General features: G+C 52.7%; 13 protein-coding genes and 2 long non-coding RNA genes across 27 annotated transcripts in view; 8 read left to right on the top strand and 7 right to left on the bottom strand.

Moving 5' to 3' along the window:
• Positions 1 to 437: 437 nt before the first annotated feature.
• Positions 438 to 5180, bottom strand: LOC309840416 (uncharacterized protein; the record flags this gene model as incomplete). Its single annotated transcript, XM_082682472.1, has 6 exons — positions 438 to 820; positions 936 to 1002; positions 1834 to 1932; positions 2194 to 2300; positions 2416 to 2654; positions 5159 to 5180. The coding sequence occupies 6 exons, from the start codon at positions 5178 to 5180 to the stop codon at positions 662 to 664; spliced, it is 693 nt and encodes a 230-aa protein (XP_082538598.1). The 3' UTR covers positions 438 to 661.
• Positions 5181 to 6830: 1650 nt separating this feature from the next.
• LOC309873224 (sororin-like) lies at positions 6831 to 12610 on the bottom strand. Its single transcript, XM_082748429.1, has 6 exons — positions 12392 to 12610; positions 12092 to 12186; positions 11949 to 12014; positions 11834 to 11869; positions 8458 to 8895; positions 6831 to 8288 (listed from the first exon to the last, which is right to left on the bottom strand). The coding sequence occupies exons 1-6, from the start codon at positions 12435 to 12437 to the stop codon at positions 8208 to 8210; spliced, it is 762 nt and encodes a 253-aa protein (XP_082604555.1). The 5' UTR covers positions 12438 to 12610; the 3' UTR covers positions 6831 to 8207.
• Positions 12611 to 12634: 24 nt separating this feature from the next.
• ZFPL1 (zinc finger protein like 1) lies at positions 12635 to 16727 on the top strand. Its single transcript, XM_082748428.1, has 8 exons — positions 12635 to 12809; positions 13172 to 13281; positions 13573 to 13684; positions 14847 to 15040; positions 15157 to 15229; positions 15303 to 15449; positions 15654 to 15777; positions 16280 to 16727. The coding sequence occupies exons 2-8, from the start codon at positions 13180 to 13182 to the stop codon at positions 16464 to 16466; spliced, it is 939 nt and encodes a 312-aa protein (XP_082604554.1). The 5' UTR covers positions 12635 to 12809; positions 13172 to 13179; the 3' UTR covers positions 16467 to 16727.
• Positions 16728 to 16760: 33 nt separating this feature from the next.
• TMEM262 (transmembrane protein 262) lies at positions 16761 to 17475 on the bottom strand. Its single transcript, XM_082748432.1, has 3 exons — positions 17164 to 17475; positions 16959 to 17058; positions 16761 to 16852 (listed from the first exon to the last, which is right to left on the bottom strand). The coding sequence occupies exons 1-3, from the start codon at positions 17335 to 17337 to the stop codon at positions 16776 to 16778; spliced, it is 351 nt and encodes a 116-aa protein (XP_082604558.1). The 5' UTR covers positions 17338 to 17475; the 3' UTR covers positions 16761 to 16775.
• A 3402-nt stretch (positions 17476 to 20877) lies between these two features.
• On the top strand, positions 20878 to 38014 carry VPS51 (VPS51 subunit of GARP complex). Its single transcript, XM_082748414.1, has 10 exons — positions 20878 to 21221; positions 21703 to 21832; positions 34056 to 34202; positions 34330 to 34549; positions 34651 to 35368; positions 35756 to 35971; positions 36158 to 36376; positions 36731 to 36852; positions 36945 to 37032; positions 37627 to 38014. The coding sequence occupies exons 1-10, from the start codon at positions 20997 to 20999 to the stop codon at positions 37885 to 37887; spliced, it is 2346 nt and encodes a 781-aa protein (XP_082604540.1). The 5' UTR covers positions 20878 to 20996; the 3' UTR covers positions 37888 to 38014.
• Positions 38015 to 38111: 97 nt separating this feature from the next.
• On the top strand, positions 38112 to 42656 carry TM7SF2 (transmembrane 7 superfamily member 2). Its single transcript, XM_082748426.1, has 10 exons — positions 38112 to 38372; positions 38767 to 38963; positions 39052 to 39106; positions 39502 to 39696; positions 39778 to 39881; positions 41100 to 41219; positions 41307 to 41475; positions 41715 to 41795; positions 41883 to 42005; positions 42282 to 42656. The coding sequence occupies exons 1-10, from the start codon at positions 38321 to 38323 to the stop codon at positions 42440 to 42442; spliced, it is 1257 nt and encodes a 418-aa protein (XP_082604552.1). The 5' UTR covers positions 38112 to 38320; the 3' UTR covers positions 42443 to 42656.
• A 157-nt stretch (positions 42657 to 42813) lies between these two features.
• ZNHIT2 (zinc finger HIT-type containing 2) lies at positions 42814 to 44187 on the bottom strand. Its single transcript, XM_082748427.1, has one exon. The coding sequence runs from the start codon at positions 44054 to 44056 to the stop codon at positions 42863 to 42865; it is 1194 nt and encodes a 397-aa protein (XP_082604553.1). The 5' UTR covers positions 44057 to 44187; the 3' UTR covers positions 42814 to 42862.
• A 3583-nt stretch (positions 44188 to 47770) lies between these two features.
• On the bottom strand, positions 47771 to 49362 carry FAU (FAU ubiquitin like and ribosomal protein S30 fusion). Its single transcript, XM_082748431.1, has 5 exons — positions 49190 to 49362; positions 48845 to 48927; positions 48610 to 48754; positions 48116 to 48171; positions 47771 to 47946 (listed from the first exon to the last, which is right to left on the bottom strand). Exons 2-5 carry the CDS (start codon positions 48917 to 48919, stop codon positions 47821 to 47823), a joined length of 402 nt encoding a protein of 133 aa, XP_082604557.1. The 5' UTR covers positions 48920 to 48927; positions 49190 to 49362; the 3' UTR covers positions 47771 to 47820.
• A 55-nt stretch (positions 49363 to 49417) lies between these two features.
• Positions 49418 to 53466, top strand: MRPL49 (mitochondrial ribosomal protein L49). Its single transcript, XM_082748430.1, has 4 exons — positions 49418 to 49536; positions 50957 to 51107; positions 51927 to 52051; positions 52170 to 53466. The coding sequence occupies exons 1-4, from the start codon at positions 49459 to 49461 to the stop codon at positions 52314 to 52316; spliced, it is 501 nt and encodes a 166-aa protein (XP_082604556.1). The 5' UTR covers positions 49418 to 49458; the 3' UTR covers positions 52317 to 53466.
• On the bottom strand, positions 53379 to 60942 carry SYVN1 (synoviolin 1). Of its 7 annotated transcripts, none has more exons than XM_082748420.1 (16): positions 60590 to 60942; positions 59591 to 59739; positions 59263 to 59355; positions 59020 to 59172; positions 58829 to 58877; positions 58302 to 58405; positions 57363 to 57489; positions 57165 to 57264; positions 57014 to 57079; positions 56803 to 56919; positions 56527 to 56690; positions 56119 to 56247; positions 55873 to 56025; positions 55610 to 55796; positions 54694 to 54845; positions 53379 to 54612 (listed from the first exon to the last, which is right to left on the bottom strand). In XM_082748420.1, exons 2-16 carry the CDS (start codon positions 59720 to 59722, stop codon positions 54506 to 54508), a joined length of 1833 nt encoding a protein of 610 aa, XP_082604546.1. In that variant the 5' UTR covers positions 59723 to 59739; positions 60590 to 60942; the 3' UTR covers positions 53379 to 54505. The 7 variants fall into 7 exon arrangements, with proteins under 7 accessions (XP_082604546.1, XP_082604545.1, XP_082604548.1 ...); XM_082748419.1 differs by having other exon boundaries at positions 55873 to 56028; XM_082748422.1 differs by having other exon boundaries at positions 60394 to 60929.
• LOC309873228 lies at positions 60720 to 67623 on the top strand. The gene is made up of 2 exons (XR_014316242.1): positions 60720 to 60830; positions 67209 to 67623. It is a non-coding gene; the product is annotated as an uncharacterized lncRNA (long non-coding RNA).
• Positions 67624 to 82237: 14614 nt separating this feature from the next.
• LOC309873229 lies at positions 82238 to 87134 on the bottom strand. 2 transcript variants are annotated; one of them, XR_014316243.1, is made up of 5 exons: positions 87050 to 87134; positions 85232 to 85393; positions 84808 to 84876; positions 83477 to 83627; positions 82238 to 82358 (listed from the first exon to the last, which is right to left on the bottom strand). It is a non-coding gene; the product is annotated as an uncharacterized lncRNA (long non-coding RNA). The 2 variants fall into 2 exon arrangements; XR_014316244.1 differs by having other exon boundaries at positions 85200 to 85393.
• A 4233-nt stretch (positions 87135 to 91367) lies between these two features.
• On the top strand, positions 91368 to 93042 carry SPDYC (speedy/RINGO cell cycle regulator family member C; the record flags this gene model as incomplete). Of its 2 annotated transcripts, XM_082682701.1 has the most annotated exons (6): positions 91368 to 91546; positions 91812 to 91870; positions 91950 to 92035; positions 92140 to 92311; positions 92396 to 92735; positions 92929 to 93042. In XM_082682701.1, the coding sequence occupies exons 1-6, from the start codon at positions 91405 to 91407 to the stop codon at positions 92961 to 92963; spliced, it is 834 nt and encodes a 277-aa protein (XP_082538827.1). In that variant the 5' UTR covers positions 91368 to 91404. The 2 variants fall into 2 exon arrangements, with proteins under 2 accessions (XP_082538827.1, XP_082538826.1); XM_082682700.1 differs by lacking the exon at positions 92929 to 93042 and having other exon boundaries at positions 92396 to 92797.
• Positions 93043 to 101078: 8036 nt separating this feature from the next.
• Positions 101079 to 127889, top strand: CAPN1 (calpain 1). Of its 4 annotated transcripts, none has more exons than XM_082748417.1 (22): positions 101079 to 101208; positions 102793 to 103060; positions 103225 to 103294; positions 103578 to 103696; positions 105332 to 105465; positions 105546 to 105714; positions 106516 to 106599; positions 106935 to 107020; positions 107340 to 107414; positions 107547 to 107707; positions 121235 to 121413; positions 122156 to 122167; positions 122866 to 123077; positions 123173 to 123212; positions 123735 to 123800; positions 123890 to 123947; positions 124730 to 124794; positions 125343 to 125411; positions 125631 to 125709; positions 126275 to 126391; positions 126730 to 126788; positions 127135 to 127889. In XM_082748417.1, the coding sequence occupies exons 2-22, from the start codon at positions 102794 to 102796 to the stop codon at positions 127159 to 127161; spliced, it is 2148 nt and encodes a 715-aa protein (XP_082604543.1). In that variant the 5' UTR covers positions 101079 to 101208; position 102793; the 3' UTR covers positions 127162 to 127889. The 4 variants fall into 4 exon arrangements, with proteins under 4 accessions (XP_082604543.1, XP_082604544.1, XP_082604542.1 ...); XM_082748418.1 differs by lacking the exon at positions 101079 to 101208 and adding an exon at positions 101226 to 101385; XM_082748416.1 differs by lacking the exon at positions 101079 to 101208 and adding an exon at positions 101820 to 101956.
• A 1164-nt stretch (positions 127890 to 129053) lies between these two features.
• The window catches only part of LOC309873251 (solute carrier family 22 member 20), a 21601-nt gene continuing 16348 nt past the window's right edge, over positions 129054 to 134306 (top strand). Inside the window, exons 1-3 of one of the 2 annotated variants that reach the window (XR_014316251.1) lie at positions 129054 to 129708; positions 129798 to 129901; positions 131921 to 132075. Coding sequence is in view for 1 of the 2 variants with exons in the window: in XM_082748510.1 (XP_082604636.1) it covers positions 129334 to 129708; positions 129798 to 129901; positions 131921 to 132075 (634 nt within the window). In the remaining variant the exon portion in view is untranslated. The remainder of the gene's footprint in view (positions 129709 to 129797; positions 129902 to 131920; positions 132076 to 134306) is intronic. The other variant, XM_082748510.1, reaches the window with a different exon arrangement.

The following is a 134306-nucleotide window of genomic DNA, read 5'->3' on the forward strand; positions in this document are numbered from 1 at the left end:
CACTGGGGAAGTGTGTGAGGACTCAGGAGTGTGGCGGGTGTTGGGTGTTGGACCCTCAGGGAGCTCCCACTAGGAGTCCCCATCCCTGCCCTTGACTTGACTTACAAAGGGGAAGAGATTTATCCAAAGTCTCAAGGCAGGCACAGCTCTGACTGCCGCTCCCTAGTCTCTTTCTGCCCTTTGGAGTTAGACCAGGGGCCTCCATCCCTGGGGGAGAGGGGCGTGGCCCCCTTCCAGTCCTACCCCAGCGCTTATCCCTGGGACACTGCCCTTGAGGCTGACACCGACCAGACCTGGAAGCCCCTCTGAGGTGGTGGGTGTTCAGGACCAGAGGAGTAAGGTGGGGGGGGATGTCCGAGGGGGCCCAGGGACCAAGCTCATTTTGGAGAGGTTGACTTCCCACCTCTCGGATTTCCAAAGGCCCACAAACAGGCGGCTCAGCTTCAGACAAGTTTATTACTGTGACCTGGAGAGGAGCTGCTGGCATGGCTCCCCGGGGAAGTGTCTAGTCTCCAGCCTTGGGCCTGGCCAGGGCTGATGTTGGTGTCTGTGGGACATGGGAGCCCCAGGCTACGGGACGAACGGTGCTACCTTCCGGGAGCTGGGCTGCTACAGGCTCGGGGAGCTGAGGGAGCGGCCGGGGAAGGCGTGCCCTTGCTCCCTACGGGCAGCAGTGGGGCTGCCCCTGCACCGGGAACAGTGCCACCCCCTGGATGGCCTGGGCACCCTCCTGGACAGCCTGGGCTCCGTCCGCGACAGCCTTCGCCTCCTCCTGGAGGGCCTTTGCTTCCTTCCTTAGGCTCTCATATGACAAGGTTGGCTGGAACAGAAGGTTGCAGCGCCCAGAGGTGGGTAGCGACCCCAGGCAGGACTGCGGGAGGTGCCCTAGCAGGGCTGGGAGGCAGGGAGGAGGCGGCCTGGGCAGAGCACCTTACCAGGTTTTGCAGCTTTTCCCCCAGGGCCCGGTTGTCTGCTTGGATAGTGCTCAGTGACTCCCAGAGTCTAGAATTGAAAAATATCCGTTCAGCCCACAGGTTCTTGTCCAAAGCAGCGTCCTCCGGCCCCGGCTCCCATCTCCTGTGTGAGCTGTGTGGCCTGGAGCAGCCGCCCGGGAACAGGGTTTCACTGGAGCCCAGTCTTCTCGTCGTGGCAAAGCCACAGGCAGGGACGGAACTGTTCTTCCTAAGTGGCTGGCAGCAGCAGGCGCAGACGGGGATGAAGTGTCTTTTTTCTCCTCTTTAGCAAGCGAAGGACCGGCCGCTCCAGGGAGCAGGCTAGCCATCCCACCCTGTCGGGCTCCAGCAGGGACGCTGACAGAATTCTCTGAGGTTCCAGGCTAGCAAGAGGGTCAAGCCTGGAACCAGCCCTGCTTGAGTGCTCTGGGTATGAACGAAAGTGCTGACCACCCAGATCCACGCTCTGGGATTCCCCGTGCAGCCCCGAGGGACTGGCTCCCACTGCCCCACCCTGAGACCAGACCGCCCCACCCCTGCCGCTTCACAGACCAAACTTCCCCATCTGGTTCTTGGGCAATGAAAGGAGGGGCGGGGGGTCCCTTAGAGGCCGCCAGAGACTGCTTGCAGACCAGGTGTGCGGGCACACAGTCGACTGATGGTGAAGAGCTGTGGCCCCCAAGGCCGAGGGGCAGGTCCCGCTCACACAGGGGAAGGGACCCGCTGGCCAGTGAGGAGGCCACCCAGAGCAGAACGGGTGAGAAGGCAAGGGAAGGAGGGAAGGAGGAGGGTGAATGGAAGATGCAAACCCAGGACCTGACCTCAGTGGGGAAAAACTCTGTCACCCCTATCTGCCCCAACCTGTCCCCAGCCAGCTCACCTCCTGCAATCACTCTGCAAATGGCTGATTTCCTTTGAGGTCCGCTGGGGGCCCCAGTCTTCCTTGTCCAGGAACTGGCACTCTTGGTTCTCTAGGACCCTGGGACGAGTACACAGAGAGGGTGGGACCAGGGAGTCTAGAGGTTGGGGGAGGGTGGGCTGGGCAGATTGGGGAGGGGGCGGAGGCAGCCCCAGGCCCAGGGCCTGTACATGGGTCTTCTCTCTGCCCACCCCAGGCTGAGTCCTGGCCTGGGTCTGAATGTTAGCAGAGGGAAGTCCCCTCTGCCGCCCTCCCCTGCGCGCGCGCGCGCGCGCGCACACACACACACACACACACACACACACACTCACGCAGCCTTACTCTTCAGGCTTGTTGGACTCAGTGGGCTCCGCTGTGCTCAGGAGGGTAAACAGGAAGGTCACGGTGGGTTCTGGCTGCAGGTCTAACTTTTGCTCTGAAGAGGGTGGCTTTGGCAGAGAAGGTGCCGTGGTGATGGCACAGCATGAGGCTGGTAGCATCGGGATGTCCCCCTCCCTGCCGCCCCTGCTCTCGGACTTGGGGAGCCCCGGGGCTTCCTATCACCTCTAAGCCTGGCTCCCCGGAGACCTGAGGGTCTTCTGGCTTAGGCTTCTCCTGAGGCTGTACTTCTGGCTTTACCACGGGGTTAGAGAAGGCTTTTTGTCTTCCCCTGGGAGACTGAAGGACACAGACGCGCAGTTGGCAAGCCGCGTCCACCAGTCCTGCCGGTTTCCCTCTTGCCAGCCCTGTCTGGATTCCTTGGGGCAGCCTCCACGACCAGTTCTGTCCAGCAAACCAGACCCCTCAAAATTGGGGCTACCACATTTAGCAAATACAAGGACATGGTGCGATCTGAATTTCAGACGAAAAGCAAGCACTTTTTAAAAATTTAAGTGTGGGACACCTGGGTGGTTCAATGGGTTAAGGTTCTGCCTTTGGCTCGGGTCATGATCTCGGGGTCCTGGGACCGAGCCCTGCATCAGGCTTTCTGTTCATCAGGGAACCTGCTTCCCCTCCCTCTCTGCCTGCCTCTCTGCCTACTTTACTTGTTATATCTCTGTCTCTCTCTGTCAAATAAATAAATAAAATCTTTAAAAAAAAAAAAAAAAGGTTGGGGCGCCTGGGTGGCTCAGTGAGTTAAGCCGCTGCCTTTGGCTCAGGTCATGATCTCAGGGTCCTTGGATCAAGTCCCGCATGGGGCTCTCTGCTCGGCAGGGAGCCTGCTTCCCTCTCTCTCTCTCTGCCTGCCTCTCAAATAAATAAATAAATAAATAAAGTCTTAAAAAAAAAAGGTTTAAGTATGCCATGCCATGTTTGGGCAGTACTTATACTAAACAAAAGATTCATTGTTTGTGTGAAATTCAAATTTCGCTAGGTGGCCTGTGTGTTAGGTGGCAACATACCACATGTTGACAATATTTCATGAACTGAATCCCCGCAAATGCAAATTATTGGGCGTGGAGGCACGAGGGGCACCCTATTGAAAGGAATCCTATAGAAGCCTGTAAAAAGGTAGAGAATCCCTCCCATTTTGGGTGTAGAAATGATCAATGGGACAGGGAGAGGCAAAGAGTGTGCCATTCCAGCCCCACGTTGCGAGCAGCCTCATTCCAGGAGCCTCACTTCCCAGCACCAGCTCGAACTTGACCCACCTCCACACTCTCGCCTATGCTGTTCTTCCCTCTCCTGTTCCCTCCCCGCTCTGCAATCTGAATGGCACTGGCTCTTTTCTCTGCTGAGCAAATGTGCCTCCCCTGGGACCCCCTTCCCCTGGGACCCCCTTGGATAGGTTCTTGTGGAGCCAGAGCTGGGTTGAGCCCGAGGATGCGTCTGTCTCTACAAGGCGGTGTTAGATGTTCTCCTGGAGCAGGCTTGAAATAGCAGCTTCTCCCCAAGTGACAGAAGGTCGCGAGTCAAGAGATGGAATCATCACCATTTTTCACTCCCAGATCTTCCAGAAGAATCTTGTACATCTGCGGGCCTTGCGACGGAGGACAATCCAATCCCATGGCAAATAGTGACCTCAGATGTGGCCTTCACACAGAGCTTCCATCTGGGCTTTTGATAGGCCCGCGGGCTGGGGCGGGGATCCCACATCATGTGCTCTCCGCAGTACGTTGAGCCTTTCCAGATGGCCTAAAATTTGTAAATTCTTGTCCACATGATGATAACAGGATCTTCTTTTAAAAAAAGATTTTATTTATTTATTTGACAGACAGAGATCACAAGTAGGCAGAGAGAGAGAGTTAGAAGCAGGCTCCCTCCTGAGCAGAGAGCCTGATGTGGGGCTTGATCCCTGGGATCATGACCTAAGCTGAAGACAGAGGCTTTAACCCACTGAGCCACCCAGGCGCCCCAACAGTAACAGGATCTTAGTGGCCAGCCATACCCTGCTGGGAAAGGGGTGTTGTCTAATTCTGGGGACTCACTGAGCTCCAAGGTAATACCAGGACTCGCATTGCCATGTTTGACTTGTCCCAAGGGCAAGCTGCCAGCGTGTAAGGAGATCAACGAAACTAACCAGGCCCTTTGTCCCTGGTAATATCACTTTGGTAACTAGGCCTAAAGACACAACTCTAAAGGCGCCTGGGTGGCTCAGTCGGTTAAGTGTCTGTCTGCAGGGAGCCTGCTTTCCCGTCTCTCTCTGCCTGCCTCTCTGCCTACTTGTGATCTCTCCCTCTGTCAAAAAAATAAACAAAATCTTAAAAAAAAAAAAAAAGAATTTACACAGAGGCCAATGTACACCAAGAGGAAAAACCGGAAGCAGCCTGAAGGGGCCAATATATAAGACAAGACCAGTAAAGAATGGCATGAACACAATTGAACACCATTCACTCTGTGGTAAAAGGTTGACCAAATGCCGTCCAGGGGACACACCTCGGCAGGGTCCTGAGAATACACAGACAGGTGATCGGGACCCAGTTCTGCCCAGGAGAAGCTCCCGGGGCTGGGGGAGACCCCAGGTTCCCAGGTGACCGCAGCTCAGGGAGATGGGCCCTAACAGACGTCGGTACAGACAGCCCTGGCCACGAAAGAAGGGAACCACACATTCGGCTCAGAGCTCTGGAGACCACCACGAAGGGGCTCCTTGAGCATCAAGAAGTAGGGGAGCAATTTGGGGCAGGCTCGTGCCCAAGGGCACTCCCGCTGGGACAGCGTGAGGGGGCCTGGGCTGTAGCCCCCAAGTGACAAGGCGGCACGGGAAACCTTTGTGTGTCTCTGTGTGGGTTGTTTGGGCCATAACTGGGACAAGAAGACACTGGGAAGCTGAAGGTGGTGCAAATGGAGAGAGGCAAGTACAAGCTACCCCACGTGACCAGAGTCGGCATGGTGATACCAGGGAACGTGTGCAGGAGATGCCAACACCACAAAAGGAAGCCTCACGATGATCTGTACGAATATGTCTTCAAGATCCTGCTTTCCATTCTTCTGGGTGTTACACCCTGAAGTAGAATGGTATCGAAGGATTTTACGTTGGAAAAGTGGGATCACATTTTGTCTTCTAGGAGACGCAGTCTGCCTGCCGTATAGACAGTTTGGAGAGGGGAGAGGTTAAAAGGAGAGATCTGCTAGGAAGCCGGTGCTGTCCGGTGGCTGTGGGGGAGAGACTGAAGTTAGGGCAGACAGGACGGAGCGGGGGAGAGGGTAGGGCTGCCCACGAGGATGCCCGGGCTCCTGGCTTGTATGGTGAGGTCAGCTGGGGGAATGCGGAAGTCATAGGGAGCACAGGGAGAGGAGAGCTCGTGGCTGATCTGAGTTTGAGAGGAATTCTGAGTCCAAGGGTAGTTTTAGATTCTGGTTCAGAGCTCGGGAAGAAGGTATGGGATGGAGATCAAGACTGGCCATGAATGAAAAGAAGGCGGCCCAGAGAGCCTGTCCTCATCTGGGGAGAGCCAGCAGGCTGGAAAGAGGGCCCCGGGGTGAACCTGGGTGCCCTGAAATTTTAGGGGAAGTCAAGATAGAGGGCCCAGCGATGCCATGGCACTGAAAGGGGTGAAAGGGGTGTTCGCAGCCTGGCAGTGTGGCGGAGACCGGAGCCTGTCGCTTGGGTCATCACGGGGTTGCTTATTGCTTCTGCCTGAGAAGGGAACAGGGCGGCGATGTGGGACACATCACAGTAAGTGGGACAGAAGCAGAGAGCCCCCGAACATTCTTTCAAAGAGTTTAGCCCTAAAAGGACTAATGGTAGTAGCTAAAAACAGACGCTGGTCGACTTTTTGGTGGTTGTTTTTTACCGTAATGAACAGAAGACTGTTCGGGACTGAGCAAGGTCCGAGAGATGAGAACTGAATCAAAAGACCAAGTGGGAAGTTGGCCTTGAAAGGAGAGGACTGCTCTCCTGGGGGCCGGGGTAGAAGCGGGGCTTGGGGAGGCTGTAGGGAGAATGTGAAGCTTTCAAGAACTTACTGCGTTCTAAGGACTAGGAGGCAAGGACTAGGGTAACGAGGTGGAGGGATGCTAGCTTGTGCCGCCTGCCGCAAGCTGCACGCTCGTCTCTGGGCCTCCTTGAGCCCCTCCGTGGGCCGAGGCGGAGAATTCCCAGGAACCCGGATCTCTGACTAGCTCCCCGGGAGGCTCCGGGTGCCAGCGCTGTAGATCACACAGGGGCTGGGCCAGGGGAGGAGCTGGCTTGCAGGGGAAGAGGGCTGGACCTAGTGGGGTTGGGGTCTCCAGGCTTTGAGTGAGGCTCTCAGCAGCCCCACCCCAGGACCAGCGGCTTTCCTCCTGGGACAGGACAGGCTGGGGCTCCCTGGAGGCCTCCTTTGCAAGCAGCCCTACCTTGGAGGAGCAGCTGGGACTACACAGAAAAAGCCCGATGTGAAGGCCAAGCAGTGACCACGGGGCTACTGGAGGCCAGGCTGGTGGTCTCCCGTACAAGGGGACAACCCTGGTGACACAGCCCAAAGGAGGCTTGGCTTCCTGCACCTCCCACCTTCACCTCTGCCTCCATAAAACAACGGTCTCAAATAGGCAGAAACTTTTTAATCAGGGTTTTGTTTTTTAATTCAAACAACAACAGCAACACAGTTTTTCCCTACACCCCACAGTCTTAATTTCTCAGGGACAGAAACAATTTGCCACGATGACATCAATTCCACACCACCTGGTGACTCCCTACTCTGCAGGACTAAGGCTCTTCCCAGGAGCTCTGCCCCGGCAGCCGGGGAGGACAAGAATTTGTCAGCTGTCCGGCTCAGGGGCATCTGGGCTGCCTGGCAGTGGGGCTTGCTTGGGGCAGGGCAGTCTGACAAATCACGAAGTGTCGAACAGGTAGCCCAGGGCTCCCAGGCCCTGCAAGGGCTTTTGTTAGCACCCTCCAGGCGTGGCCCGGGGTCTCAGATCCCCTAACCAAGCATGAGCGCACCCTCCCCGGTATTCTGCTCCCCACCAGCCCTGACACGCTCCTCTCAGCCTCTACTGCTATGACGCTGGAAATGTCAAAACATGTACCAGCGAGCTGCAACTGCAAAGCCAGCAGGTCTAGCACAAGGGGGCGGAGCATACAACCCTGTTTTCCCCTCTAGGGGGGAGGAGCCTCTGTGCACTTTGTTTTGTAATAGGTGTGTGTGGCAACTGGGGCACCTCCCGCCACCACCCCTTTCCTGGCCCTGTGCAGGTGTCTGGTCCAGAAGCCTGGGCCTCAGTTTCCGGGACCTGACGGCCACACCGGGAAACGCACCCTCTTTAGCCCAAGCAGCCTGTGCTCCTCCCGCCTGGCATTTAACCGAACATGTCAGGAGCAGGGCAGAGCGATTAAACACAGCATCTCCGAGCAAATACTTCTGGTCTCAGACCCAACCAAGGCTTCCCCACCTCCTTCAAAATGTAAAATTCTACAGTGTCCAGTGTCTTCTCACAGGTTAAACTCCTCCCAACCCATGAATTCTCTCCTGGACCATCTACAGAATCCGAGAGCCTCTTTATGTAGATGGGCTTGTGGCTGGGAACGAGGCCACTGGGCCTCTGGGGCGGCGCAGAGCAGCTGCGCTTCCCAACCACAGCCCCGGTCCCCGCTCACCTGCAGTCCCAGCCCTTTCCCCTCCTCTGGCTGGGCCAGCAGCTCCTACCTACTCCCTAGTGTGCGGCCCAGCTGTCAAAGGGCGAGACTCCACTGGGAGGCAGGGGGAGGCTGGGGTCAGACCAGACACAGGACAGCAGAGCGTGGCCAGGCCCAGCGAGCCCCATTTCCTGAGACGGCTGTTGTCACCGCCCCAGCCCCCTGAGGAACACAGGCCTCGCATAGTAGCTGCTTATGTACATGGAACAAGGCCAGAGGAGGGGCCCCAAGTGTCTTCTCCACAGGGAGGAGCTATGTACAGGGGAGGGGAGAGGATGGCCAGGGACTCCCCGACATCTCATTCAACCAGGAGATCAAACTGCTCAGCAGCTTCAAACTCCGCGTTCATGGCCGCGGCCCATTCATCCAGCTCCGATTTCTAGGGGGAGAGAAAAGGGGGCAGGTGAGGAGGACGGGGGACAGGGGGTGCTGGCCAGAGCACACGTACCCAGAACCCTGCAGGCACTGAGCCCCAGGCCGGCCCAAGTCCTGGCAGCCTCCGGGCACATCTGGGGCAACAGTGGGGGAAAGCCCTGGCCCTCACTCACCAGGACCTCGGGCACCTTTCTCTTCTTGCGCTTCTCCTTCACGGCCGGCGGTGAAATTCCGGGCAGAGTTGTATCTGGGGCCCAGGGCTTCACAGGGACCCTGGGGGCTTCGGTTGACTTGGAACACACCACAGGCGAGACCTGGGCCAGGTCTTCTGACCCCAGCAACCCCTCGAAACCAAAGCAAGACCGGCGGCCCGGGGTGGAGGTAGAGGCGGAGCCGAAGGTATCCAGGCGGCTGTAGGATCGCCTGACCTTCTTAGACATTTCCAAGTCTCTGGCATCCAGCTCTCCTTCCTTGGAGCTAGACTCAGCATTCAGGGGGCAGAGCACGGGGGTGGTGGTGGGCGTGACAGGAACTCCACATGCCTTGAAGCGGTCCTCCTTCGCAGGCTCCTTGCTGGGAGGGTTGTTTTCCTTCTCCAAGAAAAAAGCAATCTGCACCGGGCCAGAAGAGAGAACACCTCCTTGTTAGTTAGCTGTATTACTTACTTCCAGAAAGGTCCGAGGAGATTCAGGGTGAAAAAACCCATAGGACATTTTCAAAAGGAAAACAGAAGACAGGTCAGGCACCAAGTCAGACCTTGAGACAGATTTGGGGAAGGGAAGAAAAGAAGAATCTGTCCTCACTTCTGAGTCCACTTTGGTAAGGCAAGACTTCTCACCACCAGATGTTACCAGCTCTGCCTCCCATCAAAAACCGACCAGAATCTAGCCACCCCTACTGACCACAAGCCCCTTCATGTTATCTAGACCAGTTCGACAAGCTCCCGATGCCTCTGCCTGCTTCCACCTGGGCCCTCTGGTCCATGTGTCACACAGCTGGCAATGGTTTTCCTAACACATCCATCTGGTCAACAAGTACCTCCCGGTCACCTGCCCAGTTCCAGGTACTTTCTCGGCACCGGGAGAATGGCCAGGAATAAAACAGAGAAAGCCCTGTCTCCATGGAGTTTCCATTCTGGTGGGGGCAAAACGGGTAACGAACAGGTAAAGTCATGCAGCATGTTAGAAGTGTTAAGTGCTTTGGAAAAAAACAGAACAGGATAGCACCAGGGTGAGCTGGGATTTTAAGTAGGTGAAGGTCAATGTAGGCCCCACTGGGGAGCCGTCTGAGTTAGAACTTCAGGGAGGTGAGGGAGTGAGTCACATGGAGGCCAAGTGTTGTAGACAGAGGGAACAGAGGTGCCAAAGTCCTGAGGTACAGGTGCGCAGGGAAAGGTAAAGGAACAAGGCCAGGGTCGCTGAGAAAAAGTGAGGAAACTGAAGATGGGGTTCGAGAGGTGATGGGGGCCACTACAGGGCCATCTGTAGGCCATTGGAAGGGGTGGGCCATGGAGACCCTTGCTCTGAGAACCAGGGAGCCACGACAAGATTATGAACGGGAAAAAGCCTAATCTCATATGCATATTAATCTCATAAGGGTGCCTGGGAGGCTTAGTTGTTAAGTGTCTGCCTTTGGCTCAGGTCATGATTCTGGGGTCCTGGGATCAAGCCCTGCCTCGGGCCGGAAGCCTGCTTCTCCCTCTTCCGCTCTCCCTGCTTGAGTTCCCTCTCTTGCTGTTTCCCTCTGTCAAATCAATAAATAGAATCTTAAGCAAAAAAACCAACCAAACAAAAAAGAGGTTCATGTGTTTGCTCCTTAAAATTCCACTCTCGGCTCAAATACTGCTTCCTCAGAGAAGCCGTTTCTTACCACAGAATAGGGACCAGCCCCGCTACCCCTGCTCTTTACTCCTGGCCCAACAACCTCTCTTATACACTGGTCACCTATCACCCCCAACGAGAACACGAACTTCCTGGGAGCAGGGGTCTTTATCTGTCCGGCAGACCCGGCCTCCAGCCAGCACCTTCTGCAGAGCCCTGCGTGGAACAGGTGTTCGATATCTTCTTAATGGACCCCAAACGCGGCACTGAGCTTTCTGGCAGCCAGGACACGGTAGGAAACAGGACAAATGCAGTTACTCTTGGGGTCTAACAGAAGGAATGGCGTTGATTATCGAGAGAGACTCTTCCTGGCTACAAGCACAGGCAATTGGAGTCTTAGTAACGAGTCTGAGTAAAAGGGATGCTGCCCAAAATGAGGGTTAGCCCCGACGACCCCTTCCTCATGCCCGACAATAAGCGCTCGCACAAGTCCTTGTCGCTTCTCTTGCTCCATCTCAGCAATCTATCATTCGACCCACAAGAATGAATGATTACAAGGGAGGCACAAGTCACTGCCCGTAGGACAACACGCAGACATTCAGACGTGGAGAAGGCCTAAGGAGAACTACATAGAGAAACAGGACACAAGTGGTGTGTGTGACGGGGTACAAGTGGAAAGGAAAGCCTTCTGGAAGGTGTCCTTTCAGCGCAGTACTGTGTGATGGGAAGGTCACGTGATGAGAGGAGGGACAGAGCAGCACTCTGCCCTCACCTTACTTCCGGCCTCCGCCATCTCGCTGCAGGATTCCTGACAAGCCTTCCTACCTGGTCTTGGGGTCCCCGGCAGGCTGTTTGCACCTCAGTCACCACCCAGACCCCAGATTTTTTTTTCCCGAAACACTCAAGCATACCTTAGTGACTACCTGGCCCCAGGGCAAGTTGGTCTGGATTAGGTGCCTTCGTAACATCTAGTACTTCTCTTACTGTAGTCCTTGGCACGCGGCTGTTATCACTTGTTCACCTTTTCCCCCACCCCTAAAAGGTAGCTGGCATTTCTCACTTATATTTTCAGGCACAGATTTTATTTATTTATTTGACAGACAGAGATCACAAGTAGGCAGAGAGGCAGGCAGAGAGAGAGAGAGAGAGGGAAGCAGGCTTCCTGCGGAGCAGGGAGCCCGATGTGGAGCTCGATCCCAGGACCCTGAGATCATGACCCGAGCCGAAGGCAGCAGCCCAAACCACTGAGCCACCCAGGCGCCCCGCTTTTTTTTTTTTTAATGTTATGTTAGTCACCATACAGTACATCATTAGTTTCCGACGTTGTGTTCCACGATTTACTGTTTGCATTTGACACCCAGTGCTCCATGCCACAGGTGCCCTCCTTAATACCCATCACTGGGCTAACCCATCCCCTCAGCCCCTTCCCCTCAATTAGTTTCTTGGAGTCCATAGTCTCTCACGGATCATCTCCCCCTCTGATCCCCCGACCCCCCTCCCCGCCTTCCTTCTCCTAGTGTCCTCTGTGCTATTTCCTATGTTCCATAAATGACTGAAACCACATGATAACTGACTTTCTCTGCTTGACTTATTTCATTCAGTATAATCTCTGGACGAAGATCTGTACCTCAAAACTGCTCCCTAGGCAGATGTGAGCAGCCAGTATGTCCTGCCCCATCTCTAGGGTGCCCTGGATTCCATTCCGCTAAGCAGATAAAAATGAACTCACCCTTGGGCTCCTTCGAGGTGTGTGGACAGGCGGCACCTGTGGAGAAAATAATAACTGAGAACATAGCCAACCCCAATTTTGGCTCCCAACCCACAAGGCTTCCCTCAGTCCTCACCTCTACAGAATGCGCTACGATCTTCTTTAAAACGATGGGCTTTCTGCCTGGAGCCGCATGGGGTGCCTAGAAAAGAGGAGTGAGTGTGAGTTCCACATTAGCCCAGCGGCCTCCGGGGCAGAAACGAGTAAGCAGGGGCTCACCTTGGGCCAGATTTCAGGGAGGGTGCTCTGGAGATCAGGGCCTGATTTCCGCTGGGACCTCCGCAGAGACTGAGTAGGAGATGGGGCCCCCGGCCCTGGGAAGGGAAAAAAAGTTAGGAGGTCGGGGCAGACTCTAGGCCTCAGAGTCTGGAGAACAGGATCAGGAGTGAGCGAGAGAAGGTTCCCAAACAAGCTGCTTCCCGGGGAGTGAGCCTCCTAGAGCGGTGCGGGGAGGGACTCCTCGCGGGACTCCGTCCCTCAAACGGCTCGGCCCCACGCTCCCGCGCGCCTTCCGCTCACCGGAGCGCTGGGCGGCTCCTCCGGACCGCGTTCGCCTCTCGGACATGTTAGCCTTGGTCTCAACCCTCGCCGCGGTCTCCGCCGCCGGGGCTCGCGCCAACCCGGAGGGTCGACGGAGACCTAAACGTTCGAATTACCCGCCCTGCCTGGAGGAAGCGGAAGTGGCGTAAGGCGGGCGGGCCGCTGTATTCCTCTCACCGCTCCTCGGTCTTCACGTCTAGCGTCAGCAGGGGCGGGTCCAGCGACACGCGGGCGTCATCAGCACGCGCCGCACCCGGAAGAGACGTGGCAGCGGAGGGATAATCGGAGTGGCCCGAGGCAGAGAGCGCAGAGCGGGAGGTCGGCTGAGCGCGGTGTCTCTCCTTCCGCGCCTCGGGCCAGCGCTCGCGCCCGTCGGCACCGGTGCGGCGGTCAATCGGTAAACACGGGGCGGGGGCGGGGTGTGGGGGGGGAGAAACCTGTGTTGAATGTGGGGGCGGAGCTTGGAGGGGGTGGTGCTCAGGCCGAGCCCCTGGGGGCGGGGCCGGTGGTATCGGAGGCTCGCCGGTGGAGGGACCTGGTCGGGGGCGGGAGCGAGGAGGAATGAGGAGGGGTCACCGCAGGCGGGATTCGTTCGGGGGGCGTGGCCCTGAATGTAGAGGGGCAGTAGGCAGGAATTGGGGGTTGGGGCGATTATGAGAGATGTTTAGGGGAGTTAAGAGTGGAAACGATCTGGGCTTGTGAGTTCGTCGTGGCGGACATCGGAACCTGGCTCTTTGTCAACTCAGACCCCTTTCTCAGGGTCGAATATGGGACTTTGCAAGTGCCCCAAGAGGAAGGTCACCAATCTGTTTTGCTTCGAACACCGGGTCAACGTCTGCGAGCACTGCCTGGTAGCCAATCACGCCAAGGTGGGGCCTTCAGGGGAGGGGCTGAGCAGGGCAGTGGGTGGGCCGGCCGGATTGGTTTCCTCCAACTCCCCTGAAGGGCCAGGGGTTGGCATGAAGCTCCAGGAGGGCAGGAACTTTGTATCTTTTGTGCTCGGCTCTATCTCCAGCCCATAAGACAGACTCTGGCACAGTGTGTGCTCAATAAATGTTTACTGATGGAACAAACGAAAGGATGATTCTCCTCTGTGATGAGACAAGCAGCTGGGCCTTGAGGAGATGGGCCCCCGTTGTGACCTCTCTCTCCCACTCCAGTGCATCGTCCAGTCCTATCTGCAGTGGCTCCAAGATAGTGACTACAATCCGAATTGCCGCCTGTGCAACATACCTCTCGCCAACCGGGAGACGACCCGCCTTGTCTGTTATGGTGAGGCCTGCCCAGCTTGGTGACCAGTTTCTGGGTCCTCTCTAAGCAGCAGGGCAATGAGATCTTCCCAAGCTTGGGAGGCTGGAGCCCCAAATTCTAGTCCTATGTTATTTACCTGCTGTGTGAGCTCATGCAAGTCATTTTCCCTTCCTAGGCCTCCGTGTTTTTCCCTAAAAATTAAAGCTCTTAATTTATTTCTTTCCCATTTTGAGGCTTGAGTGAGAGCCAGTCCAACTTGTTGGTATCATTTTGGCTGTAAGCAGTAGCTGGCTGGACCAGCAGGGAGCTGAAGGCAGGAGGCTTTTGGACATTTGGGATCTGCTATTCATTTCAATTAAACAGGAAGGGAGTTTCTCACAGTACATTCAGCCAAAAGAAGTTGGCACTCACATGTTCCATGACCTTGACTTGACGCTGGTGTAAGAAGCTTAACTCCACTTTTTGAAGGAGCTAGTGCAAAAGAGCTCCATATGTGTGTTTCTCAGTGTGATGAGTGTGTGGGCATACGCACATGAATTTAATGTTATGACTTTACGTGTGGTAGTGTCTTCGTACCTGCGGATGAATGAATGGGGAAATGCATGTGCACGTATGAACAAAAGTATGTTGGGAGGTTGCAGGAGAATGTGTGGGTGACAGTGCTAGTTTTCAGCAAACGTGAATGTATAGGTGTGTACGTGTGGGAATCAGTATGCCCCCAAGTATAGATGCAGGGGATGGTATTTGTGTTTGATTGTAGGTGTACAGGCACGTGTGCGTATGTGCTCGTGGGCATACGTGTGCCTCTGTGTGTCTAGAAACTTTTTCTGAAACTGTTCTTGATTAGCTGTTAGCCCAAGGAGCTTGTGATGAGTGTGTGTTCAGAGAGGACTCACTTTAAGGGTCGCTGACGTCTTCACACCCTAGTGGGCTTCTCCCTTCTATTGCGCTGGAGATCTTGCTAGCATCTGGTTGACTGGGTCAAGTAATGGTGGCCAAGAAGGCCACATGCTTAGGGAACACTGTTGAAACGGACCTGAGCGAGGACAGGAAGGAGAAAGCTGTGGGCTTATGTGCGTGGGTGTGCATACGTCTGTGTAGCAGGCTAGGGGCTGTTGCTGGGCTAGATGTCCTAAGTGTCTTCTTCTTCATGCCTCTCTTCCCCTGTTTCATGGGCCCTAAGACCTCTTCCACTGGGCCTGCCTCAATGAACGTGCTGCCCAGCTACCCCGAAACACAGCGCCTGCTGGCTACCAGTGTCCCACCTGCAGTGGGCCCATCTTCCCCTCAAACAACCTGGCTGGCCCCGTGGCTTCCGCACTGAGAGAGAAGCTGGCCACGGTCAACTGGGCCCGGGCAGGACTGGGCCTTCCTCTGGTGAGAACCTGTCTGTCTATCTGTCTGACTGAGCATCTGCCCTGGGTCCCACCTGGGACAGATGGGTGGGGAGGGACAGCCCCAGTCCTGCTGGTGACACAGGTTCCTTCCTGCAGATTGATGAGGTGGTGAGCCCGGAACCCGAGCCCCTCAACACCTCTGACTTCTCTGACTGGTCTAGCTTTAATGGTAAGTGGCGGTCCGCACTGCCTTTGGGGGCCCTAGCCCCCCTGCTCTGCTGACCGCTCCCTTCTTGCCACAGCCAGTGGTACTGCTGAACAGGAGGAGATAACCAGCGCTTCCGCTGCCCCATCGTTCTACAGCCAAGTCCCCCGGCCCCCCGCTTCCCCGAGCCGGCCCGAGCAGCACACAGTGATTCACATGGGCAATCCTGAGCCCTTGACTCACGGTGAGCCAGAGAATTGTACGGTCTAGGGGAGGATAGGAAGGGAATGGGCCACCCCGGGGGGCCCCCCTCCTCTCTCTGACAAAGGCATTCCTTCCCCACAATTCTGAGGTGCTCTGGTGGGCTGAGAGGGCAAGGACTTCCTGCCCACCCTGCTGCAGGCCAGTTTCACTGAGCCTGTGGATACCGGTGGCTCTGCTCCTGCAGCTTCAGCCCCGAGGAAGGTGTATGACACGCGGGATGATGACCGTTCACCAGGCCTCCACGGGGATTGTGATGACGACAAGTACCGTCGCCGGCCTGCCCTCGGCTGGCTGGCCCAGCTGCTCAGGTACGCAGGGGCAGGGGGGCGCAGCTGCCAGAAAGGGGGAGGGGAGGAAATGAGAGCCAGAGGCCCCAGGCGTGATCATTGTGTGATAGAGAAGATGGGCTTCAGTTTGGGTAACCACAGTACCTGGTGTCTGGCTACTCAGGCCCCCGCTCAGCCCTGGGAGTCTTGAGTCTGGTTCGCCATAGGGCTCTTTCCTCGCCTGCTAGGTATCTGAGGCTTGAGGTGGGGCTCTTTGAGGCCTGTTCCTGCTCTGACAACCCCTGAGCCTAGCGACTCTGATGTGCCCGACACGTTCTGGTTTGCAGAACGGTGGTTGCTTCCGCCGGTTGGAGCTGCACTGTCTGCTGTGTAACAAGCAGGCGTGGGGATTAGCTTGCACACTGAAGCAGCAAGCCTTGGGGACAGTGGCACCGGGGCCAGAAGGCAGGCATCATGTCTGGGGTTCCTCTCTGGGCCGAGGGGCCCCTGACCTGACTTCCCCCTCGTCCCCCCTCCCCCCCAGGAGCCGGGCTGGGTCTCGTAAGCGGCCGCTGACCCTGCTGCAGCGGGCAGGGCTGCTGCTGCTCCTGGGGCTGTTGGGCTTTCTGGCCCTCCTCGCGCTCATGTCTCGCCTGGGCCGAGCCGCAGCTGACAGCGATCCCAACCTGGACCCCCTCATGAACCCTCACATCCGTGTGGGTCCCTCCTGAGCCCTCGCTGGGAGCCGGGCCAGCCTAGGACATGGGGGCCTGAGGTAGGGCGGTCTAGGGACTTTCCTTCTGCTCCTCTTTTTCAAGCCTGAGACACTAAGATCCCAGGCCCAGTCCAGTCCATGAGAGGGGCTGCTGGCTGGGCCTGGGGCCCCCGCAGGGCAAACGTTTGTCTTGACCTGCTTACCCTGAGTCTCCAGCCCCCCCGCCCTCCCCACAAAGGAGATGACAGGTGGAAATAAATGACAGACTTTATTAAAACACCGAAGCCGCCTTTTCCTTCCCCCTTCTCAGCCCAGTCCTCAGGCCTCAGTGGTTCTCCTGCCGGTACTGGATGGCCAGAAACTCAAGGGACAGGCGGTTGAAGAACATGACTCCGTTTAGGACTGGGCAGACAAGAGAGCCCCTATCAGCATTCCCTGCCCGCTCTCTGCCATATCTGGGGATCCAGAGTTCCCCCTCCCCTTCAGCACGACCCCCTCCCCCACTCACTCAGGATGGTCAGGGCAAAGCACCGAAGAAACTTGTCATCTGTCATCTCCGCGTAGAGTGATCCCATGGCAGCCCAGCAGATGCTGATCACCTGGGAGAACTGTAGGCCCCGTCCAGTGGGGGAGTGGCCCCTGAGACAACAGCGGGGCTTCCATCAGCCCCTGGGCCTCCCCCGACCAGCCCTTGAGCCCTGGCCCCAGGCTACCATCAGGACCACCGTGTATTGAAAGCTCATGCGGTCGTAGCGGTGGGTGACGTAGAAGTTGTGCACGTCGCTGGCAAGGACGCCGAGGTGTATAAAGAAGATCATCAGGGCAGCGGCGGTGAGCACCATGCCTTGCGGGAAGAAGAGCACAGCTAGCCGGTCCACCCACCGCATCGTGGCGGCTGCATAGACGCGAGGCTGACAGCGGAACCTGAGCAAGCCGGCCCTGTTCGGGAGCAGCAGCTGACCCTTCCGGGTCCCGAGTGCGTGGTCTGGAATTGTGGTGGGATGCTAGAACCACGAGGACATAGGAGAGGGACAAGATTCTAGAATACAGGCTGATTCCAGCCAGTATGGGAGTGGTTCACGGGTGGCTGGGGGAGCTCCGGGTTATGGCAGGTCAGACGGAGGGCTGACGGTACACACCAGCAGGAGCGTCGAGGAAGGAATGGCGTGCCTCACCATCCTGCCTGCACGCACGCTTCGTGTGCTCATGCCTATCTGCTTACCGAGTCCCTCGATGGTTCCGCACAGGGGGCACCTTGGGCACATGTCTACAGAGCTGGGGCTCAGAATGTGGAAGGGCACGTCCTAGGTACGTGCAAGTCTAGACTAGGCCCTGGATGTGTAGCTGGAGGGGACCCCCAGGTGAGGGGAGGCCTGGGCCGAAAGGCTCCCAAGTTTTTGCTCCATTCCCGAATGGGGAGGAACAAGGCGAAGGGAAGAGACAAGAGCTTGCCCACAGCTGTCCTGGGGCCTTCGCCATTCTCTCTCTTGGCATGGCCCAGAGAGCACCTGGCTTTCCCGTCCTGCCTCAAAGGTCCGGGGACCTGATGCCGACCAGCTTAACCATCTGCCACCTTCCAGCACTCAGCACTTTCACAGCCATCAGCCCCGTCCTTGCCAAGAGTCCCAGGTGAGGCAGGTGGCATAAATCCTATTTTGCGCCCAAATCCGAGGTACAGAGAGGGAGTGTCAGCCCGGGCGCTCCTGGCCAATGAGTGAGGGACGCACTGAGGACTGAAATGAAGGTCCAGTTCTACCCGAGGCTGTGACTGACTGGGTAGGGACCCTTCCAAGCAACAAGAAAACATCCTCCATACATGGAAGAGAGGAAAACTCTTGAACTCACAAGTATCATCCAGAAAAATGGGCAGAAATGGTGTGGAGGGACATGAAAGTCCCAGGGACTAGAGTAGAAGAAGGGTGCTTGAATTCTGCCCCACCCGCGGCCTCCTTCCTCTCTGCCAGCCACAGAAGTTAGATTCTCCGTCAAGACCCAAAATGCCCTGCCATCTCCATGCTTGCATCCCAGTGTCATTAATCACCACAGTCCCTCAGACCCCACATTCTGACGTAGGGGTGACTCACCCAATGCTCAGCCGTTGGCCCACTGTTGAAATCACTGCACCTCTAGTCTCATGTGACTACAAGTAAACTTTCATACGTTAGGGCTTCTGGTTCAATGCCATTTAAAAGTTTAAGTAGCATATGACTATGTTCTTGTAATTACAAGATTTGGGTAACACACAAGCATACAGAGGAGAAGGCAATGACCTCCCTCCCACCACTCCTACCTACCTAACAGAGGTAATCCCCTCAACAGTTTGGTGAGTGGGCATCTTTTGGGTCCCTCTTTTTTTTTTTTTTTTTTTTAAGATTTTGATAGGGACACAAGCAGGGGAATGGGAGAGGGAGAACTAGGCTTCCTGCTGAGCAGGGAGCCTGATGTGGGGCTTGATCCCAGGACCCTGGGATCATGACCTGAGTCAAAGGCAGACACTTAACCAACTGAGCCACCCAGTTGCCCCTCAAGTTATTTTTTCTACCGGTTATAAATGTTTTGTATCTCTCCTGGACAATACCTACTTGTAATATCAGCATCTGAACATGTAATGGTAAATAGCAACATCAAATGTTCGTTCCTATGAGTAACTAAACAAGGCCCTAGGAATGGCACCAGCTAGACATGCTATACTCTTGTTCTTATTCATTTATTTGACAGATCACAAGTAGGCAGAGAGGCAGGCAGAGAGAGAGGGGGAAGCAGGCTCCCCGCTGAGCAGAGATCCTGGGGCTCGATCCCAGGACCCTGAGATCATGACCTGAGCCTAAGTCAGAGGCTTAACCCCCTGAGCCACCCAGGTGCCCTCTGACACCGTATTTTTTAAACCGCCTCTGATCATCCTTTGGAACATGAACATTTCTGAACACAGATTGCAGGGGTCAGCAAACTTTTCTTGTAACGGACCGGATAGTAAATCATTTAGGTTTTGGCTCCCATAAGGTTGGTCGGTCTCACTCTTTTCTAAGATTTTACTTATTTATTTGACAGAGACACAGCTTGAGAGGGAACACAAGCAGGGGAAGTGGGAGGGGGCGAAGCAGGCTTCCTGCTGAGCAGGGAGCCTAATGAGGGGCTCCATCCCAGGACCCTGACCTTCTGCCTAACAACTGAGCTACCCAGGAGCCCCCATAAAGTCTCTCTCACAACAACTCAACACTTCTTTTGTAATGCAAAACCAGGCATAGAAAATATGTAAACAAGGAGGCCTGATTGTGTTCAAATAAAATTATAGACACTGCCATAACTCATATACTTTCACATGATTTTCGTATTTTATGAAAATTGTCTTAAACTGAGATAGACATATTACATTATTTTTAAGTGTACAATGTAATGATTTGATATTTGTATATATTTTAAAAGGATCACAAATCTGGTTAACATCTGTCACCCTACAAGTTACAACTGTTTTTCTCCTGTTGAGAACTTTAAAGATCTACTCTGATTATAAGAATGTTACAAAATTTTCACCTCATGAAATGTCATTTATATATATTTTTCTAACCATTAAAAACAAACAAAAAAAGCAACACACTAGTCCTAGCTCACAGGCCAAATGAAAACAGGTGGTGGGATGTGTTTGGCCTGTGGGACCCCTGCCAAAGAATGATTAAACAAGGTGGATACCATTCCAACACCCCCCCCGCCCCCACCCCAGTCCCCGCCCCCGCCCCCGCCGCCAGCCAATCACAAGAAATGTTCCAAGGACCACCTCGATAAAGTCGCTTTCTCTATTAAAACTCATCCTTTCTCAATCTGAACTTCATTGCTGTCCGACTGAGCGTTGCATCTTGGTGGACACCTGCATTCTGATGAAATTGGATGCCTGAGAATGATCCTCGACATCTCTACCAGCCCCTCACTTGTATGGCCCACCAGTCCCTGGCATCTCAAGAAATGGGCTTCTTAGCATATATTTTGCGCTTGGGGACTTCAAAAAAAAAAAAAAAAAAAAGCAGCAGCGGCAGCAGCATTAGCAGCTAGAGGCACCGCACGCCCTGTACGGGCATCTAACCCTCTCAGCCTTCTCGCAGACTCCTGTGAAGTCGCCCCCCACTCCGGATTAGCAATGGGGGAAACTGAGCCTCCCCCCAGGTAACGAGCCAATGCCAGGATGTCAGGCACACGCTCTCTGGCTCCACGGTCGGCGCTGCGTCCGCGGCATCCAGGGACGTATTCCGGGGGCCTTTGCGTGCGGGGCTGCGGGACTGGGAGCCACGACTCGCTTTCCTTCTGGGAGGGAAGCACCCGACAAGTTCCAGTCACTCCTTCCGCTCGAGAGGCTCGTGGGAACCTAGGGCTCTCCCGGAACCTCTTCGCTCGCGGAGGAAAGGGACGGGGGAACGCTAGTCTCGAAGGACCCAGGGTTGCAGGGGGACGTTTCAGCTAAAGGACTGCCTCGTTGCAACAAGAACTTTATGGCTCCCGGAAGTGCTTCCTCCCGGTCCTTTTCCCAGCCTCACGCCTGTGGGCTGCAGTTGGAGCGATGGCGGCGGCAGCCGCTGGGCCCGGCACGGGGTCTGGACCTGGGGACTCTCCGGAGGGGCCCGAGGCAGAGGCCCCGGAGCGTCGGCGGAAGGCGCACGGGATGCTGAAGCTTTACTACGGTCTCTCGGAGGGGGAGACGGCGGGGCGCCCCCCAGGGTCGGACCCCCTGGACCCGACGGATCTCAACGGGGCGCACTTCGACCCGGAAGTGTACCTGGACAAGGTGTGTTTTTGTGTGTTGGGGGAACCAAACCTCTGATACATTGCACCCCCAGGTCATGACTTCGACTTTGTTGCGGGAGTGAGGGAAGCAGGGGCTCTTAAAAACAAGACGACCCTCGGGGAGGAAGCGGGGGCAGAGCTGGAGTGTAAGGGGGGCATGGGCAGGCTTGCCCTGGCCTACGGAGGTGTGGAGTGTGAGGTGTCCGAGGCTGGTGTTCTGGTAGGCCGGCGGCAGGGGGCGTGGCCCGGGCGCTAATGGGCTCTGGACTGGGCCCTGGCTGGGTCTGAGCATTTCAAAGGCTGACAAACCCCAAACAGGGTCGAATCCAGTAACGACCTATGCCACCGATAGGCCCCATGTCTAGGATTCCTGACAGGGGTCGGATGAGGGTTTTCTTGCACCGAAAAACCGACCAGGTAGGGGTTAGCCGAGGGCCATGGGGGTCACCGGACCTGAGCACTAACACCCCGATTTCCTCCAGCTGCGTAGAGAGTGCCCCCTGGCCCAGCTGATGGACAGTGAGACAGACATGGTGCGGCAGATCCGGGCTCTGGACAGCGACATGCAGACCCTGGTCTATGAGAACTACAACAAGTTCATCTCCGCCACAGGTGATTCCCGCTGGGACACACAGTCCCCCTGCTTACCTGTTGTCCTGTGTTGGGGAAACCAGCAGGGGATTCAGGGGGAGGAGACCCAGACTGTAGGTTTTCCCTGACATTAATCCCATGTCACCTCTCTCTCAGAGCTTTGGTGGTCGAATGACTAGCGAGGTCATAGCTGCTCTCAGAGGGTTGCTCTAAGGATCGAAGGGGGGAAAAACCAAAATGAAATTTTAGACTGACGTGGGTTACCTGAACCACTTGGAGTCCCTGACACCAAGGATGTTTCGGGATGAGTTTGTTTCTCTTACTCGTGGTAGCTTTCTTCTCTTGTCCAGGTCTGTCTTGTGGCTGGGCTTGTCTCTCTTTCTCTCCCTTCCTCTATCCTTTGCCCCCTTTTATTATTTTTAAAAATTTTATTTTTTTGACACACAGAGATCACAAGCAGAGCAGGGAGGCAGGCGGGGTGGGGGGGCAGGCTCCCTGCTGAGCAGAGCGCCCAATGCGGGACTCGATCCCAGGACCCTGAGATCATGACCTGAGCTGAAGGCAGAGGCTTAACCCACTGAGCCACCCAGGCGCCCCCTTTTTCCCCTTTTAAATCGAGCAAAGAAACAGAAAACTTAGGACATTAAGGGACACAAAGATCATGTAAAGGTGGTCCCCCCCCTTCCTGCCCCGTTTATTCTCAGTCTAGGGACAGTGCTAGACAATGTTCAGCTATCAGTCACAGTAACTACTCTTCTTATGTTGGTGAAATGCACTACTTAGACTTTCATGATAATTTTGGACCCCTGTGTACTTAGTCCTAGAAGCGGGTCTTCAGGGTCTGTCTGTGGTTTCTGAGAATGTTGGGTGAACCTTTGTGAGGTTCATTCTGACATTCTGACATCTCTTACCCTACTACTGTCACAATGCTGGGTGTGGTCATTGTTCTTTTGTCTGATGTGAAGCAGGTTCAATGAGTAGGCATCCTTTATTTGCTAATAGCATCCACCTAAAAAGAATTTCTAGGGGGCCCTGGGCATCTCAGCTGGCTAACAATCCAGCTCTTGATTTTGGTTCAGGCTGTGATCTCAGGGTCACAAGATGGAGATTGAGCCTGGTTGTTGGGGCTCCAAGCTCTGTGGGTGGTCTGCTTCTCTCTCCCACTCTTCCTCTTCCTCTGACCCTCCCCCACCATGGTCTCTCTAAAATAAATAAATCGTTTTTAAGAAAAGAAATCATCGTAATCTCTGAGCTACGAAATTTCCCACCAGAATTTTGCAAGCATTGCATTTTCCCTGTGTTAGAATTTGTATAGTTTTGACATTGAGCTCTTAATGAGGATGGCTTGTTATTTTATCTTTTTCCTAAGAAAGGGAGAAAATTATAAAGTGAGTGTTGGAATCAGGGGTTCTAAATCTATAAATACTTTAAAGTCTTACATCCATTCAAGAAGTATTCATTGAATGCCTCTCCCCCCCCTCTTTTTTTTTTTTGCCAAGAGCTGTTCTGCATATTGAGGGTATAGTAATGAACCAGCTAGGTCGAGGTCCTTCCTGCAGCCCGTATCCTTGTTGGGGAGACAGTCAATAAATGAATGCACCAAGGCAGTAGTAAGTGCTAGAGGAAGAAAATAGAGTAGGGAGAAAAGAGTGATGTATGTGTGGGTCTGTCTTCAGCTAGAGTAAGTGTAAGACCCCTTGGAGGTCGTGACATTTGAGCAGGGCTTTCAGGAGAGCGAACCAGCCCTGGTTGGGGAGGAAGCAGCAGGGGCAGAGGCTCTGAAGAAAGGTCATGTCAGGCGAATTCAGGGTATGGCAGGAAGTTAAGGGGGAGCGAGGGAGGAGGAGAGGGGTGGCTGGTAGTAGAGGCTTTTGTAGAAGACCAGATTTTGTAGGGACATGAAAGTGTTTATGAGGATCCCGCTCTCTATTTGTAATGAGTTGAAATGAGGAGAATGGGGTAACCTAACTTTTATTTCAAAAGGACCCGTCTGTCCACTCTGTGGGGAAGGGACTAGAGGGAGGCACAGGTGGCCGAGCCCCCCATTAGGTGGCTGTTGCAGCAGTTCAGGCGAGATGCTGGTGGGATGGACCAAGATGGCAGCAGGGGAAAGTGGAAGGATCTGAAATTGGTTTTGAATTGCTTACTTGAAGGGTGTGGAGTTCAGAGAAGGCTGGAACTCGAGGTACGGGGGAGTAGGAGGGGCTCTCTGATGGAGAAAGTGTGCAGAGAGAAGAAGTCTAAGGACTGAGCCCTGGGGCATCCTGACCTTCAGAAGTATTGAAGAGAAGGAGGATCTCATTTGCAGAGGTTTGAGGACAGTCAGGGGCCTGGGTATCTGAGCAGCCACAGGACGGAAGCATTCCAAAAAATAGAACTGATCCGCTTGGCTGAAACATTAGCATTTGGAGTGCTGATGGATGGTGCAGAGAGAGGGGAATGGCAGGGGCAGAGTCTTCGGGAAAGGGGGAGGAGATAGAGCAGTGCATGGGCAGGGGGTTGGCCTTCACCAAGGGTCAGGAGCGCCTCTGCTGGAGCAGGGAGAGCTGCGTGTGGGCAGGGCCGGTCAGGCGGGCAGCTGTTGGAGAGCGTAAGTACATAGTAAGGAAGTTTGCCTTTATCCGTACTAAGCACTAAGCTAAGCAAGGAGTTCAGACACGAGAGTGATACGGCAGATTTCTGTTCTGAAAAGATCCCTCCAGCTGCTCTGGGAGGAGTGGGTTGGAGAGGTGGCTGGAGGGAGGCCTTTTCGCTTGTCCAAGCTAGAGATCTGGGGAGCTTACATCAGGTTGGTAGCGGTGGAGATGGACGGTGATGGACAAACAGAAATATCTGCGGCAGTATCGATGGGCCATGGTGTTGAGGAGCTTTGGGCATAAAGAATGACCCCGAGGTTTCAGCTTGATGGTCGGATGGTGGGTGTGGTGCTCAAGAAACCGCGAGAAAATCAGGTTGGGAAGAGGGTCATGATGAGCTAGAGTTTTGGTTTAGTTTGGTTTGATTATTACCTCTAAAGGGGAGCCAGGCGTGAAATGAACCTGGGAGATCCTATGGGGCGAAGCATGTCAGATAATCACAGCATCTGCTGTCAGACTGTCAGAAGAAACCTTTTTTTTTTTTTTTAAGATTTTTATTTATTTGACAGAGGGAGAGAGAGAGAGAGATCACAAGTAGGCAGAGAGGCAGACAGAGGGAGAGGGGGAAGCAGGTTCCCTGCTGAGCAGAGAACCCGATGTGGGGCTCGATCCCAGGACCCTGGGATCATGACCTGAGCCGAAGGCAGAGGCTTTAACCCACTGAGCCACCCAGGCGCCCATGTCAGAAGGAATCTTGGTGGATCTAGTCTACCCCGTCTTTTCTTTCCTTGCAGTACTGCTAAGGAGTGGCCTTCTGACTAAGGGGAGTCTTTATTGAGGGGGTGGGTTCTCATAACGTTGAGGCTAAGGGAGGTAGGTTTCGAGGTGTTGGGAGCGATACAGAAGAAGCTGACAAGAAGGTAGATGGGTCTGTCCGCCCGGAGCTCAGAGGAGGGATCTGGGCTGGCAGTTGATAAACCTGCGAGTCCAGTGGGAAGAGGAGGAGATTTTCAAGGGAAAATGTGGGTGGGATTGCCCGAGGACTCGATAGAGCCTGAGAAGAGCAGAGAGCCCAGGACAGAGCTTTGAGGAATGCCTGTTTGATGGCCCTGGAGAGGAGGCCCAGCCTGCAGTGGAGACAGAAGTGGCCATAGAGGGAAGGTGGTGTCTGCATGAAGCTATGCCCCTTTGATCGCCTCATTCTTTTGTTGACTTACTTGCTAAATATTTGATCGCTTGTGTGCCAGGCACTGTTCTAGGCACAGGGATGTAGCTGCAAACAAGACAGTTTCTCAGCCATCACAGAGGATACGTTCTAGAGAAAGAGACAATGATAAATAGAGATCCTCTCGCTCAGCAAGAGCTCTGGAAATGAAATAGGGTAATGGGGGGGGTCGGGAGTGGTTTAGAAAGGGGGGCAGAGAAGGGGTTTTGTGAGGAGGTGATGATGAAGGTGAATGATGCAGAGCTGACTGGGGGAGGGTCTGGAGGCAGAGCTGCTCAGGCTGAGAAAAGAAGCCGTGCAAAGGTCCTGGGAATGCTCTGACCAGAACAAGAGCCACCGGAGGAAGGGAGCAGGACCGATCGCACAGGATATACGTGAGGGCTGGCAAGCTTTTTCTGAGTAAAGTACACGTTTTAGGCTTTGTGGGCCCTCTGGTTTCTGTACTTGTTTCTGCTGTCCTAGCCCGAGAGCCGCTGCGGGCTGTAGGTGGGGAAATGGACAAGGCTGGATTCCGGCGAAGCGCATTTACGTGAACAGCTGTGACATCCAAGATGACATCAGCAAAAATAGTGGAGCAAGTGCATTGGGAAATCTCTCTTCCATAAAAGCAACTAAAAAACCTGGCCCAAATGCTCAGAATCAACTTTTTTTCGGAACTCTAGAAATTAATCAAAGGTTTGCAACTGGGCGCCTGGGTGGCTCAGTGGGTTAAGCCGCTGCCTTCGGCTCAGGTCATGATCTCAGGGTCCTGGGATTGAAGCCCGCATCGTGCTCTCTGCTCAGCAGGGAGCCTGCTTCCCTCTCTCTCTCTGCCTGCCTCTCCATCTACTTGTGATTTCTCTCTGTCAAGTATATAAATAAAATCTTTAAAAAAAAAAAAAAAGGTTTGCAACCATCTGAGGAGCCTATGTTTAAGAAGAGCAGCTAGATCTTAGTAAAAGTGGTGAATCTGGTGGTTTTTTTTTCCCCCTTGAAGATTTACTTATTTGAGAGAGAGAGAGAGAGAGCATGAGGAGGAAGGGGAGAGAGAGAGAGAGAGAGAATCTTAGCTTGGCACTGAGCCCAACTTGGGACTTGATCTCTGAATGTTGAGACTGTGACCTGAGCTGAAACCAAGAGTCTGACACGTAACCAACTGAGCCACCCGGGCGTCCCTTCTGTGGTGGTTTAACTTACCCTCACAATTTCCTCAGTAGTAACCTCGGAAAACAGCGCATTACTTCTCATGTGGAAGGACCAGAACAGGGCTGGAGCTCTTTCAAAGCCTCAGGCTGAAGGAATTGTCTGTGTAAGCTGTCTGGTGGTTCCCTGAAAGATTCCACGCCACAGATTTCTCTTTATTTGACCTGACCTTGAAGTTAACACTAAAAGCCTCTCATGGGGGAAGGGGCAGGAGCGGGGTTTGTCAAAAACAATTCTGGGCAGTTTTTGTGTCTCCTTGAAGTGAAGTGATGGATAACACTGGCGGCAAACAATAGACAGACTCAAAAGCTAAGAAGGAAAAGCCGAGAATGAGACATCCATAGTGAAAGCTGAAGGTCACGTTCATCAGGTGGTACACTTGCTTTTAAGAAAGACCTCGGACTGCTCTTAGTTCTCTCCTCTGGCTCACCTTCGGGCTCTGCCCAAGCAGCGAGGGCTAAGGCAGAGTTGTAAACTGCCTGGTTGAGTGTCTAAGGTATGCCCAACACACACGCACACACACATACACACACAGCCCCTCGGCAAAAACTAAAGAGATTCATTCGTTCCAGGTATTTAAAGAAATCCCTGTCCAATAACTAACCGACCACTAAGCTGACCAAGTACGGATTTCAGTGGCTGTACACAACAAAGGACACAGACCGTGCAGAATTGGTTCAGAGACTAGTAGAGGTTCAGTAACTCAGAAAAATAACAAATGGTAGCATTAAACAGCAACAACAACATGCCCTGGGCAGGAGAGAGAAGCTGATTTCTAGATTGACCATGTTATATTGTTAAAATGTCTGTTGTTTGACAAAACTTTTTGAGACTGGCAAATGAATACACAGGAAGGAAAAAAAAAAATCATTAAAAACTGTCTCTTGAGAAGCCCAGGCATTGAATTTACTACAGAAAGATTGAAATCTGCTATTTTAAGCAATATTTATGTGTAGAGAGTGTGCACATGTGAAGGGAGGAGTGGAGGAAGAGGGAGAGAGAGACTGTCAAGCACTCTCTGCAGCCCGGCGTGGAGCCAGTTGCAGGGCTTGATCCTGTGACCCCAAGACCATGACCTGAGCTGAAATCAAGCCCGTTGAACGGGCTGAGCCACCTACTTGCCCCGGGGTAATGGAGTCTTTTATGACTGAGCCCTGAACCCGTAAGATCTGACACTAACTCCAGGCAAATAGTGTCACAATTAAGTTAAATTGTAGGACACCCAGTTGGTGTTGCTGTCAGATGTGAAGTCGTGTTGGGGTTCTGCGAGTGGAGGGGACCCCCAGGAGTGTCTTTCCTCTGTACAAACACTAACAAAAGCACAAGTAACAAAGGAAAGAAATTGGCAAATTGGACTTTATCAGAATTAAAGTTTTGTGGGGGTGCCTGGGTGGCTCAGTCCGTTGAGCATCTGGCTCTTGGTTTTGGCTCCAGTCATGATCTCATGGTCATGAGATCGAGTCCCGTGTCAGGCTCCGTGCTTAGTGTGAAGTCTGCTTGAGATTCTTTCTCTCCCTCTGCGGCCCCCCCTGCTTGGACACACTCTCAAAAACAATAAATAAGGGGCGCCTGGGTAGCTCAGCGGGTTGAAGCCTCTGCCTTCGGCCCAGGTCATGATCCCAGGGCCCTGGGATCGAGCCCCGCATCGGGCTCTCTGCTCAGTGCAGAGCCTGCTTCTCTCTCTCTCTCTCTCTCTCTCTGCCTGCCTCTCTGCCTACTTGTGTTCTCTGTCAAATAAATACATAAAATATTTAAAAAAAAAACAATAAATAAAATCTTCAAAAAAAAAGAATTATGTTTTAAAGGTCACTTTTTTTTTTTTTAAGATTTTTAACTTATTTGACAGAGGGAAAGCGATCACAAGTAGGCAGAGAGGCAGGCAGAGGGGGTGCGGGGAAGCAGGCTCCCTGCTGAGCAGAAAGCCCGATGCAGGGCTCGATCCCAGGACCCTGGGATCATGACCTGAGCTGAAGTCAGAGGCTTTAACCTACTAAGCCACCTAGGAGCCCCCCTAAAGGTCACTATTGAGAAAGTAAAGGACAGTCACAGAATGGGAGAAGGTATTTGTAAGTCATGCATCTAATAAGGGTCTCATATCCAGAATATATAAATACACAAATGACCAAAGAGCTCGCATCATTTGTTATTGGGAAAATGCAAATCAGAACCAGAGTGAGGGGCGCCTGGATGGCTCAGTCGGCTGAATGTCTGCCTTTGGCTCAGGTCATGATCCCAGGGTTCTGGGCTTGAGTCCTGCATCGGGCTCCTCGCTAAGTGGGAAGCCTGCTTCACTCTCTGACAAATAAATAACATTTTTTTTTTTTAAGATTTTTATTTATTTGACAGAGAGATCACAAGTAGGCAGAGAGAGAAAGGGGAAGCAGGCTCCCTGCCGAGCCGAGAGCCCGACATGGGACTCGGTCCCAGGACCCCAAGATCATGACCTGAGCCAAAGGCAGAGGCTTAACCCACTGAGCCACCCAGTTGCCCCAAATAAAATCTTAAAAAACCAAAAACAGTGAGATACCACTGCACACCACTGGGATTTCCAGAAAATGGAATATGACAGATGTTGGTGAAGATGTGAAGGGTTTGGTACTCTCATATTACTGGCAGGAAGACAGAATGGTGCACCTGGAAATACTTTGGCTGTTCCTCAAAGAGCTAAGCACAGAGTTAGCATACACCCCAGAAATTCCGCTCTTGGGAACATGCTGAAGAGAACTGAAAACACGTTCACGCAAAAGCACGTACGTGAATGCACTCATAGCAGCATTATTCATAGTAGCCCATAGGAGCAATCCAGATGGCCACCAGTTGGTGGATGGGGAGACAGATGTGGATCCACACAATAGAACATACCTCGGCCGTAATAAACCACGACATACGGATTCACGCTGTAATGTAAAGAACGTTGCAGATGTGCCTAATGAAAGAAGCCAGGTGCAAAAGGCCACATTTTGTATAATTCCATTTGAGTTAAATGTACAGAACAGACAAATGCATAGAAATAGAAAACAGATGAGTGGTTGGCAGGGCCTGAGGCAAGGGAGAAATAAGGAGTGACTGCCAAAGGTTACAGGGCTTCTCTTTGGGGTGATAAGTGTTCTGGAACGAGATGATGATATCAGTTATATGATTTTTTTCTTTTTTTTGGAAGTTTTAGCTTAGTGTTTTTTTTTTTAAATTTATATCCAGTTAATTACCATAGAATGTATTGTTTGTTTTGGGATATAGGTCTGTGCTTCCTTGGTCTTCTATAAGACTTAGTGTTTATTACAACAGTTAAACAATCTTGTGACTATACTAAAAATATTAAAAAGCACTGAATTTTTTAAAAAAGATTTTGAGAGAGAGAGAGCATGTGAGTGGGGGCAGAGGGGCAGAGGAAGAAGGAGCCCGACATGAGGCTCGATCCCAGGACCCTGGGATCATGACCTGAGTGGAAGACAGATGCTCAACTGACTGAGCCACCCAGGGTGCCCCCAAAACCACTGAATTTTATGGTATCCCGATCATATCCCAGTTAAAAACCAAAATGCTAAACAGGGATCAAGTCAGGTTTGTCCTCCAGGCTGCACTTTGCCAACCTCTGGCCTCGACATTTAGGTTTTGTAATAATTGCATTTATCTGTTTCAAAACTGAAAAGGTCTCAAAGGTTGTACCGAGAAAAGCCTCTTCCCATTCCTTTCCCCAGGCAGTGACAGAGCAACCTTTAACAGTGAACGTTATTGAAGACGCGCAGACATAGAGAAAAGTGCACAGGTCACAGGAGGACAGCTGCGGGAGTTTCCTGAATGGAACCCACCCGCAGTCAGCACCCAGGCTGGCAGGGCCCCTGCAGCCTCCTACCAGCCACCACCCACTCCTCTCCCAAGCTAGGATCTGGGTGTCCAAACATTTGCCCTGGTGCAAGCTGCTTTTCTTAACAGGCTGCAAATAGTTCAAGGATGTGCAGTGTAGTCTTTATTACTCAGTGGTGTGGGATTTTGTGTTGTTGTTTTTTCACATGGTAACAACTTTTGTTTCCATTTCAATGGCTCTGTGCCTGTGCATTCAGCAACAGTGACACCAGCAGTAGGTTTTCTTTTACTCTGTTTCAGTGACAACTTAGTGTTTGGATTCTTTTTTTTTTTTTCCCCTTTGGAAGTCAGACTCAAGGACCCAAATACCTACTCCAAAAAGGAATCTGCTCTTTTGATGGTATCATTTGACAGACCTGGAAGGAGGTTATGTCAACAAGTTACACTGTTTATAAGCAAAACAGAATTTGGGGGAGGATGAAATGCCTCTTGGGCTTCCAGGCTTCTCCATGACCATTAGCCCATGATCCTTCTGGTGCCTCAGCTTCCCTCTTTTGCCTTTGCTCTCCTTTTATTCAGGTTTTTTAAAAAAATATTATTTACTTTTTTATTTGACAGAGAGAGAGAGAGAAATCACAAGTAGGCAGAGAGGCAGGCAGAGAGAGAGAGAGAGAGAGGAGAAAGCAGGCTCCCTCCTGAACAGAGAGCCCGATGCGGGGCTCAATCCCAGGACCCTGAGGTCACGACCTGAGCCGAAGGCAGAGGTTTAACCCACTGAGCCACCCAGGCGCCCCCTTTTCTTCAGTTTTTAACTGTGCAGCACTGTGTGTGCTGTGTTCTTTAATTCACTGTCAGTGGCTTGGCAGTGCAATCATCCTTTTCTAACAAAATACAAACACCTCCAGAGTAGGGCCCCAACGAGTAGTATAGTCATTTCATTTATGTGAGTTTACTTTTTAGCAACTTTCCTCTCTATAGAATCATCTCTAAGAATAAGGATGAGTGGGTCTTGTGCCATAGACCGCGTTGCTAACATGAACAGCTCGTTTTGCTGATTCATGGCTTTCTTGTATAAATTTTTAGAACCTCTCAGTTGCTCCATAGATTTTCGCTCTGTGGGTTCTTTCTTATCTTCCCTGTTTTTTTTTCCTGCAACTTCTGTGTCTGTTCCCTTTGATTTCCCTAGTCATTGTCATTGATGTTTCTTTCCTTACCTTGCTTCTCTTGCTGTCTCCCCAAGTTGGTTTGCTGCCCCAGGCCTGCTCAGAGAATATTCCCATGGTCCAGGAGCCACACACAAACCAGGTATGGGTGGGAAGACTCACGGATGACTGCAGGTAGATGTTGCCGGGCTCCTTTCCATAAACATTCATCAGTTTGCACGACCACCGGCAGCTAAGAGCATAGCTCTTCGTAAATACCGTGGTCGATACCCTGGTCGTTTTTCATCTTTGACAATCCCATAGGTGAAAAGTGAAAATCTCTGTAGTTGCCATTTTTCTGTGAGGGAGGTGGAACATCTTTTGCCTGTTTAAGAGCTGTTGGATATCCTTGTCTCTGAACTGCCTGTTCATGTCTTTTTCCTATTTTTCTATAGGGCTGTTCTTTTTCATATTGATTTAGAAGAATTCTTTATATACTAAGGAAAAATAGCCCTCTATGAAATGACCTGCAGCTCTTCTTAAATTTTATTTATTATTTTTAAGGGGCGCCTGGGTGGCTCAGTGGTTAAGCCGCTGCCTTCGGCTCGGGTCATGATCTCAGGGTCCTGGGATGGAGCCCCGCATCGGGCTCTCTGCTCAGCAGGGAGCCTGCTTCCTCCTCTCTCTCTGCCTGCCTCTCTGCCTGCTTGTGATCTCTCTCTGTCAAATAAATAAATAAATAAATCTTTATTATTTTTAAAAAGATTTTATTTATTTGACAGCGAGAGAGCATGAGAGAGAGCGAGCGGATCATGACCTGAGCTGAAGGCAGACATTCACTGACTGAACCACCCAGGTGCCCCTTTTTAAAAAATTTCATCTTTGGGGCACCTGGGTGGCTCAGTCATTAAGCATCTGCTTTTGGCTCAGGTCATGATCCCAGAGTCCGGGGATAGAGCCCCGCATCTGGCTCCCTACTCGGCAGGGAGTCTGCTGCTCCCTCTCCCTGTCTCTCAAATAAATAGATAAAATATTTTTTAAAAATTTCGTCTTGATTTAGCTCATGGTGGTTTTTGCAGATCAAACAATTGTATTAATCTGCTCTTTGATGACTTCTGAGTTTGAGGTGTTGTAGAGTGACCTTTCCATCCCTAATATTATTTAAAATTCTCCCTGATTTTCTTCACATACTTTTGTGATTACATTTTAAAATCACACTTAAACTTGGATTCATCTGTTCTGTGTGTGATTGTGTGTGTCAGGTGTGAGGTCTGAATCCAGCTATACTTTTGTTTCAAATGGCTCTCCATTTGTCCCAACACTATTTGTAGAATAATTCATCTTTTGCCCACTGATTTGGAATGGTACCCTTATCCCAATAATACATTTCTTTTTTTATGGATTTTTATTTTATTTTATTTTATTTTAAGGTTTATTTATTTATTAGAGAGAGCAGAGGATGTGAGAGAGAATAGGATTGGGGGGAGGGGCAGAGGGAGAAGCAGACTTCCTGCTGAGCAGGGAGCCTGATGCGGGGGCTTGATCTCAGGACCCTGGAACCATGACCTGAGCAGAAGGCAGACGCTTAACTGACTGAGCCACCCAGCATCCCCATATAGATGGATGTTGTCCACAAGGAGGTGACAGTGATCAGCAATGTAGAGGTGTGGCACCGAGGACAATAGGGATGGCAGCAAGAAGGGTGTAGTTTGATGGCATGGTCTTCCAAGAAGATGGGGTGTCTTAAAGGGAGGAAGAGTAGAAACTATCTAGACGTGTCAAGGGGCCAGGCTCTGAGGCACTGGGTATGAAAAGAACTGTCTCCTTAGGCAGGTTTCCCTTAAGACAAAAGGGAAAGGACCCTTCAGAGAGGGTTGGCTGTGTTCTAGAAGGTGAAGTGAAAGGGCTTGGGCGTTCTGGGAAGGACATGAAGGTGTCTCCTCCGTGCCAGGCAGTGGGTTGGACACAGAGGATGCCCCTCAGCAGGAGCAGACAGCTTCCTGCCACGTGCTCTGTGCTCTCCTTTGGCATCTTGTGTGCAGGGACTGTGGGTCCGTAAGCCTCTCCACACTGCACCAGGGCACATCAGGGGTGCTCCCTTCCATTTACTGTGACCAAGCACCATGTCAGACCCTTTTGCACTGAATCATCAATGTGACCCTTGAGCTGGCTCAGGAGCATCTGGGAAAGAGGCGCGCAGGCACACAGGTGCATGAGTGTGTGTTTGGGGGGAGCATTTGGATCCTGCCTCAAGCTGAGCACTGCCCTTGTGCCAAGTATCCCCCTTGCCCTCTCCCGCTCCCTTGCCCGCCCAGACACCATCCGGAAGATGAAGAACGACTTCCGGAAGATGGAGGACGAGATGGACCGGCTGGCCACCAACATGGCGGTGATCACGGACTTCAGCGCGCGCATCAGCGCCACCCTGCAGGACCGCCACGAGCGCATCACCAAGCTAGCAGGTGGGCTGGGCCCCGGAGCCGGAGCGGGATCCCGAGCCGGAGCCTGAGCAAGAGCGGGAGCCGGAGCCGGAGCCAGAGCGGGTCGCCCGGAGCTCTGGGGCTCACACCACCTGTCCCCGTCCCCCAGGCGTCCACGCGCTGCTGCGGAAGCTGCAGTTCCTCTTCGAGCTGCCCTCGCGCCTCACCAAGTGCGTGGAGCTGGGCGCCTACGGGCAGGCGGTGCGCTACCAGGGCCGCGCGCGGGCCGTGCTGCAGCAGTACCAGCACCTGCCCTCGTTCCGCGCCATCCAGGACGACTGCCAGGTCATCACGGCTCGTCTGGCTCAGCAGCTGCGGCAGCGCTTCAGGTGTGGCCCCCGGGGCGCTGACCCACCCCGCCGAGCGTCTACCCCACACCCCACCCCGACCTGTGTCAGCCTGTCCTTCACCGCCACCTCACACCTCGCAGGGAGGGCGGCTCTGGCGCCCCGGAGCAGGCAGAGTGCGTGGAGCTGCTGCTGGCCCTGGGCGAGCCCGCCGAGGAGCTGTGTGACGAGTTCCTGGCGCATGCCCGCGGGCGGCTGGAGGCCGAGCTGCAGAGCCTGGAGGCAGAGCTGGGGCCCTCCCCTCCCGCTCCCGACGTCTTAGAATTCACCGATCTCGGAGGAAGTGGCTTCGTGGGTGGCCTCTGCCAGGTGGCCTCGGCCTACCAGGAGCTGTTTGCGGCCCAGGGCCCGGCGGGTGCCGAGAAGCTGGCGGCCTTCGCCCGGGAGCTGGGTGGCCGCTACTTCGCGCTGGTGGAGCGGCGGCTGGCACAGGAGCAGGGCAGTGGCGACAACTCGCTGCTGGTGCGGGCGCTGGACCGCTTCCATCGGCGCCTGCGCGCGCCTGGGGCCTTGCTGGCCGCTGCAGGGCTGGCGGAGGCCGCCACGGAGATCGTGGAGCGGGTGGCCAGGGAGCGCCTGGGCCACCACCTGCAGGGCCTGCGCGCCGCCTTCCTGGGTTGCCTGACCGACGTGCGGCAGGCTTTGGCTGCACCTCGCCTGGCTGGAAAGGAAGGCCCCGGCCTGGCCGAGTTGCTGGCCAACGTGGCCAGCTCCATCCTGAGCCACATCAAGGCCTCCCTGGCAGCTGTGCACCTCTTCACGGCCAAGGAGGTGTCCTTCTCCAACAAGCCCTACTTCCGGGTATGGCCTGCCTTTGGGCATATCCCCCCCCCACCCCCATTCTGGGCATTCTTTTATTCATCCTAGAGTTTGGCAGTTTGCAGGGCACCAGTCCTTGCCCAGGAGCTCTGGATGTGGTTTCAGACAGTCAGGAGGAAGGCTGGCACAGCCTGGAGGGGAGGGGAAGGCTGGAGGGCATCCGCAAGCAGGGTCCCCAGCACTGGCTTTGTCCCTTTGCAGCCCCCCCACCCCCCACCAAGCAGGGGAGCTGCTCTTGGGTCCTGGAATGCAGGAGGAAGCTGTCCCTTGGAGAGGGGCCAGGGCATTTAGAGTCCCAGACAAGGGTCGCTAGCAGCCCCTGCCTGGGAGAGGGAACCTGCTATGTATCCGGGGCCCTCCTTCTCACAGGGCGAGTTCTGCAGCCAGGGTGTTCGCGAGGGCCTCATCGTGGGCTTCATCCGCTCCATGTGCCAGACAGCGCAGAGCTTCTGTGACAGCCCTGGGGAGAAGGGGGGTGCCACACCGCCAGCTCTGCTCCTGCTGCTCTCCCGTCTCTGCCTGGACTATGAGACAGCCACCATCTCCTACATCCTCACCCTCACTGATGAACAGTTTCTCGTGCAGGTGAACCACTAGCTCGCAGCAGGTTCAGGGATGGTGGTCCCCCACGGGCAGGGCTGTCGTGGTCAGACTCAGGCCAGCTGCCTAGGCCCTGCCCCGGCCCAGCCTGTGCCCTGCTCCTGCCTGGCAGGGGCCCCTGAGCTGCCCCCAGCACTCACTGTCTCTCTGTCCTCTGCACCCCTGGCTCAGGACCAGTCTCCGGTGACGCCCGTGAGCACGCTGTGTGCGGAGGCGAGAGAGACGGCACGGAGGCTACTGACCCACTATGTGAAGGTGCAGGGCCTGGTCATCTCGCAGATGCTGCGCAAGAGCGTGGAGACCCGGGACTGGCTCAGCACCCTGGAGCCCCGGAACGTGCGCGCCGTCATGAAGCGGGTGGTAGAGGACACCACGGCGATTGACGTGCAGGTGCTTACCCCCAGGCTGGCCGGGGACTCCTGATGCAGGCTGTGGGTGTGGGGGTAGCAGCCTTCGGAAGATCAAGACATCAGTGCCTGCGTGTGTGGCCTTGTTCCTCCTCAGTCCTGGCTCCGGGTATCTTTGCCCCCCTTCATCCAGGGAATCAGGGCGGGCAGGGCTAGCACGGAAGATGGAGCCTCAGCACCAAGTCTTGTGTCCCACCTTTGCCCCACTCCCCTGGTTCTCTAAACAATGACCAGGTACCAACTAGATACCAGGTCCCCACTACCCTGTGATTCATTTAGGGTGTCCTGGAGGCTCCGTTTGCTCTGGCCTCCTTGCAATGCGTCCTTTCACCACCAGGTGGGGCTTCTGTATGAAGAGGGTGTCCGCAAGGCCCAGAGCAGCGACTCCAGCAAAAGGACCTTCTCTGTGTACAGCAGCTCTCGGCAGCAGGGCCGCTATGCACCTAGCTACACGCCCAGGTCTGGCTGGCCAGGGTAACCCCAGGGGGAATGGACAGAGGAGGATGGGGGTGCAGGGTGGGCTCTGATTGCTTGTCTTCCCCACCATCCAGCGCCCCAATGGACACTAATCTCTTGAGCAACATCCAGAAGCTGTTTTCTGAGCGTATTGACGTGTTCAGCCCTGTGGAGTTCAACAAGGTCTGAGTCCGCAGTGACCCCACCTTCCAGGGCCCCTTGGGAAGGTTGGCTGAAGCAGTCCCATACTGAGTCAGGGAACCTCGGACTCTGTCCCTACCCAGGCTCCATCTCTGGGCTGTTTCTAGGAGTGAACGGTCATTCAGAGCCCCACTGTCACCATATCCCTTGGCCCTCTGCCCTGACTTTGGTATGCTCCCAGCCTGGGTCTGGATGTGCATTAGAATGCTTCTTTGACTCTTGTTCTTTTTGTTAAAGTAGTCCCGGTCCTCCCCAGGAATTCCTGTCCACACCTTCGTCTCCGAAAACCAGCCCACATTCTGGCACTTGGGTGTTAACTCAGCAAGCCTCTCGGCTCCCCATGTTAGTGCTGACTCCCTCCTCTGCTTCTGATCTTTGGGCCATCCCTGTCTGTTCTCCAGAAGATGGTGCCAACATTGTATCTGTCCCTCCCTCTTAGGGGGTCCTGGGACTTTTACACCCTGGCCTCTTGCTGTCTCTCTGGCCCCTGCCCAGAACGCGGGTGCCCTCAGGGACCCAGTGCCCCTTCCCAACGCGGGCTGTCCCAGGGCTGCATTCCTGTATCCTTGCCCGCAGGTATCCGTGCTAACCGGCATCATCAAGATCAGCCTGAAGACGCTGCTCGAATGCGTGCGGCTGCGCACTTTTGGGCGCTTCGGCCTGCAGCAGGTGCAGGTGGACTGTCACTTCCTGCAGCTCTACCTGTGGCGTTTCGTGGCCGATGAGGAGCTTGTGCACCTGCTGCTGGATGAAGTGGTGGCCTCGGCCGCCCTGCGCTGCCCGGACCCAGTGCCCATGGAACCCAGTGTTGTCGAGGTCATCTGTGAGCGGGGCTAGGCGGGGCCGCTGCCATGCGCGGGCTTGCGCTGTCGCCCCAGCCTCCCCATCCCCGGGTCTCCAGTGCGTCCGCGGCCCGCTCCCCTCCTGGCCTCCAGACCCCTCAATAAAGACGTGTTGTCTCCTCCTCTCTCTGGCTTGCGGGGGCGGGGCCGGCTGGGGGTGGAGTTGTGGGGTGGCTCGGGAGGCGCCCGTGGCCGACCCGCCCCCCGAGCCGATTGGCTGGATTGCTGGGCCCAGGATGAGCCGGGGGTGGGGCCATTTAAAGATCTCGGGACGCGGGTGGTGGTAGTCCGAGCGCGGGGACCAAGTAGGTTCCAGTGTAGCGGTCTGATACCCCGCGTCACCAGGCTCATGTCCTCGGGATGAGGCGGACCGTGTTTCTCTGACGGACTCTTGTGTACCCCCTCCCCCCCTCGGTGGAGCGGAGACCATGGCCTCTCCTCAGGGCTCCCGGCCTCCGCTGGAATTCGGGGGACCCCTGGGTAATGGGGCAAGGGTGGAATCTGGGGTCAGGCTCAGCGAAGTGGGGTGAACTGCAAACGGCTGTGGGGGGGTGGGGCAGAGGAGCAGGATCTGAGAATGGAAAGCTTTGAAGGGTGTCCAGAGGCAGAGGGATCTGGGGGTTGCGGGGGACTGGGGAGGGGGCTGCAGAGCACCGGATCTGTGGGGGGTTGCACCGAGAACGGGAGGATCTTCGGGGGAGTAAGGGGGCCGAGCTCAAGATGGGGCCGGGCTGAGGGCTGAGAACGGGGTAGGGAAGAGGGCAGTGGAAATGTAGGTGGGGGGCCCTGAGGGGTCCTGGGCAGGGAATGCGGAGGGGGCCGTGGCGGACAGCTGCGGAGCGGACGCCCGACGCGATCGCCCCCGCGTCTCCAGGCGCCGCGGCGCTGATGCTGCTGCTTCCTGCCACCATGTTCCACCTGCTCCTGGTGGCCCGCTCGGGCCCGGCGCGCCTCCTGGGCCCACCCCCCTACCTTCCGGGGCCCGAAGTGCTGTGGAACCCGCAGATGCTGCTGCTGTGGCTCACTTGGCTCGGCCTTCAGGCGGCTCTCTACCTATTGCCGGCGCGCAAGGTGTGGACTGGGCGGGGGATGGCGGGGGAGGCGGGCTGAGGGGGGGGGTTCACTCTCACCCCTTATCAGAGCCTCTTTGTGCTCACAGGTGGCGGAGGGACAGGAACTGAAGGACAAGAGTCGCCTGCGCTACCCCATTAACGGTGCATGGTCGCGGGGGTGGGGGACGGATCCCCGCGCTGGAGTTGTGCCTATGGGGGTGGAGCTCTAGACCCAATGGAGAGTAGCCCCCAACCCCAAGCTCCGTTAGATGCCTGTGTTAGGATCTGTGCCCGGGGTAGCCTTGGGGGATTCAGTGTCCCTCTCCACGTCCCTTGTTCTTCCACACCTACCCGCAGCATTTGCTCTTACTCTGCACCAGAGCAGTGGTTGGGGAGACCCCCTGAAAGCCAAGGGCAAGGTCATTGACCTCCTTGGGCTTTGGACTGTGTCTGTGTGTTGCCGGGGCGTGTGTGTGTGGGGGGGGGGGAGTGGAGGGGAGGGGAAGGGCGCAGGTGTAGAGGCGCAGCCCCCAGGACTCATTGTGTACTGGTTTCAGGCTTCCAGGCCCTGGTGCTGACAGCCCTGTTGGTGGGCTTGGCTGTGTGTGCCGGGCTGCCTCTGGGGGCGCTCCCAGAAATGCTCCTGCCCTTGGCCTTTGCAGCCACCCTCACAGCCTTCATCTTCAGCCTCCTTCTCTATCTGAAGGCTCTGGTGGCCCCTGCCTCAGCTCTGGCGCCTGGGGGGAACTCAGGTGAGAGGGGTCCCAGTAGGGTGCAGATAAACGCAGATGGGGGGGTGCTCGCTCGCGACTTCAGGCTCCGCTGTTCTCCAGGCAATCCCATCTACGACTTCTTCCTGGGACGGGAGCTCAACCCGCGCATCTGGTCCTTCGACTTCAAATATTTCTGTGAACTGCGGCCTGGCCTCATCGGCTGGGTATGCTGGGCATGGCTATGTGGGCCAGGAGGAGGGGGCGGGGTGGGGAAGCAGTGCTTGGGCAGGGCAGGGCCGGGCCACTATTGCACAGATGAAAACCATTAGTCATTCATCCCACAAATACTGGTTGAGTGCCCTGGACACTACTCTAGGTACAAGGAGACAAAAGAGAAAGAAAGTTATAGGAAAGCAAAAAAAAACAAACAAAAAAAAAACCCAAAAAACAAAACTCTGTCCTCACGGAGCCTACACGCTAGGAAAAACACACGAAACATAAGTGAAAATCTGTACAGCACAGCAGGGGTGCTATGTGCTGGGGAGAAAAAGCACGGAGGGAGTTAGGTGAGCAGGTGCGACTTTAAATAAATCAAACTCAAACTCTATTTTGAGGACAGGAGAGGCTGAGGCTATGCCACCTGCTGGTCCTAGCGGTGTAGAACTTGAGACTGACCATTGAGACTGATGGATAGCAAGCTGTCCATCACTAGTGGCCTTGAGGACATGCCAACTGTGGTTATGGGTTATAATCACCCATGCTGGACTGTGGTCACAGCTTCCCCAAGGGTCTCTTGGGCAGCGTCCCTCATGTCACCCTGGAGACCAGAGGTGAGATGAGGCCAGGGCCTGCCGTGGATCTGCGCCGTGGCCGCCGAGGCCACTTCCCCACGTGCAAGGTGGGATAAAGTGAGAACTTGCTGCGAAGGTTCTGGTGAGAGTTAGAAGTGGTAACGTTAGTGACAGCTTCAACCCAGCGCTATCAGATGGGTTTACTCATGTGTATTTGCTGTGAGCTAAGAACATGCCTCGTGTCAACAAGTCCAACAGCAACATGAGGCAGGTCCATGATTAACTCCATTTACCACATGGTGTTGCAGGGAAGGAGCCTTTGGAGAGGGAAAGCAACTTGCCCAAGTGGGAAAGCGGAGATTTAAAACCAAGCCTGACGTGTCCAGTGGCTTTCTATGTTGCTCTCCCCAAAGGAACATTACAGGTCAAGGCGAGAGCCCACGGGCAGGGAGCCCCTCTGGACGCATCCGTGGCAGTTTTTGCCCCTGGGTAGAGAGGCTGGATTCATTCAGCAAAGGGCCAAGGACTTAGTGGCCGAGAGCCGAGAGAGAGATAAGGGGAAAGGCTGGCCACTACCCCGCTAGGTGCTGCCACCTCCGTGGGGGCAGGCTGGGGACAGACTGCCCTGTCCCCCCTCTCCCACGTCCCCAGGTCCTCATCAACCTGGCCCTGCTGATGCAGGAAGCGGAGCTTCGGGGGACTCCCTCACTGGCCATGTGGCTGGTCAATGGCTTCCAGCTACTCTATGTGGCTGATGCTCTCTGGCACGAGGTGAGGCGGGAGCGGGCGAAGAGGCAGGGAGGGCATTTGAGGACCGCATGGGGACTAAGCGGGTGTCTCGGGGTCCCATCCCTGCAGGAGGCCGTCCTCACCACCATGGACATCACACACGACGGGTTTGGCTTCATGCTGGCCTTTGGGGACCTGGCGTGGGTCCCCTTCACTTACAGCCTGCAGGCCCAGTTCCTGCTCCATCACCCGCAGGCCCTGGGGCTGCCCATGGCCTCCGTCATCTGCCTCCTGAATGGTCAGTCAGGACGGGACTCCTCCCCCTTTCATTCATTCCTGCCTTTTCTTCAGCACCCTGTAGATACTAAGCCTCAGGTGCTCCTCTAACACAGGGGTGGCGATGGGGGGGGGGGCGGTGTGGGGGATGGGCTGGGTCCTAGGTCTACAGGCAAAGGAGTCTGGGCTGCGGGTGAATGGTCAGGGTCACCTAGAAGGCTCTAAACCTCGACCCTGACCACCTGCCCATGCCTTCCCCAGCTGTTGGTTACTACATCTTCCGGGGAGCCAATTCCCAGAAGAACACCTTCCGGAAGAACCCTTCTGACCCCAGAGTGGCTGGTGAGCTGGGCTGCCAGGAAGCCATGAGCGAAGCAGTGCAGCTGGGCTCCTGCCGGTTCCCCCATCCCACTCCCTGTCTTCCCCCAGGCCTTGAGACCATCCCCACAGCCACGGGGCGACAGCTGCTGGTGTCTGGGTGGTGGGGTATGGTCCGCCATCCCAACTACCTTGGAGACCTCATCATGGCTCTGGCCTGGTCCTTGCCCTGTGGTGAGTGGCTTGGGGGGGCACGGAATGGGGACCACACATGAGGGGGACAGAGGTGGTGACCACAGGATGCCCCATCTGGGTGTGGAGGTGAGAACAGGGATGTCCCATCCCCTGGCAGAGGGAGGCGTCAGGGAGCTGGGCCTCTATGCCTGGCTTGCGAGCCAGCACCGCCCTGCAGACCTTCCAAAGGAGCCCGTGTCCCTGTGAGCCATTTGATGGGGAAACCTTTGTGAACTGGGGGGCTGCTGGGCGGTCACAGCCTCTACTTCCCCACAGGAGTGTCCCACCTGCTGCCCTACTTCTACGTCCTCTACTTCACGGCACTGCTGGTGCACCGCGAGGCCCGGGACGAGCAGCAGTGCCTGCGGAAGTACGGCCTGGCCTGGCGGGAGTACTGCCGGCGCGTGCCTTACCGAATCCTGCCCTACGTCTACTGAAGCGGTTCTGCTCACCCGGGCAGGGCAGGTGCCCACCCGTCTGTCAGTGCAGCCAGCACCAGGAGCCTGGGCCCTGTGCCGCTCTGAGCTCCAGCAAGCAGGGACGAACAGTCTCGGACAAGGGCTCTGGAGCAAGAAGAAATGCAGCCAGTGCCCAACAATGGGAGTGGAGGGGCTGCTCTTCCTCCTGGATAAACATCTGGAAGCCATGGTACCACTTCCCTCCCTTTCTGGGGCCAGGGTGTTTAAAAATTCGCTGGGTCAGCTCGGATCCAGGACAAGCTGAGAGGTGGCTTTGGGCTGGAGAGTCTAGGGATGCCAGGGGTGGGGGGTGGGGTGGACAGAAGCTGTGGGTCAGAAGCAGGCACTGCTCACAGGGCAGACCAGTCACAGCTTTATTAAAGACAGGGAGATCCCAGATCAGCCCGGGAGTTCCTCGATGAGAATTCTTGGAGCAGGTGGCAGGGGGCCTCCCCAAAGCCGCTCCAACTCCCCAGTGAGGGCTGCCACCTCCTCTGCCGCCACAGCATGGGCTCGATGGGCCCTGGCACAGTCCAGAGCCAGCGGCATGAGGGCCGTCTCATTTTCATTGGTCCAAGCCAATAGGAACTGGCACTTCTTCCGCGCCCGGTAGAGGCGATCTCGCTCCTCCGTGGCCACGGCCTGCTTCCGGGCCCGGCCTAGGGTCTGTGCCAGGTGCCCCAGTGCTGCCAGCGTGTAGCCCTTCTGGTCTGCTGGGCCTTCGCCCATCAGGATGCGGGCAGCTTCGCGCATGGCACCCCGTGTGCCCAGGGGCCCGGGAGGATGCTCGCCTGCTTCGAGCACCTGGGCTGCGGCCTGCAGGGCTTCCTCGGCAGAGGCAAAGACCTGCTGCGCACCCAGTGCTCCCGACACGCCGAGCAGCGTGGCACAGAAGTCGGAGACCAGTGCATCGTCGCCGCCGTGATACAAGGCAAGAGTGTGCGCGTAGGCAAACAGCACGTTGGGCAGCTGGAAGCGCACGAGCGGCGAGGGCGGGCTGCGGCTCAGGCTGGCCAGCGTGGGGATCCGGGAGGGCACAGTGGGCGAGCGGGCCTCGGGAGCATCTTCGAGAAACGGCTCGGCGGCGGCCTCCTTCGCTGGTTCCGGTGGGCTCCTCGCAGGCGTGGGCTCCAGCTCCGCAGGGTCACGGCCCGCGGCATCATCCACCTCTTCCAGAAGCCGCGGTCCGGCCCCGCGGCCCCACCACCACGGCCGCCACGGGGGCAGCAGCCGCCCGGCCTCGCCACGGCTCAGCAGCCGCTCGAAGGCCGCCTTCTCGGCCGGCGCCAGCAGCTCCCAGAGCCTGGTGAGGCCACCTGGTGCCGGGCCAGTCTTGAGGCCCGCGTCCTCGGGGTCATCCTCGGTCTCGCGTTGCTGCCGCAGCCGCCGTAGGGCGCCGGCCAGGCGGCTGGGTGAGGCGCTGCGGCCGCGGAGCTCTCCCAACACCTGGTCCCGGTAGAAGTCTTCGGCGCAGGTGCCGTGCGCCCGGTAGCAGCGCAGCGAGCAGTAGGGCACGTTACAGCGAGGGCAGGTGTAGCGCGCGGGCTGGGCCTCCCCGGCCGGGCAGAAACCGCAAGGCCCGGCCGGCTCCATGGCAACTGGCGCCCCGCGTACTAGCGAACACCCGCAGGCGGCCCCGGACAACTTCCGGTGCTAATCGGTTACTTCCGCCTCCTTGCGAGGCCAACGGAGCGTAAAGCCCCCGAAGCCTTTCGGCAACTTCCGCCCACCCTCGGAAGCCGAGCCCCGCCCCCGCTGCCAAATAGCTCTTGAGCAGGCGCAGGAGTGGGTCGGGACGCACGGGTCCCGCCCTGCGCGGGAGGGAGCGAGGGCCGGTGCCCGAGGCCCGTGTTTCGCTGGTACCTGCTCGCCCCCTAGTGGTTCTTGAAGCACGGTAAAGCGACCTGGCGGAAGCACCTCCTCAAAGGCCCCTAAATGCCCCAGGCCTATGGGGGATGTGATGCCTCCCTCCACTGGAAGGGCAGCTATTCTACTAGAGGACACAGACACATAAAGGGGAGTGCAGAAAAAGGGTGAAGATGGACTCCTTGGTCTAGACTCTGTATGTGTGTGTTGGAGGTATTTCCCCTCTTGAGAAGAAAGAAGCTTTAACAGGTATCTGAACTCCTGTATGATTTCCCTCCAAATCTATGGTTCGTCCAACTTTAAAGTGCAGAATCCATACTGGGTGCCAGAAACACACTGAGCAGCAAAGAGATGGGGTCTCTGCCCTAATGAAGCTTAGTTTGTAGAGTGGGGGGCGATAACCCACACAAACCATGCTAGGGCCCCCAGGACTTGGTCCATCACACCCATGAAAAGAGAGCTGTTTCTTTGGTCCCAAGGGATTGCCTTCACAATCCCTCGTATTTATCTCCTTATGGATCATCTATTTCCCTCTCAAGATCTGGATGGATTTGAAGACCATCAAGTCCGCTGGTTTTCCACATCCCATTACTACTGGTGGTTTCAGTTACGAGTCCCTTATCTGGTTCCCTTTCTTGCCAGCCATCCAGAGAAACCAGCCAGAGGAAGCACCGGATTGATCACAAGTCAGAACGCATCAGGCCCTTACTTAAACCCTTCCCTATACTTGGTGACCCTCCGTTGCCCTTGGACTCAAAACCGAACTCCTGTTCAGGTCTGACAAAACCACACAGCTTTGCACAGTCTATTCCCCACCTCCCCTCTTTCTTTGCAACACCCTCCTTACCTTGAGACTCTACCGCTTACTTGTTAACTACCTTCCTCACTTAACCCACAAGAATCAAATGTCTAGGGGCGCCTGGGTGGCTCAGTGGTTAAGCCGCTGCCTTCGGCTCAGGTCATGATCTCAGAGTCCTGGGATCGAGTCCCGCATCGGGCTCTCTGCTCAGCGGGGAGCCTGCTTCCTCCTCTCTCTCTCTCTCTGCCTGCCTCTCTGCCTACTTGTGATTTCTCTCTGTCAAATAAATAAATAAAATCTTAAAAAAAAAAAAAAAAGAATCAAATGTCTAGAAGGGAGGTGACTGACTTTTCCTAAAGATTACTAGAGATAAAAAGAGCCTGTAGGCTTGCACACTTCCTATGTGGCAGGTGACCTAAGACCTTCACATCCTGTATATTCTTCACAACTCTCAAGACATGAGAGCAGAAATTAAGTCATTTTAAGGTTGGAGAGTCGGAAAATAAATGAAGCAAGGATTCAAACTTAAGGCAGTCCAAGTCTAGATACAAGGTCTTTACCTCATGTCATACTGTATTTTAGAGAACCAGCAGGTTTGAAAACCTTCACAAAATGGGTGGGTGCGCGTGTTGCTAGGGGAACTTTGAATGAAGCCCAGAGAATCCACTCCCAGGAACACTACCAACAACCCACCAACCTGAGCTGTGATTTCATGAACGAAGTTAGCTGGACAGGTGGAGCTACAAACAAGGTCACCATCATGCCAAGGTCATCAGGCAAGGCTTTCTGTGGCAGCCACTTTCAGGGAACAGGCATGGGCAATGAAGTCCCAGTTAAGGTAAAATAAAAGGCTTACAGCCACCACTGGGCTGACTGCAAACAGATCCACCTCAAAATAGTCTTAAGTCCTAGCTGAGCAACAACAGGCTGCTTACAACCAGGCACAGGTACTAAAAAAAGTAAAAGTTCCACAAGGTCTCTTAACTCTTCCCCTCTCCCCCTTAACCTCAGGCCCCCCACCACTGCCTCCTGGCAGTCTCCCCTTTACTGTCCTGCCCCCTGCTCTTTTGCTGTATATTCAATAAATTTCATCTCCTTCTGCTTTGGGTGAATTCTCTTTCAGGGCCTGCACCACTGACTTCCCCCCCAATAGGGGTGGCCCAGATTTTCTCAAGTAGGGACATACTGGACCTGTGCCCTGGACTCCACTAAGGCCATAGCTGGTTCTAAGTTTAGGAAAAGTCAGACTGCCCTTCCCTGATATATTTTCTACCCAAATTTCTCTGCTGATGCCTCCATAATCCTCCCACAAGGATTCTTATCTCCTCTGTTCGAAGAACAAGAACAGGGTGCCTGGATGGGTTATTCAGTTAATGTCTTAATTTGGTTTCAGCTCAGATCTTGAGATGGAGCTCTGTGTAGAACCCCATACTTGGGATGGGGCTGTGTGTGTGTGTTTGAGCAAAGGTTCTCTACCTCTGCCCTCCCCTGCTCCATTTCAAATAAACCTTAAAAAACAGGGACGCCTGGGTGGCTCAGTTGGTTAAGTTGCTGCCTTGGGCTCAGGTCATGATCCCAGGGTCCTAGGATAAAGTCCTACATCAGGCTCCTTGCTCAGTGGGGAGCCTGCTTCTCTCTCTTCCTCTGCCTGCCGCTAAGCCTGCTTGTGTTCTCTCTGACAAATAAATCTTAAAAAAAAAACAAAAACATGGGGCGCCTGGGTGGCTCAGTGGTTTGGGCTGCTGCCTTTGGCTCGGGTCATGATCTCAGGGTCCTGGGATCGAGCCCCGCATCGGGCTCCCTGCTCCGCAGGAAGCCTGCTTCCCTCTCTCTCTCTCTCTGCCTGCCTCTCTGCCTACTTGTGATCTCCGTTTTTCAAATAAATAAATATAATCTTTAAAAAAAAAACAAAACAAAAAAAAAAACAAAAACAGGGACGCCTGGGTGGCTCAGTTGGTTAAGCAGCTGCCTTCGGCTCAGGTCATGATCCCAGTGTCCTGGGATCAAGTCCCACGTCGGGCTCCTTGCTCAGCAGGGAGCCTGCTTCTCCCTCTGCCTGCCATTCTGTCTGCCTGTGCTCTCTCTCTCTGATAAATAAATAAAATCTTAAAAAAAAAAAATTAAAAACAAACAAACAAACAACCAAACCTTAAAAAACAAAAAACAAGGGCGCCTGGGTGGCTCAGTGGGTTAAGCTGCTGCCTTGAGCTCAGGTCATGATCTCAGTGTCCTGCGATCAAGTCCTGCACTGAGCTTTCTGCTCATTGGGGAGCCTGCTTCCTCCTCTCTCTCTGCCTACTTGTGATCTCTGTCAAATAAATAAATAAATAAAATATTAAAAATAAAAAAACAAAACAGTAAAAAATGATTTGGCAGACTTGTCAAGTTATTTGGATTAGGAAATCTTCCCCAATTTCCATCCAAAGAGTTGCCATCTGGAGTTACCAATTTTCATGGTAACCCTTTCCCTACAGTTTACCACTGCTTCCCCAACCTGAGGCCCGTCTCTTCCAACCTGACAGTGCCAAGAAACCAGAACCAGGCCTCACTGTTCTAATCAACACACCACCAGCCCCAGAAGATACCCGAACAAGTATCTTCCCAAGGCCCTCCCTGTACATTAAGATGAAACAATGAAATGATTGAACTACGTAAGAGTTTTTATTGGGGGAGAGCCAGGATTACAATGGACTTAAGAGTTGGCATTGGGGCCCTTCTTCTTGCCAAAAGTGGGCACAACGTTGACAAAGCGCCGGTTGTACTGCATCCGCCGCTTGGCTCGGCCTGTCTTCTTCTTCTTTTTCTCCTGTTTGGCCACCTGGGAAAAGGGAAGGATCATCAGACCTCCCGGACCATCCCTTAGTCTTACCTCCAGGGAGGGAGAGGGCAAACAGAGGAAAGACCAAAGGTCTTGGCTTAGCTGAAAAACAAACAAACAAAACAAAACCTGCACACAAAACCCAAAAACCCCGAATACGGTCACCTACCTTGGGAGTCTGCCCTCTTACTTTCCCAGCACGGGCCAGAGAACCGTGGACTTTACCTGTGGTGGCAAAGAAGTCAGAACGCAGTTAGGAGAGCAAGAAGGCCCCACCCAGCAGAATCCTTTCTTCCTCAACTCAAGCCTTTAAAAATAAACAGGGACCAACAGGGGCTGCAAAGAAAGGTGCAGAGAAATGACCTCTGACCAGGAGTGTTTAGTACAGTACGTTCCAGGGTTTCACTTCAGTATCTTCCAGCCCAACTTTAAACAAGAGCTGAAAAGTACCTTGAGGGATCCAGTCGGACTTGATTTCAGTGAGCGAACAAGGGGCTAATAAGTAATTGAAACAGAACTAGGCTCTAGCTCCGTCTCCCATAGACCTCTTAGTGAGGAAGGTAAACAGGAACCACCACCCTGGGGTTAGGACACTGAACCCCACACCCCACACTCGTATTATGAGTTTACAGACATTTCAAAGTACAGTGCTCCCCAACTCACCTCCAAGCATGCGGCCGGCTACTTCCAGGGTGGTCAGTGCCTCCACTCCACACTGACCTAGAGTAGCCTCATCCTCCAGGGGCGTGCCCGCCAGGAGCACGACTTGATCTTCAGGAGCGATGCCCTCCAGCGAGGCTACATGAGCCTATGGTAAAATAAGGCTCATCAGCGTCCCCGCGGAGCGAGACTGAAGAACACAAAAGGACGGTGCCCAGGCAGCACCACACAGCCTTACCTTGATCTGGGCGACCGTCTCCTGGCCGGTCACCTCGAGGGTGTGTAGCTCCTGGGCGCGGACGAAGAGCTGCATGTCGGCGACTGACGAAAGAAAGGCTCATAAGAGAAGAATGCTCTGGGAGAAAGGGGGTCGGGGGGAGGCAGCGGGCCGGCACCGATCGCGCTGGGATATAGGTGGTCGCGGGATCTCACGTGGGTAAGGCCGGGCCTGCCAGGGAGGTCGGGTGGGGACCGGGAGCTGGCCCTCAGGACACACCCTCTCCCTCTGTCCTTCCCGCGCCCTCTGACTTCGCGGCCCACCTGCTACTAGGCCCTCCAGATCCAGCGGTGGCCCAAATCTTACCTGAACCGCGGGCACCGCAGCCGCTACCGCGAAGATGGAGTCGAGAAAGAGGAAGGAGCAGGGGCGCGCACGTCTACACTGCCTGCTGCGTGCCACGTCACTGCTGGGCGACCGCTAGAGCCTTTGGTTGTTGTACCGCCCACTGCAGTTCTAGCTCCGCCTCTTTACGCTTTGCGCAAGCGTTCTTCCGGTCCCGGGAGCGCGCCCCTGAAGGGGCGGGACCTGGCCGGTTGCGCGCGCAGAAGACCGGTGTACGGGAGAAGTTCAAGATGGCAGCGGCCATGTTCCGCGCTACGCTGAGAGGATGGAGAACCGGCGTCCAGCGGGGCTGCGGGCTACGGCAGCTGGTGAGAACGCTGAGCCTGGAGATGGGGAGGACAGGGCTCTTACTCCTGTAACAGTTACAGGAGTAACACTGTTACTCCAGGGTTACAGGAGTAACAGTGTTACTCCTGTAACCCTGGAGCTGAGATACAAGATAGAGGTAAGGTGCAAGGCCTGTAGTGCGCCTCGGTGTTTGGGGCTTAGAACCTGATTGGTGGACCATTTGGGTGAGTCAGAACTGGGAGGGGCTGCCCATCGACTCCGGCTAATTTTTTAAAAGGGATACGGTTCCACAGGGTAGTGGTCGGCCCTAGATCATTGACGACAGTAATGGGAACCTAGAGTTCATGATACACAGTCCACTCCAATCTGCTTCCCTTTTCTCGTAACCCCGGGCCTATCAGGACTCCAGGGTATCTTTTGGGAAAAGTGTCCAAAAAGAATCTTCAGGCTGGAGAATGGGAGGACAGTTTGCGGAGAGTTACCTTAGGTAGATGGTTTGCTGATGTCTTAATTTTTCCTACGTAGTAAAAGGGGGTAGTAAACTACCTAACTTGTGTCATTGTAAGAATTCAGTCAAAATACCCGTAACACATTTAGTCCATCCATTGCCTGGGGGTGTTTATATGAAGCCAGAATGTTCCAGGTAAGCGAGGGTCACAACGGGTGATTGTGAGTGGGATTATCACGATTGCTGAAAGTGCCTAATCCTGAACTAGAATATTTCAGTAGAACGTTTAGAGGAAGCTTTAAAATACTGAAAAAATTTAGTCGGTCAGACTTAGAGTAAATTGCCTTTTTTTTTTTTTTTAAGATTTTATTTATTTATTTGGGGCGCCTGGGTGGCTCAGTGGGCTAAAGCCTCTGCCTTGGCTCAGGTCATGATCCCAGGGTCCTGAGATCGAGCCTGGCATCGGGTTCTCTGCTCAGTGGGGAGCCTGCATCCCTCCCTCCCTCTCTGCCTACTTGTGATCTCTGTCGAATAAATAAATAAAATCTTATTTTTTAAGATTTTATTTATTTATTCGACAGAGAGAGACACAGTGAGAGAGGGAACACAAGCAGGGGGAGTGGGAGAGGGAGAAACAGACTTCCCGCAGAGCAGGGAGCCTGATGAGGAACTCCATCCCAGGACCCTGGGGTCATGACCTGAGCCAAAGGCAGATGCTTAATGACTGAGCCACCCTGGTGCCTTGACTATGGTTTTTGAGTCACACAGAAATCCTAAGGGGGCAAGTCCTTCAGAGTGCCTGAATTTCTTTTCTAGTCTCACCTCTATCCTGGCCGACTGAAGTGTGGGGCTTTTCTGTCTCCAGGCTTTTATTTATGCCGTTCTTTGTACCTGTAGTGCTTCCTTTTTTAACAAGTTCTGCCTCTCCTTTGATGGGTGGGTGTGTAGTGGGTGGGCTCATAGTTGTTTGTTGTTTTTGTTTTTGGCCTCAGAGCCAAACCCAGGAGCCTCCTGATTACCCCAGCTTTGTGGAGTCTGTAGATGAATACCATTTTGTGGAGCGCCTGATACCCCCTACCAGCATCCCAAAGCCACCGAAGCATGAACACTATCCCACTCCCAGTGGTTGGCAGCCACCCAGAGGTGAGCTGGGCGATCGGGATGGCTTGAGGTTTATAGGGGGAAAACTTCCTCTCCCTACTGGTCTACCTCCCCAGTTGAGGCTCTGGATTCCCCAGTGGGTTCAGGACTCGTGTTGAGGTGTCTCAGGGCTTAGCATCTGCCTCGTGTTCAAGGAAGGGCCTGGAAGGCAGCGCTGTTTTACTAGTACCCATCCATCCACACTGTCGGGATGAAGTCTTCCCATTCTGGAGAAGTGAAGCATAGAGAGAAGACCTGAAAGCTGGAACCCCCACTCCCACCCCAGTGGGCCTTGTACCATCTTTGAGAACACAGCTTGGTTGTTGGGCATTTCTGGGTTCAGATTTGACTTTGCTGTTCATTGCCAGTGTGGTCACGAGTTAGTCACTTAGCTTCTCCCATATGGAGTTTCAGCAAGATGGCGATAATCTGCTTGGTACATAAAACACTTAATACAGAGCCCGGCATGTGGTAGGTAGGTGTTCAGTGCTGTAAATCCCCGTTTCTTTGTGTCAGAGATTGCTACTAACCTCCCTGACCCAGGGGAGAAGTGCAAGGATTGGCCCCAGATGGGGATCTAAAGATATAGGGAGGCATGGCCCTAATTTTGTTTCTTCTTGAGCATCTTCTACTGCCACGCCCTGTGCTAGGCCTAGGAGGTTATCAGGGTGAAGCAGCTGGTCTTGGCTTCAATTTAGGGAAAGAGCAGGTGTTCTGACCTGAAATCGAGGTGGCTTTACCATCGGGTGCACTGAAGGGCATGAGCTGAGGGGGCATAAAGCCTGGGGAGGTCTGGCTTCTCACTGTTCTTGCATGTAATAGACCCCCCACCCGACCTGCCCTACTTGGTGCGGCGCTCTCGAATGCACAACATCCCTGTCTACAAGGACATCACACATGGCAACCGCCAGATGACTGTCATCCGGAAGGTAGAGGGGGACATCTGGGTAAGTGAGGACATGGGTCGGGGGCTGATACTAACCCTTTCGGGACCGGAGGGATGGGAGTCTTATAAGGGGATGGTCTGACCAGGCTTGATGTGTGGTCTTCCCTCTCCCTCCTCAGGCCCTGCAGAAAGATGTGGAAGATTTTCTGAGTCCACTGCTGGGGAAGACACCGGTCACCCAGGTCAATGAGGTGACAGGTACCCTGCGCATCAAGGGCTACTTTGACCAGCAGCTCAAAGCCTGGCTCCTGGAGAAGGGCTTCTGAGGGCCAGCCGAGCAGCCTGCATGATAGCATCCCCCCAAGACTAGAGTCTGGGGGGTCTCGGGAGGAGTGAGGTGGCTGTTGGAGCAACTAGGACAGGAGGTATAAATGCCAGGGCTAAGAGCTTGGGCAGGGCGCAGTCAGGGCTAAAGGGCTTCAGAGCAGGCCTCGCTCACTTTAGGGGGAATGTGACCCTCTCCACAGATGCCCGCGGCGGGGAGGGCTGCCTGCCAGTGGGGACCCTGCCTCCGGTGGAGCTCACTGGGCTCACTGGTCAGATTCTGGAGGTTGTTGACCGGTGGAAGTAACAGCCCAACCCAGTTGAGGGGCGGGTAGTGCAGAGCAGACCCAGAGTATGTGTCTTCCTTGGCCTTCACACGCTCACTGCTGCAGACGTTCTCAAGCCCTTGCTCTGGGCCAGACCTGGTTTGGTGGCGGCTGTGGAGAACACACAGGACTTGGGCGTGGTTCCTGGAGGTCTTCAGTTCCAAGTCAGGTCACCACGGGGCATAGGCATAGAGGGCCCTGGTCAGCCCCTGAACTCGTTCCTTTCACCCACGGAGAAGCCTGGGCTCCATTCTTGGGAGAGTTGGGCCTGACTGCATCTCTAGCTCCGCGATGCTGAGTGATTAGCTTGAGTTGGTGCCTCCACAAGGGGGTGCTCGGGAGCTCTCAGCAGTCGGGCAGAGCCAGCCTGCCTTCCCTGGTGGCCTGGTATCGAGGCTAGACAGCGGCTTTGCAGGAAGATGCTGGCCTTTTGCCCCTGCCTTCCCGACCCACGCCCCCAGCCCGTGAACCTTCACACTTGCCCCATCTAGGGAGCTACAAAGGTCAGAGGCCTGAGTTCCCACCCGCAAAGCCTGGCTCCCCTACTTGGCCTCGAAGGCAGGGAACTGAACTTCTCGGGGGCTCAGTTTCTTCATACGGCAAATGGGGGTAGCTCCAGAACAGTGAATGTCTTGTCTGACGAAACCCACGGCCCTGGGGATTCTCAAGTCGACAGCCCGAGCAAGCAGCAGCAGTAGCAGCCTGGCTTGCTGTTCCTGTGACACCCAGCTCCACCAGTCACTAAGGCGAGTCTTTATTTGGCTGTATATACAATTTAAGCTATTAAAATTTGTACAATATTTACAAATTAAATAATCATCTGAAATGGTCTCCAGCAACTCTTGTAACACAGAACCGAGGGGAAAAAAAAGACAAGGGCAGGCGGGCCTCAGCTCCTGTGGTCCCTACCTGGCCCAGTGCCTTTTCTAAACTGGAAAGACCAGGAGCCAGACACTCCTGCTCCTCTTTCCTAGGGTCAAGCATTCAAGTTCAAAGACAAAATTTAAGCCAAAAGACAACAGCAAGGAAGTAGTTCCAATTCTTCTGAACCCGAGAGACATTCTGTAAGTCAAGAAGTGGCCTTCCACAGATTCTGGGGCTCGCAGTGGTTCAGGAGCAGACGCACGGGCCCTCAGCCTGGCGCAAGGCTGGGCAGTGGTTGCTGGGTGAGACCAGGAATGGTCTCACTTGATAGACAGACCTCAGGGAGAAGGGGCCCTGGGGAGAGGGGCAGGGCACCTCAGTGCTGCCCCCCTGCTCCTCCAGCCCAAGGCAGGCCTTTCCCTGAGCTGGGCGGTTGCCAGTAAGACACGGAAACACCACAGGGCACGAGTGACACAGCCACCATCACAAAGGGCCTCTAGGGAGTTTAGCGTAAGAAAAGGGACAGCAGTACCAATCTTGGTGGGTGGCCCAGGGAGCAAGTTCCTGGCCTGCCTCCAGGCCCTTAAGTTCACACATGGGATCGGGGCGCTAATACTGTTTAGCACGAAAGCGACTTCACAAACACACACACACACACACACACACACAGGTAGGCCTTGGAGGGGCTGCCCCTTCTCCCAGAGAGAGCTTCTCTGAGACTGCCTTCCTGCCTTCACGGCCCCAGCAGAACAGGCTGAAGGGTGGGGGAGGGAGGCTGGAAGGGACCCGAGATCCCCAAGGCTGCCCGGGACTGGAAGGGCTGGAGTCAACTGGGGCCTCAGGCGTCTTTCCACTTGGCCTAGGGGATGCCTCCTCCTTTCTCTCAGAGCTGGGGGTCGGTACTCCCTGGTGCACACGGAGAGGGAGCGGGCACTTGGTGGCGGGACGTGTTACATTAGGGCCGCCCGAGAGAGGGGAGGCAGGGGAGGGCCGGGGTAATGTCAGTGGGCGACGGGGGACTCCAGCTTCTGCAGGCGGCGGCGGCGGAGCTCCGCTGCATCAGGCTCCCCGTCCTCAGGCAGCTCCTCCGTGCCCAGTGACTCAGGAGCTGCGGACAGAGTTCAGAAGTGGAACCCAGAGAAGTTCCTTCCCCACTCCCCAGCCCAACCCCCAGGCTGACCGAGACTACCTGGAGGCTTTTCAGGCTCAGGGGCTGGTGGGGAGGCCCCAGGGGAGGGGGTGGTGGTCTCAGAGCTGGGGATGCTGGTGGGGGAGGCAGCAGTGACCACCGCAGGGGCCGTCTCCTCAGTGGGGCTGACTGAGGCAGCAGGTCGGGGGGGCCTGGGAAGAGAAGGAGGAAGGGGCAGGTGAGGCCTTGACATCCTGGCACGACTGGGCAGATTTGTCTGCCCCTTATGAGCCCTGCAGGGTAGCATCAGCGCTGAGGGACGTCTGAGGCCCAAGGGAACAGCAGACACAGGCGAGCGCATGCTGTGGGAGTCCTCGTGGGCCCACACCGCAGATGTGCCATAAGCCACCTGCCGGCGAGCACTGGTGGTAGCCTTGTTCGCTCTGAGACTGCGGGGTGCCAGGCTCCAAGGGACACCCGCAGACTTTCCCCTGAATAAAACCCCACTCAAATCTCTGACTCCAGTGCCCCGCCAGGCCTGTGCCATCACCCCCGCGTGCTGGGCTCTCTGCACGTGACCTGTGGGTGGGACTTATTCAAATAAGGCGAGAGTGGTCTCGGGGCAAGCGAGTGGTGGGACCAGGACCTGAACTTAGGACAGGCTGGTTCTAGGGGCCTTTATATTTGCTGACTCAGATCAGGGCCACTGGTTCTCAGGCACAGGGTCACCACTTGGGAGAAGGGCCCCGTGATGAACGAAAGCACTGAGAATTAGGAGTCGTCCGATTTTAGAAAAACCTGAAGGAGCGGGATTTGAAGTCCACGCTCTACTAACCGTCAGCCCTCCTGAGACCCAGGCAGGCCTCCTGCAGCAAGAGGACAGAGGCCTTGAGAACCTGGAGCCCCTGGTCTGCCTACAGATAGGTGGGCCGAGGCAACCCCGGCCGGGGGCCCTCCGTGGGGGCCGCGGACGTACCCCAGGGAGGCGAGCACGGTGAGGTACTGGTTGATCTGCAGCATCGCGGCGTCCAGCAGCGTGTGGATGTTGCGCAGGCTCTGCAGCCGGGCCTCCAGGTGCTGCCGCTCGTGGCCTTCCAGGGCCCGCAGCTCCTCCGGGGTCAGCCCGGCAAAGCCCGCGGGGGGCACGGGCATGGGGGGGAAGGCTGGAGAGAGGCCGAGGCTCAGCCTGGGTCCCACCGACCCCTCCTCCCCATCAACCCCGCCTGCGGCTCGGCTTACCAAAAGGCGGAGGCAGCGGCACGCCCATCCAGGGGGGCGGGAAGGGGAAGCCTGGGGCGGGGCCGGCTTCGGGGGCAGGGGCGGAGCCAGGGGCTGGGGCCGGGGCCGCAGCAGCCCCTGTGGTTGTGGCGGCTCCACTGGGCCGAGGAAGGGCTGCTGAAGGGTAAGAACAGTTTGGAGAGTGTTAAGAGGCCTCCGCTTCCATTCCTCCCACCCCTTGGCTGTCGCAGTCCCGGAGAGACTCACCTGCACTGGTGGATGGAGGGGCCCCGGCCTCTCCTGAGCTGGGGGGAGGTGGGACAGGTGGGAAGGGGCCCATCGGGGGCCACAGCGGGAACATGCCTGGAGGAAAGGGAGGCAGGAGGCCCTGGGGGACTGCAGAGAGAGAACAGGGTAGTGGGAAAAGATCCAAGTGAGAAAGATGCAAGTCACACCCAAGGGGCTGGGTGTTAGGAACCCTATCTTTGCTCCCAAGGGCCCGTCTGAACTCAGCACTGATGACCCATGACTACGAGCCATGTGATGTCTCTTCCTATGACCCCCTTCCCTGCCCAGACTGAGCTCCTCGAGGACAGGGAGTCTGATTCACCTCGTGTTTCCCATACCCAGCTCAGAACAGGGTGTGCTGAATGGCCAGATGAGGGGGCCACTCACAGTTGGGGGGCTGCGGCAGGAGTGGTGGGGGGTGAGCGGCCGGCTGTGGCCCCTGCTCAGCAGGCTCCGGGGGCACAGGTGACTGGGTCGGCAGTGATGCACGGAGAACGTCCATGCGGCAGGTGGGGCAGGTCTGCTGCCGCTGGAACCAGGAGCGCAGGCAGCTAAGGGCATGAAGATAAGGCGATGGTCTGCAGATCCCCGGGGGGGCAGCCTTCCAGAGCCTTCCAGAGCCTCTCCCCCAATGTCCGGCTTCCTGGGCACCGCCCCCCCCACCTGGTGTGGAAAATGTGGTTGCAGGGCAATCTCTTGGCCCCCGTCACCATCTCTTCTCGGCAGATGATGCAGACGTTGTCCATTGCCTGGAGTTCCTCTGGGGTGGCATCTGGATACCTAGTGAGGACAGGCCAAGGCTAGGTCAAGACCAGAGGCGGAGTCGGGGGAACCAGGGGCAGAGCTCGGGACGGCAGCCGTCCAGCCCACTTACAGTGTGTTCATGTTACGGATGGCGCGGCGGGACATGATGGCATCCGTCACAGCCTTCTTGAATTGCCTGCAAGACCACGTGCGGTGAGCGCTGGGTGAAGGGGGGAGGATCAGGTGTGGGACCGGTAGAGGGAGGGCTGGGCTGGGCTTACCTCATGGCCAGGTACATGGGCCGGATGGCAAAGAGAGGGAAGGTGTGCACCTTGATCATGATAGTCATGAAAGCCATGTACAGCAAAACCTTGATGAAGCCTGGGGGCAAGGAGAAGTGCAGAGAGCAGCAGTCACAGGGCCTGGGAGGCAGGGCCGGGGACGCTGGTTCCAGTCCAGGAGGCCCAGGCTCTTCTCACCTGTGAACAGCTCCGTGTAGAGCATGTACACGGCCTTATTGTCCCAGGGGTTCTCGCTCTGGAGGTCCACGGAGTGCAGGACGTACTTGATGAAGATGGTGAGGACCATAGTCATCAGGATGGCGTACTGCGGGAGGGGGCGGGGACGTCAGCACACGGCGCCCCCTGGCGGCAGCCACACACGGCTGGGGCCGGGCGTCTGCAGGGCAGAGCGCAGGGATGGGCAGGGACGCGTCACCCCTCAGCTCCTCCACTCCCCGGCTGCTGGGACTTCTGGTGACTCACCAGACCTCTCTAACCCTGGCAGCGTGTCTGTCCAATGACAGAATTAACTGTCCCTTTCTTTTCTTTTTTTTTTCCTAAGATTTTATTCATTTATTTGGCAGAGATCACAAGTAGACAGAGAAGCGGGCAGAGAGAGAGGGGGAAGCAGGCTCCCCACTGAGCAGAGAGCCCGAAGCGATGCGGGCTCCTTCCCAGCAGCCTGGGACCATGACCCGAGAGCCGAAGGCAAAGGCTTTAACCCACTGAGCCACCCAGGCGCCCCCTTAACTGTCTCTTTCTAACGACATTCCTTTGCCGACGAAAAGCCACAGGTTGAGTGCTCGGCACAGGGTCTAGCGTCCAAGTGAGCGCTCAACCAGTGGGAACGTTGGCACCGAGCACCCCTCCTCACCCCGCTGTTCGTCAGGCTCATTCCTGCGGTGGGCAGTAGCCCACTCCTCGGGCCACAACGTCCAGAAGGCCCTCCCAGGGCGCCAGGTTGGAGCTGCTCCTCCCCATGCGCCTCCCTCCACGCTTTCCTGTTCTCCTGGGTGTGCGTGTGTACAAGGCAAGAGCTGATGCTGACTGACGGCAAGCCCGGCCCCAGAACAGGTGCTCGGGAGGGGTCTGTTGGGTTATTCGAGGCACGTTCGGTGCTACCTCCGGCAGTTTTACCTCAAAGCCAAACACCAGCTGCACAGAGGCCCCGCGGGTCAGGATGCTGTGATAGGCGTGGCTGACGAAGAGGAAGTCCAGGGTACCAAGGAGGAACATGAGGGCTGTGGGGACCCCCCCAAATGGGGGATTGGTGGGGTCAGCACCGGGCCTGATGGCCACCTCCTGCTTCAAGACCCCACCCTCCGGCCCACCATGGCCCTAGCCACTAGTCAGGCGCCACACTCCACTGACCCCAGCCCCCTGGGAACTGCAGCTTTGCCTAGGAGGGTATTAGAGCGGCCCGAGCTCCAGGTGAGGAGGCCAAGGGCTTCGGGGCTGGGCAGCTGAGGAGCCCTGGGGTGGAACAGGACAGAGGTGATGCAAATTAACTTCCAAATTTATCTTTCCTGTACAGCTGTGGGTCAAGGGGGATGCCTGTGCTCTAGGGTACAGGACCACGGTTAGTGACTTGTCGTGTTCCGATCGTCCACAGAGCCTCTCGTCCCTCCAGCTCCCTCCTCGTCCCTCCCAGGGATCTCACTCACAGACAATGCGGCAGTGAAAGAGCCAGGAGATGTTGGGGCTGCGTTCCATCTGAGGCAGAGCAGAAAAGGGGCCCATCAGGAAGGCCGGGGCTTACCCCACATCCCCAAGCCGGACTTCACTGCCCAAGCCCACCCACCAAGCCAATCCCTGGCTCCCATCTGCTCCGGAGAACGCCCTCAACCCAACTCACAAAGTCCACACGGTCCTCAGCCAGCCAGTGAAAACACTTGAGGAAGAGAAGGAGGGTGAAGAGTGCAACAAAGCGGGGGCTGAAGTCGTCCCGAAACACGGTGAAGGCCAGACAAGTCTCAGTGACAGCATACCAGGAACGTTCCAGAAGGTGCTGGGGGGTGGACAAGGAATGATGAGGACCTCAAGACACTCTGCTTGTCCAGCTCCCTGCCCCTCGCTTTTGGAGTCAAGAACATCTTACCTCCATCTCTGCTGCCCTCAGCTGTCCAAAGAACACCTTGCCCATCACTTTGCCCAAGAGAAAGACAAGGACAAAGGCCTGGATGTAGAGGACCTAGGAGTGAGAATAAGCTATGGTTTGAGGTCACTTTCTGCTCTGCTATGTCTGGGGCTCCTCATTTGGGAACCTCCCCCAATGTCCCCATCCCAATTAATTAAAAGGCAGGCAGCTAGTGGGCTACTTGGCCTTTCTCCCACTTACCTGACCTCTAACTCCGCCCCCCCCCACCTCAAGCGGACTCCACCTCCCCGCCCAGGGAGATTCCCCCCACCCTGAGCCCTGAACTCACTGCCATACTGGGGCTGGACTTGGTCAAGTACACCACAGTGGGGTAGAACTGGTGCTTGAGGTAGTAGGCATGAGCCACCACGGCCCCGGTCAGCGCCAGGCTGGCCGCCATCATCACTGCGGTGCGGAACATTGCCCTGGCCTGGAGACCTGCGTGGGGAAAGGGAAGGAATCACCTGTGTGATGCGTACACCGTGCAAACCCAGCCCCCCGCCCGACACGCAGTGTCACCAAATAGGAGTGGGGAAAAAAAAAAACCCCAAACCCGCCTCGCCTCACCCTCACAATCATGACGCCAAGAACAGCATACGCGCCCCTATTTTACAAATAAGAAAATGGAGGCTCAAGGGGGGTTAAGTGAGCCCACTGACGCAAGGTCTGGAGCCTGGGTCAGTCTTGTTTCAAATCTAGGGTTTTCCACGCCGCCTGCCAAGCCGCCGCCTCTAGGGAGGCACGAGGAGAAGCAAACGTGCTGCAGGAGAGGGAACCGCTACCACGGCCTCTAAAGTGAAGATGATGGGGAGGATGCACACGCAGAAACCTCCAGAAGCAGGAAAGTGCCGCCTGGATCAGGAGAAGCCAGGCGCTGGGGGGCGCAGGTGGGCAGGCGACAGCGCCGGTGACAGCTCGGCCAGGGTGGGCAGCGGCCACGCGCGCCCCGCGGGAGCGGGCAGGATACGTCAGCCTGGAACCCTGGCGTCCCCCCCCAACCCCCGGGGCAATGTCCACTCGGGGGCAGCGGAGAAACGGCCGATCGCCGGGATGCAGCGGCGACACGGAGAGGGACCCGGGACGCCCCCGCACCTGTGATCGCCAGGAGCAGCGAGCGTCGCAGGCGGGGCCCGGCCTCTGAAGAGCGGCCGCGCGGGCGCCTGAGGTCCACCACCAGCTGACAAGCCGCGAGCGGGGCTCAGGGGGCGCGCCGACCCCGGATCCCTCAAGGGGAGGGCCCAGGTCCCGACTCCCAACCACAACCCGGGCCCGACCCCGGCCGACTCACCAGGAGCCCAGCGCCGCGAGCCCGCTCGATCCCCGCAACTGCGGAGGCGGCTCCGGTTAACAACACTGCCCACCCCCTGCGAGCCGGAACTTCGGGAGTGAGACACCTCACTTCCGGCGTGGCGCCGAGTGGGTCGTACCAAGTGCACCCTTCCGTTGGCCGCACCGCGCACCCTCCGTGGGGCCGACAGCGGTGGCCCCACCACTGTACCCAGGCGTCGCGCCCACGGCCGGAGCAAGAGGTGCGAGAGGTGGTCGCAGCGGAATAGGGCAGCCCGGCAGGTGGCTGGAGTCCCCCGACTATTAGTCCCAGATGGTATCGTCTCCGTCTCTGAGTGGACACAGCCTAGAGGAGGACTCTGGCTCTCAGGGAGGGGAGGAAGGTGGGGCTTTGTGCGGGCCGTACCATTTTGGGGGGGGGGAGTGTGCCAGGGACCGACATTACGGGCTTAAGAGAAATAAAATGTCTTAGAGTCTCACTCCAGAAGATTTCACAGCAAATCAGATGCTTTCCTGGAGAACTAGGTTCAGAAAAGAAAAATTTGCTCCTTCATGATCACCCCCAAATTGTGTGGGAGTGTGTTGGGTCCCCGTGGCTGCTGCTAATTGGCCGAGATAGAGTTACGCGGACCAATAAGAAAAAGGAAAGAGACTGGCCGGCCTATGGAGAGAGCGTAGCAGGTGAGCGGTTGCTAGGCGCTAAAGGTAGCGTTGCCTAGGTCTAGGTTCGAGCCCGGTGGGCGGACAGCTGGCTGGGAGGGGTGGGGTGCAGGGGGGTACAGTCCGTGGGCGGGTGATCTGTGTCTGCCCAAGGCGAACGTTTGCTGCGCCACAAAAGAGAGGCGCAAGCTGTTGTGTCTAGGACTAAGAAGGCAGATCTTTAACACCGGCTGATTTGGAATAGTGTTCTATGCAAAGGGCTCGACTTCAGTTTCCCTGTGCCTACAGCTCTGCCTTGTATCTGTCCGCTCCCCGGCCATAACCGCAGCTACAACAGGTCTTGAGCTGCGCATTATTTCAGTTTGTGTCTCAATCGCAGCCAAACCAGTCTGCTCATTGACAGAATGAAGCCAGTACACCCAATTTGTATCTTGCATTTCTTCCGTCTCGGGTAGCAATCAGTCACCAAAGCGTATGGGCTACGAGGTGCCATTCTCATTTTGTACGTGGATTAATGGAGGTTCAGAGGTTTAACAAGACCTGTTCCTGGATTGGCGTTGGGTCTGTCTGACGCTAAATTCCCATCCTGTTGGCCTCAGCCACCTTCATCATCTCCTGAATTGGCCTGACAAGTTTAGCCTGTAACCTGTTACAGAGTTGGCTCCCCGACAAGGCCATGTGTTACTTTCTAGTGACTGCATCCAGCGGTCAACTTTCCCTTCTTGCCTGACTCGACCTCTCTCCCAAGAAGTCTCATACCTGAGATTCTGTGATCCCACAGGCCTCTGCTTTTCTTCCTGGCTGTGCATCCTCTCCTCTGTCTGTCCTATCTCGTCTGTCCTAGATATTGGTGTCCATATTGGTCCCTTCTGTTTGTTTTCTCTGCATAATGCCCTCTGCTCCTGTGGACTCCATACTCCCACCCAGGTGCTGATGACTCCCAGGTCTGGTCTCCAGCTGAAATATCTATTTTTTTTTTTTTTTTTTAATTTTAGTGTTCGTAGTCCTCCACCCCTGCCCTGGCTTCAGAAACCTGGGCATCTTGTTCATCCTCTCCCTTTCCCATCTGTCCCCACACCCAAACTGGTAATTAAATCATTTATTCAGTTGTCTGCAAACCTGTCAGATGCAGCCTGTTCTAGGAACTCAGGATATCAGTGAACATAATGATAATCTCTGCCTTTGTGAAGTTTTACCTTGGTGGGTGTGATGGATGATAAACCAGATACATGATATAAGGGAATTCACTACTGTGCTGGGAGGTAATAAGTAGGTAATAAGAGCTGTAGGCAAAACAAGAGGGGAATGAAGGAGATCAGGAGTGTGGTGGGGCTCCTTGAAGCAGGTTGCAGTGTAAGTGAGAAGCTAAACAAAGACTTGAAGGAGGAAGGGGCATGAGCCAAAGGGACCCCTGGGTAAAGAGTCACCGTTGGTGAAGAGTGGACCTGTCCTGGGTTGTTGGGAGGAGGTGAGTATGGCTGGAGTGGAAATAGCAAAAGGGTAAGTGGGAGGAGGAGGAAGAACCAGATGGCATTAGCCATTATAAGGACTTTGGCTTTTACTTTGAATGACAGGAGGAGCCATTGGGGGTGCTGAATGGAGGTGGCGGGCCCTCTTCTTAGGTCTAAAAGGATCACCCTAACACCTCTGTTATTGAATGAGCTAGGGGGAGGGGAGGAGGGAGAGGGAAAAGCAGACTCCCCACTGAGCAGGGAGCCCAATGGAGGGCACCTCAGTGGCTCAGTTGGTTAAGCATCTGACCTCGGCTCAAGTCATGATCTCAGAGTCCTGGGATAGAGACTGGAGTCATGCTCCCAGCTCAGCAGGGAGTCTGCTTCTCCCTCTCCCTCTGCCCCTCCGCCATCCACACTCTGTCTCTCACTCAAATAAATAAAATCTTTAAAAATTTTTTTTAAAAAAATTTATTTATTTGACACACACACAGAGAGAACAAGTAGGCAGAGAGGCAGGTGGGGGTGGGGGGAAGCAGGCTCCCTGCTAAGCAGAGGGCCAGATGCGGGGCTCCATCCCATGGCCTTGAGATTATAACCTGAGCTGAAGGCAGAGGCTTAACCCACTGAGCTATCCAGGTGTCCTTCAAATAAATAAAATCTTAAAAACAAACAAACAAACAAACAAACAAACCCAAAGCCAGGAATCTGTTAGGACTTCCTGAACCGTATAAATGGCATGTATGAAAAATGCAAGCTAACATTACAATAATGGTAAAAGACTGAGCACTTTCCCTCTAAGACTGGATACAAGAAAAAAATGTCCACACTTGTCGCTTCTATTCAGTATTATACTGAAAGTTTTAGTCAGGGTATTTAGGCAAGAAAATAAATAAAAACCATCTAGTTGGAAAAGAAGAAATAAAAGTATCTCTATTTGCAAATGACAGGATCTTGTATGTAGAAAATCCTAAGGAATCCATCAAAAAATAGTAAATGAGTTCCCCAAGGTTGCAGGATAGAAACCAATGTGTAAAAATCAATTGTAGTTTTATTCACTAGCAATGAACAATCCACAAATGAGATCAAGAAAATTCCATTCACAATGCACCAAAAAGAATAAAATCCTTATAAATAAATTGAACAAGAGAAGTGTAAGACTGGTACACTGAATATTACAAAATATTGTTGATAGAAATTAAAAATCTAAATAAATTGAGAAACATCTCATATGTATGGATTATAGGACTTAATATTGGTGGATGGCATCGTCCTCAAAATTGATCTAAATTAAATTCAGCTAGTCCCTGTCAAAATCCCTGTTGCCTTCAGTGCAAAAATTGACAAGATGATCTTCAAATTCATCTGCAAATGCATGAGACCCAGAATAGAGAAAATGCTCTTGAAGAGGAAGAAGAAGGCTGGAGTGCTCATACCTCCTGATTTTAAAACTTAGTACCAAGCCACAATAATCAAGATTATGTAGTACTGATAAGAGGATAGACAAATAAAGTAATGGAGTAGAATTAAAAGTCCAGAAATAAACACAAATATTTATAGTCAATTGATTATCAACAAGGGTGCCAACACGATGCAGTGGGAGAGAATTAGTCTTGTCAGCAAATGGTGCTGGGAACCCTACCTCACGCCATACACCAAAAATTAGCTCAAAATGGATCAAAGGCCTAAATGTAAGACCTAAAACTATGAAAGTCTTAGGGAAAAAAACAGGCATAAATCTTCATGACCTTGGGTTAGATAATGGTTTTTTGGATATGACAACAAAAGCACAGCAATGTAAGGAAAACTAGATAAATTGGACATCATGAAAATTTAGAACTTCTGTGCTTCAAAAGAAACCATCAGGAAATTGAAGAGACAACTCACAGAATAAGAAAAAAATTTTTCAGATCATATATTTGATAAAAGACTTGTATCTAGCATATAAAAAGAATTCTTAAAACTCAATTCAAAAGACAACACAATTCAAAAATGGCAAAGGAATTGAACAGAAATTTCTTCAGAGAAGAAAAGGCCAATAGATACATGAAGGAGATGCAAATCCAAACCACAAGGAGATCACTTCACATCCCTTAGGATGGTTACAATAAAAAAGACACAAAAAGAACAACCATGACAACTATAAGCAAGGATGTGGAGATACTGGTACCTCGTGCGTTTCTGGCAGGAAATCTCAGCTCTCCTGCAAATTGACCTAAAATTTCAATGTAAATCAAAAGACTTTTTCATGGAACTTAAGAGTTTATTTTAAAATGTACATATATGTGGGGATGCCTGGATGGCTCAGTTGGAAGAGTGTGTGACTCTTGACCTTGGGGTTGTGAGTTCGAGCCCCACATTGGGTGTAAAGATTACGATAGAAAACAAACAAACAGCGGTGCCTGCATGGCTCAGTGGGTTAAGCCTCTGCCTTCGGCTCAGGTCATGATCTCAGGGTCCTAGAATCAAACCCCGCGTCAGGCTCCAGACTCAGCGAGGAGTCTGCTTGAGATTTCTTTCTCTCCACTCTCTTTGCCCCTCCCTCCTGCTCTCTCTCTCTCTCCAAATAAATAAAATATTTTAAAAAAGAAGAAAAAAACCCTCTTCCTTTCCTAAGCTGGTGGAGGATACATAGATGGGTCTACATTTTTTTTTAAGATTTTATTTTTCAGCAATCTCTACACCACACATGGGGCTCGAAACCACAACCTTGACATCAAGAGTTATGTGTCCCACTGACTAAGTCATCCAGGCACTCCTACATTTTTCTCTTTTTGTAGTCTGTAATAGTTCTTTACATAGTAAGAATGAGGTAAGTCTCCATATCCTGATGCAGAAAAATTTCTCATTTTATTAGGTTAAAAAGTAACTCCCAGAATAATGTTAGAAGTATGGCCTCATTGATATAAAGAAAAAATAAACCCTCTGTGTGTATTTATAAACACATTATATATTACATGCACCTATTGACAAAGAATACACTTTTAAAAGGGACACCGAGGGGTGCCTGGGAGGCTCAGTCTGTTAAGCATCCGGCTCTTGATCTCAGCTCAGGCCTTGATTTCAGGGTCGTGAGTTCAAGCCCCATGTTGGGCTCCATGCTGGGCATGGAGCCTACTTAAAGAAAAAAAGAAAAATAAATAAAGGGCACATCTCTAGGGAAAAGAGGAGGAGGTGGGATGGGGGGAGGAGTGTTGCAATGAGAGATGGCTGTTTTGCCCTGCAGGCTTATGAGCAGCTTAAAACCATATGAAAGAATATATTCATCTATTACTTGTATAACTATTTATAAAATGATTTTGAGGATTTCAATGAGTCAAAAAAAAAAATGTAGATACCCCATGACCCAGCAATTTCAATTCTAGGAATCCATCTTGACAAAGAATTCCCCAAAGTGCAGTTTATAATAGAGAAAATTTAGAAACAACCTACATGCCCATCAATAGGCCAATGATGAAATTTATATAACCAAAGAGCAGAACGGTTACGGTAGCAACTAAAATTCATCTAACCCATCCTGGCAAGGTAGACGACATTACTTCTCTCATTTTATAGGTGAGGAAACCGAGGCTCAGAGAACTTGGGCCACTGGACCAGTCACTTAGTATCAAAGTAGTAGGACACAGGGTTTGAACGCGGGTCTATCTGATTCCATAATCATTCACCTTGACCACCGTGTCTCCTAAACGCAGGCATTAAGAAGGATGAGTTTACATCAATGTAAAAGTGGTCTATTCTATGTTATTGTGAAAAAAGATTGTAAAATGGTTATACAGTAAGATTTCAATTTTGTGAACTGAAAAAAAAATTACTCTGAAAATATCTGCAAGAATATTCACCAACTGTGATGGGTGGTTGCGTGGGTGGAAGGTGGAGAGAGGATTAGATCTGTGTTATGGGATGTGTTTGGAATTTCTGTAAGGTTTGAGTTTTTCACCAAGAAAGGGGATTCCTTTCATAAGCAGAAAAAGATTTTAAAAATAAGGGCAGCAGCAATCCTGGGTTGCTGGGAGCTGCGTGGCAGGGTTAGCCTGAAACTTCGTCGAGGAGGGCACCATTGGCATTCTGGAGGGCAAACAGCCTTCAGACCAGAGATCTGAGCTGCCTGCCCATAGGCACATCTGGCCTGTGGTTGAGTTTCATTTGCCCCATACGGCACTGACAATTTTTTATCAATTAGTTGTCATTGCTTAAAAGGTGTAAGATTTCGCATAAGAAGTAAGGATGTCTGGCTCCTCCAGGAAACTTGACCCGTCGGGCCCACTTCCGGGTTACAGCTGCTTGGATGGGGCCAGCGGCCAAGGTCACTGCTGCTCATTATCTGTCCCAGCTCTGTGGGCATTTAGCTTTGTTCCTTGGGACACGTGTTGAAATGAGGCATTCTTGGCACTCCTTGAGAAGCCATGCCCACTCCTCCGTTCAGCTGGGTATTGGCTCCAGAGGCACATTTCAGGAATTTGTCCCATCATTTATCTGACATACGTTTATGACATTCTGTTTCTTCTCTAGACTAGGTCCATGCCGGTGTGAAAATTAAGAAAAGGAAACTTCGCTGAGAATGGAGCCAGGAGGCCGGCAGGGGGCGCTCTCGGGCCCGGCGCTAGCTGTCCACCGCAGACCCAACCGGAAAAGGCAAGTGGTTACCCCTGTACTCTCCAAGCGAGGGTCAGGGAAATTTCTTCTTGCCCCAGCAACAGCCCAGCCAACGACAGACAGAGCTCAGCCATTGAGAAGCGACCGCACTTCAAGCTCCCAATTTACTCCAATGGACTTTGAGTTTGTAACCCCCAACTCCCCCCTTTCCTCTATAAAAGAGTGGTCCTCTCCTGGGGTCAGGGACTTGCTGGTGGTTTTGCTGGAGGTTGCTTGTCCCCCGTTGTAATTCTCAGTGATTGCTGAATAAACCCGTCCTCTGCTGGGAAAATATCGGGCCGCCCGAGATGATGCCACGTGCCAGAGGAAAGAGCTTTCCACCCTTGCCCAAATGGCAAAATTGTAAGGAAACACATGATGATTATTGTTACAAACCTTCCAGTTTGAGGGGGGTCTGTTCCACAGCAACAGATAACCAAAACCAAAGTGGGCATGATATCTGGTTTGTCTCGCCGTTCCCAGCCCCAGGTCCAGGGCCTGGGACACAACACGAGTTCAGTAGCTATTGAAGGAGTGACTAGACATTGGTTTGGATGGATACACAGACGGGTGGGCACACTCACTGACTTGGAGCCGACCGCCCGGGACATGGGGCTGCAGTTTCATGGAGGATTGAGGGGACAGTTTCTATTGAAATTGTTTTTATGTTTGTGTGTTTTTTTTCTCTTTTGGGTTTTTTTGTTTTTTTGTTTGTTTGTTTGTTTGTTTCTTTTGTTTTGTTTTGTTTTTGTTGTTATTGTTCGGATTCTCCTACCTCATTTCCTGGGCAGGGCTCCAGTCAGTGCCTACACCGCTGTCCCTGTGAGGTGTCCCTGCCATCCAGGGACTTGGAAGCCTCCACAGTGCAGGGGTTCCAGAGTCACACGTCTGTGCTGGAGCCACACCAGGAGAAGGAATGCCTGGGGCTGGCAGGGGGGGTGGGGGTGGGGCTCCGTTTCACTCCGTTCCAGAGTTAAGTTCCAGAGTTAAGTCTCACGTGATTCCAGCTTGCAGCTAAACAGCTGGAACTTTTTTTTTTTTTTTTTCCTTCATTCCAACCTCTGCAAGTCCAAGAAGGCAGCTGGGAGGAGGCTGGGACGGATGCCACGGGAGCCAGATGGCTACACCCCCGTCCGCTCCCTGCTCTGCCAAAGGCCTTCCACCCTGGGCATTCGGATTCCCGGGTGATCTGCCTCAGCCTGCCGCCCCCACTGTCGCTCACGCACTTTGTGTCGTGGCCAGACTTAACTTGTCCTCATTCCTCATGCTCTGCTTTGTCTCTTCAGTGTAGCCTTCTTCTCTTTCGTTTCCCCTTTGTGTGAGATGCTTTCCTCCTCCTGTTTGCGCAGAAAATGCTTAGTGCACCTCCAAAGATACTTTCAAGCATCTGCTGTAAACCCAAGTGACTCTCTCCCTTTTCTTGGTGCCCATGGCCCTGAGCCAATGGGAGGGCAATCTCATCTGACCCTATATTGTCATTCCTCCTGTGTCTGGGACCTCTGTCAGGGCAGAGTGTTGTGTGTGTGTGTGTGTGTGTTGTAAATTGTAAGGATTATCACACAGCCCACGTATGCTGAGCTCTGACTGTATGCTTGGCTCATTGCAATCCTATGAGCCAGGCACTATTATCCTGCCTCTGTCATGGATGGGGAAACTGAGGTACAGAAAGATTAGGTAACTTGCCTGAGGTTTGTGCAGCTAATAGGGAAAGACAAAGTCAGGATTTAAACCCAGGTTGGCCTCACCATCTCTTTACTTTGCAACATATCCATTTTCTCAATCCCCGTGACAAATTGCCATTTTTTTTCTGAAGTAAACTCTTAGCCCAAAGTGGGGCTTGAACTCATGATCCCGAGTTCAAGAGTTGCATGCTGTAGTGACTGAGCCAGCCAGGTGCCCCAAGTTACCATTTTATTGATGAGAAAGCTGAAGCTCAGAGTGGCTAGAGAACTTAGTCAGAGCCACCCTGCTGGAGAGTGGCCGAGCTAGGACACTAAGGATACCATTGGGACATTGTCTGGTTTCCCAACACTCCCCAGCACTTTTTCTGATCCAAGAGCCCCCACTGTCTGCACCCAACTCTCCCCATGAACTGTGGTGAGTTCCACCCACCCTTTCAAGCAGTGTCTGGGGTTCACTCATTACCCACAGTCTTTGGACAAAACCAGGGAGCTGGGCTACACAACCTGAGTGTCCTTGGAGGGCAGAGCAGGGCCAGGGAGCTCAAGTCTCTGCCCATTGCAGGGGGCAGGTGGCCAGGTGTGAGGCCATGTCATAACTCTGAACTGAGACCCTGAGGGCATCTATGAAAGGGACATAGTATAGGACTGGGCTAAGGACAGGTCCAGGGATAGCAACTGTTATGAAAGTGTTTTATAGACAAAGAAAGGTATTAGGGGCAATAAATTGCTAGCTTGGGCAATCAGCACACATTTGTAGGGCCCGTTACGTGCCAGGCACAGGGCTGTGTGCTGGGGACTCAGTAGGGAGCAAAAGCACACTTTCTGCCCTCATGAACCTTCTTGCACAGTGCAGGAAATTTGGGACCCATAATTTTCCTCCTACCTCTTTACCATGAGAATGGAGTCCCCCTGCTCCCCCGATTCAGTCATTTCTTTATCCAGCAAGTATTTTTTTAAACTGAAATTCAGTTAGCCAACATAGAGTACCTTGTTAGTTTCAGATGTAGTGTTCAATAATTCATCAGTTGCGTATGACACCCAGGACTCATCAGATCATGTGCCTCCTTAATGCTCATCAACCAGTTACCCAGCAAGTATTCACCAAGTGCTCACTATGAGCCAGCCCTGTGCTCAGTGTAGAGAACGCATTCATGAACAAAACCTCTCCTCCTGGAGCTTCCAGACCACGGACAACTAATAAACAAGGAAACACACAGGGAAGTGTTGACTTTGGAAAATCAAGAGCGGAGGGGAGGTGGAACAGATGAGGGGGACCCCGCATGGCTGAAGGGAGGAGAGTTCGTCTTTCTGTCCCTGTGGGAAGTGTGCACGGATATGGGTTCAGGGAGATATGGGAACAGGACAAGGGAATGTGTGTGGAGGTGGGAGCAGGGAGGAGAAGTTGGCGACCAGTTCTCTCAGAGGGAAGGACCAGGATCTGAATAGAGAAACAAGAAGAACTCCAGGAGGTGTGTGCCCAGGGACTCCTGCATCCCAAGGTCACAGTGAGACCAGAGACAGCCCTCGGGTTATCTGACTTGCTTCTCCTCAGGTGCAGGAACCACGTAGATGGACGAATGGGTTCAGCCAGGGTGTGGCCTTTCTAGGATACATCCATGCATTCTTGATACCCCTCTTTTCAAGAGGTGGCCCCAATTCCCCTCTTTTTGAGTGCGAACTGGGCTCAGCAATTCGCTTTTAATGAGTAGATTCAAACAAAAGTGATGGCTTGACTTGTGAGACTTGGCTTCCAGTGTGTTCTCTGTCTTGGGTCAACTCACTCTGGGGGAAGCCAGATGCCATGGCAGGAAGACAAGCAAGCAGCCCTCTGGACAGGACCATGTGGTGTGCAATGGAGGCCCTGCAGCCCCCAGCCATGTGAATGAGCCCACAAAGAGGGGGACCCCCTGCAAACCTCCGGCCTCTACCAAACCTTCCAATGATGGTAGTTCTGGCTGACATCTTGACTGCAAACCTCACGAGACACAGTGAGTCGAACTTCCTAGCTCTGTTTCTCCTGAACTGCCTAATGCACGGAACAGCAAGGTAGTAGATTCTTTTTTGAAAGTTCTGGGATAACTTTTATACAACAGCAGATAACAAATACATCTGTATCTTCAATAGAGAGAGGAACAATTGGAGGGCAGGCTTCCACCCGGTTACTCAAGAGCCCAGGCTCCTTCCATCTTGTGGCTCTGCCATCCCCTGGGCAGCCTTGGAGCTCCCTGGAGATCTGCACTGGGCTGGAAGTCTGGGATATAGGAAGCGAGGGAGATGGTTAGGACAGTTTTCAAAGACCACAGCTGGTAATGAGTAATAAAAAATAATGAAAAATGGGATGAGGAAATGACATTTAGGATAGAACCGGAAGAGAATTAGAGCATGTGGTAGGGGGAAGGGGAAGAGGAACAGGGATCAGTAGGAAGACCCTCTGGTCCAAAAGTGTGGTTGAATTATAGGAAACAAGGAAAATCCCTGAGTGATGAGCTTGCGGAGTGAGGCACAGAACGGCTGAAAATGAGTCTGAAGAGGGGAGTGGGGACTGAGCGCGCTTGGCCTTGTAAACAGCCAGAAGAGGGGCGCCTGGGTGGCTCAGTGGGTTAAAGCCTCTGCCTTCAGCTCAGGTCATGATCCCGGGGTCTTGGGATCGAGCCCCGCATCGGGCTCTCTGCTCGGCAGAGAGCCTGCTTCTTCCTCTCTCTCTGCCTGCCTCTCTGCCTACCTGTGATCTCTGTCTTTCAAATAAATAAATAAAATCTTTAAAAAAAAAATAAAATAAACAGCCAGAAGAGGGTCAGTGGGGAGATGCTGCAGGGTTTAAGCTGGAGGAGGAGGAGCAGGTCTGCTCTGGGAAATGTCATCATGGCCGCAGCAGAGGGAGGGACTGGCAGAGGGAAGGGGGTGGCCGCTGGAGCAGGAAGAGTGGTCAGGAAGCTGATGCAGCATTCAGAAGGAGATAAAAACAGCCTGGTCTGGTCTAGGGAGGGTGGACAGACACCCCGAAGGCAAGAGAGGGCCAGGAGGTGGTATCTGAGTAACTGGGGGAGAGAGAAAAAGGGAAGAGCCAAGCAGCCCCAGGCTTCTGGGTGGAAGATAGAATTATTCTCTAAGATGGGGAATCCCAGAGACTGCAGGTTGAGAAGAAGCCCGAGTTCACTTTTTAAAATTATGAAATATTTGGTATGTACGAAATAATTGATGTCAGATATACATAAGCAATGGAGTGAAATAACAAACACCCGGCTCGAAAAACAGAACAGTGACATCGCTGTTTACCCATTTCCTCTTCCCAACACATCTCCCCAACCCCCACAACCCTAATTTATATTATTTTTAAGTCATTACCTCACTATCATGTTTCTCATAAACTTGAGTGGCTGTTTTATTTTAAAGATGCTTGCCAAAATATTCCAGTTAAGAATTGAAAGGATTTTCTTTTTTAAAGATTTTATTTATTTATTTGACAGACAGAGATCACAAGTAGGCAGAGAGGCAGGCAGAGAGAGAAGAAGCAGGCTCCCCGAGGAGCAGAGAGTCCAACATGGGGCTTGATCCTAAGACCCTGGGATCATGACCTGAGCTGAAGGCAGAGGCTTTAACCCACTGAGCCACCCAGGCACCCCATGGATTTGCTTTTTCAGTATGAAGCTGACTGCATGCCCAATAAAGCTCCCAGGATTTAGATCCTGTTTCAACAACTGGCTCAGACTTTCTGCCCAGACCCTGCCTCTTCCATTACTCTTGGCCATATGTCCGCTACTGCTGCAATGTGCCCTGTGGGGTGGGTTTCACTGGGCATGGGAAGATGCACTCTGTGCCTTCATTAAAGGGCTGCAATTTTTCCTAAGTTAAATGGCTAAATTGCATTCATTAAATTTCTCATCTCTAACCTGGCCTCTTGATTGATTGATCGATTGATTTTAAGAAGGCTCCATGCCCAGCTTGGAGCCCAATTTCGGGGCCTGAACTCAAGACCCTGAGATCAAGACCTGAGCTGAGATCAAGAGTTAGATGCTTAAACCATTGAGCCACCCAGGTGCCCCTAACCTGGCCTTTTTAGAATAAATCTAATTTGTGCACAATATGTTATCTTTTCTATATATTATTAGATTCAGTTTACTATTGATTTGCTTGAGGTTTTTATGTCTATGTTCTGAAACTGCAGAATTTCTTACGTAGTCTTTATTGACTTTTTGGTATCAAGTATGGTACCCTGATGATGTGTGGAGGAAGGGCCCTCTTTTTTTTCCCTATATCCTGGAAAGATTTGTGTGAGATGCAATTATTTATTTTTTGAATTGTAGTTAATAAATAATTGTAATTATTTATTTTTTGAATTGTAGTTACTGGTGGAACCATATAGGCCTGGAGTTTTCTTTATAAGATTTTGTCTAATGATTCAATTTGTTTACTGTTATAGGACTAAGCAGGATTTCTATTTCCATCTGTTTTAGTTTTGGTGAATTATATTTTTCTGTAGGGACTTATCTACTTTCATGTAAACAAATCTAAGTATATAAAATAAATATATTTCTTTTTAAGATTTTATTTATTCAGTTATTTATTTATTTGAGAGAGAAAGAGAGAGAATGCAAGTGGAGGGAGAGTCAGAGGGAGAGGATCTCAAGCCGACTCTAAGCTGAGTTCAGAGCCCGATGTGGGGCTTAATCTCACAACAGTGAGATCATGACCTGAGCTGAAACCAAATCAGAGGCTTAACCGACTGAGCCACCCAGGCACTCCAGTATATGTTTCATATATAAAATATAAATATAAAAGTTGTCATAATGGTGTTTATAATATCCTCATATATTTATTTTCTAATACCCGTAGTTATTAGCTCCCTTTTCATTCCTATTATTGTTAATATGTGCCTTCTCTCTCTCTCTCTTTGTTTTTTTAAGTTTTACTTATTTATTTGACAGAGAGAGACACAGCGAGAGAGGGAACACAAGCAGGGGAGTGGGAGAGGGAGAAGCAGACTTCTTGCTGAGCAGGGAGCCCTATGCAGGGCCTGATCTGAGGACACTGGGATCATGACCTGAGCCAAAGGCAGATGCTTAATGACTGAGCCACCCGCCCCCCTGTGCCTTCTCTTTTAAAAATTTCTCTGAATCAATCTTGCCAGAGGTTTGTTGATCTTATGGGTATTATCAAAGAACCCAATTTTGACTTTAAAATTTTTCCTCTTTTATTAATTTCTGCTCTTTATTATTATACTCCTTCAACTTTCATTAGGCATATTTTGGTTCTTTTTAAAAAAAACTCTTTATTTTGAAATAATTTCAGCCTTACAAAAAAATGCAAAAACAGTGCAAAGAGTTCCTGTATACCCGTCACCAAACCACTCTTAATGCTGACATCTTACACAACCACAGGACTGTTCTTGAAACCGGAAATGAACAGCACCACAATACTATTAGCTAATCTGTAAATCTTGTTTTAATTGTGCCAATGGTCCCATTAATGTCTTTTTCTGGGTCCACAATCCAATCCAGGATTCCAAATTGCATATCATTGGCACATTATTCATTGTTATGTAACAGTTATACTAAAACTTTGTAGCTTAAAACAACAAATATTTATTGTCTCATAGTTTCTGTGGGTCAGGAATTTCGGAGCTGCTTAGGTGGGTCATTCTTGGTCAGGGTCTCCAATGATGTTTATTCATGATGTCAACCAGGACTGCCCTAGCCTGGAAACGAACCATTTCTCCAAAGAGCCCGGAATACGTTTATTGGAGAATGGAACTGAAGAACTATGATCTGGATATTGGCCGTGCTCACGGCCGCTGGAGGCCATTTTCTCTAGGCCTCGTCAGTGTGTAGAGTAGGGATATAATTATGCCTGCATACATCTCTTTGTTTCTAGATCTATTCCTCTGTGTGCGTGTGTGTTTACATATATCACATGCATGTGTTACATGTGTCATGTTATATATGTGTTTAACATATATGCAGATCACGACTTTATACTAATGCTTTTGATTCCAATCCAAGACACCCTTTCCCTTATTCTAACAGTGAGAAACCCACAGGATGTTACTTAATGCTTAATACAAGTATATACATTAGATAGTTTCAGAATTCTAACCCATACCAGTCTAAAAAACAAATACTGTAATTCGAGTATAATACCTGTGTTGTTCAGTACCTCTGTCTTTTGCCTTACAGTATGTGGTCAAAATACTGGTATCTAAAGTGACTTAGGGGAATTTTTTGTCTTCCCCACTCCTTTCAGTGTGGTTATGCTACTTATTTTTTTAAGATTTATTTATTTATTTATTTGACTATTTATTTATTTATTTGTGTGACAGAGATCACAAGTAGGCAGAGAGGCAGGCGGGGGTGGGGGTGGGGAAGCAGGCTTCCTGCTAGCAGAGAGTCTAATGCGGGGCTCGATCCCAGGACCCTTGGATCATAACCAGAGGCTTGACCCACTGAGCCACCCAGGTGCCCCATGTTACTTATTTTTCATGCAGTGAAGTTCATGCCTTTCTATTTATTTTCCTTTTTGGGCACCCTCCCATAGTCCAGTTGGTTTTATTTATTTATTGTTTTGGGGGTAGGGAGACATTAACATGGGTCTAAGTGTCAGCGCTATACAAAAACACACTCAGGGAAGGGTCATTCCTCCCTAATCCCTTCTATGCTATTTCCATTCCTGGCTTCTTTCTAACCTGTTCCCACCTACTCCATAAAGGTAATAAATGTCATCAGTTCTGGTTTTATCTGTCTTGTTTTTTTTCTCTTTTGCACAAATATCCCATTTTTTGCACAAATGGATAGATACAGGTATATTTCCTTATAGCCCCTCCTTCTTGCATAAAGGATAACATCCTATATGCTGGAAATTACTCCCTTGTGGTTCATAGAGATTTTCTTCATTCTTTTTGTTTTTAAATTTTATTTATTTATTTGTTTGAGAGAGCAGGGAGGGGCAGCGGGGGAGAGAGAGAGAGAGAATTTCAAACAGACTCCCCACTGAGCTCAGAGTCTGATGCAGGGCTCGATCTCATGAGCCTGAGATCATGACGAGCTGAAAAATCAAGTTGGTCACTCAACCAACTGACTATTCAGGTGTCCCCCATTTTCCCCTTTTATAGCTGCATAGTATTCCATTGTCTGTATGTACCAAATCCCCTCACTTATCTCCCATGTACGACATAGTATGTAAAGTGTGTTTCAATTATTTGCAATGACAAACAATGCTTCAATAAATAACCTCATGCATATATATTTTCATTTTGTTGGAGGTGTACATCAGGGGAAATTCCTGGAAGTGACATTACTGGGCCACAAAGTAAGTACACACGTAGCTTTGTTAGATGTGCCAAATTTCCCTACAGAAGGGTCACACAGTTCCCGTTTCCACTGGCAACATGGGAAGGTCTGTTTCACCACAGCCTCACCAACAAAATATGTTGTCATATTGTTTACTTTTTACCAATCTGGTAGGTGTTTTGGTGTTGATTTAATTTGATTTATTTGAGTTTGGAGATTTTTTCATATGTTTAAAAATGATTTTTATTTCTTTTATTCAGTGAATTTTCTGTTGCGATCTCTTCCCCATTTTTAAAAATCTGGGTTTTAGTCTTTTGCCTCACAATTTGTAATAGTTCTTTCTATACTAAGGACATGGGTTGAAAATTTTTCTCTTCCCTTAATTTGTCCAGTGTCTTCCTTTGTTCAGAAGCTTTTGTTTTCTAGTTTGTATACAATGTTCCTTTTGCTGGGATGTTTTATGTGGATCAAGGATTAGCATGAGATCATTTGAACCCAAGCAAAAGTCTCCTCTTCTGAAGGCTTTAAAATAAAGGACGTTTATTATTTCATACGATGAGAAGCCCGAGTAGGTGGTAAATGCCTCTGGTAATTAAATGGCTCAATGATGTCATCAGAGATCCAGGATTTTCTTATCTTTCTCCCCTGACATTCTCAGCGTGTTGATTTTTGTCTCCTGACCTGTCCTCTCAGGATCCCAAGACGGCCGTCACAGCTTCTTCATGTTTTCACCGGGCAAAGCTCTTTTCTTCACATGAAGTGGTAGAATTTATTAATCTTCTCCTTTACTATCTCTGGATTTTGAATCAGAGTTAGAAAAGCCGTCTCTACTCAGAGGGGAATAAGGAAATCACTCATATTTTCTTCTAGTACTTCTATGGTTTTATATTTGACATTTCGATTCCTGATACACCCGAAGTGTATTCTCACCTAGAGTGTAAGGATTGGGTCTTTTTTTTTCTTCTTTGTCCAGAGAGCTAGTGGTGGTCCCACACCATTTATTATAAAGGTCACCTTTTCTCCGGTGGACTTGAGATCCCGCCTGTGCCTCCTGTTCCGCTCCAGATTTCCACTGTACTGTGGTTAGATTTTCTCTTCTATTCTGCTGGTTTGTCTTTTCCTGTACCCCTACCACATTGTGTTAATTGCAGAGGCTTTATACTTGTTTTAATGACTGCTAGGACTGGTCCTCTGTTTAGCAATCTATTGTCATGAAGCTATCTATCTCCTGTGTTCTAGCAACTTCTGTGGGCGCCTGGAATCTGGGTGCGGCCTCATTGAGGGCTCTGGCTCGTGGTCTCTCTCATGAGTTCATCTTAATGAGTTAACTTAATGAGTTAAGCAAGGCTGCGGTCAACTCGAGGCTCCGCGGAGGCCGAAGCTTAAGAAAGTTCCCTTCTAAGCTCCCTCACGCGGCTGTGGGCAGGCCTCAGCTCCTCCCCAGCTGGAGAACAAGGTTCCTCGCCACATGGGCCTCCCGGTGGGACTGCTTACAGCACGGCTTCCCTCAGAATAACTGATCCAAGAGAGAGGAAGTGAGAAAGGCCAAAGATGGAAACACTGTTTCCCTCAGGATTAACTGGTCCAAGAGAGAAGAAGCCAGAAAGGCCCAAGATGGAAAACTCAAGTTTTTATTACCTAGGAACTGGGAATGAGAAGACAAGCCGCAGGCTGCCATTGTGCCAGATAAAATCAGTTCCTTCCGGTAGAACCATGGAGCTCTTCCTCCTTATGGACAGGAACCCCTGTCTTACCCTGTGGGATTTAGGGGTGGGGAGAGCAGCCATTATCATGAGTAAAGTCTCTGCTCTGTAAGCTGGTGGGGGAGGGGGACAGTAGCCTGAGGTCTTCTGGACTTTTCCTTCTGGCACGCAACACCTGTCCTAGGAGATGGCTGGGGTGTGAAGCCTCCGGATCCAGTATTTTAGGCCTGTCATGCCTGGAGTAGAGCTTCCTCCCTGCAAGTGTGGGTTGTGTCGGGGGAGAAGATGCTTTGTTCTTTTTTGTTGCACCTTCCTGGACTAGAGAGAGTTTCCGTGACAAGGGGGTGACACCATTGAGCGTTTGCCCCTCCTGGAGTGAAAATACTCACTCTATACTTGGAAATAGGGATTGGAATGGGAGAGGGGGGCCCCCTGTTTTCTCGGCTGCACAGCCCCAGAAGACAGCTTTTGGAAGACAGAAGGGCGGGGAGGGGAAGAGAAAGGAGTGTGTGGTGGCCCAAATGCCACAAGCTCTCACTGTTCTTACTGAGATTTTCCTTAATGAATTCTTCTACTTTTGTTGGATATGCCTGTAGGATAACTTCCAGACACTGAATAGCTGAGTTGTCAAAATTATTTTTTCCCAGTTAAATGGTTGTTTCGTTGGGGAGAGAGTTTACTGCACTCCTCACTCTGAGATTTGGAAATGAACCTTAAGATGGAAACATATTTCTTTGTCCACAGTTTTTCCCCTGGTCATTTCTTACTTATTATACATGTGCTCTACTGCCCTTTTCTTTTCTTTATTTTAAAGATTTTATTTATTTATTTGACAGAGAGAGAGAGATCACAAGTAGGCAGAGAGGCAGGCAGAGAGAGAGGAGGAAGCAGGCTCCCCGCTGAGCAGAGAGCCTGATGTGGGGCTCGGTCCCAGGACCCTGGGATCATGACCTGAGCCAAAGGCAGAGGCTTTAACCCACTGAGCCACCCAGGTGCCCCTACTGCCCTTTTCTTAAACAAGTGAGCTGGTACTTTTTTCTATTTTCTAATTTTTCTGAAAATCCAAGTCCAATTTTTATTCTTCAATCCATTCATCTTTGTTTTTGTTTTTATTTTTGTTTCCCCATTTGTACTTTCTTTGGGTTTACTTTGTGGCTCTTTCTCTAACTTCGAGCTGGGAATTTAAATTCATTTCTTTTCATTCTTTCATTTTCATGGTGAAAGTGTTTAGTGCAGCAAACTTCCCTCTGATTGTTGCTTTCAACAGATTTCACAGAATCCAAAAAGAAGGATTCTCATTCTCATTATTTTTTAGAAATTGGTATTGCAGTTTGCTTTTGGTTTTGCCTTTATTAATCATTTCTTATTTTATTATGTGCTCAGACAATATTGTTTATAATATTTCTATGTTATTGAACTTACCGATGATTTCTTTGTGACCTGAAATGTGATATGTTCTTTTTTTGGTGGGGGGTACTTTTCGTTGGACTTGTGGTTGTTTTTTTCGGTGAGGGGAGAGCTTGTCAGTTGATGTGTATTTTATTTTCTGATTTTTTTTGTGTGTGTTTGTATTATGTATTAGTAGGTTCCATTCCCAACATGGGGCTTGAATGCATAACCCTGAGATCAGTGTTGCATGCTCTACTGACTGAGTCAGACGGGCGCCTCTACATTTCTTTCTTTCTTCATTTTTTTTTTAAAGATTTTATTTATTTATTTGATAGACAGATCACAAGTAGGCAGAGAGGCAGGCAGAGAGAGAGAGGTAGGTGGGCTCCCCGCTGAGCAAAGAGCCCGATGCGGGGCCAGGATCTTGAGATCATGACCTGAGCTGAAGGCAGAGGCTTAACTCACTGAGCCACCCAGGCACCCCCCCCCCCGTTTTTGTTTTTGTTTTTTAAATAATAGCTCCATACAGATCTGTTAATAATCTTCTTTTTCATTTTTGTGGTATTGGAGGTTTTACAAGATTCCTAGTTCAATAGCATACTCATCTCAATAGAGCAAAGTCTATGGTCTAGTGGATTTTCATTTATTTGTTGGGTGGGGAGAGGGATTTGTGGCCTCCAATATTCTCTTTTGTCTTGTAAGACCCTAAATCCCCCCCCCCCCGCCTTTTTTTTTTTTTTAAAGATTTTATTTATTTATTTGACAGAGATCACAAGTAGCCAGAGTCAGGCAGAGAGAGAGGAGGAAGCAGGCTCCCTGCTGAGCCTAGAGCCCGATGCGGGACTCGATCCAAGGATTCTGGGATCATGACCCGAGCTGAAGGCAGAGGCTTTAACCCACTGAGCCACCCAGGCGCCCGCCCCCCCTTTTTTTAACTCCCTTTGCTACTCAACTGCTCAAGGATGCCTCTTGCTTGAAATTGGTTGAGTTGCGTTGTGCTCGAGAATTTAATCAATTTATTGGATTAAATAAATTGGAAAGTGTTCTGGGTATGTTTTTCTGCATTTAGTGCAATGTTCTATATTGTCCACTAGGTCAAATTCATTATTTCTTCCTATCTTTTATGCCTTTGGTAATTTTTTTGCCTGCACGGGCTGTCAAATCTTTTTTTTTTCTTTTTTTTATGTGCCATCAAATCTGCAATTATGATTTGTCTGTTTTTCCTTGTGGTTTTATCCATTTATTTTATATATATATTATGTATCTATATACAAGTTTACCTATTTTTTAAAAAGATTTTATTTATTTGACAGAGAGAAGGAAATCACAAGTAGGCAGAGAGGCAGACAGAGAGAGAGGGAGCAGGCTTCCTGCTGAGCAGAAAGCCCACCCAATGCGCATCTCGATCCCAGGACCCTGAGATCGTGACCTGAGCTGAAGGCAGAGGCTTAACCCACTGAGCTACCCAGGCGCCCTAAGTTTACCTCTTTTTATTGCTTTATTGCTATTTATTTTTCTTTGTGGCTCTCTCTATATACATATATATACATATCTTTTAAAAAAAGATTTTATTTATTTATTTAACAGAGAGAGAGATCACAAGTAGGCAGAGAGGCAGGCAGATGGTGGGGGGAAGCAGGCTCTCTGCAGAGGTCAATCCCAGGACCCTGGGATCATGACCTGAGCTGAAGGCAGAGGCTTAACCCACTGAGCCACCCAGGCACCCCAATATAGTTACATATTTTTATTGCTTATGGACTTTACTTTTTTTTAAAGATTTTATTTATTGATTAGAGAGAGAGAGAGAGAGGACAAGCAGCAGGAGGAGCAGAGGGAGGAGCAGACTCCTTACTGACTGGGGAGCCCATTGCCGGACTTGATCCTGGCACTCCAAGATCATGACCTGAGCTGAAGGTAGACACTTAACTGACCGAGCCACCCAGGTGCCCCATGGACTTTATTTTTAAGAATAAATAAATTCTAAATTGCTATATATTTTAGAAATCATTACGGAAGCACCCTCTTTCTGCCTGGTAATGCTTTTAACCTGGAATTTGTTAACAGCTATACTAATGTAGCTATTTCAACTTTCTTTTAGTATTTGCCTAATTTTTTTCTCTATCCTTTTACTTCCAAATTCTTTATATCCTTTTTTTTTTTTTTCCTTTTGAAAGAGCATGAGCAATGTGGGGCAGGGCAGATGGAGAGAGAGAGAATCCCAAGCAGGCTCCATGCCTGGCAAGGAGCCTGACACGGGGCTCGATCTCATGACCCTGAGATCACAGCCTGAGCTGAAATCAAGAGTCAGCCGCCCAACCGACTGAGCCACCCAGGTACCCCCATATCCTTGTGTTTCATGTGTATTTTTATAGATAGCACACAGTGCTAATATATGATTTTATAAATAGAAAATTTGGTAGCACTGCATAAATTATGCTGTAATATATATAGTGGGTAGAATAGTGGCCTCTCAAAGATGTCTGCCTCCCAATTCCTGGAAACTGGGAATCTGACCTCAGAGCGAAAGGTACTCTGGAGAGGCAATTAAGTCTGGGATCTGGAGATGGAGAGATTATCGTGGATTATCTAGGTGAGCTCAATGTCATCATCAGGGTCCTTAAAAGTGGAAGTGGGGTCCGAGTTCGAGATTTGAAGACATGGGGCTGCTCTCTGTGAAGACAGAGGGTGAGGCCATGAACCAAGGAATGCAGGCCAGGTCCACATGGAACCTCCAGAACCTGCAACAGAATAGATTCATATAAAAGATAGTAAATTTGTTCTATTGCTGGCAGTTTGTCACAGCAGCAAATAGAGATCTGATACAACAATAAGTAATTCCCAAATCTCAGTGGCTTTCAAAAACAAACATTTATCTCTTGTTCACAATCCAAGCCCTTTACAGCTTGGCTCGGGATCCGTTCCATGGCTTCTTTATTCCGGACTCCAGGCTAGAGAGGCTGTCCAGTGCAGCTGGAAAAGAGGAAGGGTAGAACCATCTTGGGACTCTGACAGCTTCTGCTCAGATACGGCATAAACTGTTTCTACTCAAATTCCAGCAACTGAAGCAAGCCACCCGGTAAGTATAAAAGGGGGTAAGGGAGTAGAATTGTCCCAGAGAAGGGACACCTGTCTTATTTGGAGGAACTGGCATGCATAAAGGCCCTGGAGCAAGGAGTGGGGGACAGAGTTCAGAGAAGAACTAAAGAAGCTGGTCTGAATGGAAGGTGGGGGAGGGGCGGTGCCAGGGCCACGGTCAGGAGCAAGACCAGAGGGTGCAGGACCTGGTAAGCCATCAGTTCATCCCGGGGAATGTGAGCAGAGGGCTACACAGTAGGCTCTGAGTCAGGGCTGGAAACTTGGGGACAGACAAAGCTGACCAGGTCCCTGATCTAAAGGCATTGATGTACTGGGAGGTGACAGGGAAACAAGATGTGATCATATCTAAGTTACCATGGTTAAGGAGGTTGTATTTTATTAAAAGGACTATTTTTATTTTTATTTATTTATTTTTTGAAGATTTTATTTATTTATTTGACAGACAGAGATCACAAATAGGCAGAGAGGCAGACAGAGAGAGAGAGGAGGAAGCAGGCTCCCCCGCTAAGCAGAGAGCCTGATGCGGGGCTCGATCCCAGGACCCTGGGATCATGACCTGAGCTGAAGGCAGAGGCTTTAACCCACTGAGCCACTCAGGCGCCCCGACTATTTTAATTTTATTTTTATTTTTATTTTTAAGTTTTTACCAACTCCCCGCTGAGCAGGGAGCATGATGCGGGGCTCGATCCCAGGACCCTGAGAAAGTTGACCAGAGCTAAGACAGACGCTTAACCGACTGAGCTACCCAGGCACCCCTGAAAGGACTATTTTTCAAAGATCACTGCAGCTCTAGGGAGGGCCAAGAGCACAAGAAGGCAGAGAATACTCAGCAGACCACGGGGGTCATCAGGCAGGAGTTGATGGCCGGGGAGGCAGCTGGGGGGAGATGGGCATGAACTAGGGAGCGATTTTTGAGCGAGAATCCACAAGATGTAGCGATGAACTGGATGTCAGGGATGCAAAAGAAAGTAAAAATACTTTCAAATTCTCACCCAAGTGGCGCCTGGGTGGCTCAGTGGGTTAAAGCCTCTGCCTTTGGTGCAAGTCACGATCCCAGCGTTCTGGGATCGAGCCCTGCATCGGGCTCTGTGCTCAGCGTGGAGCCTGCTTCCTCCTCTCTCTCTGCCTGCTTGTGATCTCTATCTGTCAAAAAAAAAAAAAAAAAAAAAAATCCAAATTCTCACCAGCAAGGGGAAGGAAGCAGCAGCATGACGAAATCTCACCCCAGAGCAAACCTACTGTGTACTTCTATTTACGTAAAGTTAAAAACAGGCAAAACTAACTGATGAGATTAGAGTCCAGAACACTGACTGGCCTTTGGGGAGCATGGGGGATGGGGGCGGTGGATAGAGACTGGGCAGGGCACGTGGGGCCCCCGGCTACACAGGTGGGTTCTGAAAATTCATCATGGAACTCATTTCTGGTCTGTGTACTTTTCTATGTGGTTGATGCAGGGCAATGAAAAATGTACTGAGGAACGACCCCAATTTTGTTGTTACTATGTTGCTTTTGAACAACTGCTGGTAAGTGGTCGGGGAAAGGAGGAAGGAATGGTTCCTGGGGGCAGATGGTGAGGTGCCTGGAGAAAACCAGCAGAGAGGGCTGAGAGGCAGCGAGAGGTATAAGTGTGGACATGAGGGAGTGTCAGGGCTGGGAAGAGCCTCTGCGGCCTCTGGAAAGATCTACAGCCAGTGGAAAAGACAAGACAATTCAGGTAGCAAATCCAGGAGCATGGGCCGAGAAGGGCATCCAGAACCAGGCCTGGAAGTTTGGCTGCCTTCTGCCTCCGCGATTGTGTTCCATGGTGACCCCCCCGAACATGCCCACTCAGGGCTCATCTCCAGCTCCTCCATCCTCCAGTCCCCTCACCCCAGCTCCTGCCCCCCCTCCCGCCCCCTGGGCCTCCTACACACCCAGACTGGGCATCCCCAGCCCCGAGACTCTGGTTTTTTCTTCTAGAGTGATCTACCCTTGGCTCCCTCTCTCCTCTCTTATATATATATATATATATATATATATATATATATATATATTTTTTTTTTTTAATTATGGGAGTTTTTAAAAAAGATTTATTTATTTATTTATTTATTTGACAGAGAGAGAGATCACAAGTAGGCAGAGAGGCAGGCAGAGAGAGAGAGGAAGGGAAGCAGTCTCCCTGCTGAGCAGAGAGCCCGATGTGGGACTCGATCCCAGGACCCTGGGATCACAACCTGAGCCGAAGGCAGCAACTTAACCCACTGAGCCACCCAGGCACCCTCTCCTCTCTTATTTTTGTCTCTCTCTTGGGCTCCTTGAGGCCCTCAAATGGGAGAACCCCTACCTTTGAAATCCCACAGTTTATTAACAACAGTCGATCACGGAACATCATCAAAAATGACAGCTGTGCTCCCTGAAAGACAACAGTAAGAGGCAAAATGACAAGCTCTAGTTCGGGAGAAAATATTTACAAATCACTTATCTGACAAAAGCTTGCACTGAGAATATGTAAAGAATGCTCCAACTTGACGATAAGAAAACAGACATCCAATTAACAAACAGGCAACAGATCCCAAGAAACACTTGACCAGAGAAGATGCACGTTCTCTGGTCTGTGTACTTTTCTATGTGGTTGACGCAGGGCAATGAAAAATGTACTGAGAAACGACCCCTAATTTTGTTGTTACTATGTTGCAAAATGTACGCATGTCCCAGGGCTGCCACATAGCAAAGCACCATGAGTGGGAGGGCTTCAGGGAAAAAGCTACTATCTCCGTGTTGGAGGCCAGAAGCCCCAAATCAAGGTGTTAGTGGCTCCATGCTGTCTCTCTGGTGGGTGCAAGCACACTGTGGTGTTCCCTGGATGGCAGTCACAACGTTCCGGAGTCTGCCTATGCTGTACATGGCTGTCTTCGGTCTGGGGATCTTATCTGAGACAGAGAGAGAGAGAGAGGGAGGGCGTGAGCGCCGGACAAGGGGCAGAGGGAGAGAGAGAATCTCCATCAGACTCCCCACTGAGCCTGGAGCCCTCGCAGGGCTCAATCTCTGTGCCCTTGATGAGATCATGACCTTGATGAGATCATGACCTGAGCCAAAACCAGGAGTCAGATGTTCCACCAACTGAGCCATCCTGGGCCCCCTTTCCCCTCCTCCCCATGCGTCTGTCTTCACCTGGTGTTCTCCTCTCTGTGTCTGTCTCCCCGTGGCTCTTCCCTTCTAAGGACACCAGTCATACTAGACTAGGACTTACCCTTATCAAGTCTGATCTCATCTTTACCTGATTACATCTGCAGAGACCCTGTTTCCAAAGCACATCACATTCACAGGAAATGGAGGAGGGAGGGCTAACATCTCTTGGTGGGGAAGAGGGCTACGATACACTCCACAATTGAAAATAAGCACAAGATGTTCAGTATCATCAGCCGTTAGGGAAGTGCAAATGAAACCCACACGACTAAGGAAACCACATAAGTAAGTATGGTTAGACACAGAAATGCGTGACACATTATACAAAGAATTCCAGTAAAGATTATTTTTTTAAAGATTTTTTCTTTAAAGATTTTATTTATTTATTTGACGGAGAAAGAGAGATTACAAGTAGGCAGAGAGAGGAGGAAGCAGGCTCCCCGCTGAGCAGAGAGCCCGATGTGGGCTCGATCCCAGGACCCTGAGATCATGACCTGAGCTGAAGGCAGAGGCTTAACCCACTGAGCCACCCCGGCGCCCCCAAAATTATTGAATTAGAATTTGTTGCTTAGAAATCCAGTTATTGAAAGTTTATATGTAGAGGATGTCAGAATAATAAAAGATAATAAAATAAAACAAAAATAATAATTAAAAAAGAGAAGTTACATATTCCTTTACAGGTAGAAATGCCTAGGAGGGAGTGAAAAGAAAGAAAAACAAACCATAGGACTAAAATAAAGAATACTGACAATACGAAAATTGTCTCTGAAAAAGTTTCACAGTCCCTTATAAAGTTAAACATACATTTACAATATGACTCCCCCTAGGTGTTTATCTTAGAGAAATAAAAACGTATGGCCATGTAAAGACCGTATACAAACATTCACAGCAGCTTTGTCTGTAATAGCCCATACTGGAGACAACCCATTCAGAACTGTGGAATACTAGTTGGTAATAAAAATACATGGTCATGGGATGCCTGAGTGGCTCAGTCAGTTAAGCGCCTGCCTTCGGCTCAAGAAGTGATTCCAGGGTCCTAAGATCAAGTCCTGAATCAGGCTCCTTGTCGGCAGGGAGCCTGCTTCTTCTTCTACCTCTGCCTACAGCTTTCCTGTTTGTGTTCTCTCTCTCTCTGACAAACAAACAAATACATAAAATCTTTTTTTTTAAAGATTTTATTTATTTATTTGACATACAGTGGTCACAAGTAGGCAGAGAAGCAGGCACAGAGAGAGGAGGAAGCAGGCTCCCTGCCGAGCAGAGAGCCCGATACGGGGCTCGATCCCAGGACCCTGGGATCATGACCTGAGCCGAAGGCAGAGGCTTTGACCCACTGAGCCACACAGGTGCCCCCATAAAATCTTTTAAAAAACAATACATGGTCATAAAAAGGAACGAACCTTTGATACATGCAGCAACCTGGGCAGATGAAACGCAGAGTGAAAAAGCCAGCCTCCAAGGTCACATCCAGTATGATTCTAATTGTGTAATGTTCTTACGGTGGTGACACAGGAATGGTTGCTGGAGGCGGGTGGGGCGGAGGGTGTGCCTCTGAAGGACTGGTAAGGTAGCTCCTCTGGGTGATGGAATTATTTGTATCCTACTTGGGGTTGTAGATACACCAGTCCAAGCGTGTGATAACATTTATAGAACCAGACACCATGCAAATAAATAAATGAGTGCTTGTCAAAACTGATGAAATCTGGATGAGGTGCACAGTTTTGTTATACCAATGTCAATTTCCTGGTTCTCAGTGTTTTCTGGTTATGTAAGATGTTAGCATTGGGGGAAGCTGGGTAAAGAGGCCACAAACTTTTCCATACTTTTCCTTTTTTTTTAAGAGGCATGGGAGTGGGGGAGGGGCAGAGAGCGAGGAAGAGAGAATCGTAAGCAGGCATCACGTTCAGTGCAGAGCCCTGTGTGGGGCTTGATCTTATGACCCTGAGATTACCACCTGAGCCGAAATCAAGAGTGAGCCACCCAAGCATCCCTCCATACTTTTTAGGCAACATCTATGTGAGTCGAGAATTCTTTCAAAATGAAAAATGAAAACGTTCTCTCCAGTGTGGAGCGTGGAACCCAAGGCTGGCACTGAAGGAATTGGGCCTGAAACCCACCTGAGGCTTCTTTGTACCCACCTGCTGAGGGTGGGGGGCTGAAAACATAGCTGGTCTGGGGGATTCGTTATTCATTCATTCGCTCGTTTGTTCTGAACACCTTCTCTGTGTCAGGCTCTGTCTGGAAACAGCGCTAGACCAGACAGCCAGGCTCCGTGGCTTAGGCCAGACCGCCAGGTTGAAATGTGGCCCTCCCCTCACTAGCTGAGTTGCATAACCTCCCAGGGACCATCCAAACTCTGGGGTTTAGTTGTCATCCTTCTGATTTGTAAAACGAGGTCACTAACCATATCAACATTGTGGGTGGTCGTGACGAACATGGGAACTGATTCAGTTATAGGCTCTTTAGTGACATGTTTAGGGGACTTGGTATGGAGACCGTGGGGGTCACAGTTTCCTTTCTGGGGAGGCCAACATCAAATACACAAGGGGAAACACAGACATGGCACCCCTCCCACACACACACAAGCAGGGCGGCCTGATGGGACCTGGTAGTCAGAGAGAGGCTCAGCAGCCTCAGGGAGTGTGGGAGGTGGCCCCAAGGAGAGGACTCAGACCAGAGACACAAAGAAAGGAGAGATTCAGAGATACTCACAGAGACTCAGAAACCCAAAGATTCTAAGGCATGCAGAAACTGAGAGACCCAGGGATCCAGAGACACCACAAGAAACCCCAAGACACGGAGACACCAAGAGACCCCAATATACCCAGATACCCAGAAATGCAGAGAGATTGAGAGACATAAAGATCAAGAGATTAATGGATTCAGAAACTGACAGAGACGAAGGGACACAGAACAGGAGGGAGAGTCCCTAGGAATGAAAAGTCACACTTGGCAGCCAGGGTCAAAGCCCGAGCCTGGGAGCAAAGCCGAGACGGCTGCTGAGTGTCCAACAGTGAACCGTGGCACTGTGGCAACTGAGGTCCGCGGACCTGACCTCCACACCGGGCCCTGCCACATTCCTTCCCTCCTTCACTCAAACGTTGGCAGGTTGAGGCCCCAATGAGCCTCAGTTTCGCATCTGAAAAATGTCAGTGAGAACCACAAAACCAACCTCGCAGCGGCAGACGTGTTGGTCATGTGACTTGAGCCCACTTCTGTTGTCACCTCTGGTGGGATTTGGAGCATAAATGATTCAACTTCTTTCTGGCCTCCATTTTTATTGAATACATATTTTATTTTATTTAAAGATTAATTTATTTGAGGGAGAATGAGAGCAAGAGAGATTGGAGAGGGAGAGTCAGAGGGAGAAGCAGGTTCCCCACGGAGCAGGGAGCCAGATGTGGGGACTCAGTCCCAGGACCCCGAGATCATGACCTGAGCAGAAGGCACATGCTCAACCGACTGAGCCACCCAGGTGACCATAAATACGTATTTTAAAAGTCATCCGTTAGCACCTCTCACTCATTAGGGTGGCTACCATCAACAAAACAGAAAATAGCAATGTTGGCCACAATGCGAAGTTAGAACCCTCGGCCTCCGTTTGCGCGACTGCAAAATGGTGCCCTGGCTGTGGAAAACAGCTTGATGCTTCCTCAAAGAATTAAATATAGAATTGCCACCTGACCCTTCTCAGTGTGCACCTCAAAGAATGAACAGCCAGGTCTCGAGATATTTGTACACTTACGCTCATGGCAGCCTTATTCACCAGAGCCAAGATGGGGGAAACAGCCTATGTGCCTGCCCATCGGTGAATGAACGGATAAGCAAACTGCGGTCTATCCGCGGAGCGGAATATTACTCAGCCTTAAAAAGGAAGGAAATTCTGACATATGCCAGGGTGCGGATGAACCCTGAAGACATGCTAAGCGAAATAAGCCGGTCACAAAAAGACAACTCCTGCGTGATTCTCCTTGTAGGAGGCCCCTAGAGTAGCTGAATTCATAGACACAGAAAGCAGCATGGTGGTTACCCTGCACTGGGGGAGGGGAAGAGGGGGTGATTGTTTGATAGGTGTAGACACCCACTTTTGCAAGACGCTGCATTCTGGAGATAGATGATGGTCATGTTTGCAAAACAGTACGAATGTACTTAAATCTACTCCAAAACGGCTAAGATACTAAATTGTACGTGATGTGTATTTGACCACAATAAAAAAAAATGGGGGAAAAAAGTGTCACTTGTCAAATGTAGAAAGTAATAAAGGTGCTGACTGTCGCCTGGGATTGTAGAGAGAGTAAATGACCCAGTGAAGGTGGAAAGGCTTAAGGTGTGCACCAGACTGGGGGTGGGGTGGGGTGGGGTGGGGTTCGGGTGGGGTGGGGTGGGGTGGGAGGGGCTTGTTGGTCTTTGGCAAAGGCCTCTTGTCCTACCTCAGAGCCACTGACAAGGCTCCCCCTGCCGCTCAAGGATCTTGGAAGGGGGATGTGGACTCTGGGAATTCTCATGCCAAGACACTCTCCTCTCTGGCTCCTAGGTTTTGAGGTTCCTGGATCTGAAACAAACACAGCCCCGGCCAGCAACCCAGCCCCAACAAGGCACAATCAGTGAATGGTGCCCCGGCCCCGTTTCCGGCCCGCCCCTTGGCTCCACCTTTATGAAGAGGTGGGGAGGGGGCCATGTCGCCACTCCGGTCCTGGGGTCCCGCCGTCCTGCCTTTACCCCTCTTGCAGGTGATGAACCCTTGGAGAAGCTCTTACCTTGGGAGGCCGCAGCTGGGAGGCGAACGTGGAGACCGTGTTCACTCCAGGCAGAAGTGGGTGGTGATGGCCCAAAGCCCCACCCCCTCCCCAGGAAGGGGTCTGATTGGTGGAGGGCTTCGGGGGCGGAGCAGCGCCAGGAGTATATAAATCCCGGCTGGGGGGCTGGAGTCATGCTGTAGGTAATCCCCTAGCTCAGGTAAGGCTGTTTGGAGAAGGGTGGGCGGCTTGTAGGAGCCTAGGTGGAGGTCCCCAGGTTGGCCACAGGGTGGTGCGCAGCAACCTCTGAGCCCCGGAGTTGGCGCCTCTCCCCGTAGCGTGAAAATTTTGAGGTGACCCCACTTCACATGACTCTAAATGCAATTATTGGTCTAATCACATTCCCCCCTCTGGGCCTCACTTTCCTCTCCGTGAAGAAGTGGGTTGGTGGTCCTTCCAAGTATGCTGCTTTGGTGAGGGGAGAGTTGGGGGGCCAGAGGAGCAATGAAACTCCTGGGCTTTGAGGGTCAGGCAGGCCGCGTATTTAAGTGGCCATGAGACTTCGCTCTTCACTTCCATGTTTGCGAGATGGGGATTGACCTAGACCCACCTACCCGGAGGAAGAGAGATAATGCTCTTAAAGAATTTAGCACAGCTCCAGGCACTTAGGAAGCCCTCCACGGGGCCCTGTTGCTGCTCGGCTTCCTCCCTGGCCCGGCCTGGGGTGCCGGGATGGAGTGGGGTGGGGGGTGCTGCTGCTGCTGCGGGCTCCAGGGACTCTGCTGCTTTTCGGGCCTCCTCACCCCACACAGAGGCCAGTTTCTGTCTGCTCCTGGCACCGCCCCGCCCCCCATTCCAAGTCTCCACGCCCATCTCCCCACCTCCTGGAGGTCCTCTGTCAGGCCAGCCTCACCAGACCCCTGGATTTGTGGGGGGCGAGGAAGGTAGGTGCTAAATCCAGAGGCTGCTTTCTCTGCAGGCCGTCCTGCCCCGCCGCACCTGCTCCCACCCGCTGTGAGATGAGCGACACTCAAGACTTGGCCACTTTGCCCGAGGTTGCCACCCAGGTGAAGCTGGGGGGCTGGAGCCATCCAGGTGGGGGGAGTGGGTCTGTCCATCAGCGCCCGCACCAGGAGCTCCAGGCCTTTCTCAACCTGCTGGGTGAGTTCACTTGGGGGCCGGCATGGAAGGGGCTGTGGGGCCTGGTACTGACATTAGGATGAGAGGTAGGATCTCCCTTGCCCACGCTTGCCTCTGAAATCTCTGTCCCTTCCCTTTGCAGGTGACCCCAGTGTGGCAAGGGGAAGGGAGGGGTCCTGGCAGGATGTGGGTTCAGCCGAGGCTTGGGCTTTGGAACCCTGAAGCCGCTCTTGTCTTATGGGGGCCGAGGGTAACCCCAGTCCGCCATCTCTCTTCTCTACCGCAGAGCACAGCTTCCTCCAGGAATTCCTTTCCAAAGATCCCTGTTTCCAGATTTCAGATAAGGTGAGGTGACACCGTGGGAGTAGAGCCCCCCCCCTCCCCTGTTCCTCCCTGTAACCTCTCCCCCTTTCTGGGTCTGCAGTATCTTCTGGCCATGGTGCTGGTCTACTTCCGGCGCGCCAACCTGAAGCTCCACGAGTACACCCACAGCAACCTGTTCCTGGCTCTGTGAGTGGCCAGGGCGGGCGGTGGAGGCGCTAGATGGGGGTTGTGGGATGCGGGGGCGGGGGGGGGGACCCACAGGCTTATGGCCTCTGCTCGCTGCCCGCCAGGTTTCTCGCTAATGACATGGAGGAGGATGTGGAGGACCCCAAATGCGTGATTTTTCTGTGGGCCCTGGGAAAAGACTGGCATCTCCGGGTGGCGGATTTCCTGCATCAGAGGGATAAGCTGTGGGCCCGGATGGGCTTCCGGGCCATGGTGAGCCGCGAGTGCTGTGAGGAGGTGAGGCCCCACCATCGTTCTGGGGTGGGGGGCACAAGGCTGGACCTCCCACCCCCTATTTACTATGGACTCTACTCACGCCAGGTCATGGCCAAGGAGCCGTCCCACTGGGCCTGGACTCGAGAGCGGCACCCCCAGCATGGTGGGGCTCAGAGGGGTCCAAAGGCCCAGGTCCTCCTTCCTGGGCCCCCCAGCCCCTCGCCACCTCCCTGTTCCCTCCACGGCCAGCCCCCTTCCCACAGCCAGTGCTGCCACCAGCCCCACCCGGTGCCTGTCTTATCCAAGTGCCCTTCCCCAAACCCTGAGTGGCATTGCGCTCCCCTCCAAGCTTGCCTCTCAGTGGCTGAAGACCCCTTGGCGGGCGGCTTCCTCATCATCCCGCCCCGCCAACTGCAGCTGGAGCCGGGCACCTACACTCTCCACAGTGAGTTGGGGACAGCAGCTGGGGTTGGCCTTGGGAGCCTAGGAGGCAGGTGCGGGGCCTGATAAAATGGGAAGAAGGGACCCAGGACCTGGGGTCCAACAGGCTTGGGCCCCTGTCCCAGCCCTGCCACCTCCTAGCTGTGTGCATGCGGTAAGTTTCTTCTCTGATGAGCCTCTTGGTCCTTTCTCCGCAGTCCTCCCGAAGCCTCCACCGTGCCCTGGGTGCTGACACTCGCTGGGTGAAGAGTAGCCCACCTGCTCGCCCGCTGACCCAAGGTCCACTAGCTGTGGGCCCCCCACCCCAGCCTTCTGTCCTATTGACGTCAGGCTGGCTGAACTGCCCAGGCCCCCTGTCACCTCCTCCCAGATGTACCCACTCTGACCCTGGCCCCTCTAATAAACTTGTGTCCATAGGACACCGACTGTGCTTAGGCCCTGGCCTGGCTCCTTGACCCAGGGCAGGGCTGGGGAGAGAATGGGAAGAGAAGGGGGTCTGCCAACTTTAAGCGCCAGTGATGGAGACTCACGAGTAGAGGCTCTGATAACAATTCCCCTTTCCAGTGACCAGTCACCCAACCTCACTTTCCCTTCTATAATATCACCTGTGCATGTTGTCTGTGAGGTTGAATGACAAGAGGTATTCTTTTTTTAAAGATTTTATTTGTCAGAGAGAGAGAGAGCACAAGTCAGCCGAGTGGTAGGCAGAGGGAGAGGGAGAAGCAGGCTTCCCACCGAGCCAGGAGTCCCATGTGGAGTTTGATCCCAGGACCCTGGGATCATGACCTGAGCTGAAGGCAGATGTTTAAGCGACTGGGCCATCCAGGTGTCCCTGTTGTGAGGTTTGAGCACACTAATCCTAGAAGTGTTTAGAAGTGTCTCAAGAACGGAGCTCACCAGGAGAGTGAATGGCTGCCTAGGGAAAGTCTGGAGGGGAGGGTGTGTTTGGGGGAGCTGCTGGTCTGAAGCTGGTGAAATCCACCAGCGTCAGACAAGGGGATCTGCACACCATTTCCCTGCACACCGAGTGGCTCCCAGGAAGCATGGAAATGAGAAAGCTGGGGGATTGCAGGCATTAAAAGCTAAGACATGGGCTACAAAGTCCTTTTCATTTGTTTTTCAGAGAGGTAATATATTCACGTGTACATTTTACATTTTTTTAAGATTTTATTTATTTATTTGACACACACAGAGAGAAATCACAAGTAGTCAGAGAGGCAGGCAGAGAGAGAGGGGGAAGCGGGCTCTCCTATGAGCAGAGAGCCCGATACAGGACTCAATCCCAGGACGCTGAGATCATGACCTGAGCTGAAGGCAGAGGCTTAACCCACTGAGCCACCCAGGTGCCCTAGACTTTAAATTTTGAACTAAGAGTTACCTCGTATCCCTGGTTCCCCTTCCAGAGAGAGAGTATAAGCAGACCTAACCAAATGTAGTATGATAAAAAAAAAAAATGTATGGATTTGGTCCTTGTCCCCCGTCCCTGGTTCCTGGCCCGGAGTTACTAAAATCCTTACAATGTTCTGAGTCACAGGAGTGAATTTGGTTCTCACCATGAGCCCCTTTGAACCACACCTGAGTTCATGCTAATGAAGTGACTCCATGTGGGACCCCTCCTTACCCCAGAAAAACCAATCAGGAGCAGGAATTTTCAGCTTCCCCACCTCCTGCAGGGAGGAGAGGGGGTCAGGAAATCGGAGCAGTTCTGGATGGGTGGACACAGAGGTGCTGGGTTGGTGGGCTGCCGAGAGAGGGCACAGAAGTTCTGTGTCCTTCCCTGCCATTCCTTGTCCTAGGCACATCTTTTATTTGGCTGCTTCAGAGTTGTGTCTTTTAAAATAAAACTCCTAAGTAAAGTACTTTCCTGAGTTCTGTGAGTCTAATACCAAACGATCAAACCTGAGGAGGGGGTTGTGGGTACCCCAGGTTTGAAGATGGTTCCTTATCCATACATTCCTTTTGATGGCTGTGTAGTATTCCTCTTCATAGCCATACCAAAATGTAGTTTGTTCCTTATCCATTGACATTTAAGTTGCTTCCAGAATTCTGCTATTCCAAGTCGTCCTACAGAGAGTCACCAAGACTTTGTAAGGACATCATTATTCAAATATGAAAAGATACCTGTAGTAGGAATTCCTTGAAGAATTGCCCCAAGGCCATGTCAAAATAGTCATTTTTACAATTTTTGCCAAACGTCCCTTTATAGAGGCCGTGTACATACCGATCGCCACCTCTAGCAGTACATATAAAGGCTGTTTTCCAGAACATTTACCCATCAGTGACATACCAGATTTTTTGGGGGGGCTTATTTATTTGACACGGAGATACAGTACAAGGAGGCAGAGCAGCAGGCAGAGAGAGAGGGAGAAACAGGCTCTCTGCCTGATGTGGGGCTCGATCCCAGGACCCTGACATTATGACCTGAGCCAAAGGCAACTGCTTCACCGACTGATCCACCCAGGCGCCCTGACATACCAGATTTTTTTTATCTTTGCCAAACTGTTAAGTGAAAAATGGTCTCTTGGTGAAGTTCTAATTTGCATTTCTCCTTAGTGAGTTAAAGTTCATACAATTAAGAGCTGTTTGTCTTCTCTGTGAACAACCCTATTCTTTGTCCATTTCTCCCATTTTTTTTGTTTCTGATTGACGTACAAGGGTTTGCAGGAAAAACAGCTCTTCAAGAAGTCAGTTGTAAGTTTCTTGCTGACTTTGCTGGGCAGGTTTTTTAATGTAGTAAAATAAGGTGGGTTTTTTTTTTTGTGTGTGGCTTCTGGATTTCATATCATAGTTAAAAAGAACTTTTTCACACTGAGATGACTAAAGAATCTTTTTCCTTAGCTCTTGGCTACATATAAAAAAATATTTTATTTATTTGACAGAGATTTCAAGTTGGGGGAGAGGCAGGCAGAGAGAGAGAGAAGAGGATGCAGGCTCCCTGCTGAGCAGAAAGCCGCATGAGGGGCTCCATCCCAGGACCCTGAGATCATGACCTGAGCTGAAGGCAGAGGCTTTAACCCACTGAGCCACCAAAGCACCCCTTGGCTACAGTTTTATTTTCGTTTTTTTACATCCAGATCTTGAGTTCATCTGGAATTTATCTAGAATTCATCTTGAGTTCATCTGGAATTTATCATATGCAAGATTCCTTCCCATTTTCCTATTGCCTTTCATTTAAACTCATCTTTTCTCAACAGACTTGAAATGCTACTTTTATTAAAAACTAAATTCCCATGTGAATTTAGATCTAATTCTAGATTTTTCTTTCTTTTTTAAAAAAAGATTTTATTTATTTATTTGACAGAGATTACAAGTAGGCAGAGAGGCAGGCAGAGAGAGAGGAGGAAACAGGCCTGATGCGGGGCTCGATCCCAGGACCCTGGGATCATGACCTGAGCTGAAGGCGGAGGCTTTAACCCTTGAGCCACTCAGGCGCCCCTAGATTTTTCTTTTTCCTTTTTCTTTTAAAGACGGCTCCACTCCCAGTGTGGAGCCCAATGTGGGGCTTGAACTCACAACCCTGAAATCAAGACATGAGCTGAGATCAAGAATTGGGTGCTTAAGTGCCTGAGCCACCCAGGTGCCCCCTACTCCTAGATTTTTCTAACTTCCAATGATCTACATGTGTCAGTACCCTTCTTTAATTATTACATCTAATTATTACGGATTTGTTGTGCTTTAGTATCTGGTAGGGTTAGTCTCAATTGATTTCCCTTTGTTTTCAGAAGTTTCCTGGCTATTCTTTTTTTTTTTTTTTAAGATTTTATTTATTTATTTGACAGACAGAGATCACAAGTAGGCAGAGAGAGGCAGAGAGAGAGAGAGAGAGGAGGAAGCAGGCTCCCTGCTGAGCAGAGAGCCTGATGTGGGGCTTGATCCCAGGACTTTGAGATCATGACCTGAGCCAAAGGCAGAGGCTTTAACCCACTGAGCCACCCAGGCACCCCCTGGCTATTCTTCTTTGTTTAACTTTCCATATGGACCTTAAATCAACTTTTCTAGCCACCCCCAATCAGTTAGATTATAAATTGTGATATTTATATAGATTGCCTTTTTTTAAAATTTTATTTATTTATTTGACACAGAGAGATCACAAGTAGGCAGAGGGGCAGGCAGAGAGAGAGGGGAAGCAGGCCCCCTGCCGAGCAGAGAGCCCGATGCGGGACTCGATCCCAGGACCCTGAGACCATGACCCGAGCCGAAGGCAGCGGCTCAACCCACTGAGCCACCCAGGTGCCCCTATATAGATTGCTTTATGGAAAACTGACATCTTTATGAAGTATCTTGGTATCCAGAATAGAGTGTCTGTCCCCTGACCTCTTCTTTCAGGTGGCACTAATGGCTAATGACTTCCAAATTTGTACCTTTCTTCTGAGAGCTGTTCCCACTTTGGGCTTGTCTGCTTGGAGGAGGTGTTCCCCCAAAGTCTTGCACTGTTGTCCCCAGCTTGATGAGCCATCCCTCCCTTTAATTTACTCAGGTGGTCAAGCCAGGTCAAGGGTTTGGAGTTGTCTTTGATTCCCTACTGTGTTCCAAGAGCCATGTCTAACCCTAAGTCCTATTCGTGTTTGTTTGTTTGCTTTTTTTTTTTTTTTAAGACTGATTTTTTAGGGGCACTGGGTGGTTCAGTTGGTTAAGTGTCTGCCTTTGGCTCAGGTCATCATCCCAGGGTCCTGGGATCGAGCCCCACATTGGACTCCCTGCTTGGCAGGAAGCCTGCTTCTCCCTCTCCCACTCCCCCTGCTTGTGTTCCTGCTCTCGCAGTCTCTCTCTGTCAAATAAGTAAATGAAATCTTTAAAAAAAGAAAAAAAAGACTGACTTTTTAAAAAAAGACTTTTTTAAGAAAGTAGTCCTATATTCACATAGGGCTTGACCTTACAACCCTGAGCTCGGGAGTCACGTGATCTACCAACTGAGCCATCCAGGCACTCCAAATCCTATTGGTGTTTTCAATAACACACAATAAACCACACACATTTAAAATATACATTTTGTTTTGACAGGTACTCACCCCTGAAACCATTACCATAATGGAGTCATGAACATGACCCATCCGTCAAAAGTTTCCTCCAGCCCCTTTGTAACCCTCCCCACACTTTCCCACCTGCTGGCGCCCCCTCCCTACCCCCAAGTAACCACTGATCTGCTTTCTATCACTAGATTGGCATCCTTTTTCTAGACTTTTCATAGAAGTGGAAGTATATAATATATATTTTTGTCTGGCTTCTTACACTTGTTATAATTATTCCGAGATTCATCTGGTCCTTTTTATAGCTGGGTAGTATTCTACTGTGTATGTATACCGCCTTTAGTTTATGTATTCACAATGCGCAGATGAAGATTTGATTGGTTCTAGTTTGGCCTGCTATGACTAAAATTGCTGTGAATAGCTTTCTGCTCTGTGCTCTTAGGGGGGCCCCGTGCAACTTCCTGGTTCGTCCCAAATCTGGCTTCATCTGGCACTAGCTGCCTCCACCCTGCTGCTTAGGTTTGACCCCAAGGCAATCAGAATTGTACACCTGAGATGCACTGGCGGAGAGGTCGGGGCCACATTGGTGCCGGCCCCCAAGATTGGCCCTTGGGGTCTGTCCCCCCAGAAGACTGGAGATGACATTGCCAAAAGCAACAGGTGATTACAAGGGACTGAGGACACGGACAGGACCAAATGGGGGTGGCACCTTCTTTCTTTTGTGTGTGTATGTGTGTGTACAATAAGTTTTATTTAATTTAGTGAGTCACATGTAACTCAGGCTATGATATTCCTTTGTTCATTGGTTGGGGTAGTAATTTTTGCCTCTGCCCTGATCATCAAAACCCTCAAGGAACCACCAAAAGACAGAGCAGAAAAGAATTAAACCCAGTGGAAACATCTCTTTTGGACACTATCTATCCATCAACATTGCCGGACAGATACCACACCGATCTTTAACTAGAATGCTCGGGAGCCATTACAGAAATCGTAGGGCTTGCCCAGTCTGTGGGCAGCGGGGTTGACGGCTGCCAACGTCATGACCATGGATGATGTCAGCAGTGGTGCGGTGGGATGCCCGGCTACAAAGGAGAAGACTGGGGGCACCTGGGTGGCTCAGTGGGTTAAAGCCTCTGCCTTCAGCTCAGGTCATGATCTCAGGGTCCTGGGATCAAGCCCTACATTGGGCTCTCTGCTCAACAGGGAGCCTGCTTCCCCTTCTCTCTCTGCCTGCCTCTCTGCCTACTTGTGATCTCTCTCTCTGTCAAATAAATAAATAAAATCTTAAAAAAAAAAGAGAAAATATTAGTAAAGAAAAAACAAACAAAGGAGAAGACTCCATGATCTTTTGACCACCAAAAGGAAGAAAAATCTATGACTATTCACACACTAGTCTTGGTGTGGACATAAGCTTTTATCTCTCTTGGGTAAATGCCTAGGAGAGGAATAATGGGTCCTATATGGCAGGTTTATGTTTAACTGTTTCCTTTTTTAAAGACCATTTTTAAAAAGATTTTATTTCTTCATTGGAAAGAGGCAGGCAGCGAGAGAGAGGTAATGGTTTATGTTAGGATTTACTCTTAATGTTGTACATTCTATGGGTTTTGACAAGTGCGTAATGTCATGTATCTACCATTATAATATACAGAACTTTTACTGCCCTAAAAATGTCCTATTCATCTTTCCCCTCCTCCCGCAAACCCCTGGCAACCACTGGTCCCTTATTTCTCTCTCTAGTTTTGGCTTTTACAGAATGTTATGTAGTTGGAATCACATACTATACAGCTTTTTTTTCTGGCTTCTTCTACTGAATAACCGGCATTTGAGATTTTCTACTGTCTTTCTGAAGCTCTATAGGTCACTTTTATTTATCGCTAAATATATGTTTAGGAAACATATTTTGAAGAAACTGTCAAACTGGTTTCCAGAGTGGCGATGTCATTCTGAATTCCCACCAGCAGCATTTGAGAACTTCAGCTCTTTCACATCCTTGCCAACATGGTCAGTATTTTTCTTTTCTTTTTTCTTTTAAAGATTTTATTTATTTATTTGACAGAGATCACAAGTAGGCAGAGAGGCAGGCAGAGAGAGAGGGGGAAGCAGGCTCCCTGCTGAGCAGAGAGCCCGATGCGGGGCTCAATCCCAGGACCCTGAGATCATGACCGGAGCTGAAGGCAGAGGCTTAACCCGCTGAGCCACCCAGGTGCCCCCCTCTCTCTGGTCTTTTATCTGCGCCCCCTGCTTCCTCTCCTGTCCCCTCCAAGCCACTCCCTTGCAGCCTCCTTCTTCATCTGCACAAATCTGACAGCCTTCTACCCCTAGGAGAATAAGATGGAAACTCCTGTGGTTCACCTAGTCCTGCTATAACTCTCTCTCTCTCTCTCTCTGCTCAAGTTACATTATGCATACTTTAGTTTCTCCACTGTGCCAACGCAGTTCCCCAGCCTGGCATCTCCCCTAGCCTCTCATACCTCCCTGTGTCTGATTTATGCCCACTCCTAACCCCTGGACTAGATAGGACTTGGCATCAATTCTTCCTAATTATGGGGATCATAATTATATGAGTGAGCCCCTCCTTCAGAGGGGGTGTGGCCATGGGGTCTTCACCATCTTAGGCTCAGGTGAGCCCAGTCTGTGCACATACAGGAGATGGTCGGTGCCTAGTTCATGAACAATCAAATACAGTAGCAGTGATAGCATTGTGAAGGTGATTCTGGGGACTGTGGGATATATAGGTCGACCCACGTACCTCTCCAGAGCTTCTTTCTTCTTGCAGGCCCCCTTATTCCTGGTCATCTAGTTACAAGGAACACCTGCTGTTCCTCTCATTGCCATGTCCTCTCCCAGCCTGCGGCCCTTTGCATAAGCTGTGTTCCCCTGGGACACCCTCTCCAGCAATTCATTGCCTAGTTAACTTCTACGTGTCCATCAGGACTCAACTTCCCAACCACCAAAACCAGGGGACCAGGAGAGCCCACTCCCCCAGAGGGGGCTGGTGTGTCTTAGTCATGGGTCTCTGCTGTGCAGAGAGGCTTTGGCAAGAAGGTTTAGCCAAGAGTGGACACATGAATGCTGAAGGGAGAAGAGCAAAGAGCCCTGGTTCCGGCCCCAGGTGAGGGGACTCGGCAAGTCGCATCCTTCGGCCTCAGTTTTCCTCATCTGTAAAGTGAGGCTGTGAATGAGGTCGGATTAAATCAGGGGCTCTCACCCTTCCGGGGTCCATGTGTCCTGGAATCCTAGGAAAGGTAATGCACTGTTTCCCCAACAAAATGCTCGTGTATACATGCTAGGAGAGCGTCAGCGGCTGCTGGGCCTGGCCCCCGTGGTCGGCGAGAAGCCCTGAGCTGGGCGAGCGCCGCAGTCCTCCACCCTCGGGCTCCGGGCTCTCCAACTTCTCCCAGCACAGCTCGGGAGGCGGGAGGCGGATCTGTCGGTCTAGCGTGGGCCCGCCGACCTGCCTGCAGCCTCTGCCGCCCCCTCCCGGGTAAGGCGGCACAAGGACGCATCCAGGTGGGTGGGCCGAGGACTCGGGGGCGCGGGCACAGACGCCCACCTCTCGCCGGTTCCGGGTCCAAGAAACCCCCGAGCGCAGGAGGAAGATGGGTTCCCGCCATTGCCGGGCTCCGTCCCATTCTCGCCGCACACACCCGGGAAACCGAGGCCGGGAAGGCCCGGGACTCGCTCAAGGTCGCGCCGCGAGCCGGGGCCGGGGGGCGCGCGGAGCCGCTCGGGCCGGGTTGGAGGCGCCCGGAGCTGGAGCCGCGGGGGCGGGTAGCGGGGTGGCGGCGCGGAGCCGGGCTGCGGCGGGGCCCCGGCTGCCGTGTGGCCCGCGTCCGGCAGGGGTGCGCCCGCCGCCAGCCCGGCCCCTCCTCCGAGCGGCCGCCGCTGCCAGAGGCAATCTCTGCCCCGCGCTGGGGGCGCGGCGGGGCTGGCGAGGGGCGGCGGGAGGCGAGGCGAGCTGAGCCCCGGGGAATGCCCTCCGGGGGCGCCGCCTGGGGTGGGGCGGCCCGGCCCTGCAACTTGAGCCGCGGCCCCGGGTTAAAAATACCCCCGGCCGTGCCCTCCCCCGCGCTCCCCTCCCCCGCCCCCGCGGTGCCCTTCCGTCTGGGCCGCAGCGGCCCCTCCCCGGGCACTGCTGTGCCTTTCAGTGATCTGTCCTCGCGCGGGCGCGGCGGCGGTGGGAGGGGCGGGGAGACCCTGGGAGAGAGATAGTCGGAGAAGGGGACGCCGAGATAAGGGGGAGCCGAGGGGAAGCCGGGTAGGAGGCCGAGGAGGAGCAGGAGGAGGGAGGGGGAGAGGAGGGCGGAGGGGCAGCGGGAGGAGGGCGGGGAGGAGCGCTCTTCCTGGTTGGGCCCTGCCCTGAGCCGCCACCCGGGAAGGCAGCCGCAGGGACTGCAGCGATCCCCCAAACACTGCTCCCCCAGGTAAGGAGCTGGGTGTCCCGGCCAGGATTTCCCGACCTCTGGCCACTGCTCTCGGGCTGAGGGGCTGCCCCCCTGCGCCCGGTCTTCTGAGTGCCCGGGACAGGGGCGGCGGCTCGGGAAGCCGCTCAGCCCAGGCAGCCGGCCCAGCCTGCGCTCACCACTGTCTCCAGGGGCTGGGCTCGGGGAAGGCCGGAGGGGTCGGGACGGAGGCCCGGCAGCCCTGGATCACCCAGCCCGTCTCAGGGCGCTGGGGAGGGGGACCCTGGCTGCCTGGAGTTCTCAGCCTCCCAGTCCGGTAAAGGGGCCAGTGCCTAGGAGCTTGGCTGTTTGGGGAAGGGGTTCCTGTGTCATCTCCCGGCTCTGCCTTGCCCCACCTGCCTGGCCCGCTGAGCCCAGCACTGCGGGCCCGCGACAATGGGAGTCTGGGAAGGGGAGGGGTTAGCATTATGTAGAGTTGGGGAGGGGGTGGCCAGTGCACCGAGGGGCGGAACAGCCCCCCTCCTGGTTTCTGGGGGCATAAGGAGGTGGCAGAGAGTCCTGGGTTCTATGAGCGGAGCGGCGAGGTGGGGAAACCCCAGGTTTGGAAAGTAGGGGTGGTCTGGGGCAGGCAGGAGCTCCAGTTCTAGCTCTGGGAAGGCCTGGGTTCTGAGCACGCTGGTCTGTCCTGCAGGATGGCTGAGGAGCTCATCACCCCCGTGTACTGCACCGGGGTGTCTGCTCAAGTGCAGAAGCAGCGGGCCAAGGATCTGGGCCTTGGGCGCCATGAAAACGCCATCAAGTACATGGGCCAAGACTATGAGCAGCTGCGGGCTCATTGCCTGCAGAGTGGGGCCCTCTTTCGTGACGAGGCTTTCCCCCCGGTGCCCCAGAGCCTAGGCTACAAGGACCTGGGCCCCAACTCCTCCAAAACCTATGGCATCAAGTGGAAGCGCCCCACGGTGAGAGGGACCCCCTCCCCAGGGTGGGCTCAGTTTACCCCTGTCCTGGGTGAGGAGTGGGAATAGGACTCCAGGTCCCTGGTGGGGAGTGGGCTGTGGGGCGGCTGAGTTCCAGTTTTGGGGGGGGGGGTCTGGCCCAGAGACAGGACTTGGGTCTCTTGCAGGAGCTGCTCTCGAATCCCCAGTTCATTGTGGATGGAGCCACGCGCACAGACATCTGCCAGGGAGCACTGGGTAGGCCTTTGGTTGGGGGGGGTGTTGGGATTCTGAGTGTTTTTTCCAGAGTAGTTCCCCCTGCCTGTTCCTTCCGGCTCTGCCCTAACCCCTCCCTCCCTCCTGCAAGCTCAGGCAGGTTCTGGCTATCAGCGCTGGGCTGGTTTGCCTAGATTCCTAGGTCAGGTCTCTTTGTTGAGGGACAGGGTGCCCAGGGAATCCCAGGTTCTCCCAGGAATGGGCATCCATGCTTCCCGGGGAGCAGATGTGCAGAGCGGTCCTGATTGGGTCCCTCCCATCCCAGGGGACTGTTGGCTCCTGGCTGCCATTGCCTCCCTCACCCTCAATGACACGCTTCTGCATCGAGTGGTTCCACACGGCCAAAGCTTCCAGAACGGCTATGCCGGCATCTTCCATTTCCAGGTGAGGAGCCCCGGATCCACCTAGGACCAGGGGAAAAAGGGGTAGCAGGCCCTGGAGGAGGTGAGGACCGGTGACTCACAGCACTCTGATATTAGGGCAGCTTAAGTCCACACCCTGCGGGGATCGGTCCTCCCTCTAGAAAGAATTTGACCTCTTGATGCCATCTCAGATCTGTCATGTGTGAAACGGCTGGGCAAGGCAGGTATTTCGGCTGGCGGCTTTCCCGTGTGGTTGTGGGTATCAGGAGGAAAGTGCTCGGAGGAATCGATTCCTGGGGGACAAATGCTTTTCCTCCACAGGGTCTCAGTGTCCCATCTGAAGAATGGATAGTGATCCCCTGTGGGAAAACAGACCAGCACAGGTGGCCATCCCCACCGGTGGTGCAAGTGGCCCCTCTCCCCCACCTCCTCCTGCACTTTGGCAGCCTCTAGCCTCTGACAGAGCCCTGCAGAGAAGAAAGAAGGGATTAAATCTGTTTAAACCTGCTATCCCCCTCCTTTCTAAAATATTTTACTTATTTATTTGACAGAGAACACAAGTAGGCAGAGAGACAGGCAGAAGGAGAGGGGGAAGCACGCTCGCTCCTGAGCAGAGAGCCTGATGTGGGGCTTGATCCCAAGACCCTGAGATCATGACCTGAGCCGAAGGCAGAGGCTTAACCCACTGAGCCACCCAGGCACCCCCCCATTCCCTTTTTGCACACAGAGCCCATTTCTCAAGTCACACTAAGGAATTCTCAGTCAGCTGATGCTGGGAGAGAGAAACCCCCATCAACCCTGGATTAGACCCTCTGGCCCTAGTGGCCCCAACCCTGCCCCGGGGGATTCCAGGGCCTTCTCCTCTCTGGCCTGTTCAGGGGGTCCTTTTCCCTGTTCCATCCTGCCCTGGGCCTGAGCAGAGCAGACCAGAGGGTCCTAGGGTTGCACCTGCAGGGTCCCGCTTGCAGGGGTGTGGCCTCTCTGCCCCGCCCCCTTCCCGCCCTCCTCCAATCCGCTCCTCCCTGGTCTCCTGATTGGCCTGTTCCATACGCCTGCCCCCAAATCCTAACTACTTGGGCCCGCTTCCTCTCGTTGCAAGGCTGTTCTGCACTCCTTCCCACCTACCTGGCACTCCATCGCTTCTGGCCCCAGGCTCTTGATGTCTCTGGTCCTGGGAGGGTCCTGGGCCTGTCTCTCCCGCCATCTCTGAAGCAAACCCATGAATGCGGGAACCGCATCCATCTCGTGGTCTAGATGCCATGTTTTTTGATCCACACTTCCTTTACATGTGTATCCTGTCGCGCACCGCCTCCAGACACACATCCGGACCTAGAATGACCTAGAATAAGAACCTAGAATGCAGAAGGGAGGGGACTAGGTCCACGAGAGCCAAGCCCCCAGGGCCTTCCAGCCTCTCCATACCTGAGAAAGCACCTTGGTCTGTTTCCAGAGTATCAGTAATGCTGCCCTAAAAACTTTTTAGCTCTGTGAGCATGGTTTGTTTTCCCTTGAAGAAGGCTCCACTGTTCCCTTTTCTGGCCAGGGAAACTGCGATTCAGAGAGGCCACCTCGTTCAGGCTCCTAGATCTGGGGTGCGTGGCCCGGCATCTAGCAGGTGGTGCGGCTCAGGTGCTCACCGTGCTCTCATCCCCTCCAGCTGTGGCAGTTTGGGGAATGGGTGGACGTAGTCGTGGATGACCTGCTGCCCATGAAGGATGGGAAGCTGGTGTTTGTTCACTCTGCCCAAGGCAACGAGTTCTGGAGTGCCCTGCTCGAGAAGGCTTATGCCAAGTGAGTAGGGGCCATGGGCCATGGCAGGGGACCCTGGGGCCTTGTTTGCTGCCAGAGCGCTGACCTGGGGCTGCCCGCAGGGTGAATGGCAGCTATGAGGCCCTCTCCGGGGGCAGCACTTCAGAAGGCTTCGAGGACTTCACAGGCGGGGTCACCGAGTGGTATGAGCTGCGCAAGGCACCCAGCGACCTCTATCAAATCATCCTCAAGGCCCTGGAGCGGGGGTCCCTCCTGGGCTGCTCCATTGACGTGAGTGCACCCAGCCTTGACCCCTGAGCACCCCTCCCCCGCATGACCTGTCTTCTCTTCCAGCGGTTTCCTTTTCCAGCCCAGCCCGGGGCCTTGCCCTGGCCCCAGACTTGGCTCCAGACCCATCACCTCACCCCATCGCTGTATTCTCACCCAGCCTCATCTGTCACCTCAGTCCTGTCTGCCTCCTTCGTGGCTGGTGTCGTTCCTGTCCCCCAGACCTCAGACAGACAGCTTGTTTTCCTGCCCTTCTGCTGCCCGGTGCTGTCGTCCAGTCCTGTTCATCACCTCCCCTGCTGCTTTTCTGTCCTCACCACTTACCCTTGACCTCGGGCTCCTCCCCCCACATCACTGTGTCCTTAGCTCTAACCCCATCCCTGCTCTTCCCCTTCTCCCCCAGTCCTCGCTGACTCAGTTCTGTCCTCACCCCCTTCTCCACCTCACCGCGTCCCTCTCCGTGAGAGCCTTGGGGCTCTGGGAGAGCACACGCTATGTGTGTGTGTGCACGTGTGTGTTTGCATGGGTCTGGCCAGCTCTGGCCAAAGCAGTGTCAGTGGGCTGCCCAGGCCCCCCTCCGCCAGTGGTGGCATTGGAGGAGTGACCTCCCCTTCCAGGGGTGCAGTGTATGTGGGGGCGTTAGGTAGAGTCAGGGTCCCTGCTTGCCACTCTCAGTGGCCGTCGTATGTCCTTGGGGGATGTCTGGGACCTGTGATGCTTGGGACTCACCTCCTGACTGGGGATGCGGGTGCCTATGGTCCCTGGAACCTGGCCCCTGACCACGACACTTGTGTTGCTGTGCAGATCTCCAGCGTTCTGGACATGGAGGCCATCACCTTCAAGAAGCTGGTGAAGGGCCATGCTTACTCTGTGACAGGGGCCAAGCAGGTAGCAGCCCACATGGGGTTCTTCCCTGGAGGGTGGTTCCCGCCTCCTCTCTTGCCTTTGCCTGTTTGGCTTGCGCCCAGGGCTTGGGGGAAGGGCTGGCTCTTCGACCTCCCAAAGCATCTTACTCGTGGCCCCTGATCCTGAAATGTTTATGTTGCTCTGCCCTGGTTTTCGGTAGCTTGTGTGCATAGCTGCCTCCCTCCACGGTAAATTCCTAGAGAACCGGCTGTATTTCCCCTGCTGCGGTGCTGGGCGCTGAGCAGGACTCCTGAGGGTGAAGGGGCGGGAAGTGACTTTTGCTCGAAGCGGGCACTGACGGGAGCTCTGGGGAACAGGTGAACTACCAGGGCCAGATGGTGAGCCTGATCCGGATGCGGAACCCCTGGGGCGAGGTGGAGTGGACGGGAGCCTGGAGTGACGGGTGAGGGGCAGTGGACCCTGGCTGGGGAGGCTGGGGGAGGCTGGTCGGGGCTGCCCACGTCTGTGCTGGGGCTGTGCTCAGGACTGACCGGGGAGGGGGGTTTTGGAGGGCATCTCTGTGTTACTGGTTCTGGGGGACTGTCCCGACACAGTTCAGGCCGAGCTTCCTTGGAGCTGGTCCTCCTGTGACAACCCCTGGAATTGGGACATTGGGCTGGACCACACGGAGGCCTTCTGACCGGGGCTCAGGGAGGATGGGCCCCGGGGACGGAGGTCGCGGGTCAGTCCTGCCGGCACCTGGCAGCGCCCTCTCCCCCCAGCTCCTCGGAGTGGAATAATGTGGACCCTTACGAGCGGGAGCAGCTCCGGGTGAAGATGGAGGACGGAGAGTTCTGGTGAGCGGCCCCTGCCCTGTCCGGCCCTCTGGGGTTTGCGCTCCAGTTCCCGAGCTCCACAAACCCCACACCTGCCCCCTCCCTCTGTGCCCTGGCTGGGGACCGGGGCTCAACTGTGTTCCGGGACCCCAGGATGTCCTTCCGGGACTTCATGCGTGAGTTCACGCGCCTGGAGATCTGCAACCTGACGCCCGATGCGCTCAAGAGCCGGTCCATCCGCAAGTGGAACACGACGCTGTACGAGGGCACCTGGCGGCGGGGGAGCACCGCGGGCGGCTGCCGGAACTACCCAGGTGACCTGACCTCGAGGCCCGCGGGGCACCCAGGGGTGGCGTCTGGGCCCGGCTGCCTCCTGGTTCGCTCACTTTGCTTCCCGCTCGTCTCCTCTCTAAGCCTCCCCGTTTTTCTCATTTGTGAGATGGCGTGGTTGTGCTGACCTCTGAGATTTTCCTCGGGGAGTATCCTTTACTCCTCATTCTGGAACCTTCCCTCCTGGCTTGCTGTCTTCCTGCCTGGGCCTCCGGCCACTGTTCCCTGAACTTCTGAATCCATGCGGGTGACGTGGGCCACAGCCTGGGCTCTCCATTCCTCCCCACCCACACCCGCAGGGACCCTTTCTTCCACCTTAGTTCAGGCACCCCCCGAAGGCCCACGGGAGCCTGGCCAGACCTCGCACCCTGACCTCTGTCCTGACCCTTTGGGCCCCCTCCTCCGGCAGCCCTCAGCCTCATCTGACCCGTCTGGTCTGTGAAGCCCACTGTTGCTCTGTCCTTCCCCAGTCATTGTGCCTTTTTTTCTCACCAGTTAGAGTCACCATGGCATCTTGTCCCCGCAGACACTCTGGCTCCTGGCTCTCTCTGCTCCTCCCCCTCCCCCGAAGAATCCCAGCTGAACCCTCTCCATCAGCTGCAGGACCACTGAGGGGGCTGCATATTCCCTGTCACGCAACGGGGGCAGCATTTTCCCTGTAAATTCACAGCCGTGGCCCTCAGAGGACCACCTTGCATGGTTCCCGCCAGTTCCTTTTTGCCAGTTAGGAACATCTCCACTCCCTCAGATCTGCCTCCGCAGTTACTCCCATCTGCGGACCTGGCCTTGCACTTGAGGGATACCTCTACTTCCCGCAGGGCGTCTCTGGTGTTCGTCCTGCCTGTCTTGGCCTATGCCCGTCATTACTGCTCTCTTGACTGTGACAATGACAGAACTGCCCGTGCTCATGGGGGGCCACCCTTGCCCCTGCTCTGGCTCCTGTTCTCCCACGTGTCTGAAAGCCTTAGGCTCCATCATCCATCACCCCCGGCCCCTGTTCTCCGTTTCCCCCGTCTGAGAGCACCTCTCGTGACCAGACTTCCCCACCCATTGCTCTGCTCCCCTTCGAAGCAAAATGTTCCGGTTCGCTACACTCCCCGTTTCCTTTCAGCTTCCAGTTCAGATTTTTAACCCGCTGTGGTCTAGCTTCCGTCCTCACCGTGCGATCTCTTTGGAAGGCCACCGGTATCTTCGGCTTACCCAGACCCCCCTCTGTTCCCCGCCACCGCTCTGTTCCCATGTCCCGTGTCCTCCGTGTTCCCAGCATGGCTCATAGCCCTGTTTTGAAGCATTTTTTCCTCCTTGTGGGGATCCAGTTCCAGTTTTTCCTCAAATAGGCAATAGCTGTGCCCTGCATCATTTATTAAGAAAACTCTCTCCTTTTCTCCCTGCGGTGACGCTCCGTGCGATTGTTCTCGTATCCGTGTGTGTCTCCTTCTGGACTCACCGTTCCATCCCTTGGTTTTCCGCTTCTGCGGATAGCACGTTGATTTCATTGCTAGAGATCTGCGAGAAGTCCTTTGGGGGTGGGACAAACGCCTTCAAGAGTCTCTTAGCTATTCGTGCCCTCTGTTTTCCTGTACGAATTTTAGAATCAGCTACTAAGCCTTACAGAGAATCATTTTGAGACTTTATGTGGAATTGCGCTGACACTGTGGATCGATTTGGGGAGAACTGACATCTTTAAAGCTTTGAGTCGTCTTATCCAAGAATGTAGCATGTTTCTGTTTTGGTCTTCTTAGTGTCTTTCAATGAAATTTTATAATTTTCATCAAAAGACTTATATATCTTTGAGCTTAATTACTAGGTACTGTATCATCTTGTTGCTATTATAAATGGCGTCTCTTCAAATTCTGTTTCCCAAATAACACAGTAACATGCACTTGACCTTTTAAATTTATTTTGTATCCAGCCATCTTTTTTTTTTTCCCCAATAGTGCATGGGGCAAGAGAGTAGTTGGCGGGGGGAGGGAGACACAGGAACAGAATCTTAAGCAAACTTCATGCCCATAGGGCTCGATGTCATGTCCCTGAGATCATGACCTGAGCTGATATCCAGAGTCAGACACTTAACTGACTGAGCCACCCAGGTGCCCCTCCAGCAAATTTTTTAAACTATAATTTTTTAAAAGCTTTTATTTATTTGAGAGAGAGAGAGACAGAGATAGTTAGAGAGAGCACAAGCAGGGAGGAGAGAGAAGCAGGCCCCCTGCTGAGCAGGGACTCCTATGCGGAACTTGATCCCAGGACCCTGGGATCATGACCTGAGCTGAAGGCAGATGCTTAACGACTTAGACACCCAGGTACCAGTGATTTTTTTGTATACCTGCAGTATTGGGCCATCACCACCTCTATCTAATGCCAGAACCTTTTCACTACTCCCCAAAGAAACCTTGTATCCATAAGGATCACTCCCTCTCTCCCTCTCTCTCCCTAAGCCCCTGGGAACCACTACTTTACATTTTGTCTCTGTAGATTTGTGTCTTCTAGGCATTGTAAATGGGATCATACAACATGTGGCTTTTCATGCATGGCTGCTTTCCCTTATTGTAATGTTTTCAAAGGCTGTCCCTGTGGCAGCATGCTCCCAGTACTGGATTTCTTTTTTATGGCTGAAAAATACTCCACGGTGTGTATAACACCACCTTATGCTCACTCAGTCATCAGTTGTTGGACATTGAGATTGTTTCTAGTTTTGGGCTCTTATGAGTCATACTGCCATGAGCATTCATGTACCTGTATTTGTGGGAGCAGATGTTCCCTTGGGTCTCTTCTTAGGAGCGAAATTGTTGGGTTGCATGGTAACCCCATGTTTGACTCTGAGGAACTGCCACCTGTTTCCTAAAGTGACAGCACCATGATACATTCCCACTAGCACTGTCAGAGTTCCGGTTTCTCCACATGCTTGTCAACACTTGTCATTGACCAGGTTTTTTATTGTAGCTGCCCCTGGTGGGTATAAAATGGCATCTCATTGACAATTTGCATTTCCCTAATGATGAATGATGTTGAAAAGAATGTCTTTTCATATATTCATTGGCCACTTATGTATGTTTTTCAGAGTTGCTATTCAAATAGTTCGGTCATTTTAATTTAATTTTATTTAAGATTTTAATAATTTGACGGGGAGAAAGAGCACAAGCAGGGGGAGTGGCAGAGAGAGGGAGAAGCAGGCTCCCCACTGAGCTTGGAACCCAATGTGGGGCATTGATCCCAGGACCCTGGGATCATGACCTGAGCTGAAGGCAGATGCTTAACCGTCAGCGTCACCCAAGCGCCCCCTAGAAGAATTTCAGTTAACTTTGCCAAGATCCATCAGAGGAATCACTGTCTTCTTACAAAATGTATTTCTTAAGTAGTAAGACTTGAAAGACTTAAGCAGAAAGACTTGAAATTACTCCTTGATCCGGCAGCTGCAGAATGGGTACTATGCTAGGCATGAAAACAACATTAATATCATTGTGTGTCCCCATCAGAGTTCTTGGGTGACCAGGTGGATTGTCAAAGAGCAGTCATATTTCAAAAGGAATCTTATGAACAGGAGATCTCAGCAGTGGTCTTGAAATGTTCATAAAGCATGTTATAAACAGATGTGCTATCACAGAGGCTTTGTTATTCCATTCAAAGAGCACAGCTGGGGGCATCTGGCTGGTTAAGTAGGAGGAGCGTGCAACTCTTGATCTCCAGGTCATGAGTTTGAGCCCCAGGTTGGGTGTAGAGATCATGTAAAAAATTAATAATTTAGAGGACACAGACAGAGTAGGTTTGGCATAATTCTAAAGAGCCCTAGGATTTATGGAACAATAAATGAGCACTGCCTTCAACTTAAAGTTACCAACTGTGTTAGCCACTAATGAGAGAGTCAGCCTATCCTTTGAAGCCTTGAGAGCAGGCATTGACTTCTCCTCTCCAGCTATGAAAGTCATAGATGGCATCTTCCTCCAATAGAAGGCTGCTTTGTTTACACTGAAAATCTGTTGGTTAGTGTAGCTGCCTGCATTCATGCTCTCAGCTTTATCTGCTGGGAACTTGCTGCTGCCGCTCCTACTTGTTGTGTCTCCTGGCACCTTCATGTTACGGAGTTGGCTTCTTTTCTCAAATGTATGAACCAACATCTGGTGCCTTCAGACTTTCCTTCTGCAGCTTCCTCACCTCACTCAGCCTTCACAGAACTGGAGAGAATTAGGACCTTGCTCTGGATTAGGTCTTCCGCCTAGGGAACGTTGGGGCTGGTTTGATCTTTTGTCAGGACCACTAAAACTTCTTATCAGTGATAAGGTTATCTCACTTTCTTATCATGTGTTCACTGGAATAGTGCTTTTATTTTTTTAAAGATCTTATTTATTTTGAGAGAGAAAGAGAGTGCACACAGGCCCTTGAGCTGGAGAGGGGTAGAGGGTGAAGCAGATTCCTCACTGAGTGGGAAGCCCCATCTGGGGCTTAATCCCAGGGTCCTGGGATTGAGCCCCGCGTGGGACTCTCTACTCACCGGGGAGCCTGCTTCCTCCTCTCTCTCTGCCTGCCTCTCTGCCTACGTGTGATCTCTATCTGTCAAATAAATAAATAAATAAAATCTTAAAAAAAAGAATTTTTCCTTTGTAGTCACAACTTGGCTGTTTGATGCAGGAGGCCTAGCCTTCTGCCCCTTTTGGCTTTTGACACACCTTCCTCATTAAGCTTAATCATTTCTAGTTTTTGATTAAAAGTGGGAGACATGGGACTCTTTCATTTGAACACTCAGAGGCCATTGTAGGGTGATGCACTGGTCTCATTTTAATATTGTTGTGTCTCCAGGAATAGGAAGGCCCCAGAAGAGGGAGAAAGGTGGACAGCCGATGGGTGGAATTGTTAGAACACGCATGGCATTTGTTTAAGTGGGTACAACTTGTAGTACCCCCAAATAAGCACAATAGTAGTGTAAGAGATCACTGATCACTGTAGTACCATATATGGTGTGAGATAGGTGCCCAGCTGAATTCGTGTGCGTGTGGACATCAGTTGTTTCAGCATGATCTGTTGACAAAACTACGTTTTCCCCATTGAATGGTCTTGGCACCCATGGCAAAAATCAGTTGGCCATCTATGTATATGGGTTTGTTTTTGGACTCAGTCCTTTTCTTTTAGTTTATATATCCCTTTTTTATTTTAAGATTTTATTTATTCATTCATTTACTCATTCATTCACTCAGAGAGCATGTGTGAGGGAGAGAGAATCCCAAGCAGACTCCATGCTCAGCAAAGAGCCCAACGCAGGGCTCGATCTCACAACCCTGAGATCGTGATCTGAGGTGAAATCAGGAGTCAGATGCTTAACTGACTGAGCCACCCACACACCCCTCTATATCCATTCTTAAGCCTGTATCACAGTGTTATAGTTACTGTAGCAATTACTGTAGCTTTGTAGTAAGCTTTGAAATCCGGAAGTGTGAGTCTTCTACCTTTTGCGTTTTTTTTCATAATCATTATGACTTCTGGGCCCCTTATAATTCCATATGAGTCTGAGGATAATGCTTTTCCACTTCTGTGAAGAAAGGTGTTGGAATTTTAGTAAAGATTATATCGAATCTGCAGATCACTTCCGATAGTGTTGACATTTTAATAATACTAAATTATCTGATCCATGAACTTGGGGTATCTTTTTATTTTTTCATTAATTTCTTTCAGCAATGTTTTGACGTTTTCAGTGTTAAGTTTTTCAGCTCCTTTGTTAAATTTATATCTAGGTAGTTTATTCTTTTGTATACTGTTGTAAAGGAATTATTTTACTAATTTCCTTTTTCAATTGTTCATTGTTGGTGTATGGAAACACAATTGATTTTTGTGTCTTGAGCTTTGTAATCTGCAGCTTTGCTGACTTTGATACTAGTTCTCGTAACTTTCTTGTGGATTCTTCATGTTTTTCTATATACAGGATCATGTTATTTGCAAATGGAAATAGTTTTTTTCCTTTGCAATTTGAATGCCTTTTTTCCCCCCTTGACTAATTGCTCTAGCTAGAGCTTCCCATACCGTGGTTATATAGCAGTGGTATAAGCAGGCATCTTGTTCCTGATCTTAGGGTGAAAGTTGCAGTCTCTGAGTATGATATTACTGACTTTTCTATAAACATTCTTTGTCATATTGAGGTCATGCCATTTTGTTCCTAGTGGGTATTTTTTTTTTTAAGATTTTATTTATTTGATAGAGAAACAGTGAGGGAGGGACACAGCAGCGGGGGTGGGAGAAGGAGAAGCAGGCTTCCTGCTGACCAAGGAGCCCGACATGGGGCTCGATCCCAGGACCTGGGATCATGACCTGAGCCCAAGGCAGATGCTTAATGACTGAACCACCCAAGCGCCCCTATTCTTAGTTTTCTGAATTTTTTTTTTTTTTATCATGAATGTGTGTTGGACTTCATGAAATGCCTTTTCTATATCAATTACGATGATCATGTAGGTTTTCCCCCTTTCTTCTGTTAATGTAGTATATATATTACATTGGTTGATTTTCTTTTTCTTTTTTTTTTTTTTTAAGATTTTATTTATTTATTTGAAAGACGGAGATCACAAGTAGGCAGAGAGGCAGGCAGAGAGAGAGAGAGAGGGAAGCAGGCTTCCTGCGGAGCAGGGAGCCCGATGCGGGGCTCGATCCCAGGACCCTGAGATCATGACCCGAGCCAAAGGCAGCAGCCCAAACCACTGAGCCACCCAGGCGCCCCTTTTTTTTTTTTTTTTTTAAAGATTTTATTTATTTATTTGACAGACAGAGATCACAAGTAGGCAGAGAGACAGGCAGAGAGAGAGAGGAGGAAGCAGGCTCCCTGCTGAGCAGAGAGCCAGATGTGGGACTCGATCCGAGGACTCTGGGATCATGACCTGAGCTGAAGGCAGCGGCTTAACCCACTGAGCCACCCAGGCACCCCCGGTTGATTTTCTTATGTCGAAACTATCCCTCATTCCTGAGATAAATCCTGTTTCATGGGGTCTGATCCTTTTAAGATACCTTTGGATTTGATTTGCTAGTATTTTGTTGGGGATTTTTACTTTTTTTTTTTTTTTTAATTTTTTTTTTAAGATTTTATTTATTTATTTGACACAGAGAGATCACAAGTAGGCAGAGAGGCAGGCAGAGAGAGAGAGGAGGAAGCAGGCTCCCTGCTGAGCAGAGAGCCTGATACGGGACTCGATCCCAGGACCCTGAGATCATGACCTGAGCCGAAGGCAGCGGCTTAACCCACTGAGCCACCCAGGCGCCCCGGGGATTTTTACTTTGATATTTATAAGTGATGTCCTTTGATTTTCTTGTGATGTCTTTATCTGGCTTTGGTGTCAAGGTAGTGTCACATAGAATGAGTTAGTTTATCAAAAAGAAATGATCATGTAAATGAGAAATCATGTAGAATAGTAATTAAAACACTATGTGCCTGTATTAAAAAAAAAATCTGAGATCAATAACCTGTAAAATTGCAAACTAAACCCAAAGCAAGCATAAGAAAGGAAATAATAAGGATGAAAGTCCAAAGAAAGGAATCAGAGAATAGAGAAACAATAGAGAAAAATCAGGGAGATCAATAGTCAGTCCTTTGAAAAGCTCAGCAAAATTGGCAAATCTTTAGCCAAACTAAACAAGAAAAAAGAAGACTCCAGTTAGTAAAATCAGGAATTAAAGAGAGAACATGACTACAAACCCAACAGAAATAAATGGATTATAAGGAGATACTGTGAATAATAGTGTGCCAACAAATCAGCTAACCTAGATGAAATGGACAAGTTCCTAGAAAGAGACAGGCTACCAACATTGACTTAAGGAAAACAGAAAATCTGAATATGCCTGTAATGAGATTGAGTCTATAACCAAACCTCCCAGTTATAACCTGCTAATTATTCTTTTACAATCTGTATGAGATCATTACTTTGAAATAAATAGAAGCTGGTTCTGCAGGCCAGCACGTGGTGAGTTTTCCTCTGTGTCCCCACATTCTCAATAAGGCTGGCCAACACTTACCTGATTTGTATTATATGCCAAGCATTCCTCTAAGTATTTGAAGTGCAGTAACTTGCTTAACTTTCACACTGACCCTACGAGGTAGGTACTTTCATTATTACGTGTTTAACAGTTAAGGAAGGTGGGTCACTAAGAAGTGGCGGAGCTGGGATTTGAACCCAGGATTGCAGCCCTGCAGTCTGTTCTCTTGACCATGACACAGTTCTGAGGGCTAGGGGGAATGCTTTATAATTGTTCACCATATGAAACTTAATCTGTTAATTACTGGAAGAGGGAGGATAAAATCAAACCCCCTCCTGATGGTTTTGCTGATTTTCCCTTTATATGTCAGTTATTTTTCTCTACATGTTCTGCATTATGATATTAGGTGCATCAGGCTTAGAATTGTTTTCAGTTGCTAGTGAATTGAACCTGTTTTGTTGTTACTTAATGGCTACCTTTTTTGGTAACAATTTTTTTTTTTTAAGATTCTGTTTATATGTTTGACAGAAGAAGAGAGAGCAAGAGAGGGAACACAAGCAGGGAGAGTGGGAGAGGGAGAAGCAGGGTCCCCGCAGAGCAGGGAGCCCAGTGTGGGGCTCGATCCTCGGACCCTGGAATCGTGACCTGAGCCGAAGGCAGATGCTTAGTGACTGAGTGACCCAGGCTCCCCCTTCAGTAACAAATCTTGTAGTTTTAAGTATATTTCACTCAATGTCACTATAGCAATTACAGTTTTCTTCTGGTTAGTAATTTTGTGGTATGTTTCACTATACTCTGTGATGTCTGATCTTTTCTAAAGCTCAGTGTTTTAGTTGTTATCTTTCATAAACTGACTGTAGCTGGCTTTTTAATAATCTGTTTGAAAAAATTTGCCATTTGATTAGAAAGTTTAATCCACTTACAGTTACAGTGATTACTAATAACTTTGTATTTATTTCAGCAGACTTACTGCACATTTTGTTTGTCCCTCCTGTTATGCCTTATTTTGGATTGAATTCTTTAACCTTTTTCTCTGCTGGCTTTTCAGTCTATGAATTTGGAAGATATACTTTTTTTTTTTTAAGATTTTTTATTTATATATTTGACAGAGAAAGAGACTCAGCGAGAGAGGGAACACAAGCAGGGGGAATGGGAGAGGGAGAAGCAGGCTTCCCGCTGAGCAGAGAGCCTGATGTGGGGCTCTATCCTAGGACCCTGGGATCCTGACCCAAGCTAAGGCAGATGCTTAACGACTGAGCCACCCAGGCAGCCCCGAAGATATACGTTCTTAATACATTCTGAAGTTAGTTGATCAAGATCTTTACCCTCCTCCTGAACGATGCAAAGACCTTAGACTACTTAACTTGGCTCACCCCTCCCTTTGTTTAATATGCTGTTTTTAGATTTTAATTCTAAACACTTTTCTTAATATCTTTATATTTAATTCTTAAATATCATCATCATCACTATTTGATATAGTCCATATTCATTAGATTTTCCACACAACAATTTTTTTCTCACCATTTTCACAACTTTCGTCTGAGACCATTTTCCATTTCCCCGAAATACACCCTTTGTGTTTCTTACTGTCCGTCTCCTCCTCCCTCTCCTTCCATAAACGTTCTCAGTAGCTCTGTAAAATGTCCTCATAGGGTGTTTATTCTCAACAGTTCTCTGAACACAGAATTCTGGATTGTGAGACTTCCCAGCCCATTGAAGGAAGTTGTTACTCTTCATTCTGCTTCTGTTGCTCTGGGAGTCAGACTCTGTCTCCCACGCCTCCTGCGATGCTTTGTCTTTTCTGTTTTAAGATTGTTTACCTTTGATACTCTGTCATTTCACCATGATGTACTGAAGTGTGGATTTTTTTTCATTCCTCTTTGGAGTCATTGGACTTTGTCCATCTGCAAATTGATGTGTTCAGACAATTCTAGAAAATTTTTAGTCATGAGCTTCTAGAATAGCAGCTCTGTCTTACACTCTTTGTTTTTTTCCTTTTAGAATTCCAATCTAATGTAAGCTGGAACTTCTCGCTTAGTCGTCTGTGTCTCTTAACATCGCTTCAGTTTTCCATCTAATCTCCCTGGGTCACATTTTGGAGCGTTCCTTCCATTCTCAATACTCTAATGTCTTTTTTTTTTTTAATATTTTATTTATTTATATGACAGACAGAGATCACAAGTAGGCAGAGAGGCAGGCAGAGAGAGAGGAGGAAGCAGGCTTCTTACTGAGCAGAAAGCCTGATTCAGGGCTCGATCCAAGGACCCTGAGATCATGACCTGAGTCAAAGGCAGAGGCTTAACCCACTGAGCCATCCAGGTGCCCCTGTTGGTTAATCCTTCTAACAAGTACTTAATTTTGTTTAAAAATTTATGTCTAGAAGTTCTGATGTCTCTTTTTCAAATGTGTTCATTCTTCCTCATATTTTCAAGTTTTTCATTTATTTCTTTAAATATATAAGTCTAGTCTTTTTTATATTCTGTGTCTGATTATTGCAATATCTGAAGTCTTGGTGGGTTGGTTTTTGTCCACTGTGGCTGCTGGTTTTTACTCCTCATGCCTTCTTTCCTTGTGAGATTTTTTTTAAAATTTTATTTATTTGTCAGCATAAGCAGAGGAGCAGCAGGCAGTGGGAGAAGCAGACACGCCACTGAGCAAGGAGCCTCACATGGGTCTCGATCCTGGGACCCTGGGATCATGACCTGAGCGAAAGGCAGATACTTAACCGACTGAGCCACCCAGACGCCCCTGCATTGTGAGATTTTTGACCCATTTGGCCTACAAGTTCATGGGTGGGAGGTCTTGGAGTCCTTGGGTAAAGTTAGGTTCCTCCAGTGTTTCTGTCAGTCACCTGGGATGCTGCTAACCCAGGACTCTTTCAAAAACAAATTCTCTCCTTAAGATTTCCTTGACCCCACAGGCAGCATGAAGTAAAACCCAAGTTTGGGGCTCCTGGGTGGCTCAGTGGGTTAAAGCCTCTGCCTTCAACTCGGGTCATGGTCCCAGGGTCCTGGGATTGAGCCCTGCATTGGGCTCTCTGCTCAGCGGGGAGCCTGCTTTCCTTTCTCTCTGCCTGCCTCTCTGCCTACTTGTGATCTCTATCAAATAAATAAAATCTTAAAATGAAATAAATAAATAAATAAAACCACAAGCTCTCTTGAAGGCTTGTGGGTGTAAATTCTCCGGGAGATTTTCCCCCCTTCTTCCCAATGGGGTTTATTTTTCTTTCACTATTAACGCTGTTGGCATTCCTCATAGGGTCTCAGTTATATCACCAGGATCTCCTATTAGATTTTTTTTTTTAAGATTTTATTTATTTACTTAGAGAGTGAGCAAGAGGGAGAGAGAGAAAGCGCATGAGCCAGGGGAGGGGCAGAGAATCAGACTCCCCGCTGAGCAGGGAGCCCGACGCCGGACTCCATCCCAGGACTCTGGGATCACAACCTGAGCCAAAAGCAGGCGCTTAACTGCCTGAGCCACCCAGGTGCCATCCTATTCGATTTGGTCTCCTGTGCCAGAACCCAGGGCTCAGGGGTTCCAGGAGTCAGCAGAAGTCCTTTGGCGTTATTTACCTTGTAGGCTCCTAGTGTCCTTTTTGTTTGTTTGTTTAAAGATTATGTTTATTTATTTGAGAGAAAAAGCATGAGCAGGAGAGGCAGAGGGAGAAGGGCAAGCAGACTCTGCTGAGTGGGGAGCCTGACATGGGGCTTGCTTGATCCCAGGACCCCGAGACCGTGACCGGAGCCGGAGTCAGACACACAACCTGCCGAGCCACCCAGGTCCCCTACCTCATGTCGATTTTTTAAAAAGGCTTTACTGGGTGCCTGGGTGACTCAGTCATTAAGTGTCTGCCTTTGGCTGGGGTCATGATCCCAGGGTCCTGGGATCCAGCCCCCAATCGGACTCCCTGCTCAGCGGGAAGCCTGCTTCTCCCTCTCCCACTCCCCTTGCTTGTGTTCCCTCCCTAGCTGTGTGTCTCTCTGTCAAATAAATAAATAAAATCTTTAAAAAAAATAAAAATAAAAAAAGGCTTTACTGAGATGTACTTCACTTATGATACAATTCACCTACCTCAAGTATAAAAATCACTGTTTATTTTCATATATTGTAGATCTATCACCACATCAATTTTAGAACATTTTTTTTTTAAGATTTATTTATTTGACAGAGATCACAAGTAGGCAGAGAGGCAGGCAGAGATAGAGGAAGGGAAGCAGGTTCCCTGCTGAGCAGAAAGCCCGATTCGGGGCTCGATCCCAAGACCCTGAGATCATGACCTGAGCCGAAGGTAGAGGCTTTAATCCACTGAGCCACCCAGGCTCCCCTAGAACATTTTTTAGCCCCCAAAGAAACCACACACCCCATGGCTGTCACTCCTGAGCCCTTCTTCCTCCTCGTTCCTCCGTAACCCCCCACACCCCGTTGCGTGGATTTGCCTGTTTGTACACTCACCCATGTTAAGAGTGTGCATCTGTGCTCCATTCTTTTTTTGTTGCTGAGTAATATTCCATCATTTGGTTATGCCACAATTTTCCTGTCTGTTCCTCAGTTGATGGACAATTGGGTTATTTCTGCATTTGGGTATTATAAATAATGCTACTAAGAACACTCACATGCAAGTTTTTGTGTGGATGTACATTTTTGCTTACTTGGGGATGTACCTCAGATTGGAAGTGCAAGGTCATAGGGTCATTCTGTGTTTAACCATTCGAAGAACTGGCGGACTGTTCTGCGCAGTGGCTGCCCCCTTCTGCACCCCCACCAGCCCTGTCGGAGGTTCTGCTCTCCACATCCTGGCTGGCACTTGAGCGCATCTCATTTTGGTTAATGTCACCTTGTGTTGGGGGGGAGGGGAATGCCGTGGCTTATTCGTGTCTAAAAAGCAGTTTCGAGTATTGTATCCAGCACTTGGTTGTTTTAGGGGCTGTGGGCCGCTGAATCACCCAACTGCCAGAAATGTCTTTGTCACCCTTGAAAGCTCTGAGGCCTCCTGTCAGACCCTGCTTTCTCTTTTTCTTCCCTAGGTCATTGTCCACACAGCAGTTACCCGAATCTATTCGGGCCCCTTCTGGTGCAAGCCTGTTGGGGGTGGGGAGGTCCTTTTGCTCTTCGATTCAAACCACACTCCTTACCACCCACCCTGCTCCTGCCCCTTTGCCACCTTTCTGGATCCCCCGTGCTCGCTGGAGTCCGATGCTGCCTTAGATCCTGGCTGTCCCTCCTGTGTGGGGCTCTTGGTTCTCTCTTCTGCTGCCCAGGGTCTTCCCAGGGCTTCTCCTTTCCATCTCTCTCAATTATCACCTCCTCGGAGATGCCCGGCCTGACGACCTCCCGCTTGCTTATTTTTGTAACTGTTCTGTCAGTTACACTGACTTGCTCATACTTTGCTCCCCTCCTGGAATGCGAGCTTAGGAGGGTAGGGACCGTGTGTCCCCGCTGCAGGGCTGTCACAGGGCACACGGTGCACACTTAGAACTGTTTGTTGGATGACTGGGTGAACAGACACGCAGAGGGGCCACTCCGCCCTGTGCCTCCTCTGATTCCTGCCGACCACCCACCTCCTGCAGCGACCTTCTGGGTCAATCCCCAGTTCAAGATCCGGCTGGAGGAGACGGATGATGCAGACGACGACTACGGGGGTCGCGAGTCAGGCTGCAGCTTCGTGCTTGCCCTCATGCAGAAGCACCGTCGCCGCGAGCGCCGCTTTGGCCGGGACATGGAGACCATTGGCTTCGCCGTCTATGAGGTGAGCCCGGGGGGTTGGCCCAGAACCAGCAGAGAAGCCTGCCGGCGAGTTCCAGCAGGGGGCGCCAGAGGACCCTGCTGCCATAGCGTTCAGGCAGGAGGCCTGGGACACTGTCCCCAGAGGCACCTGCTGAAGTCGCTCTTGGGCAGAGGGATTTGGCTTAGTTGACAACTGGGAGGTAGCTTTTAGGGGACAGGCTTGGGCTTGGCTTCAGAAAGAAGTAGGCATGTGTGCGTCCTGGTGGAGTAGTGAGCTCCCTGTCTTAGAAGTATATAAGCAGAGGCTGGCTTGGGAGGGCCCCGCTTCACCCCTTATGTTTAAGACACAAACTTCTGGACCTTGCTGGTAGGGGCAAAGAATGACTGCAGTCTTGACCCAGGCCCAGAGCTCCTGGTCGCAGACTGGTATAGACCTCTGATGTCCCTGGCCTTTGGGACATGGCAGCTGGCCACCTGGGGTCTGTCCGGGGGTTCTCTGATTCAGAGCCAAGGCCCAGGGCATTCTGAGGATGAAGAAAACCCTGTCTCCTGCCTGAAGAGGACCAGGCTCCCTTTCCTGAGGTCCTGCGATCCCGCTCTGCTGTGACGATGGGTCTGGGGCCACCAGTGGTCCTGGGCTCTGCCTCCTGGTGTCTTCAACCCATCATTCTTAAGAACTCAGGACCTCTGCCCAGGAAATGCTGCCCCCCACCCCCAGCTCTGGGCCAGGCGCAGGTCTCTTAACTCCTCCATCTCTCTGGCAGGTCCCTCCGGAGGTAGGTGTGACACCGGAACCACCTGGATTTCCATACCCCTGAACACAGGGGGCCTGACGGTGCCCAGGTGGGAGCAAGATGGCTCGCGTGTAGAGAGTTAAGAAGTCACCTCCTCTTATGGCTCGCTAACTGCCCTCCTCCCCTCTCCCGGGGCTGGGGGCAGACACTACTGTCCTGGGCGCCAGGGCAGGTAACAAGTGAGGGAGCTGGATTTGAACCCTGGCCCTCAGAGCAGCCCCCCACCCCCCGCCCTCTCCCACACACCTGAGGCTCTTCCTGTCTTGCTGTTTCCCCTGAGTGAGCGCTGGCTGCGGCTGCCCGGGATAGCTAAGTACTCCGCAGCCCTGAGCAAGCTGCCTTAGCTCCAAGCCTCAGTGTCAGCGAGAACACCAGCTCACATGGCCCGCGTGAGCTTTAAACGAGGGCCCCACCCCCCCCCGGAACGTACCTGTGTTGCGTGACTTGGGGAATAATCGTGGGAATGTTTCTTCAGTGGTGCCCTAGTATCCCCGTCCACCTCCAGAGTGTCTCCTCGCCGCCGCCCTGTGCGGTAGGCAGGGTTGTCGCCTGCGCCTGACCCATGAGGAAACAGACGAAACCATTTGTCAGAGTTGTCAGGGTCTGGGTCAGTGGGCGGCTCCTGGGGGGGACAGGGGCGTGGCCAGCTGCAGCCCCGCCCCCTCCTTGCTTCCGGCCAGCTGGTGGGCCAGCCCGCAGTGCACCTGAAGCGGGACTTCTTCCTGGCGAACTCCTCGCGGGCGCGCTCAGAGCAGTTCATCAACCTGCGGGAGGTCAGCACCCGCTTCCGCCTGCCGCCCGGGGAGTACGTGGTGGTGCCCTCCACCTTCGAGCCCAACAAGGAGGGGGACTTCGTGCTGCGCTTCTTCTCCGAGAAGAGCGCAGGGACCCAGTGAGTCGAGAGCCTCTCGCCAGTGCCTGCTCCCCACCTGCTTGGGGTCTCCCTGCGCCCTCCTGACTGGACCCCCTCTCTCCCCACCCCTGCAGGGAGCTGGACGACCAGATCCAGGCCAATCTCCCTGATGAGGTGCGTGCCCTACCCACCCCCCACACTCCCTACCCCCTGCCTTCCTCTTCTGCCCTCAACCTGGGTGTGTCGTGGGGACCTGGGCGTCTTGGCTCCTGCGAGGAGCTGTGAGAGGGATCCTGATCCCTCATCCGCCCAGCACCTGACAGTTTGCAAAGGCTTTTGAGGTAATAGTGGTGCGAGATCCCTGAGCTCTTGTCTCTTTCGGGTTTTTGCTGAGCTCCTTGGTCACCCCGTTTCCTCCATGACAACCGTGTCAGGATGCCGTCACCCTGTTCCCCTTCAGCGAGAAGCTCAAGTTCAGGGAGGTTCGGGAACTTGCCCCCCCATCACAGATCTGAAGGGTGCCCAGTTTGGGCCACAGAGCCCTGGGCAGGTGGACGGGGCGGCGGGGGAGGGGGAGGTCTAGATTCCCACTTTCCAGGTGAGAAGAGTGAGGCTCCGAGACGTGATGAGGCGGGCAGGTGGTGACGAGTGGTCCCAGCCTCGCTCCTGACCTGCTCTCCCCTGCTCTCCATCCAGCAAGTGCTCTCAGAAGAGGAGATTGACGCGAGTTTCAAGACCCTCTTCAGGCAGCTGGCAGGGGAGGTAGGCTGGGCGGGCTGGGGTGAGGGGCTCCGGGGCAGCGGGGGGCGGCCTTTCCCCAGGGTGGGTGGTGCCATCCGTCTCCCCCCCAGGACATGGAGATCAGCGTCAAGGAGCTGCAGACCATTCTGAACAGGATCATCAGCAAACGTGAGCGTCCCGGCCCCTCTCCGCCCTGGGTCCTCGCTTCCTCTGAACTCCACAATCTGGGCTCCTGCTCCCACATTGAGCCAAACCCAAGTCCTCGGTGTTCATGGGCGGGGCAAGCCCCCACTGCCTTTCTGAGCCCTGCTCACCCCACTTCCCTCTCGGACTCCTTCCACCATCTGGCCAGTCCTTGTTCTCTGCCCGAGTGCCGGGGCTCAGTGTTGTTCTAGAAGCGGAGCTGTTGACAAGCACCATAGTATGAAGGAGAAGCCCACCCCCCTCAAGAAGATACACCTCAGGGCCGGGCCAAGTGGCATCAAGCAGAGCGAGGCTGGCTCCCCCCCCCACTCCCCCCCCATGTGCACAGCCAAGGGCAGCCACCCCCGACCTTCCCTTTGCCCCCGCCTCCGACCTCCTTCCACGCTGCTCCCTCAGCCCAGAGCCCTCTCCTCTGGCCCCGCGGTGGGGCCCGTGGCAAACCCCAGCCCTGCCGTGGCCGCCTTGGCCTCATGTTCGTACTGCGTCTGTCCCATGTCTGTTTGGCACTGACTCCCTTTCATTTGTGGCTCTTCTCTGGCAGGGACATGGCTGATGGCACACCAGCTTGATTGTTCTAGTACTTTAAACCGTGCTAACGATAAAAATGACCTGACGCACCCACTCTGCTAGACTTTCCATGCCAGGCGCCAGGAATCATGTTCGCCTGGTCCCCATCCCCCTGGGGACCCCTGCGTGGTGCCGCAGAAGCTCGCGGGGTTGAGGTGTTGGAACTGGTTTTCTTGCAGACAAGGACTTGCGTACCAAGGGCTTCAGCCTGGAGTCGTGCCGCAGCATGGTGAACCTCATGGACGTATCCTTCGCTTCTGTTTCCTGAGGCTGCTTGGGTTGGGCAGCGTGTGGGAGAGGGACACCCTGTGACCTCTCCCAGGAACAGTGCAGAGAAAGGGACAAAAGCCCTGTCAAGTGTGGACAGACAAGCTCTTTTCCCGGGCAACTTCCCGTTGACTGGGAAGGGGAAACGGAGGCACAGGCTTTGTGTTGAGTGAGCGATAGAGCAGGGTCTAGGTCTTTGAGTGACCTTCAAGTTGGTGCTTTTTGTATCCCTCCAAACCCAACCCCCTTGGCTTTGCAGGTTCCTGCCTCTTCCCATCTCCCCTCACCTTGAGGTCAGTCTCCCCTTCTTTCCGGTTGTTCTCACCCTGTGCCTGGTTTAAGCAGCCCTTTTAAAAATATTTATTAGAGAGCGAGGGTGCACACACGCGCACGAGCAGGGAAGAGGCAGAGGGAGAAGCGGGGCTCGATCTCTGGACCCCGAGATCATGACCTGGGCTGAAGGCAGATGCTTACCCAAATGAGCCTCCCACGCGCCCCTGGTTTAAGCTTAACAGTAGCCACCAGCGGGACGGCAACGGGAAACTGGGCCTGGTGGAGTTTAACATCCTGTGGAACCGAATCCGGAATTACCTGGTGGGTGGTCCCTCGGCCCTGCTGGTGCCCGCCCTCTGCTGTGGCCTCGATCCCAGGCAGGGCCTGTGCCCACCCTGGGGCCACGTCTCCAGATCCCAGCCCCTGGCCCACCTTTCGGGTCTTTCCCCTGCACCCACATCAAGCCCCCACCCTGGGGCATGGTGGGAAGGGCTGGGTGCCTCCCTCCGCCCGGCCCTCACCCTCCGCTCCCTGCTCTAGTCCATCTTCCGGAAGTTTGACTTGGACAAGTCGGGCAGCATGAGCGCCTACGAGATGCGGATGGCCATCGAGTCTGCGGGTAAGGCCTGAGTGCCAGAGGCCGATGGCCCCAGGCCGATTCCCCACTAGTGACCCAGGGTGGCAGGCTAGCACACTGTCCTTGTCCCTGGGATGATTGGTTGTGGCATCTTGTGGGGACTGAGCTAAGTGCTTTGTCAGCATTTCCTTTTGTCCTCTGCAGCCTGACTGGGCAAGGGTCTCTTACTATCTCCACTGTACGCCGAAGAAAGTAGGGCTCAGAGAGGGAAAGTGACTGGCCTGCTGCCACACAGCCAGGGTGGGGTGGAGCTTGGCGCCTGAGCCTCGAGTGAGGGAGGTGCGTGTCCGGATGAGGCCAGGGCTTTCCGCACAAATAAAACTTGACCCCTGGGCCCTCTGGCCCCTGATTCCCTGGGGCTGTCAGGCCCTCGCTCCCTCTGGGGCTGGCACTTGCTTGCCCAGCCCCTCCCAGCAGCGGGCCCTACTCAGGAGGCCTTCAGGCCTTGGAGCTGCAGGGCTCACCCTGCCCCCTGCCTCCAGTCCCCCTCCCTGTCCCCTCGGGCCAGGCCATGCCTCCCTGGCCCTTACCCACTCTCCCGGGCCAGGCTTCAAGCTCAACAAGAAGCTGTATGAGCTCATTATCACCCGCTACTCGGAGCCAGACCTGGCCGTGGACTTCGACAACTTCGTGTGCTGCCTAGTGCGGCTGGAGACCATGTTCCGTGAGTGCCCCGTCGGGCTCCTGCCTCTGGTTCTGTCTCTCATCAGCTGTGGGGGAATGACAGGGCAATAGGGAGAGATAGGACAGATGTGCCATGGCGTGTGCCAGAGAGGTGAAGGGTGCGGCACTTGGGACCCTGCAGGCTGAGTGCTGGGAGGTTAGGGGAGTGGGAACCTGGCAGCAGCGGGGCTCGGGCAGCAGGAAGAGCTGTTTCCCCGGCAGGCACAGGTGAGGGCTTGGGGTGCTGTGGGGATGGGGAATGAGGGGCAGGGTGGGTCCTGGTCTTGTAGGAATGTTCTACTGGGTTCTCAGTACCAGAACATCTTCTTTTGAATGTAGGATTTTTCAAAACTCTGGACACGGATCTGGATGGTGTCGTGACCTTTGATCTGTTCAAGGTGGGCACTGCCCTTGGCTGTGGCAGGGGAGGGCATTTAGGGTTGGTGGAACTTCCTTACCTGCTCGGGGGTAGCAAGCCTAGGGCTTCAGACCCAGCCCCAAAGGCCAGGCCTCCTGGGTCCTTGAAGGAGGGGGTGGGGTTGCCTGGGTCCAGGGAAGGGAGCAGGAAGGGAGGGCCGGGCTCCGGGAGGTCTCTGCGGCGCTCCTTCCCCCAGAGGGCCCCCTCCCACCTGCCCTCAGTGGGTGAAGCGACAGTGGCTTCTGGGGCGGGAGGCTGGACTTGGCATCTCTGCTGTCCTTGCCTGACCCGTCTCTCCACCCCCCACCCCCCCACCCCCCCGGCAGTGGTTACAGCTGACCATGTTTGCATGAGGCAGGGGCTCAGGCCCCCTTGCTGTCTGCCAAGCCATGCCTTCCCGCCATGCCACAGCAGGCCACACCAGCTGCAAGTGCCTTCCTCGGAGCGGGAGGCAGCCTCGTCCTCCTGTCCTACACGTCCCAGCTGCCGCGGCTCATCTGCTCTGCGCAGAGCCGTGTGGCCTTCCCTGCCTTTGCCCTCTGTGGGCTGGGGGGGGGCAGGGGGGACTCGTCTGCCCCTCCCGTCTCCAAACAAGGAAGGCAGCTTTCGCTTGTCCCTGCCTCAGGATGGGGCTCCAGGGGGAGCCGACAGCCCCGGGCCTCCTGGTGTCCCGATGGTATCCAGAGCCCCCCGCCCCCGCGCCCCGCCACCCATTGTCACCTGCAGACCTTCAGACAGAACCACTAGCTCTGCACAGTTACAGCCCAGCTGTGCAGGGCCCTTCCCAGCCGAGGCCTCCTCCTGGGCCTGGGAAGGCCCGCTCCTTCCTGCGCAGAAGCCCGTATCCCTCCTCTCTGTGGCCTGCCCTGCCCCACCTGCCAGCCAGGAGTCGCTGGGCCTGAGGGGTAGTCGGGTGCTCCCTCCCCCGCTCCTTCCTTTTTTATATTGGTGACTTTAACGGGGACTCTTCAGGGACTGGTGTACCAGTAATGGGGGTGCCAGAGGCACCTGGGTATGGGGTGGGGTGGGGATCTCACATTTCCATGCCGAGAAACCCCAAACAATAAAGGAAAAGGCCCCACCCCTGTGTCCGGAGTGTATTTCTGCCCCAAGCTGCTGCCCAGGAAGGCACCAGCAAGCCTGGAGCTGGAGGGACAGCCCAGGGCCTCCCACCATCCCCTCGCTGCGGCTCCTGGGGGCTCACACCCCTGCTGGAGTCCGGGTACCTAGGAAGCTGGGGAGGATGGGGCTCCCAGCTGCAGGGGCAAGGCCATACTGGGGAGGTCCCCCTCACCAGCCTTGTTGGTCCCCTGTGCCCTCCTCGAAGCCCCAGAGGCCTGACCCCTGCCCTCCATGTACGCTCCGCCCGGAAGGTTCCGGCTGCAACCCGAACTCCCACTGAGCACAAACCTGACCCCCCAGGAAGCTTCCAGAACACAAGGGCCTCCTTCACCGGGACACCTGCAGTTTATGTAAGCTGCTCAGCCCCTCTGGGTCGCAGCTTTTCTTACCAGAGATAAGAGTGGCTTGCGGTGAGGGTAGAAGAGAGAGGACAGTGGGGAGCGGGGGGAGGGGGGGGTACGCCACAAACTAGGACGGTGTCTGCAGGGCAGAGGCTGACGGAGCCTGGGGTGGGGATGGTGGCTGCCCTCGGCGGCTGGGGGAGGCCCAGATAGAGCCCCGAGTGGCAGGCGTCCTGGGCACTGCTTGCCACAGGCTGGTTCAGGGCCTGGACTCCCTGTCCCGAGCAGCATTTGGCCCCCAGGAGTCCTAGAGCTGGGCCTGGGCCTTGGTGTCCCGTCAGTAGCAGGGGGCGGGGGTGCCTGTCACTTGCTGGGAGTCTGGGCTGGTGAGGGGGGCCAGGTGGGGGGCTGGCAGGACAGTCTCATGCCCCCCCACCCCCCATAGTTCTCTGTGTTGGGGTTTGGTTTGAGAGCGCATTGAGGTAATGGTCTGGACGGTCTGGTGGCCTTACCCGCCCACACACCCCACACTGAGGCTGAGTGCCTGCGACGGAGGCGGGGAGACCCCGGCTGCCTCTGAGCGCCCCTGCCCCGGCATTCCCATCCTGCCCCACCCCTGTTGATCCTGTGCAGCCTCTTCTTGGGGGCTGGGGCCCAGGGACTGGGTCCCCTATGCTGTCTGGATTGGGCTCTGGAAGGTGCCTCTCGGTGGCCCCCAGGAGAGAGGGGAAGGTGGTGATGGGCGGCAGGGACTGCTGGGGTCCCGCGGGGCGTGGGGTGGCAGGGGCGGGGCAGCTGGGCCTGGGGATCCTGGTGGTGGGCTGCAAGGCAGCGCTCTGGGACCCCCGATTTTCTAACTGGGAGCAGAGATGGAGAGAAGTGAGGACCAAGGCCCTGGAGGGAGGGGGAGCCCTGCAGGCCTGGGGACTCCCAGGGCCTCCTATGAGGTGTAACCGGACCCCTCTGACCTGCCGGACGCAGGGCATGCGGTCCTGACCTCCACCTCCCAGGTGGCCCATCCTTTATATAAGGCCCCAGCAGGCTGGGCCATAGCCCGTGGCCATGGCCTTCACGGACCTGCTGGACAGCCTGGGTGGTGTGGGGCGGTTCCAGCTCGTCTACACGGCCCTGCTGCTCCTGCCCTGCAGCCTGCTGGCGTGTCACAACTTCCTGCAGAATTTTACGGCCGCTGTGCCCAGCCACCACTGCCGGGGCTCCGCCAACCACACCATGGCCGCCACCAACCACTCGGGGGCCTGGCTGAGGGCCACCGTACCCCTGGACCAGCTCGGGGCCCCTGAACCGTGCCGGCGCTTCACGGAACCTCAGTGGGCCCTCCTGAGCCCCAACACCTCTGTCCACGGGGCAGCCACGGAGGACTGCAAGGACGGCTGGGTCTATGACCTCAGCACATTCCCGGCCACCATCGTGACGGAGGTCCGCGGGGGAGCCAGCGCGGTGGACGGGTGGAGGGGCTGCTGCCTGAGGCCGAGGCTAGAGCGCCCCTCTCCCTCTCTCCCCTGCAGTGGGATCTGGTGTGTGAGGCCCGCCCCCTCCGCGACCTAGCTCAGTCCATCTACATGGCCGGGGTGCTGGTGGGCGCCGCCGTATTCGGCAGCCTCGCGGACAGGTGAGCCTTGACGGGGAGCGTCCCAGCCACCTGAGCCTCTTCATTCATTTTACTTTATTGACGCTGATTGGTAGAGAGATGACGTATTCGCATGGTTCACCGTTCTAGAAGGTGTGGGAGAGTCTGCAGGGAAGCGTCCCTTTCCCGCTGCTGTCCCACCGTCCACTGATATCTAGAGGGCAGCCTGGTTTCTGTGTCTCTTTCCAGATATATTTTATGATTCTTTAAAAGTTTTTTTTTTTTTTAAGATTTTATTTATTTGACAGAGATCACAAGTAAGCAGAGAGGCAGGCAGAGAAAGTGAGGAGGAAGCAGGCTCCCTGCTGAGCAGATAGCCTGATGTGGGACTCGATCCCAGGACCCTGTGATCATGACCTGAGCCGAAGGCAGCGGCTTAACCCACTGAGCCACCTAGGCGCCCTCTTTAAAAGTTTTTATTTATTTAATTGACACAGAGAGAGGGACCCCAAGTAGGGAGAGCAGGAGAGGGAGAAGCAGGCTTCCCACCAAGCAGGGAGCCCGATGCGGGGCTCCATGCGGGGACCCTGGGATCACAACCTGAGCCGAAGGTAGGAGCTTAATGACTGAGCCACCCAGATGCCCCAATATTTTATGATTTTATGTCATCCGTGCCACGGGTACATATGCTCTGTCTCACCTTTGTCATGCCAATGCTGGTGCACCCCACGGGAGCTTCTGGACCTGGCTTTTACTTCCCCTCCAGGCCTCTGCATGTTCCTTTACAAAGAACTTTCTGGTCCTCCCTACTGTCCCTGCTGAAATTCTATGGTATGGATGACCGGAACTAAGAAGAACGGCCCCTGAGGGTAGCTGGCAGCCCTTCTAGAGGGACCCCAAGATACCCAACCCAGTGCTTGGCCACGATGGAGTCGGCTCCGCACCTCCTGTCTTCTTGCTCCCGCCTTCCAGCTCGTCCGCCCCTTCCCCCTCCCCATCTCCCCACCCTCCCTGCCAGTTCCAGAGGGCCCCCCGCCCCGGGCTCTGTGCTTTAGGCCCCTCGTGGGCAGCTCTGCCATGACTGTGGCTGTACTAGGTCATGGCACAGCCCGCCCTTCCTGTGGACGAGCTTGTCTCTTACCCACGGTGTCGCGTTTGTCACCAGCCCCCAGTGCAGGACGGTTACTTACCTCGAGGTGATTGAGGCATGTTTGCGTCAGAGAATGAATGCGTGAACGAGTGAATGGGTCGGGGGGCAAGCAGCGTGCGGCCCCCTTCCCGGCCTGCTGCCCTCCCAGCCGCGCCAGGGCTCTGGCCCCGGACCCTCACTCACACATGGGGCAGGGCCAAGGCTAGACCAGAATAACCCTGCTACCCTGAACCCTGACCTTCGACCCATTTGTGCTGTGACAAGCCCCCGTCCCACCTGGACCTCCCCAGCATGACCAGCTCAAATGAGGACTCGACGCTGGGGTCCTGCTCCCACTGGCCCCTGAGTCCTGGTGTGAGGCCTCTGTCCAGCCAGAAGCTCACTCAGGGGGCCTTCTGACCACAAGCCCCGAAGATCAGGAGCGGGGTTGGGGCAGGGGCAGATACACTCCTCTGGTGAAGGAACAAAAGACAAAAGACAAGTCTTGGGGTGCCTGGGTGGCTCAGTGGGTTAAGCCTCTCCCTTCGCCTCAGGTCATGGTGTCAGGATCCTTGGATGGAGCCCCGCATCGGGCTCTCTGCTCAGCAGGGAGCCTGCTTCCTCCTCTCTCTCTCTCTGCCTGCCTCTCTCCCTACTTGTGATCGCTATCTGTCAAATAAATAAATAAAATCTTAAAAAAAAAAAAAAGAAAGAAAGAAAATATGTTTAAAAAAAAAAAAAAGACAAGTCTTCGTGTCCGGTTTTCCCTCCCTGACCCTCGGCCGCCAGCACCTGCGTCCCAGCAGGTGCCCCTGGCTCTGTTGGAGGGACTGGCCTGGGGGAGCCGCTTCCTCTCTCCCTCCCCCCGCAGCCCCCACGAGAGATGCGGCTGCTGCCCCCGGAAGCTAACCCCAGCCCGGCGCCCGGCTCAGGCTGGGCCGCAAGGGCCCCCTGGTCTGGTCGTACCTGCAGCTGGCAGTTTCCGGGGCCGCCACCGCCTACTTCGGCTCCTTCGGTGCCTACTGCGTCTTCCGGTTCCTGATGGGCATGACCTTCTCTGGAATCATCCTCAACTCCCTCTCCCTGGGTGAGTCCAGCTAAGGAGGGCCCTGGCGGGGTGGCCGGCTTGTGGAAGTGAGGATCACGCCAGATCTGTGGACGTCTTTTCTGTGGTGTTGGGATGCACGTCCAGTGACTTCCACTCAGAAACACTTGCCACCCCCACCCCGCCCCGGGGTTCTCAGGCGATCTGGGCTCTCCCCACCGGCCGTGAGCCGCAGACCCTGGTAGCAACGCGTCCCTCCATATGCTGAGAGACTTGGGTTGTTTCCTGTGTGCTATAGTCCCTAGGAACCACTTAGTAAGCACCTACTGTATGCCAGGTTCAGTGTGGGGTCACAAAGGGAGCTGAGAGGCAGTGGTCCCCAAGGCTCCAGGCTGTCCTAAGATGCTGTGGCTCCAAAAAGGGCAGGGCTCACCCAGGCTCCTTAGCCCCATGGTGGAGACCTGGCCCCTTGGGAGCCAGATGGGAATGTCCCCCACGCCCAAAGTGACAGGGTCAGTCCTCACTCCAGGCTGGTTTCCGGCTGCTGCTGGTCGCTCCGGCATGGAGCGCCGTCAGGCAGTAGAAAGCCCATGGTGCACACAGGCCGGCCACCGGCTTGTGCTAAGGGCTACCTGGGACACCTGGGACACTACCAGGCTCAGGGAGGGTCTGAGGGATCCAGACATTGCTGCCGAAGACGGGATGGGTCCTTCATTTCAGGGATGGGGGAAAATCTTAGGGCTGGAGAACCAGGCCGCACCAGGCTCGCACACCTGACATCCCCCTCTCTGAATCAGGACCCTGAAGGTTGTTGATCTCACGCATGATCCCCACAAATCCCAGCCCACTGGCCTCAGCCTCCAGGGCGGGCGCCCAGCCACAGCTGGTGGGATCAGAAGGCGGGATCGGACATGCCCGGCCCGTGTCGTGCTAGAATTGGGTCTGTGAGACACACCTCCTACGAACCCATAAACTCTCCTACCTGTGCACGCACCCATATACACATATCCCTGCGCATGCACACACACACACACACACACACACACACACACCCTGTACTACCACTACATACCAGATGCGGTTCTGAGCGCCAGAGATGGAACAAGGTACATAGCAGATTTCTGGTCCCACGGAGCCTCTGTTTTGTGCAGGAAGAAAGCCGCACAAACAAGCGGCTTATACAGTGTGTGTGAAGGGCACCCATGCTGCAGAGGAAACTAAAGTCCAGAAAGGGAATGAGCGAGCAGGGAGCTGGGGGGACGGTGGAGCGGCCAGGGGAAGTCCTCGCTGAGAGGGGTCACTGGGCAGAGCTTGCAGGAGGGAGGGGGTGTGCCCCGCCACTATCTGGGAGAGGAACATTCCAGGCAAAGGCCCTGAGGGGTGTGTGTTTCTAGTGGGGTCAAGATGAGGGGGTTCTTTTTTTCTATTTTTTTCTATTTTTCTTTTTCTTTAAAGATTTTATTTATTTATTTGACAGAGAGAAATTACAAGTACACTGAGAGGCAGGCAGAGAGAGAGAGGAGGAAGCAGGCTCCCTGCTGAGCAGAGAGCCCGATGCGGGATTTGATCCCAGGACCCTGAGATCATGACCTGAGCCGAAGGCAGCGGCTTAACCCACTGAGCCACCCAGGCGCCCTCTTTTTTTTTTTTTTTTTTTAAAGAATTTATTTATTTATTTGTCAGAGAGAGAGCGAGCACGAACAAGGGACCAGCAAGTGGAGGGAGAAGCAGGCTCGTCGCTGAGAGAAGGAGCCAGATTCGGGGCTCGATCCCAGGACCCCCCAATCATGACCTGAGCTGAAGGCAGGCGCTTAGCTGACTGAGCCACCCAGGCCTCCCGAGGAGGGGGTTTTTGTGGCGGGAGGGTGGGAAGCAGGGGGTGGAGTGGTGACAGGTGAGGTCAGGGAGTTGGGGTTGTAGGTCCTTAGGGCCTGTGACCACTTACAGACTTTGGCTTTGACTCTGAAAGGCAGGAGAACCTGGAGGACCCCAAGCCGAGGAGAGGCCTGACCTGATCTGACTGTTTGCCACCAGGGCGGCCAGTTCCAAGCCTCATGCCTCCCCGCCAGCCAGCCAGTGGCAGAGTGACTTGGCTGCAGGGGTGGGGTGGGGTGGGGTGGGGAGGTGGGGGGAGTGGCTAGCTCTTCCCCCAGGAGCGTGCTAGCAGGAAGGGCTCAACTGGATTCTGTTGGTAGAAGCAACAGGATTTGGTGATGGACAGGACGCAGGAGCTGCCTGCTTCTGGGAAGGGGAAGTGTCCTCATTAATGGGCT

This window comes from Mustela nivalis (genome assembly GCF_964662115.1).
Source record: "Mustela nivalis genome assembly, chromosome: 9".
Lineage (NCBI taxonomy): Eukaryota > Metazoa > Chordata > Mammalia > Carnivora > Mustelidae > Mustela > Mustela nivalis.

Coding starts and splice junctions, on each gene's coding strand:
- LOC309873224 (XM_082748429.1), bottom strand. CDS start 12,437: ATGTCCGAGAGGCGAACGCGGTCCGGAGGAGCCGCCCAGCGCTCCG. Junction 11,870..11,948: donor TCGTAGCGCATTCTGTAGAG/GTGAGGACTGAG, acceptor TTTTCTCCACAG/GTGCCGCCTGTCCACACACC. Junction 8,896..11,833: donor CACCTCGAAGGAGCCCAAGG/GTGAGTTCATTT, acceptor GGCCCGGTGCAG/ATTGCTTTTTTCTTGGAGAA.
- ZFPL1 (XM_082748428.1), top strand. CDS start 13,180: ATGGGACTTTGCAAGTGCCCCAAGAGGAAGGTCACCAATCTGTTTTGC. Junction 13,685..14,846: donor GACCCGCCTTGTCTGTTATG/GTGAGGCCTGCC, acceptor ATGGGCCCTAAG/ACCTCTTCCACTGGGCCTGC. Junction 15,230..15,302: donor TGACTGGTCTAGCTTTAATG/GTAAGTGGCGGT, acceptor TTCTTGCCACAG/CCAGTGGTACTGCTGAACAG.
- TMEM262 (XM_082748432.1), bottom strand. CDS start 17,337: ATGCGGTGGGTGGACCGGCTAGCTGTGCTCTTCTTCCCGCAAGGCATG. Junction 17,059..17,163: donor AATACACGGTGGTCCTGATG/GTAGCCTGGGGC, acceptor CGGGGCCTACAG/TTCTCCCAGGTGATCAGCAT. Junction 16,853..16,958: donor CTTTGCCCTGACCATCCTGA/GTGAGTGGGGGA, acceptor TTGTCTGCCCAG/TCCTAAACGGAGTCATGTTC.
- VPS51 (XM_082748414.1), top strand. CDS start 20,997: ATGGCGGCGGCAGCCGCTGGGCCCGGCACGGGGTCTGGACCTGGGGAC. Junction 21,833..34,055: donor CAAGTTCATCTCCGCCACAG/GTGATTCCCGCT, acceptor TTGCCCGCCCAG/ACACCATCCGGAAGATGAAG. Junction 36,853..36,944: donor GCACCTAGCTACACGCCCAG/GTCTGGCTGGCC, acceptor CCCACCATCCAG/CGCCCCAATGGACACTAATC.
- TM7SF2 (XM_082748426.1), top strand. CDS start 38,321: ATGGCCTCTCCTCAGGGCTCCCGGCCTCCGCTGGAATTCGGGGGACCC. Junction 41,476..41,714: donor CGTCATCTGCCTCCTGAATG/GTCAGTCAGGAC, acceptor TGCCTTCCCCAG/CTGTTGGTTACTACATCTTC. Junction 42,006..42,281: donor GGCCTGGTCCTTGCCCTGTG/GTGAGTGGCTTG, acceptor ACTTCCCCACAG/GAGTGTCCCACCTGCTGCCC.
- ZNHIT2 (XM_082748427.1), bottom strand. CDS start 44,056: ATGGAGCCGGCCGGGCCTTGCGGTTTCTGCCCGGCCGGGGAGGCCCAG.
- FAU (XM_082748431.1), bottom strand. CDS start 48,919: ATGCAGCTCTTCGTCCGCGCCCAGGAGCTACACACCCTCGAGGTGACC. Junction 48,755..48,844: donor AGACGGTCGCCCAGATCAAG/GTAAGGCTGTGT, acceptor ATTTTACCATAG/GCTCATGTAGCCTCGCTGGA. Junction 47,947..48,115: donor TAAGAGGGCAGACTCCCAAG/GTAGGTGACCGT, acceptor CCCTTTTCCCAG/GTGGCCAAACAGGAGAAAAA.
- MRPL49 (XM_082748430.1), top strand. CDS start 49,459: ATGGCAGCGGCCATGTTCCGCGCTACGCTGAGAGGATGGAGAACCGGC. Junction 49,537..50,956: donor GCTGCGGGCTACGGCAGCTG/GTGAGAACGCTG, acceptor TTTTGGCCTCAG/AGCCAAACCCAGGAGCCTCC. Junction 52,052..52,169: donor AGGTAGAGGGGGACATCTGG/GTAAGTGAGGAC, acceptor CTCCCTCCTCAG/GCCCTGCAGAAAGATGTGGA.
- SYVN1 (XM_082748419.1), bottom strand. CDS start 59,722: ATGTTCCGCACCGCAGTGATGATGGCGGCCAGCCTGGCGCTGACCGGG. Junction 56,691..56,802: donor AACCACATTTTCCACACCAG/GTGGGGGGGGCG, acceptor TCATGCCCTTAG/CTGCCTGCGCTCCTGGTTCC. Junction 56,029..56,118: donor CCCTCCATCCACCAGTGCAG/GTGAGTCTCTCC, acceptor CTTACCCTTCAG/CAGCCCTTCCTCGGCCCAGT.
- CAPN1 (XM_082748417.1), top strand. CDS start 102,794: ATGGCTGAGGAGCTCATCACCCCCGTGTACTGCACCGGGGTGTCTGCT. Junction 107,708..121,234: donor CGGCTGCCGGAACTACCCAG/GTGACCTGACCT, acceptor CACCTCCTGCAG/CGACCTTCTGGGTCAATCCC. Junction 123,213..123,734: donor AGGCCAATCTCCCTGATGAG/GTGCGTGCCCTA, acceptor CTCTCCATCCAG/CAAGTGCTCTCAGAAGAGGA.